The sequence below is a fragment of the Argopecten irradians genome, chromosome 7, assembly GCF_041381155.1.
Source record: "Argopecten irradians isolate NY chromosome 7, Ai_NY, whole genome shotgun sequence".
In the NCBI taxonomy this organism is placed as follows: domain Eukaryota; kingdom Metazoa; phylum Mollusca; class Bivalvia; order Pectinida; family Pectinidae; genus Argopecten; species Argopecten irradians.
Window position 1 is genome coordinate 33,505,277 of NC_091140.1, and position 121,694 is coordinate 33,626,970.

At 33.9% G+C, this 121,694-nt stretch overlaps 9 protein-coding genes across 10 annotated transcripts; 5 read left to right on the plus strand and 4 right to left on the minus strand.

The window, feature by feature from the left end:
* Positions 1-395: 395 nt before the first annotated feature.
* LOC138328216 (adhesion G protein-coupled receptor L4-like) lies at positions 396-22,373 on the minus strand. Its single transcript, XM_069274915.1, has 27 exons — positions 21,923-22,373; positions 18,165-18,226; positions 17,628-17,842; positions 17,122-17,263; positions 16,682-16,824; positions 15,368-15,542; positions 14,135-14,263; positions 13,629-13,745; positions 12,810-12,916; positions 12,389-12,601; positions 12,038-12,106; positions 10,783-10,942; positions 10,263-10,394; positions 9,885-9,969; positions 9,435-9,564; positions 9,029-9,087; positions 8,729-8,858; positions 8,234-8,343; positions 7,484-7,583; positions 6,989-7,139; positions 6,247-6,313; positions 4,839-4,902; positions 4,098-4,186; positions 3,562-3,691; positions 3,088-3,129; positions 2,464-2,583; positions 396-2,285 (listed from the first exon to the last, which is right to left on the minus strand). The coding sequence occupies exons 1-27, from the start codon at positions 21,931-21,933 to the stop codon at positions 1,680-1,682; spliced, it is 3,558 nt and encodes a 1,185-aa protein (XP_069131016.1). The 5' UTR covers positions 21,934-22,373; the 3' UTR covers positions 396-1,679.
* A 1,064-nt stretch (positions 22,374-23,437) lies between these two features.
* On the minus strand, positions 23,438-34,615 carry LOC138328217 (polyprenal reductase-like). The gene is made up of 5 exons (XM_069274916.1): positions 34,431-34,615; positions 32,870-33,018; positions 32,019-32,225; positions 31,179-31,295; positions 23,438-30,535 (listed from the first exon to the last, which is right to left on the minus strand). Exons 1-5 carry the CDS (start codon positions 34,604-34,606, stop codon positions 30,276-30,278), a joined length of 909 nt encoding a protein of 302 aa, XP_069131017.1. The 5' UTR covers positions 34,607-34,615; the 3' UTR covers positions 23,438-30,275.
* Positions 34,616-45,013: 10,398 nt separating this feature from the next.
* On the plus strand, positions 45,014-48,114 carry LOC138328218 (uncharacterized). Its single transcript, XM_069274917.1, has 2 exons — positions 45,014-46,291; positions 46,712-48,114. Exons 1-2 carry the CDS (start codon positions 45,907-45,909, stop codon positions 47,716-47,718), a joined length of 1,392 nt encoding a protein of 463 aa, XP_069131018.1. The 5' UTR covers positions 45,014-45,906; the 3' UTR covers positions 47,719-48,114.
* Positions 48,115-58,924: 10,810 nt separating this feature from the next.
* LOC138327154 (uncharacterized) lies at positions 58,925-59,749 on the plus strand. The gene has a single exon (XM_069273142.1). It carries the CDS (start codon positions 58,925-58,927, stop codon positions 59,747-59,749), a length of 825 nt encoding a protein of 274 aa, XP_069129243.1.
* Positions 59,750-62,726: 2,977 nt separating this feature from the next.
* On the minus strand, positions 62,727-79,119 carry LOC138328219 (uncharacterized). The gene is made up of 9 exons (XM_069274918.1): positions 78,881-79,119; positions 74,117-74,285; positions 73,225-73,328; positions 72,470-72,592; positions 71,717-71,911; positions 71,215-71,330; positions 70,253-70,388; positions 69,958-69,981; positions 62,727-69,347 (listed from the first exon to the last, which is right to left on the minus strand). Exons 1-9 carry the CDS (start codon positions 78,942-78,944, stop codon positions 68,845-68,847), a joined length of 1,434 nt encoding a protein of 477 aa, XP_069131019.1. The 5' UTR covers positions 78,945-79,119; the 3' UTR covers positions 62,727-68,844.
* A 928-nt stretch (positions 79,120-80,047) lies between these two features.
* On the plus strand, positions 80,048-85,088 carry LOC138327155 (uncharacterized). The gene is made up of 2 exons (XM_069273143.1): positions 80,048-80,271; positions 81,563-85,088. Exons 1-2 carry the CDS (start codon positions 80,048-80,050, stop codon positions 82,632-82,634), a joined length of 1,296 nt encoding a protein of 431 aa, XP_069129244.1. The 3' UTR covers positions 82,635-85,088.
* Positions 85,089-88,163: 3,075 nt separating this feature from the next.
* LOC138327157 (uncharacterized) lies at positions 88,164-97,865 on the plus strand. Its single transcript, XM_069273144.1, has 4 exons — positions 88,164-88,188; positions 90,068-90,358; positions 94,206-94,566; positions 95,780-97,865. The coding sequence occupies exons 1-4, from the start codon at positions 88,164-88,166 to the stop codon at positions 96,858-96,860; spliced, it is 1,758 nt and encodes a 585-aa protein (XP_069129245.1). The 3' UTR covers positions 96,861-97,865.
* A 2,639-nt stretch (positions 97,866-100,504) lies between these two features.
* Positions 100,505-105,058, plus strand: LOC138327158 (uncharacterized). Its single transcript, XM_069273145.1, has 3 exons — positions 100,505-101,249; positions 103,980-104,029; positions 104,387-105,058. The coding sequence occupies exons 1-3, from the start codon at positions 100,909-100,911 to the stop codon at positions 104,965-104,967; spliced, it is 972 nt and encodes a 323-aa protein (XP_069129246.1). The 5' UTR covers positions 100,505-100,908; the 3' UTR covers positions 104,968-105,058.
* A 4,221-nt stretch (positions 105,059-109,279) lies between these two features.
* On the minus strand, positions 109,280-120,410 carry LOC138328221 (organic cation transporter protein-like). 2 transcript variants are annotated; one of them, XM_069274920.1, is made up of 10 exons: positions 120,275-120,410; positions 117,218-117,387; positions 116,788-116,983; positions 116,370-116,473; positions 115,573-115,727; positions 114,909-115,077; positions 114,386-114,598; positions 113,678-113,904; positions 110,114-110,295; positions 109,280-109,683 (listed from the first exon to the last, which is right to left on the minus strand). In XM_069274920.1, exons 2-10 carry the CDS (start codon positions 117,358-117,360, stop codon positions 109,438-109,440), a joined length of 1,635 nt encoding a protein of 544 aa, XP_069131021.1. In that variant the 5' UTR covers positions 117,361-117,387; positions 120,275-120,410; the 3' UTR covers positions 109,280-109,437. The 2 variants fall into 2 exon arrangements, with proteins under 2 accessions (XP_069131021.1, XP_069131023.1); XM_069274922.1 differs by lacking the exon at positions 120,275-120,410 and adding an exon at positions 117,546-117,637.
* Positions 120,411-121,694: the final 1,284 nt, after the last annotated feature.

A 121,694-nucleotide genomic window follows, 5' to 3' on the forward strand; every position in this document is an offset into this window, starting at 1 on the left:
TTGTATTAATTAAGTAGGCATGGTCATTGAAAGTGTCATATAAACAACTTTGAAATGATAAGAAAAAAAACAATAAAATACTGATTTTCTTACAAATATGGAGGTCGTTGAAATTGTTTTAGGATAAGATTTGTAGAAAGATTAGTTTCATAGGCGTATTGTTACCTGTCTCATCATCATAATACCATCATCTTATTACTATCATCATCATCACAATCATCATCATCATCGTCAACGTCGTCGTCGTCATGACAATGAGTGTTTTCGTCCCGAAAATTGAGACTTTACTCCTGTTATTTCATCTTCTTGTTTGGTATGGGTATATGATTGTTGCTTAAATCGAACACATGTAGTCTAATAATATAATCAAATGTTTTAATGAGTTTTAGGTACAATGAATAGTATAAACAGTAGATGCATTTATAAATGATATGAAATTATTTACATGGCATAGGAATAGACAATACGTAATAAAATTATCTTTTATTTACAATAACGAAGTACAAAAAGTAAATTGACGGAACTATTATTTCAAAAGATGTCTTCAATAGAGAAATTAATTTGATGACTTAATCTTGTTAGCATTATTTATGTGTACTATGAAAGATAAAGTCATTTTAGAAGTTTTATACAAAATTAACTGAATAATAGACCTATAGTGTAATTTGATATTTCGTGGAAGGCGAGAGTGAAATGCATATTCATCGCACTAAGTTTCGAACCCAATAAATGGGGGTCATTAAAGTAACATCTTGCTTTAACATGGCGTTCATACATAAGTGACTGATTATCTATATAAGTTGTGAAATACCATTTGTTCTTATCTAATAAAAAATAAAATATTTCATATTATTTAATTTCATAATGAGTATGAATACATTAGTAAGGGATGATATCATTGTATCTGTCGATGTTTATTAATTATGACATTATATTTGCCTGATTGCTGAATTTTGATACAAAAAAGTACACTTATGGAAACAAACGGTTTTCTGTTAAAATCAAATACATATTTCTTCAGGGATATTCTCGCTGAAATACTTTAATCCTCTTAATTGGGCTCATACTTAGAGATCATTCACACCAGAGAAATGGTAATTGGAAACATAGGATAATAAAAACTATGTACGGTTTATGCCAGTTATTTTACATCCGTGTCATTGTAGCTTCATTTGCAATGGCTGATATTCCTAAAATATTTTAGCTACTACTTCTGTTTTTTGTTAATTTTAGAATTAATTTCAGAAGAGTAGTTTTTGAACATCTTATATAAATTAAACACAATGCTTAAGATACTTTTATCACTGTAACAACACACATTTTCAAGAGTTTCAAAGTCAAAATGTGCTTTAACTTCCTACAACACACAGCTTTTGTCCCACCATCCTCGAATCCGGACGTTACGTATTATGTCGTTCAGTAACATCATTGTATTTATCCTGACGTCACAATGGCTGACTTGCCCGGTACAGCCAATTGGAAACCCATAAAAGATTAACATTACTACAATGTTACTAGTTTTATCTGCAAACATGTACATATCACACGGAAAATATCACGTATCAGGGCGACTATGTGGTAAAAAGTTTTAAGCTTGATGATAATGTATATAGTACGTGATGCCTATTGTGGGACTGAGAATATCCGTTATTCCTGATTGCCAGCCAAAATATCACACACTAGTTATCCCTAAAACTGGCAGTCCTTTGTTTCAGCTCCTTTAAAAAGTCTTCACTTGATACACTGTTAACACTTTGACCCTTTCGTTTAGGAGTAGTTCTGATCGGATCGCGATGAAACACTTCGTCTTCTTCTGGTTCAGGTCCTTCGAATGTCACATGATTGGTCACGTTGCGGTCCTGTGATTTTGTGCTTGATTCCGATGTTTGCTGGCGCTCTGGTGTCTTGACGGGCTTGCTATACAATGACTCAGTATTAGGAGGAACGGAAGGGTCGACTTGCCCACTCTCAGGAGAATGCGTTTCAATGTCTTGGTGTCGGACCGAACTGCGTCGAGGTGGGGTTTTAAGAGAATATTGTCCACGGTAAAATCGAATTCCTGTCTGGTCGTCGAAACTAGTCTTGTTTTCATAAGGATGTTTGAATGAAGCCATTTTGGCGGCCTCGTCGCTCCGTGACCTGTAGAGTTGATCATGATAAAAGGCGCCAGGGGAATAGGTGTAGCCGTCACTTTGCCTAGATTCCCGATATATACGATCTACCCCATTAGCTAAAGGTTTCGTCTTCCTATCCAACGTCGAAGCGTCTGTCACAAGAGTATTGACCTGAAGGAAGAACACAAGCGTTTCAAAAATTACTAACAGTTTTATCATTCGAGACCTATCACACGTCAAAAGACAGTTTTTGATAATTCCATTTCTTTTCACTGTTATACCTTTGTAAAAATTTTTTACGATTAACGGAAATCATTTTCAAAATATATTGAGGAAAATTTTTCCATACCGATTCTTTACTGTTGCTGTAGAAGGTGTCTTGTTCGGAACTTTTCCTAGTTTTACCAGTAAAGTTCGTCCAGCTTATGGAGTTCTTCTTCCTGCTCTGTCTCTTGTATGCTTTTTGCACCTACATTCAGATAGACAGGGACAATTACCTCTATAATATCCAATTGTGAATAAAGGATCACGGACATATTACTGAAACTACCATACGTGACTCAATACATGTATTGACATGTTACGTGTTGGTACATTTGTATATCAAAATCTATATTCAAAATATTTCATAATATAAAACGATAGCAAACTTTCACATTTTAAGCAGAAAATTTGCTTTCTATTTTCCTGATAATTGCTAAGACTGTAGGAGTTTGAATTCAAAATGCAGTTCTTTTAAAAGACTTTTGGACTAGGTATACAATTAAATAGTTGTATTGATATGTTTATCAAATAATCCGATATCGGAAATATAGATTTAAAATAATCTTTCAAAATCTATAATTAATACAGAATTGATAGACCATACACGCGCTCTGATAATTATTTCAATGGTTTTAGCTCTGACATTGAGGATGTTCTGAAGCATGGCAATGCTTCGTAATATTTTAAACTTATAAAAAATTATACTTACATCAACACTGAGGAGACAGTGGAAGATGAAGAAGAAAACACCCTAGGATAGAATACAATCTTATATTACTGAAGAAAAAGAAACTAACATAAAAAGTAGGTCATATATTGTTAAGTAAATGTTGTGAAGAAGGGATTTATTGTTGGTAGTTTGTTTACGATATATATACTTAGATACTATTATTTTGCAATGTGTTATCAACAATTTACACTGATGTATAGGCGGATATTTTCGAGGGATAATATTTCTGCGAAAATTTGATCCGCGAAATATTGAGAAATAGCTGCCATTAACACGGATCATGGAAACATTCATTTAAAGTTTCTCTAGATAAATCACGAGAATTATGACCCGCGAAATAATAAGCTATGTGGTATTTTATTAATATTGTAAGAAGTATGCATAGAGACTATTATTTCAATACCCACACACATACATATATTGTATATATAGCAGTATACAGAGTGTTCTTACCTGGAGAGAATTGAATAAGGTAAATAGATAGGTAAAAACTAAAGCTTCTTTGTTTTCCACAGAGAGGAATCCTAGTGTCCACGTTAGTCCTAGTAGAGGCAGAAGGACAACTGCTGCTTTCAAACCGGCTCTAAAATTAAAAACAATAGCCAAAATAAACGACTAAAGTTTTTAATAAGTAAACATGGAAGAGAAATGATAGTAAAAACATTCTGATATAGCTCTATGAAACTCTACGAAAAACTATGGATCTATAAGAATAAATGGTAAAAATCTTTTGGCAAATACATTCCTGGAAGATTATGTAGTTCATCTTAAAGATTTTAAAAGTACGCAAAGAAGCAAAGAATATCAAAAACATCATAGGTTGTCATTTGGTCATTTCATTACAATTCTTGTATAATGATACATTTCAAATGAAACGAGATCACGTGTCTTCGACACAATAAGCACATTACACAAAACCATCATTACTTAATATTCCTTATTTTTATGAATCAGAGCACGAATCAAATAACTTTTATGATTAAAATTACCTGATTGCCGAACGATCCTCTGAGTTCGCCCTTGTCGGCATCGCTTTCATCATAATCCTTAGTACCATGAGCAAGACAATCGTATTAATCTGCAATCACGTACATATTAGACAAGAAAGGATACACCAGCTTTAAGGATAATATATTTAGCATGCTAGATATAAAGATCGCACACTTCAGTAGGAAAACCTAAAGACTACGATAGTTTAGATAGGATACTGCACCTGGTTCCGTCTTCTTCTATATATATTATGTAATGTATTATTTCGCTTGCTTAATTTGATACAATCACTATTAAAGAAGATACACAATGTAACTAAAGAATAGATAAATGAATAATAAGCTTTTATACAAAAGAATTCGCCATACATTCACTATGTTCATGAATATAAGCGATGCGTGAATGACATTCAGTGAATTGAACAGAGTATTATTGGATGTGCCATTTAATTATAATTCCATACATAAGCAGTATTTTATGTATGAGCATTTTTATAGAATTGTTTAGTGTTCCACTTTAAGCAGGCAAATTTTATATATAATGTGGTTAATGTAATTCTTTAACTATGATATCTTGAACTAATTTTATTTCCTAATGTAAATTTAAAGTTTACGGATCATTTGCGTAATGCGATAATTACATATGATGGACCCCGTCACAATGTATCAAAATTGTGTCACCTTGATATACATATACTAAGCATTTTATGCATTACTGGAAGGCATTGAACAAACTCTTACCACGATGACGAGACCAACTGCAGGCAGGAAGACCACCAGGAGCATATCGTGGGACAGCCAGCAACTGTATAATATATAATGACCTAATTATGTCGACATTGACATACTTTCATGACATTCAATTTAAAATAGCATTATAATGACTGCCTCTGTTGAATTTCGGTTTCCTCATATGCAAGTAAGTTTTGACCATAACGAAGTCTAGATATATTGAAGCGAAGGTGACTTAAAATATGTCCAAACCAAAATAGCCAGACACATATCGACTAATCAAAACATATGCATCGCTGTATTCAGATTAATAAACCAGGTACATTAAGATGTATGAATTGTTATTGTTGCTATTGATTAAGAGGCCTGTCTCACCCAGGACTGGAGATGAGATTTCTTTAATGATTAGAGATATATTTTTTACAGAAAAAAACCCAATAAATATCATATTTAATATGAAAAAAAAGCATCAGATTTAAAAGAACGTAGATAGATTTTAAATTACGATACATAAGCCAATACACTACAAATTTAAAGTAATATGTATATTAATAAGTTAACATCTGCGTCTAATACAACATGTACTTGGGCTAATTAGCAATAACCCAAAATATTACATATCTGTAGTATAAACTCAAAGTTACTTGTTTGCTGATTTATTTTATTCTAAGTTAACATATATCATAAGCGATGATCTACAATGTAAAAACGATATTGTATAATATTCATTTTGATTCTTTGATTTCTTTAATGTTTTATAAGGAGTTTGTTATGATATGTCAATGAGTATGTTAAATTGAAATGGTATATTGTTTGAATTACATTGCAAACATATGAATAAATATGGTGATCATGTTCATTCAACTCTGAAAATGCATAATCCTTAATACTAGAAACCAGCAAAAAATTTACATGACAATGGGAAACATCGCCACCATGCCAGATTATATTTCTAAAATTAACACAATTTGCATTTCAATAAAAATACAAACGAATCCAATTTAGTTGTAGAATGTATCGTTTACCTATTCAAATAAATAACCACGCATAAATCACGCCCGAACATCATCGTAACCCGGGGACAAATTATCAAAGAGAGGGTTTCTATTACGACATACCACACGCTGATTGCGATCACATATCAAGGCATTTTGTGTCACAACGCTTAGTTTATTGCCAGACTGACACAACGGGATCACATCTTCCTTTGTACACTTCAAATAGATATTTTTAAGTGCTATATGATATCAGTTTCAGACATTTAAAGGTTTTTTGACCACTCGTTTCTTGTACTTACATGTATTGGACTATAGTGGTATTACAATAAAAGATATTTAAAGGAGATTTTCAATATGGTACACACTGCATCAACTTAGAACGTGTCCTGCTTTGAAGGAAAAAGAAATGCTATACTTACACTTTATCGTTTCCATATTTGTCGTGAAAAATTCCTGCCGAAATGCCAACAACTACTAAGGGTATACCTAAAAATAGACAATAAGATTACTTTTAGGGACTGAGATAGGGTGTAGCGCTTCTGTCCTCTTTATTGTAGCAGGATATCAACATAGATCATGGCGCTTATTATACTCTTACATTTATTATAAAATAACATAATTTAACTTAGTTATTGGAACATCACACGACCGTTTTAATTGCTAGTTATATTTCAAATTATTAAGCCAGGCTTTTGGCGTATTGGTTTTACACTTACATAACGTATAGCAGTATAATTTCACGGTATGATATTTTCACGGTTTCACAGTACATTGATATGATCGAGAAAATTTGATCTACGAAATATTGAAAAATGGTTGAACGATATTTACCCTTAAATCCATATAGCGAAAATGTAAAACCGCTAAAATAGGATTTTCTCGTTTTAGATGAAATCGCGAGAGTTTTGATCCGCGAAAATAACCGGCGGTACAGTAATTGTATTTGCGCTGAAGGACAAGTATATATCTTATCCTAGACCATGTCTGTGTTACGGGGCCATAACATAGGTGGAATTATACTTTAAAAGTTGTTTGTATTGATCCACTGTCATTATTCACTTATTACAAGTAATAACATAACCTAATCAATCCTATCAAAATAGTATTAATAGAACAATACGTATCACTGTCTACTAAAGATATATTCCAAAATAAACATACCCCAACCAGCCAAGAGGTATTTGCCAAAGTTGCGTCCTTTCTTAAAGACCTTTACCAGAAGAACATATAAGTGGAATCCTTCCAACAACATCCAACAGAACATCGCCGTTAGAAAATAGTGTAAGGCGATGGCAATGGACATGCACACATACTACAACAAGTGACACCAATGTAGTCACAATTAAGCTTCTGTTGACTGTTAATAGTTCACTTGATTCATTTAATATTTTAGAGATTGCATTACCAATACGAATATACAGGCAGATGAACTGTAGTAGAACACGACTTTCATTTGGGAATTGAAATATATAACGTATTCGTTTCAAGAAACAAAATAAATATATGAAGATAAGAAAATAATGTGGTTCAAAGATTCTCATTTATTTCCAGTTAATCATTTATCGATGTGTCCTAGTTTATTTTTGTGATTATTATATCAGCCAAGATATTGAATAAAACCAATACAATACGTATCAGTAAATAAATAACTTTTACCTTATTTTCCGTTCTGTCAATACCGGCAATAAATAAGACCTGAACGAATATAAATGTGATTGCTAGTTGCTCATGCGTCCGTATTCGATCGTTACGTATTCTGTAAAAATGAATACAAAAAGAAATATCATGTAGGTACAGACACAGCATAAATTTTTGTTTCTTTATATTTCCATAACGTTTTGCATTGAAATATGCGCGTATATGTCAACCTTGCATAACCTATCATAATTAAAAGTGGGTTTCCGCTTATTTGCGCTCATTTTGCGTTCTTCACAAACACCATTCTATCTTTTGACTGTATTGCACAATTTATGAGCTTAGCTTTAATACTATTTGCAAATAGGGATTAAACATTGCCTTAAAATTGATATTAAAGATATTCTATGTAGCACATTAGCGACACATGTAAAATATAATTGAATCAAATAGCTTTTATACCACCTCTAACGCAATCAAAACACTCTTCAATATATATATTTACATAATTTGTATATTTTGTTCAAGTTCGTCGTCAAAATTAAAACGGTTTTGTTCCTTAGTTGGGTAACAACGGTAGTCAGGATGACCGAAAATATAGTTCTGCTTGATGACCACTGCCGTTCAATTAGAAATATGAAATATAACAATGATAACGTTCATTTTGTTTTAAAAATAAGCCTTAGTATCGTTGTCAGAGTGGTGATGCCGTCCGAATTTTTTTAAACATTAAGATGTTTGATAAAATACAAAAAATCCGCTCAAACCCACCTGTAGTATTCGAAAACAATGACAGATATGATACAGCACAGTACAGAAAGCCCTCCACCGCCATACGAAATATACGTAAGAATGGTATTGTCGTTATCATCTATCGTCTCCTGTCAAATGATAGTCAAATGTTATACTTAAGAATAGAATAAAGATATATTAAAAAATAAAGTAAATGCGCATATCAGGAAATTACTTTTTAGCAATTGTTGAATGAAACACTAAATCAAGATTTGAACTTCATTATCTTAACAATGTCTAATTATGAAGGTTACAAATATTTAATATATCACACTGTCTCAGTATTTATTGGTACGAAATTGGGAAAATAATGATACCAATTATAAAATACAGCCCATTTTCTCTATAAAGTGTATGGAATATTACAACATATTAATTCGGAAACGAATTTCACGAAACTGTAAAATACGACTGTTATATAGAAAATGATAACACTGCTGTGATCACCAGTGTCGTCGCGGTTACTTTACTTACAGAAACTCCATAGATATCCATCAGTATTGCGAAATTGGTTAGATGATTGCACAAGCACACTACATGGGTGTTGTTAGAACTCTCAGTGTCCTCCTGGCATCCTCTTGATGACCATCGCATGTCATTTGTACTACAAATATTAATCACAGAGAAAACAATAACAGGAAAATCAAAGCTTAAAACAGAGAAGAAGAAAATCAAGAGTAGTCTAAAGCTAATTATCCAACCCATGTGTCTTACTATGTTAATTTGATGTCGTGATACAGAACTTTTCAACTTAAAATACATTTTAGTACTTACTTCTGTGTGAGATTCATGAAAACACATTTCTCCTTGTATGATGAAAGTAAGGAAATATTCTGCAAAGAACAAATAATTATTTTTTACAACCCCTTTTATTACCCTCTTTACCAATACAAAATTCATATAACTGTGACCTTCTAAAACGTTTAAAATCGCTTTGAAGTTTTACAACGATGCTTGGACGTTATGCTACATTATAATCAGTAATTTAGCAATACAATTTGATCATTAATTGATAGGACACTTTGCAATTTCTCAAAAGTTGTACTATCTATAATGAATTATTTCATGCAAAAGAAAAAAAATGGTATGAAAGCAAAGTTTATATCATCTCTGAGGAAAAGGAATACATTTTTTGGGTAAATCAACCTGCAGTCTTATTCAAAATCTGAAAATTATGCACCTTGATTTCGACAACGAGTCTGATGGGCTCGTCCAGGTTTTCGAATACAACTTCTGGGATGTTCAGGACACTTCCAGAAACTATATCCGAGTTTACAAACCTATTTTGAATTTGCTTCTTTCTCTGCAACCTGTGTTAAGAATATGTTTATTACAATTAAATATCATAACCAAATAATTTTAACAATCATACTTTAAAAATGGAATATTTCGGGCAAATAATTTGTTATGATAACGAATAGACCTTATGAAAAATTCCAAAATGGATTGATGTATTTTAACAGAATGTTTTGAACTCAATACGCCGCAAAAAGGTATAATGATTCTAGATAAGTCGTATTATTTTATGATATAAACACTGTCCGTATTGGAGAATGGGCTTGGTATCTAAAACGTAGTGAATATTACAAGGGAAATTTTCCTTTCACACCAACGTAATCAGTACACATACATTTGTTTTTCCTCTTCTCTTTGTGACGAGGTAAAGATGTCGGCAATTGACGAAAAACGTGCTGTGTAAAGCTGAATATATCTGTCTGTGAATAAGAAAACGAATTATACAAAAACATGCATTCTTTCAACAACCACTATTTTATTACAACAATCATTCATTTGTTTATATGAAAAACATAATTTTGTATTGTCTTCAACATTACATTGACAACCAACAATTGAATTATTTGGAACACATGACTTAAAAATGTTTGTTTTTCCTTCTAAAATGAGTATATAATTATTCATTATTGTGCTGCATTGTTAAAACTATTTTATTGTGATCTGGAAACAGAACATAACATATGATACGGGATAATTTGAATATTTGTGTTACCTTGTGAAACTCTGACGGCGTTCCGAAACACAGTCGACGGAATAGTTATAGAGCTGTCCGAGTTACTTCCCATTGTGAAGGACGATGAACTGTCACACATTGCGATCTTCTCATGGAACGTTATGCTGAAATCTACAAATGACTATTCTTGCAAAACAGATACACGTGTTGCAAAATAGATATCGGGAAAATAAGTTTGAACTATTGATCAGAGCAAACTTATGTACTGCTAGTTGATATATATTATGCTTTGAACCATGTATAATCTTAGCAGAATATCAACCAAATTAACTGTTCGGCAACTGTGATTCTAATACATACAATGCATATAAAATATGCTGTGTTTACATTTCATGGGAGGAATTGATATTTTATCTTATTTGATATACTGTGTAGATTGAGGCCATTAAATGATGCAAAATACTGCAAATCTGTTGCTACTTTCTTTTCCCCTAAATACGATGCTACTAAACTATCATTGTCTGGCTTTCATGCAAGTTTACCAAATAAATGTACTTACCTAAATTAGTAGTCGAAGAATTGATGGACAAACTCTGACTAAGATTAGACATCTCGCGTTTGTTCCTTCTGTGTGATGACGCCATCCTCACATTAGCGATGTTTCCAGCTAACATCGTCATCGACGTCAAAATGGATGCCATTCTATCCTCAACAAAATCCTTCAAACAAAAAATATTATGCAAGGTTTGAATAGTAATAATCTATGATATAGGGCGTTTATTATTCCCTTTGCTGTTTTGCACATTAAGTGATAAGCACAAAGTATTATTTTCAAGAAGATACTTAGGTTTAGTTGCACATTGTATGCATTTGAAATATATTATCTTTGTTTGCTGAGCTAGTGATCATTTCAGATTCCTGGATAAAAAATAAATATTTCTATTGTTGTAGTTCATGGAAACCGATCACTTCTGTGAATTGTAGTAACATTTTAAAATGTTGGTTACAGTGACTTGATTAAACTATTTCATATTTATTTATTGCAGGCTTTCAGTTGTTAAAGGGACAATTCACTCAGGCTAATTCTTTTACTTAACAAAGATGCAAAATATGGCATAAATGTGTTGTTCTACATTTCTTATGAAACATCTAACATAATACATTGACAACTCCCACGTCACTGTTAAGTATTTTAATTGATACCGTTGTAATTACAAACCGTTGATCAATACGATTAAGCAGCTAGAGTATGTACGCTGTACCCATACCCGGACCAAAGTCACGGACGTTAGACAAATGAACTACATAACCACTGAGGAGGTGATAAAATGATTTTTTAGTCAAGACAATTCATCTAATAAGGTAAACACACTACTGTCAGAGCGATTAGAGCAGTTCTAGACAAAAGGTGCATTACTCTACAAGCAAGGGACATGGTTCGCCATGCAAGATGGTCGACCACAATGTGTAATGGCGGACAGCGAGAGAGTTTCAACATTTTACACGCATTTCACCACCATGGGCCTTTCTGGCATATCACAGTAAATCCGACTGATCTAATTTTCATAAGAACTGGTTTTTCCCCGATATATGTACACCTTTTTCAGTTCTCTAAGACTGAATCGTCCCTTTAAACAGTTGTTAGTTTAGAATTAACGTTTGATATTCCCAAATGATCTTGAGAATGCGTTCAAGAGAATGCCCAATAAGGAACGGAAGCCATAAACAATTGTAGCAGGAAACATAAAACGGGTCGTAAATAGGTAGTTTCTACTAAGAAGGAGCGTTCAATGTTTTCAACAAGTCTCACTTACCAGCTGAATTAGCCCCCAAACGTGGGCTATTTTATTGTCAACCAAACCGCTGACTGCCTCGCCATAGCTCTGTAAAGGATAATGCAATTGATATAATTTTCATGTAAAACACATTACGTACATGTAGGATAGTGTTAAATTTTCAAATGTGCAATTTTCATATAATATAAAAGTAAGTATTGTAACTTAACTCTTTGAGATATACAACGGCTAAATATTGTGAAAGTTATTGAATGCGAAATCGGTGGTTTAAACCCTTACTCCAACTTATTTAGATCCCCAAAAATTGCGTTGCTCTAAATGTGACGAGCAGATAATGTACTAATGCTGTGATATAAAGCAATATCTCACTTGTGCTATATCGTCAAGGTCGTTGTGTTGGTCGGTGGACTTTTTCGAAACATCGGCAATTGTCCGGAAAACGTCTGTGGATACCACCAGATCTCCCGGATATAACGCATCAGCAGGACTATCGCCATGAGAGGAGACAGCACGGACAATACTCGTAGTGATATTTACTATGTCGTTCTTATCGACTTCATTGTGATTTTTCAGCCGGTTAGCCTGAGGTAGAAGGTAATAATTGTAATGATAAAGATGTTAACGCATGAAAAGAAAACAAATATCAATATCGAACAAGATATTTAATGTTCTATCAACAATCGGGCAATCATCATATATATACAATTTATGCAAAACGTGTTTTACTGAAGTCAAAATTTGCAAAATAGAAATAATTAAAAATTTTGCAATGGTTATCAACCATATATACCATATTCTCTATATTCTTGATTTGTTGACTGACACATCCAGTCAGATCAGGCCGGCCCCAAACAGCACCGCCCTCACCATCAGGAATACATGGTCTGCTCGCAAAACCTTGAACAATTAATAATGATAACATTTGTGGTACGGATTCTTTCCTGTGTATAAATATTGATTCTTACGAAATGCAGTGGCGAGCGTAAAGTCATACATGTATCAGTGATTGAAATGGCATTTTTGTCCGCTAATTGATGATGTCGCAATCGACATCTACCACCAGGAGAAGAGAAAAACTATGTCATTTGCAAGGATAGAATATTTTTTTGTAGTATCTTCCTTTCATTGAAATTGTTATACGCTTATTTAAACGTTTTCCGCGCTGATAGAAGGTGCTAACATAGTATTGAAACAAATAATAATAGCAAACAAATAATTACAATGCAGTTCCTTAATTGACGGATCGCCAGCTTGTCAATCAAACCGCACGTGACTTTGCATTTTTCATTATGTACGATATGTGCGTTAGCGGTTACGAGGCGTGGCTACAGGCTATATTACACCTGGCGATCGGTCAGTAGTAAAGTGTAACAAGATCTGAAGTTAAATGTACTTTCAGTTCAGTTTCCAATAATGAATTGTTGAATATTTATAAATAAGCTTCAATGTAACTGTATTTCAAATCAATATCAATCAGTAGACGCAGAATGCAAGTTTTTAAATTACAATTGTAATCTTATAAAGTTAGGTCCTTGGAAACCTACAGAATAAAGTGCGACTTTGGGTACTGGATTTTATATTTCCTAAACCAATATCAGTTTGTGTTTACCTATTCGTCCTTGAGGACACGGTTGACTGTCTGTTTGGTTGACCTCTGTTATGGTCCAATAGATTAGACTATTATCTCCGAGTACATCATCTACACTCTCGCTACAATACGGCTCATCTGTTTTAAACAAGGTCAATGCATAATAGACAGGTTATTTGTTTATTTCTTATGATTGTATTTGGTTTAAATCAAGATCAGGTTAACGAAAAAGAAAATAATGGTATGTAAGCGAACATGTTATAGTTCATTAAAATCGCCTTGACGTGATTCCTATGATGCTTATAGGACCCACAGCAACTATATACGTATATCTGAACAGATCTGTGTGCAGAGAAATACTAAATATATTTAAGTAACTTATACGACAAAACATTACGGAAATAATACCAAAAAATAAAGATATTGCGAATATTTGAGCAAATACAGTATATTATCCCTTTGTCACCACAAATAGTAATAATCAACTTATCTTTAATTGTGTTGAGTATATATATAAAGGTACCTACCAAATGTTATTTCTGTACAGTTCTGGCCTTTGTAGCCTTTCCTACAATGACAGTAATATGATCCATTGGTATTCTGTGGTTCACAATACCCATATTTGCCACAGACCTCCGGACAAGGGTCGTCTGCCCCTATCAAAATGTAAAAAAGTCGTTTATTTGTCAATGGTCGAAAGCTGTAGTACTACATGTAATTGAGTAAATGACACTTGTAAACATGTGTAAGACGATAGTTTTATGGTCTAAAATAATTATACATCGATGGTATTCCATCATTATCTTTAAGAAAATAGGTATTTTAGATCGATCTCAAAGGGGTCTTGATGACCACCATAGAATGATCTATGTCAATCAAATGAAAGGATTGTTCTTCTGATTTTATCTTCATCTCCCGTCCTTTGATACACTCATATATTAAGTCAGCATGTCAGCCTGTTCGAAACTTGACGTGCTAAATACGGGCCAAGCAGATCATCAAAAGTTAACTTGATAAAGCTCTCTTTGGTACTTTCTGGCAAATAGCGACAACAAACATCCATAATTGCATATCACCGTCTGTCGTCCATCTTGTTTTCAGATCAGGCTGAATTTCGTACAATAAAAGACTAATGGAAGCGTAGACTTTAATTTCAGAAAGATCCATTTCAATTGACATTTTACCAAAACGCTCACAATAAAAGTCCATTTGAAGTTGTATTTCTTGTTAATTTTACCATGCCATCACAATCTGACATAAAACACACCAACATCGGCAATACATGTACATGTACGTATTATGTTTCCCACCGTTTTCCTAATTACCGAGCGTTAGTTGACTATCACTGTGCCAAACGGCAAAACAGCGAATCCTAACTGTTAACATAGATTACGCAGGAAATAATGCATTTGTTTCCTCATCTTAGGCCATCGATATATAATTACTTAATATGTTATTAATGATTTTAAGAAACTTTATTTTTTTGCTTCGGAAGAGTAGTGGGCGTTTACTACACGGGAGGCGAATTATTTTAATAAGTTATTTGAATCATGAGTTATAAGTCATTACGATATAAGAATAGATCGGAATAGATCGTAACAGTTGAGAGATTTCCGAGGTATTTTAAACGTGTACATGTGGAAAACAAAATTACTTTAAATATGTTTTCTTTGACAAAATAAAAAAAATGACATATACCATACAACTTGAAGAATATCCAAAAAAGGAAAGAAAAAGAAGAGAAAATGAACATATAGTACCAAGAGATTGAACAGTCAGTCCCAGATTCTGTGTGTTATTTTCTGTCCCGCTGTAATTACTGATGGGACCAGCATTTCGTCTGTGTACCGTTACATTGATGTTGTCCGAGTCGAGGTATATCCACGGATCGGTGTCGTCAGAGCTAATCGTCCCGTTCTCGGTTTCAATTTCATACTGAAATCAGTCAGAATATATGAACTTGTTATATCAAACATTACATTATAACTATTCCTTACGAGCCGACTTGATGTTGACTTTGATGAACATGATTATATATCCATGACATTGATGTGCAATTGTAACTTTGTAAATCACACTCTTTCATGATCAAATGATGTATAACATATTACCCACAAATGTTATGTTAATTTTATACTGGCAAACCAAGAAGTACATGTGTTATTATACAAATGTATTTCTCACCACCCAATTGTACATGTACCAAAAATTTGAAAATTACGAGGTTCACATATGTCTTCATTCTAAGTAAACTACTGTGTAAGAGCTCACAATTAGTTTTTGCAATATTGTCAAAAAGGTTTTTACACATGTATATCTATTGTTCAGTAACTAAAAGTAAATAAACAAAGTTAAAACAAGAGGACAAGCAGTAATACACAAATTTACATTCTCAATTCACATTTTACAGCGTTTAGTAAAAAATCAATGTAAAGGATATCTTAGATGATTTTTCATCTAAATACCTAGTGAACATTAGAAACCCAACTTAAATACATTGCTTAAATTTTGTGTTGAGTTGTTACGTATGTTTATAAAGCATGATTTATATTTTTACAGTGGTTTTGAATAATTTTCACGGTCTGGTTTATCAAAAATGACGAGTTTCAATTAATAACTGAGGAAAAATAACAGGTCAAGCATTCCGTCCCGTTCTGGCTCATATTTCTTATCGTGTGGTATATATTTATAATTGATAATATACATTGTACATGCTGAGATTCCATTCACAAAATGTTACAATAGGTATAATGAATTATATTGATTATATGTATGAAGGTATATTTGATTATATATATCTTGTGGTAAAACATTGAAACCCATCTAATGGGGATTTAATACATCTCCGCAGTCATCTACGTATGCGGAACCTTAACATATGTCTTGAATGCAAACGATACTAACCATACAAATGAGGCTAGGCACATGCCTTGCATTATTTGATGTTGGATTACCTCAGTTTACACAACATCGCCTCTTGTCTAGCCCAGATAACGTGAATATCCTACAGGTATTTCATTGTTTGTGTAGGTATTATGTCTGCTTTGTCATTGAATACACAGCATTAAACTTACAACCCAGTCCTCAGTGTTTCCGATGTGAAAGGCTGCTCTTCTTCCTGATATTTTATGTTTGATTCTCCATGTGCATTCTGTAGTGTCAGGAGGCAGTTCGGGTGCAAACAATGTTTCCAGATCCTGGATCCCTCCACAAACAGCTGAAAATAATTATCCAATATGTAGTGATATCATTTGATAATTATAAACATGTCAAACATAGATTAAAGTGTATCCGTTTGATACTGGATTATTATCTCTGCATTATTCGATCAAACCACTCGCTATTCTAAGTATATGAACTACTGACACTGCCAAAAATTGAATAGAAACTGAAGGTATATAATGAATTTATAATGAAATCTGGATCCAAACATTCAATAAAAAGACATTTTACAATAATCCGTCTAACGTGGTCCAATATGAACAGCGTTATGGTAGATTTTGTTAAAACTTACCTTCGTAATCCATGCTGAAATCGTTATTTTTGTGAGCCTTGTCATTGGAAATAATCGATATTTCTACTTTATTTGAGGGAACTAACCATTCGGTGGAATTTGAGGTGAGACAATAGAACCTAGACATATTTCCTCCTGTCACCTACAAGGAAAATTAAAAAAAAATAGTATGTTTAACATTGAAACCACCGTATGTAAGCGAGATACAATGTTTTGTGTAATTTCGCGAGGGAGCTAGATCGTGAATTTAAATGTATAATTGTATAAAACTTCAATATGGAAGCACGATTATCAATAATATTCCTTGGAAACGAAAACAAGAAATTGTATTACCGAACATAAAACGGTTCTCAGTGTACAATTTCGCTTAATTGATCGTAAAATATATACGAAACATGAACTAGTAATTAATGTTTATGATTTTGGTTTAAAAAGGGCGTAAAAGAAAAGTACTTGTACCATTGAAAGTAAAAATATAATCTAAAGCTAAAGTAGAAATAAATGACCTTGACAGCATGTCGTGAACAGTTCGAGCTCGGTATGTAGCCATCGATTAAGTCCGACGAGACGTTGACCTTGACCCAGTTTCCTGGCGGTATCGTTATAGTCCAAACACAGTCTTTTGTTCCATTGTAACCTTGAATTGAACCGGACCAGTCTGTCCTGTCCAGTAAGGTGTGATTCAGGTAACATTCGGTACTCGGTAGTTGGCCTTTGACCACTTAAAACGAGAAATAGTATCAGTTGATAAATGGTAAAGAAAAGAGTCATTTTAATATAAACGCATGTAATTGCCATATAAGGTTATATTTGTAATTATTATCGATTCTAAAGTTCAACAAGTAAAATTCCAGGGGAGTTTGTAGAATCCCATTCGTGTATAAACTCATTACAAAGGCTACCAGACTCCCAATGGAATATGCGAAAAAAAGTATATAATTAATTCATTTATAACGAATCTGAATATAGGTTAGTAAATAAACCAATATTCTTGTCAATAACTGCATGCAACTACAGAGAAATACGAAGGGAATAATACATACATAGAGAAGTCTGAAGTAGGATTAGTACATGTAGCCAGTACTTTCCACATGAATCCATGTATCTGAATAATAAATAGCTTATTTTTAAAACAAAATGCATGCTGAAACACAATTTACGTGTATATTGTAAAAAATAATAAGATCAAAATGATGTCACTAGGTGCTATACATGATGTATGTTGATTTATTTGGAAGTGTCACTCATGTATAACGAATCTGAATATAGGTTAGTATTTTACTTTTCCAAAAGAAAATGAAAATTTTGTAAAATAGATAACTATTTATTTATTAAAAACCAACAAACCAATTTACCTTATAAATGACCCCACCGACAGATAATAAAGGATACCTATCATCTAGACAATTATTTAATCAACACAAAAACATTATAAATAAATTGCTTTGCTTTCATTGTCTGCACAATCAGTATCTCATTCCACATAGGCATAGTGTCATGGATATTTTTTCGGGATGCAATTATTTTCAGTGATTTTATCTTGAAGTAAAATAAGAAGGTTCAAACTTTCAATGATGGTTATAGTGTTATGTAGGTAAATTGTGTTATATAAGTAAAATCCTAATTGAACGTTATCATAGTTTCAAAATAGTTTCAGCACTGTTAGCCATTCAGTAACAGGTTTTTAGCACTTTTGAGTAATCCATGGTCTTTAGACATTTTGACTTGATATAGTGTCAAGAGAATATATAAATGTTACCAGTATAAAGCGAAACAATGACAATGCCATTAGCTATGTAAATTTATCGTGTATTCAAACGTTTGATCTTCCCCTTTCTTGTCATTCGAAAGGAAAGTGATTTGAAAGTATGAGTCAGCTATCAGTATAGCACAAATATATTTTTTCCTGAAACTAATTTTCTGACTTTTTTCTTAAAGTTTTGGTTACTAAGTTCTCCCATAGAAACTTTGTTAGATCAAACTAGCGTTATATAGGTATATCATCTATCGTGAAGATCACGTGACCTCTATTTTCATCCTAGTTCCGATTATGTGTGTACCGAGGGTTCTAAAACAAACAAAGGATGTTGACACTCAGAAGGGAGAGTCTGTACACAAATCCATTTACAATTTAGTATTGTTAAAACACCCCACCGTCTACAAACATCTAGTCACTTATGTAATATGAATCCTTGTGTTTAGAAAAGTGGTGTAAACTGCTTTGTTTGTTACAGATAAAAACAAATTAGCAAATGCCTTTTTACACACAAATGTATTAAATATCTATCAGGTCGAATCTTTCTAAGATAACAAACTTTACTTTTATTATCATTTTAAAGGCATATTCATGTCAGATTCTTTAATTAATTTAGTAGTCATTAAAACATTTCGATGACTATTTAATTGGTGTCTTTTTGTGATAGTTTGATTAACCAAATACTTTATTTATATTATATTATACTTCTGAAAAATTATGCGAGAGAGTTAGCTTTATTTCTCCTGTGTAATATTTTTTTGTGAATGCATTGACTGTTTAGCTAAACGTCTAAGATTATACCTTGCGCGAAAATAACACTGCGAAAGTTTTACGCTTGCAAATCGCGAGTTTCTGCACTCGCGAATATATTTATGCCCTTTTACAGCATACTGGAAATTTAGTTATTCATCTTCTATAACATTCGTATTATCATTTTTAAATGAATGTAATAATTTCAACACACGTCTGTGGAGTCTTACACATTAGGTAACATTGGGAACATTTTCGCTACCATTTCATTGAAATACACTGCATTAGTTAGTCATTGTTTAAAATGAATCACGTTTTAATACCAGATTATCTAAAGCCAGGTACCATCGTCTTATCTTCCTTTAATATATCATAATATTTGTATTGCACTCGATCGGAATGGGAGTACGGCAATGTTGATTATAATATGTAACATTCAGAGTGTGGTTACCTACATTATGAATTTCTGTCATTATACCACAATTTATTTATTTTTCGCTGTTTTAATTTGTTTTTATATGCCTAACTATTTTTTCGCGACAAGTGAAAGTAATTTGGCTCTAGTGTATAATAATGTCCTCGTGACATTTTTGCGGTTATCAAATTTCGCGGTTTCTAGCTATATATATAGTCGCCCACAGAATACGCGAAAGTTAATCTAACGCAAAAAGAACTCTGACTGTACCACCATTATCGATTGCTATTGTACTAAGCAATTGTCTTTTGTCACAACCTGAGAGAACATACAATTAAGTAAACTTTAAATCACATGTATTTATTACATTTTTTTCGCATTGAATTATAAGGTTTCATGGTGCAAATAGAAGTGATATTTTCGCTGGAGTGAAAATATTACTCTTTCTATTTTCACTTGGGTTTGACCAATTGGGATACAGCATTGACAGTGAAAATGTCATTCTGATTCTTACGTCATTAGTTTGTGCACAAAAATGACGTGATATTTTTGTGTACAAATATCACGTTATGCTCACGAAAATACAATGTAATAGTCAAAACGGCAAATAACTCTGTAAAATACAATGACGGAATAACCTCTGGCGGAACTAATAGTGATGATCTCCTGTAAATGGAAGAAATGGAGAAAACACATATAATATATATGAAAATATTTCTTGTTTCTTGATGAATCCCGTCGCACTCGTGAGAAATATAAAAGTTTCCACCTCATTCGATAAAATATAACTGATATTCATCAAGAAACAATGACTATCATCTTTATCTATATAACCAATTGAAAAAAGTATCGTAATATATGTGCCTGTATGATGCTCTGTATAGAACTTTAATGATCTTTTAATACAAGATTCAATATACAAATGTATCGCGAAAGTTTTAAATGTTCTTGTATCTAGGAAGTAATTAGAAGAGTACAGTATATGCAATACATTTCTGATTTCTCTGTTCAAACATTCTAATGTAGTATTTATTCAGCAGGTTTAAACATTTTCTGATACCTCATATCATGTTTCTATTACACGTTAATGTCATATTTGAAGGTGTAGTTCATACATGAATACATGTAACAAGTTAAACGTAAAACGTGTAGTCAGAAATCCGCACTCATTGAAGTTATAACACTTTTAAAGAATCTAAATTTAAATCAACGGATTTCGACAAGTATTCTTTACACGTATTAAAATGGTTTTGGACAAGTATTAAATATCTTGCACAAAATCACCAACAAAACCAATAACTAACTCAATACTACAATACAAGTAAGCGTCGAACGTGTATCGTCATAATACAATTTTTCCCTTCTCAGCAATCCTTTCAATGTAATGTATCAAAAGTTCTTCTCAGCTTCCTTCGAGAACACTCGATTTTAAGTTAATTTAGGTTTACGTATATTTCACTACAGTATACAAGTGAAATGTTAGTACAATGTATATTGTCGTTAAAATACCTGCTAACCGATCATTTTTTTGAGTCGCATTTTTCGCGATGTAAACTTAAAACGAGAAATAAATTTTAATGGTTTAAAGTCTGCTCAGTAATCCTAAAGGTAAAGTAAGACAATTAAAATATAATGGATTATAAACTAGTATATACTGCGTAACATAGAAGAAGGAATGATGATGAGCATGGATATTAATCGATGAAACGTGAGGCGAATGTAATGCATTGCAGATTCGTACAGTAAATATATCCAACAATTAGTAAGCGCAAGAATACTTGTATTTGATACTAAATATTTGAACCGAAATGCGCTTAAATATAATGACCGTGTAGATATTCACATTGACATTTGAATTATCATTTCTAAATAATACTTACAAAATCTTCATTAAAATCCAGTAGAAATGCGATAGATGAAATCCCAAGTGAATGAAAACTAAATTACGAAAACTTTATCAAAACACAATAAGGAACATTAATCCATCCACAGTATTGAATGTAAGAATTTGTTACAGTGGTGATTCACAGTTGAGTTGAGAATGATAATGTCGGAGAGGTAGGATTAAGCAGTAAGTTGGTGGAGTTCGTTAGGTATCCGTTATCACATCGCACGGGACAGTTTATCATTCCTTTACAGGTGTACACAGAATGCCGTCCGTATCAACATCATACTTCCGTAGACCTGACAAAATATCGCCCTTTCCACCCATCTATTGGCAGGGACAACAGGGGATGAGCCCTCTAGGACAGTCTCATTCCTAGGATGTTATCATGTCTCGGAGACGAACAAGACAGTCTGAAGTTCTTGTGTCATAGGTTGGCAGATAGTCACAAATTATGGATTTATCATCCCTTATCGCGGTACAACATTCTGCCTTTATTTTCAAATTTTAGGTTAATTGTTTTCTCTAGGGTCAATGTCAGTGCATGGGTTTCCAAACCGCTCAAAAGGGTATTTATATGAGAATGTAAGTGTTTTAAGTAAATTTACACAGAGCGAATCTATTTCCTCATACATTTATTTTCTCATATCTACTCTATTTATAAATATCTACATGCAAATAGAATTGCGATTGATAACACTTTGTAATGAACGATATTGTGGAAAAAAGGTGTTTTTTCCAGATGTGTGTTAAATTCAAACATTCATTCTTAGAAAGTCAAATACCGGTATTATAGTAGTACTAATACAAAAAAAATAATTTCATGTTAACACTTATTATTATTGGTTAGAAGGTTGACGTTATTTTTACATAAATTGAAATAATATATAATTGTACATTTAAATTATGACGTCATACTCATTGTACAAAAATGTACATTGAGAATTATGACGTCATATACGAAGAACATTTTCGCTGGAACTTTAAAAGTGGCATAGTCATTGACCAAACTAAACTCATAGGAAATAATATGAAAGCCGAAATATTACCTCACTTAGTTGTTAAAATTAAATTATAAGTATAAGCATTATTCTCATTACCTTTTGGGTTCTTTTTCATAGACGCAGATGTCCTTCCGTTTTGTCTATGTCTTCAGTAACCCAACAAATATTGAGAATATTGCTTAATTAAACAGCAACTGCAACAATATACATTTAAAAGTACTGACTCTTGATTTTGCGATGACTACTGTACCCATATATTCTGCACATTTAATTTTCATGGTTTCTTCTCTTCTACGAAATTAAATTCCACGTGAAAATTAACCTGTTTACAGTACAGTATTTGGATTTTATTGAAAGAATCGTTCGACAGACAAACATTTACCTTTTGGGACAAGAATAACAACAATCTTGGCATTTTCAAATAATAACGACGGATATTGCGCCAGGGCTTAAGCGTACATATACATGTACCAACACCTCAAAGAAAGACAACGAAAAACCAGACATTTTACGATAAAACGTTTTATTGCAAATATGGAAAATCAAACCTTAACATCATCATTAATATATCCTAAGTTTCTAACCATGCTTTTTATGTCCGTGGTTGAACACCAGCCACGGAAACACCGACAATTTCTGCTTAACAAATAATAGGTGTTATACAACATGCCAAGTAGATAGTTTTAAGTCAGCTTGAAATAGTTTGGTGAGAAACAATAGTGCATTTGTTTCATCACTCATTACCATTAATGTCATCACGCCATATAATAGCTATATTTGAACATTGGAACGTTAAAACTTAAACAAACTCTAAGTAAGTACAAATCATTTTAACACCAAATCCGTACATCCATGGAAAATGACGAATGGGCTTTGGAACGTTTTTAATTCCATTATCAATACTTGTGAATACTGTGAACCAACGTAATCTTAGCGTTGATTTCTAAAAAATACGCCGCCGCCGCAAAAAAAAAAAAAAAATTCAAATCAAATCACTAATTAAATGTATTTAGCCATGAAAACGCGAAATTAAATTACCGCAAGCATAAGTTGGTTTACAGTAGTTACATGAAGGATTTTTCTGCCGATATGTAATTATTCCTGAATAATAGTGATTACTTTTCAGTAATATCTATCCTCTTTGTATTTATGTTCCTAATATGTTTTTGGATTACGTATATTTCAAACTAACAAACATTATTTATCGTTTGAAGTTTTTTTGTGGAAGAATGGGTCTTTTCTGATTATTTTCTTGTCATTGTCTCGATTCTTTGGTATAAATCCGTATATGATAAATTTAACAAAATAAAATCTTCGAAACATCACACCAAACATTTGACTGTGTGTGATTTTAAATAGTTAAATCAGCTGATAAATATAAGTACATGTGCATGGCAAAGAAACTAAATCTAAGATACTGTAAGCGCCATACTGAATAAAGTACATAAAAATTTAAAAGCATTCATTAAAACATTTCCAACCAACAATTTCACTATGCGGTCAACTTTATGAATATTATGCATCATTTAATCAATGGCATTGGACAATATAATTAGCACCAAATGTACGGATTTGACTGTATAGCATATACTGTTAACCAACTCATTTTCGTACTCAAATTAATTAAGAATATTTCGCGGGAAAGCAGAAATTGCGAACATCAAACGCTGCTAAAAAGTATCAAGCAGCAGGTACTGTACAATCATGTGAATCTAAATGCGGAATTAAATCACCGCCCATAATAGTAGGCACGGAAACGCGGAATTATTCCCTGCGAAAATAAGTTGGTATACATTGCATACATCAAAAAGGATACACCGGTACATCTTTAAATCCAATATCTAAATACGTTATATGTAACATCTAAATAAGTATCACATCAGCAGAAAAAAAAATGTGAATGAGACATTAAAAACTCAGGGAAGTAATTGTTGGTGGATTGACTCAGCTTAATGTCCTATTATAATTAACAGCTGATTAAGATTATCTAATGACGACCTCCCTTGCATGAAAGGTGTTGCGTGCGTTGACCACTGTATGATTTTAGAGGCTGCAGTATATGTATTAGCGTTGTGCCACTTTGTAACTCTTTGGACTCTTTCCTTTATACTTAACAACAATTTAGATATATAGTAGTAACCATACCAATGGGACTAGTACTTGATAGACGTTTATAGGACCAGCATAAACCCACATAATCAATCATGTTACTGTATTAAGTTCAATTATGCTAAAATATATAGATCAACGATTTAAAAAACACTAGTCTAATAAAAAATATAAGCTATACTACCATTTAATGTAATATTGCAAATGATTTGTATTAAAATTATGTATACCATACTCTTGATATTTTATGGAAGCATAATTCTGGATCCTCCAAGAACTGTATCACAAATGCATTTACATGTTCGCTATGCACCAATTGAGGTATTTCATCACATCAAACGAAAGTGATTGGAAGGTGATCGTAGGGCGGTGAGTTTTTGTATAATAATATTTCAATTAACGTACATCAGCATTAAATAATGGAATCATATCTATAAAAGGACTAGCAATCAAGAACGCACATGCATATAATTATAGAAGCTTTTTTGAAATCAAAACAGAGAGAATACTCCTTTATATTTTAACCTTTAAATTTAAGTAATACAATCAAACAGCATATAGAGTGACTACATGATTTTGTGTACGACCATTGTTCACACATAATAATGATTCTATTCTATGCTAAAAATAAATAACCCAAAGTATCAAAGGGCTATGTATGGCTGGCCCCAAAATTAGTAAAAATGTCCAAACTGTTGTTCAGTATTTTGATTGTTGGATTTTACATATTTCGTATACCCCTAATTTAATTGTACATCTAATGATGGTTTTCTAATTTTCAATTGTTGTTGACATGGTAATCACTCGAAATATACATAAATTGTGAAAATGTGGAAATTTTGACAATTTTGGCCGTTTTTGACAGGGTTTTGTTTTAGAAACCAAAGAGCGCATCCTGGAACAAACTTGATATTTCTCCTAAAGATTTATTGGAAGTTGAGACATATGTTCAGTAAATATTGAGTTTGTTAAATGATGTGCTCTATAGTTTCATAGTAAAAAACGAAGCAAAAAAAAATGGCAAATTTTTTTTATTGTTACCATGACAACTACATCTGCAAAATTAGGAAACAGTAATTATAGTTGAATCAGGGATATACTGATTATTACAAAGTAATCACTCAAAAACAGTTTTGAAAATGTCATGAATTTGTGGGCCAAAAAGGGCCCAAACCATACATAGTTCTTTCTCATTTACCCAATTTTGTGTGTGAGTTGTGTTAAAATGAACGATAATGTGTTTAATTCAAAACTTTGAATTAACAGAAATTGAAAACTTTTAGAAATATATTTCACTCAAAATATAGCCAAAATGTTTTTCTTAATTATCTGTTTCCTCAATCGAAGTAGAAAGGTTCGTGCAACAACAAAAAGAGTTACATTATGTACGTCATGTGGAATGTATGCATATATACCAAAAGAAAATTTTTGAGAAAAAAAATACCCATATCAATATATAAAGATATAAACGTGAACATATGTATAACACTTAATTAAAATAACCATTTATGATATACATTATATCTGCATATGACTGAATAGTTATGTAAATAGTTCATTTATCTTTTCATTATCTTTTCATAATATAACACCAGGGCCATTTTCGTTTATACGGAACAACCGGTTCGACCGTTGCTTAAAGTCATTATTTCAAGTATAAATCCTGACAGACCTGCAGTTTTTTATACAGAGAGTCAGGCCTATGAGGGCGTTGCGAAGGTTCGTCTGAAAACAAAATATAATCACCAGGTCCATCTTTAATTAATAAACGAACAACTAGGTCCAACCAGTCAAACCGTATAATCGAAAACGGCCCAATTAAATTATATGGACTACTTAAACCTATTTAAGGAGGTACATTGTAATACTGTTTATGACTATATATTTTAAAGTATTATTTTCTGTATGAGTACATTGTATAAATACATATTTCAAAAAAAAAAACAAAAAAAAAACAGCCATTTTCCCCGAGAAGGAATGTAAAATTTGAAAGAATTATTAGGTGTATGACTCTTAAACGAAGATTTAAAATAAACCTCACTCAACCCATAAAACTGGTGACAACATTTCAATTATTGTTAACATCATTTATTTTTTCTGTACTTTTATATTGGTTTTTCCCAAATTTTATTTATGTTACATTGTTCTGTACAATGACACTTTACCAAGCAATTGTGCACAAATATCACATGGTATTCTCTGCTAAACACGCAAATAATTATGAATTGTAAAAGCTTTAATTGTAGGATATCGCGAATGCATTAACACTCATCAATTTCAAAGTTGAAGAACAATTACAAGAAATTTTGTAGAGGTATACTTGTTTTGATAGAGATAACCATAGGTCATAATCTAGCACTGTGTATGAATTCAGCTGATACATGTACAATGTATCCACCAGATACTTAACTTAACAAGTAACCCACATTTTAAGTACAATTAAATAATGTAACAAAGCTAAAAGCTCAAGGCACTTTATGATGTCTATATAAACAACGATAATTTCCTTTATGGAATCAATAACACAATTCAGTCAATAGCAAAAAATCAATGATCCATTTTTTGTTAATTTAATAACATCAAAAATAATTTTAATAAAAAAAACACCTCTTAGGCATCAATAGTATATCTTAGAAGAATCAAAAAAAGTCATATTAATAGATATTTGCTATTGCAAAATGACCATAATTTGTACCTCTTTTCTGATCTATCAGTGCTATTCCCCTTTATTTCAATATGTTACTTTTAGACAATTGTGTGTGAAATTAAGGGGAGTAACTCTGACATATCATAATGCAAATTAATGGGTGCACTATTACGTATGTATACAAGCAAACACCTGTAAAACCTTGACTAAAATCACCTTAAAAAAATCATTAAAACACCTTGAAATGCCCTTTAATCCTAGAACTCTTAATCATAAATTAGCTTCTTTTTCGTGGCAGTTAATTTTATCTCAAATATTATCAGGTCCTTGATTTTCGTTGATACAAACATTTATGGGTAAAAAAGGACACTTTAAAGTGTGAATGAAGACCATTTCATCATCAACTCACATATTTTAGATAGTTTTATAAAAGGCAAGCAAATAGGCCTGAAAACACAGCTACAAATCAAATGTAATGTTAGTTTGAGTGGGTTTTTTTAATATGTAAGGGAATTTTAGGGCAGTTTTTAAGAGATCTAGATTTGTGGGATTCTACTTGCGGTAGTGCTTAGTCAAACTAGTGATCATACAAATAGCTAAGAAAATTAGAATAACACCAATAAACAACATATTTTGCAGTGTGTGTTCCAAAATGTTAAATCTATAGCTCCGAAGCGAGGACTTGAAGGTATACCTACATGTATTTCACTTTTCACAGTGTCCATAAAACAAGTAAGGCTTACACACACTGCTATACTCATCTTGATATTTATACATTACATAGGATATACATGTATGTATATATATCAATGGAAAAAAAAATATGAATAAAAAACTCTTTTTACAAGGGACAGTTTTCCACTGAGAATGAGACCGAATTTAGACCACTTTTGGTTGTAAATTTGCATAACCTCAGCATCAGAGCTGAATCAGAAGTATCTTAAATAGAAAACACATCTGGAAGACTTTCATACACACTTACATATAAATTACATAAATTGATTACATTTCTCATGTCAATAACGTCTAAATATATAACTTTAACTTTGCCACTCATGAGTTATTGTCAGAAACTAATGTATTTTTCCATTTAAGAATCAAATAAAAGATGCATAACTTTATCAAACTACAATGAGTTTAGTTCAATAAGCAATTTTATGGACTAGTCTCAATTTTCATGATTGCATGCTCAATTTCTCAAACCCCAAACTGACCAAAGTCACCATATTCCATCTTTGCATACAGACAAGTTATCTCCCTTGTGGATATAGGTATTTATTGTGATCTACTTATTTTATTAGCAAAACTTGCATCGCTTTCTTCAAAAAAAGGAACATTTCATTCACAAATATATGATGTCACATTTAATAGTTATTACTTTAATTTGCAAAGACAGATAACTTTTCATGCAAAGAGGGAATATTCAAAAGAGACATGATATAAAGAATAAAGTAAAAATATCCTGTGTATTTTTTCAGCTTGATTATAGGGAAGAAATGAAACTAACAAAATAGGATGAATACATAACAGTTTACCCACAGAAAAATGCTTCAGCATTGAGTAAAATGCTGTGCCTCATTTCACTTGGAAATTAAAAACATATCATAGCACCACCTACAACCTACCATCAAGGGCAGATTACTTTTTAATATGCTAAGATATTCTAAGAATACATAATTATTTTGTCTGTATCATCAGAAATAGACAATTGTTTAATTAAAATAAACCCTACAAATGTTTTCCTTTGGAAGAGGCACTAATTACAACAAATATCATTGAATATGAAATTAAATCCAAAGATCTAAATATGTTAAAGTTTAAATGAAACAGATATCCCTTTTGATAAATTGTTCATGCTCTCAGCCATAATTCAGCATTTAAACTCTTCTAATTGTAAGACTGGGATATTCCATTATGAAATTTCAGGGGTGAATGAGACAAAAATCAAGAACACTATATCATCTTTAAATATATTTCAAATATCAATACATTTTTGTGACATTTACTGTTAAATAAAAAATCATGATAATTGTAGCATTAATTTTGTATTTTGATTGTCTTATGTTTTTCTTTAAATAAAATATAACTTGCATGCTATATAATTGTGAAATGTCCAAATTAAAGCTTTTTTTTTATCAAAATTGCATTGTTTCAATTAAAGTTTCAATATTTCAATAGATTAAATATCCAAGCTAATAATTGTCGAGCTTGAGAAATTAAGTAAACAAGTAAGTGCATAGTTCCCTTATTTTACATTTAATATTTAAACTTAACTATTCATAACACTATATAAATATAGAGCATATCATTCATTACCTTATTTCAGATTCAATTTCTAAAAATAATTGTTCATAAAATTATGTAAACATAGAAAACAAGTAAACTACTAGATAGGGACATATTTATATCTGTGTTTCCTTAAAATAAATATGACTCTGAAAGTTACATTGATTCTAGATACAAAAACAGAACTTGTAGATATTGATATGAGGTACAACATAAAATCTGTATACACTATATGTATTTATATCACATATAACAAAACCTTCTTTTAAACTAAAATACACCTCCAATGAATGTAAATCTGACTAAAAGATATAGGGGATAACCGCTTTCCGTTCCGGCGGGTACCTTGTGAATGTCTCGTTATACCATCGATGGACAAGGTAGCCCTCGATTAGCTGGTTAGTGAGAACAAACACCCAAAGATAGAGACATACCTCGTGTTCCCAGCCGACCACTGTAGAGATAGCAAAGTAAATTATGATCTCCATCAAAAAATGTGGACAGGACACATACTCAAACAAGTCTCCGTGTGGAATGTGATGCTTCCTGTCGACCACATTACCTGAAAAAATACAACATATCAATATATCATATAATTTAAATTAAATTTTACCAGTATTTAGGAACTCCTCTGTACCTGGTTTTATTCTATGTTGATAAAAGAGAAGGGTTAAGACGTAGTAACCTTAATTTTACATCAAACTTAACAAACAGATTTCTAATTAAAGTACACTTGACAAGAGCAATAGTTTCACATAAAACCTGTTTACATTAAATTTGATTTGTTTAGTCAAACCATACAATTATTGAAAAACTACATTATGTTCAACTAAATATAAATCCAGTTTACATTACTCTCATAGTCTCTATAAGTGTAGCATTATGAAATTATCTCCCCTTTGACCACACACAAACTTAAACCCAATTACAACAACAAATGTCTAATTTAGGGGAGGGGGGGGACATCTCACATTGAACATTTTTCCATTAGAATGCAGAGACCAAGTGTCAGGAAAGGAAAGAAAAGTGGAAACAGATTGATATATGATTTCCTCATTTACACAAAGAAAACTAAAATTTCCATGTAAGTAATTTATGGGACTCGTGCTTTTCCTGTTGGTCCCACTACAGTATATCTACAAATATGAAAATTAGTGTTCTGGACTTGCCATAAAAAATCTTACATAGATTGCTGCCCTCCTTACCATTCTTATCCTGTCGTAGCTTCGCCATTTTCTTGTTGACACTGTATTGTTTGTAGCTGGCGTATACAAACAAGGCTAACGCATACCACTGCATCCATGACAGTGACGAGATATCATCTACCAGTAAACAAAAAAATCATTAATATTATATAGTGGTTTAGACTAGTACTGTAACAACATGGTAGTGAAATCATATAAGACTTTTACATATTTTGTATTATTTACTTTAGAGGATAAAAAGAGTTATTTCCCTTTATTCATTTATCTTATGCTTCAACATCTATGCGTTAACATTTATTAAAAGGTCTGTAACATTGCTATGCATGGGAATACATGGTGAGTTGGCAATACTGCATTCTAACATACTTAGATAAATACATATATTGTCATGGTAAGTAAGTGGGATAACATGTACACATACACAAGGATTTGTAATTCAGAACATCAAGCTTACAATTGTTGTGGTTACTTTACTTTTAGGTCTCTCTGATGTTTAAGCTTACCACGATATGTTTAATATGTTGATAAACATAAAAACAATAATCAAAGAATATTAAATTCATTTAAAATTAGTACTGTAATTGCCGTAATTAGTGCCCAGGGCAATTTAAACTGTAACAAAGCAAGAAATTTATTAGGAACCAAAATGTAAGTTGAAGGCGAAAAAACTGAAACAATAGTCAGCCATACTGTGGCTTGTTCCGTACTCCTGGTACATTAATCTGTCACAGAAAACATGCTTCCCTATGCTACATGTAATTCCATATCTGTAAAGTAAAGGCAGGGTTCTCACTATGTTTTTTAATAGTGGTTATATCAGAAGAGACAACAGGTACCTACCATAAGAGACTTGGCTGGCTCGAGATAATGACAGGATGGAGATACCAATACTGGAGTAGAACAGTATACCCACGAGGTAGATCATAAGGCTCATCTTACTGCTGGAGTAACTATTAATAAAACAGGTTTCTATAGTCCGACGGATCACTTGTATCTCTTCCATCACAAGGGCTAGCACCATAGCAAGAGGAGTGGATAGTTCTAGATCTGCAAAAAACACATTGTGTTAGATACATTTATGATATAATAATCATTTTTGTTACTACATTTTGTATGTTTAACCGACCAATGCATATATATAAGAATTATATGTTTTGATTAGGTTTACCTTAATCAAATTATTCAAATGATGATGAATTTCTATATGAACCTGCATTGCCATTAAATGAAATAATATAGAAGTAATTTACTTCCTCTAAAGAAGGAAGCCTGTATTTTGTAATTTATACTAATGGTTATATACCACTTGTTCATTGATAAGACATTAAAAGATACTCTTTTTGAGAAAAAGAAATCATCAAATATTGTTTATTTAAACTACATATAGCGCTATTTTACTTCTCAAAAATATATCCGAGATAGAGACTGAAGACACTTTACATACAGTGGACCCATGATAATCCAAACAATTATGTTCCTGGCCTGATTGCTAATTTACCAAACTACCCGATTCAGTGTACGTAGTCAATTAACAGATATATTGCCAGATTTTTCCATCTGGTCAAAAGACTATTGGCATCCGGATCATTGCAGGGCCAGTGTATATGCTACATGTATATACATGTAATTAATTTGTGTCTATAATGAAATAGAAAGTGTTGAATGAAGTCTGTTTATATTCAGCAGCTGACCTTCGGTGTCCTTGCCAGGATGACCTATATGTGCAAGGAAGTCTTTGATCCATTCTGGCCAAACTCCAGTCCCTAAAACTGTGTAGAGTGTAACGGCTAACACCGTCGAGTTAACTACAACACCTGTCAGGTAGAAATGGCGGAACCAGCTACAAAGAAAGAAAAGATACAATGATAGAAAGAAAAAAAGCCTATTTCAACTATATATGATTACTCCACAAATATATATACATAGATTTAATTTTCATCCTACATGTATTTATCTCATGAGGATCTGATTATTTGTTAAAAGGATATGGTGAAATAAAGCCTATGTTGTTGCAACCAAATACAAATTAATCTAAATATTACACAGGTTAATTAACGTTGGGTGCACTGCATATTGATATGTACTATACATACAAATGTAACAGTCCTATATTTGAGTAACTAGATACCAAAATGCAGGATAATGCGGAATGAAAATGCAATATTTATAAAAAAAGGGAGTCGTATTTTTTTTTTGCCGATTTGAGATTTTTGAAAGACTTGTTGTGCATGCATGCACTTTTGAATTCTATTGTCTCGTTTTGATGTAGAATGACACTATAAATATATATACATGTACATGCTCTCCATTGACAACGATAGATCTAGAGCCATCATACTCAGTGGAAATGTCATGGATGACAGAGTTATACTTGTGTTCTATTTTCAGCCCCATAGAGAGCAATGGAGGAACCCGCAATGATGATTTAGTTCGTGACTTTTAAGAAAATTAAGACAATGAAGTTTTTTTTACTGAACTCACCTATTGTTAATTTGAATGAAAACGTATAAAATTATAATAACAATCTTCCACAGAATCTTGCATTTGAGTAACAGTTGCTCAAATGAATTGACTGCTGCATGTGCTCATATAATATGCGATGTTGTGCCCAACTTATAGAGTAATTGTCTCCACTTTCAGCACTGTATTTTCAAAATTTGTCAATGCTTCGTTTTCAAAATATCATTATTTTGGTGCAACATTGAATTTTTATGATGTCATTTCCTTCTTTGTTCTTACCAAAATGGCATCGAACAAGTTTTGCTTTCTAATATAAACGCTGTTTTCTCAAAAAGTAGGTAACAGATTATTATGCAAATATTATGAGCTGAAAATGTAAAAAGGTAAAAATACATAGAATATGTAATAGTGAAAAAACGAGTGACGAATACTTATGTATGACAGTAGTTATAAAATTCAGACTACAATTTGCACAGGTGCTTGAAGTTCTGATTATAAATATATAATAATCATAGCATAAACAATATCATATTACTACTCAAACACCTGTGCAATCTGACAATGTCAAACACGTTTTTGGTTAGGAAGAAATCAAGTGTTTCATTGTCCATCAATGAAACTTATGGTCCATATAAATGTTTGCTATGGGGTTCATTGTTTATAAAATCGACACCTGTGTATGTTTGATAGTTTACTTGTTTTTTTACTCCCTGAACATAATATTATATACAACTAATCTTTACTATAAATTCAACGTAAACTGGTATAGTCTGACAGTTACACTTCATGTACCTTTTCGGCACCTGTAGTATGTTGTCTCGTAAATTAAATCCGTGTAATTTACGGACTTTTCCGAATAAATAGAGATCATGGATGAAACTTGGAAAGTATGAACTGTATTCGACAGTTAAATAACCAATAATGATAGCTAAAGTAGCAGTATTCCACACAACGCTCAGCGGAAACATCTTCGATTAACAACACCGGAAGCAATCTCTGTATATTTAAAATTAGTTTCGAAACCGGTATGGCAAAAATTTCCGGATGATTATGCACACATGTACAGTTTACATCCTAGTCAAATTGCCTAAAATATTGACATAGCCGAATAGTGTTGCAAAATAAATATATCAATAAATAAAATAAAAAGCGGAGTTATAATAATAATGATAAGAAAAAAATACGCGAGACATTAAATACCAGAAACATAGATATACAATGTATTGTATACATGTACATATAATTCATTTTTGCTTGTTACGAGCATTTTCATTGGCTTAAAAATTTACTTTATGAGCCCATAAAGGAAAAAATGGCGTCGCCGTTTGTAACGTCGCTTCTGATTGGCTGAGATGACGGCGTAATAATTTCATAGACAAAAGAGTCCCAAACTGGTCGGCATTTACAGTACTACGATCTAGCTATATTGTAGTCTATCTAACATGTATTCAAATTATTTAAAAGTAACATCACTTCAATGTGGGACTTCACATAGCAGCCCATGGAATAAAAGTGACCAAAAATTTAAAAAAACCTCTCTACAGCATGAAATTGAACGATTTCACCATTTTATTTTTTCGAGATATCGGCAGCCATACTGTACATGTACGTGCACGTACATGTACATATAGATCTGCATTTACGTGTAACACAGTGGCTTATACCATTCCTTTAAAACAAGATATACATGGAAAATAACGAAATATACATATTTTACAAGTACTATATTGAGATATGTGTTGGTAATTACGTATTAATATTATAATTTCCCAACTATGGGCTGTGGCCCGAGGTGATCTACCAGCGAAGCCATGCACGAGCGGCCGTGGTCTGGCCAGGTGGTTCACATTCGTTATATTTATATTAAATAGTATTGTGAACAGCTTTTTCATGTATAACAGAAACAAAATACATTGAAATCAGTTATCCATTCATAACTTTTTTCACTACATGGATTTCTACGTGTGAACAAAAAACGGGTACTTGTGACGGCCCGGCACCGCTTCGCAAGCTGGCTTCAACACTAAATCTACAGATATATTTAGCAATAAACAATTGTAAATATAAAAATATAAATGTCTGTCAACCTCTGAAACAATCAGAAAACATTCTAAAATCAGAATTTGCAAGTATGAAAGTGTATACTTTTGTCAACGTATCGATTGTGTAGCAGGGATGTACGTATCTGTTATTGTTTTTATTAGTCGCCATACTAAGACCAAAATAGGCCTGTCACAGGTCACTTTCTTAATTTTCAACATTCTCATTTTTTTCTCGCCTTTTAAGAGCAAATAATTATCAGGGCTTCATCGGCACAGAATAAATAAAAGTACTTCATAAAACTTTATTAACAGCTAAATGTGTCACATTATTAAAAAACGATTTTTCATAACAAAAACAATATTTGTTATATGAGTGACATGCTCAAACTAAATTTATAAGAAAACGTTGCCATGGTAACCAAACACAAATTTTTGAAGTGATTTGACTTGACATATTGATCTTTGGTAATTGTGAATAAATAAAACCCAAGATCTGTGCCATTTATTCATAATTATTTTTCAAGATTTTTGTGATTCAAGTGAGACATTTCTGTAGAATATTTTACTTACATTGTATTTGTGCAATGACCGAAAGCGTTAGGGCGTGGCACGACGTCATATTCTTAAAGGGGTAGCAGTTGATGAAAATAGCAATGAAATATTAGTTGATATGCATGCTTATTGCAAGAAGAGAGAAAGCCCTACAAATAATTATTAAAATATTGACATATATACACCCGTGTATTTTCGAAATTATTGAAATCTGCTTGGCCGCGTTGCGGATTCTAACAAAAGTTTTTAAACAAAGTTTGTTTCTCTGTTCCTGAAGATCACTGAATAGTCGACAGGTACCAACAAAGACCCAAACCATATCGATTTGTTGATTATATTCCTTCCACACAACATTAATTAAGGATCTTCTCTGCTGAGAAGTCAAAATGTTTTATAAAACTTTTGGAATTAGGAGATCATATCAAAGTTGAAAATGGCAACTGTGACTGTACCGGAAGTGCACTGTTTGGTTTGGCTAAACACACAACAAACAATTTTTTTTCGAATTGCTTGTCTGATGAGTATGAATATTTGCATAATTGACAAAACCAATGTTTTCTTGAATAAAGAAATAATAACAACCATTACACACAATCAACCTATATCTGTTTCCCTCAGAATAGCAGAATATGCATGCTACATATACCCCTAAATTTTGAAGATGAAAATATGAAAATGTCACCTTTCTACAATGTTTGACACATTCAATACTTCTCAGAAAAAAGTTCTAAAGAATACATTTTTTTCAAAAACATTATAGTTCTCTACAAAACGATTGCTGTTTCTTAAACTGGCATAACAGATGGGGTCAGTGTGCTTGATTTTTTGTCCCGTTACAAAATTTGTCATTTTTAGCATTTCTTGGCTAAACATTTAAATATTTAAATTCCTTTAATACAAAAAAAAAAAAAAAAAAAAAAAAAAAAAAACAATAAGTTGTAATTACGCATTTACGTTGTAAATGCTTGTACTTTCAAAAAATTTGTCACACAGGCAATTTTAATGAGCATTTTGTTGTAAAAACGTGAAATTTCACCCGTGGAGGAATCGTAAGAAATTACCTTTTTTTCAAAATGGCCGCCAAATTGGTCTTTTCAATCTGTGTACAAAAACAAATCTACAAACAATAGGAATCTATTTTAGTTCTATATAGTGGTTTTTTTTCAAATAGAACCATTCATTTTTTAGAAGGTCTCGGAAAATCTATAATTATAATAATTAAGATAGTGGGACTTCAACGAGACTAGAATCTCACCAGAAAAGATTATTTAAAGATTCTGTCTTGCATTCAATAATGATCTACATTGTAAAACAACAATAGGAAAAATAGATTCAAAATATATTTGTTGCTATACTCGATCGATCTAAGTTGTTTTTGCTTCTTCGGATTTATACCATTCTGCCAACAAGAACGTGTGGTCGATGATTGTATTCGGCAATTACATACAGTACTGTCATGGAGAAATCTGCAGTTTTCCACATCTAAAGCAAAATTGCAGTCATTTGAAACATTCCATCGAGTGGATACGCTAATTGATATATTATCTCATGCTTAAACTTCACGTTTTATTATAATATCTTTAAAACATATTACTTTACCAAGAAAAAAGAGAGGAGCGGTCCCTCTGGACCCATTCCCTGTATCAACATAGACCTATATCCATCCTAAACCAGGTTGAATAACTTGTATACTCCATATCATTGGTTGAAGTGTGAAATCTTCCTGGACACACTGCCTGATGTCAAAATATTTAACTAGTCGTTAAGGAAACCTTATACGATACTTATATATTGATATTTACGGGTCATTTAAGGATTGATTGTCAATTTTGTTGCTTGCATTGACTGATGAAGAAAGTTAATCTCGTGCAAATGAAGTGAACTGCGAAGCAGTTCATGTAACATTTGCACGAGATTAACTTTCTTCATCAGTCAATGCAAGCAACAAAATTGATAATCAATCCTTATATTTACGTTAATCAATTTAAAAATCCCGCTGTTGAAAAAAATCAAATTATATGTATTCGGTATCAGATTATTATACAAATTTGCAGCATTGTACCAGTTATCGTACATGTATGTACAGCTACGGAACAGCCGCCAGTCAGTTCTTCTCGTCACCAAGGCAACACAAAATGTAGTTCCGAAAATAACTTCATTCTTTGTGCGTTGTTAAGATTAAAAACGGCGATTTCTAAATACTGTTTCTATGTACAGGAATTAATGGCTTAAATTTTTATCATAAAAAACATTATGTAGCTTCAAATACAAAAATTGCTGCGCAGTACTAGCAGTGCAGTCAATGTGTAATCCGGTTGCTCGATTTAGCAGGGGTCCGGTTTTGAAGAAAATGATGATTGTGGTGAAAATGCTGAATAGTTGGTATCTAAAAATAATCAAACCTTTTAAAATTCAATTGTAATTGTAGTGGAATGTAACTGAATGTTGTATTTCCGTCTGGTAATTATTTGTAATTGACATTTAAATGTTTATTAACTAAACATGTTGTGAAATCCAACCCCTAGTGTCTATGGTATGTGATGCAGCCCAATAACATGGTGCTTCCGGGGCTCAATAAAACGTGTTAAAATGTGGGATTTAGTCGCAGATCACTGGAAGACTTCTGTGTTATTCTTGAATGTGATAACTTCTCTGTCAAGTGGAGTTTTGGGATTAAAATGCTGTATAAAGTAAGTAGAGAAAACATTGATTTGAAATATTGGCGGTTTCCAACGACCCTCCAATGCTGTGGGTTTCGACACACACTCACAGAATCGTTTTGTTAGGCATTAATTTTCACTGAAATCAGCCTGTTTTGCTATTTTTAATGGAATCTATCGTTTCTAAGCTTGCATGTATATCACCGCATCACATATATTGTTGGCACATTATCAAAAACCATTTGCGTTGCGATTATGCACTATTTGCGATGACAGTGGTGATTTAAATCATGCGTCCGACGGTAGCCTGTAGGGGTTCAGCATTTTTTTCCGGGGTTGAGCCTAAGTCAGCGTCTTTCACCAAAATACGTGTAAAAATATCTGTATAATATTATATTACTGACAATTTCTATATCACTTTCTCTAGCATTTCTGAATGTACAAAGACAGGGGCAGAAAGTTCTATGCTCATAAATGAAGCGGCGTAAAACTAGGTTCAAAATTGTAAACAATGTCAAAATGTATTCTCACGCGGTCAGAGGTCAGCGCGTGACCATAAGCATCTTCATTGGGTAATGAAGTGATCGGAGTTTACAGTTTCATTTGAGATCGGGGCGAAGTGATAAATGAAAATATTTGTTTGTAATATTTACCATTTTCACTTCGCTCCGCCTCAATGAAACTAGTAAACTCCGATCACTTCATTTCCCAATGAAGATGCTGGGTCACGTGCTGACCTCTGACCGGCGTGAGAATACATTTTGACATTGTTTACATTTTGACCTACATTGTAGTTTTTACGCCGCTTCAGTTTTGAACGAACTTTCTGCGATGTGGCCTAGGCCTACCGTTGTACATTTAGAAACACAGACAAGAATGCTTGATAAAGTGATATTAGAAATTGTCAGTAATATAATATTATAGTCGCCTAGAGATATTTTACACGTATTTTGATGACACACTGAATTAGGCTCAAGCCCAGGTAAAAAAATGCTGAGCATAGCCTGAACCGGGGATGCTTCAAAGCTCTCTATTTAGGCCTATAAATATATGCACTGCTGACAAGTAAACAAAGCATGAAATTAAAACTAAAAGCATTTATTTGTTTAATGTTTAGAGAGATATCTTAATTCAAGCACACGTAAGAAAATTTTAACAATGTTATCTTCAAAAAGTGTTAATTTGGGTTAGCGTCATGTTAGGACCGAACGCAGTGAGGTTCACCACTCATCCATAGCCTAGTAGGCATAATCGAACGCAAATAGTTTAATGTGTACAATATATGTGAAACGGTGTCATACATGTAAGCTTAGAAACGATAGATTCCATGAAAATACGCTCAAATAGCAAACTGGCTAATTTCAGTGACATTAAGCCTAACGAAACGATTCTGTGAGTGTCAAAATCCACGGCATTGGAGGGTCGTTGGAAACCGCCAACTTTTCAAATCGATGTTTTCTCTACTTACTTTTTATACCGAATTTTAATCCCCAAACTCCAGTAGACAGAGAAGTTTATCACATTTCAAGAATAACACAGAAGTCTTCCAGTGATCTGCGACTAAGTCCCGCATTTAAACACGTTTTATTGAGCCCCGGAAGCATGATTATTGGACTGCATCACATACTACAGACAAAAAATCACGAAATTGTATAGTAGTTTGATTGATACCGTTGATCATTACGATTTAAAGGCAAAACAAAAAAATGTTTGTTTAGGGTTATCCGACTGACCCCCATTTTTTATCCTCCCGACCGACCGACCCTATGTATTTGCCAGAATAACCCTAAACACACTTATTTTTTGCCTAATAAGCAGATACAACATATACGGTGTACCCATACCCAAGCACCCAAAGTCACGCACCTTAAACAAATGAATTGCATAACCACTGGGGAGTTGATGGAATTATTTTAAATTAGAACATGCATATAATAAGGTTAACACACTAATGTAATAGCGATTTGAATAGTTCTAGACAAAAAAAATCTTTACTACACAGGCAATGGCCAGGTTTTGGCATACAAGACATCCGACTCCTATGTATATATGGAATGTAATATGGGTCACAATTCTAAGCATTAAGGTAGATCCATACTTTTGAAAACCGCGACAATTCGAATGACACTATACCAGAAGCTTCGGTGATTGTTTTTATATCCAGAGTAGTTTCCGATATACTACGACATTCTATTTGACAATTTTTTCAACAAGTGAAAATTACCAAAATACAATAACAAATGAAGTAAATAATTCACTTCTGTAACTTAAAACAATAATTTTAAAATCAGATCTCGTCTTATGTTTTTGCTTTTCTATCGTAAATGGGATTAGATTTGAATTGTTTACACCGAAAGTGGCGTTGTCGCACCGGACGAAATAGGTCAAACGATCAGCTGTTTTTTACTCCCAGCTGTTTCTTATATTCGACGTGAAATGTGTGATGGCACCCTTTCCGTTGGCACACGACGTCAAGACAACATTGCTGCAACGTGGTATTTTGGTTGCGACGTTGTGACTTGAATAATATAAGGGCGACGTTGTATCCCTGACAGTACCACGTCCGTATCAGACGTCCCTACGATGTCAGGTCGCAACATACACATTATTAAAATTCGTATTTATAAGCAGATTATTATGAAAACAAGTTCGTTTAAAGTTTTATGTGTATGAAAATAATGAATTTACAGCAACAAATCGACAATAAAGTGTTTCGTTTTTTCTTATGTTAATGCAGACAGTCATAACAGGGGGTGCAATCTACAGTTTAATTTGTAGCTTAACCACCAGGTGGCGGTACATTGCGGAAAATAAACGTCGTTAAATAACTCTAGCAATTTACAGGTATTTTAATTAATTACTTTTTTTATATCGAAAAGCAGAATAGGAAAGCAGAATGATCATATTATATAAGAAATCAATATTAAAAAAAAAAAACGTTTTTCCTTGATAGGCCACATATCCTATTTTCCTTGTAGCCACAACGGTCAGAACCAGACATCTCTAATGACGTGTATTCAATTGGAGATGGCGACAACGTGAGTATTGATAATAGAAATCTTATAGAAAAACAGAATTATCATATTACAGAAGAAATCAATATTTAATTCTTTTTTTTTCTTTATAAGTCACATATTCTATAATCTAAACCATACAATATATAATAGCACGAAATGTTTCATTTATGAATTATTTTGAATGAACTGATTAATATCAAATTCAGCTATACGGGTGTATTGACTTCATTCGTTCAATACACAGTTGAATGCATTATTGTGATGTATGCTATTCATTGACTGTGACTGTAAAACAATTAAATTTCCTTGTAGCCACAACGGTCACAACCAGACATCTCAAATGATGTGCATTCAAAAGGAGATGATGACAACGTGAGTATTGTTGATAGAAATCTTATAGAAAAACAGAATGATAATATAAGAAATTAATGTCGCGGTCTGCACTACTGACTAATTTCACTTCTGACACCATTTGCTACACTTGTTTTTCTTTCTTGCAATCACCACAAATTCACTTGAAGTAATATTTACAATTTATTTACAACAATATTTACAGGATGACGAAACACAGTTGATACGAAATAAAACATAAAATCCTAAGTAACTACTTTCACAATCTCAGCGAAAAAAATTCTGTAAAATCCAGTCAAAAAAGGCCCCGGTCCCAGGGCCACAGCCCCTTTTATACTCCTACTCGATTCACATCTTTCTAGCGGGATCGCACAGAAGCGTAGAACTCGTTAGAAGTGCCAATTTTTAATTGCAGTAAATGTACATTGAATTAATAGGCATTTTGCCGCTCATGTGTTTATACAGGAGTGAAAATAGTAGGAAATAGATGGAACTAGTAATTTTTTTTTTACATTTTATGGATCGTTTTTGCATCATTGTCAAGTGGAGTTTAGATTCTTGGCTTTCGAGGGTGGTATTGCATGTACATGGTCTTGATTATATCAGGGAGGCGTCAAGCGAGGAAGTTACTATCAGTCTATCAGTAACCATGCCGGAGATGAATGAAATACCGCACTGTCGATACACCTTAGCCCCTCCTACATAATTGTCAATTAATGTATGCACCTATCACACAGTGACGGAACGCTTGGCTGCCAAACCAGTTACTGCAACCACCGCCGTCAACGGGACCGTGTCCCTTGATGTAAATAACAAAACCATTATAACTACGTATATGTACATTATATAATATGATATTTTATATAGACACGGTCAAAGTGCTAAAGGATGAGTCGACATTGCCTAGTAATAAAATTTACTTTGTAATATTCTTGCGAGTAACAACACTATCAAGATATTTCTCCTGTAAAACCCGTAAACATAATCTCTAACCCTGATGACCCCTTTTCTCTTATTGATATCTGACTGAACTGAAATGATCACGTGACATTCCTAAATATAACTTATGTAATGTCCATGTCGACGATCCAGTTTATGCGCGTTCAGAAAATTAATGACTGTGGAGTAATGCTGAAGATGCTTTATAATGCTTATAAGACTTCCTATTGGCAATAAATATTTTGTTATTTTCACAGTTACAGGCATTATTTTTGATCATTTTCATTAAATTCCTGGACCCCAATGCACAAATATTTCAAACCTTATAGTTTCAATGCAGAGTCCCAGGCGTTTTAAACACTAACACTTTATAATGTAGAAGTTTTCAATCTTATCGTACGCGAGATGATCACTTGCTTGCTTACATGTGTATAAGTTAAACAGTACAACAGCCATGATATTGGATATTTTAAGATATTCGTAAGTAGAAATCAAATAATTTGACATACACAATAGAAGTATAGTGCACCCCTGATATGACCATGTCTATGAATTGACCATACAAGACATAATTATATGTATATCATGGTTATAATTAAGACGACGTATACAATAATGAGTCAAAAAAGAGTTAATATTACTTTTACTTCGTGGCTAAATTTTAACACAGAATGCATTAATCAGTTGTGCACATACGTATAACCGGATATTTTTTTATATTGATGCCATCACCAAGCCATTTGCCGGCTGAGAAAAAATTTAAGTTGTTTCAACACCGAGTACAATTTGAAAATTGATTTCTGTACCGGATGTAACATAAAGTTCGATATTCAATACTGGTATTTTTAATTAATGAATCGTGTCTTTTTTCATGTGAATTTTCTAAGGCCTTTTATAGTGAATATTATGAAGGAAAAACTAAAGATATAACTATTTGAAATGTTTGCTCCATATCTGTATTGATATGCAACCGTATTATAGACGTCTACATTAAATTATTTTTGTTGGGCCCATGATCGATCGAAAATTGTTATTGCTTATAAGTGTTTCGTAGCTTCAATGTAAAGTGTCGAACACAATCGGTTTGGAGAAGGATGAAAAAATTGTAAGTATTTCTTATGCCAACGGTTATCATCTACATAATAATATCCAGTTTCATAACTTTAAAGTAAAATTTTTGTTACATATAAAAAAGAGAAAGACTCCCCATTAGAATAAGAATCCACAATATGTACATTTCATATAATTGCATAGTGTTATATTAATTTCACAATTGCCATGCGGTGACCCTTCTCCGTCTATGGAATGCGTAAGTATTAACGACTTTCGTTTAAATTGGCACCATGAAATATACAGATATGTTTACGGACGTTAATGAAATTACCCAATTGCCCTGATTCAATTTAACCTCGCTTCATTCAATGTCTAATATAACGATGTTACAAACTAAATATAATCATCTAAAAGAATTGTTAATTATTTATTATTACAAATACCAGCATTATGTTTTATAAACATGTTGACTAATATCTAACGTTAAAAAGTAAAATAATTAACTCGCAAAGGTCTTATGTCATTTGTAATTGAACATTCAACAACACCTCAATCTTTCTTTATTATTGCTAGTCAATGTCTATCGGAGCAAACAAGATTCAGTTTCTGAACACAGGGCTCGCACAGGCTTGAAAAGGCCTGGAATTTTGAGTGTCTGCCTTGAAAGGCCTTGAAATTGATATATGATATATGGCCTTGAAAGGCCTTGAAAACATGATTATAGGCCTTGAATTCTCTTAATTTATAGTCTGAGAAAAAACAATCCAGTTCGGTGATCAATTGGTGAAAAATCCTTTAGAATATCGGTAAAAATGCAGACAATAAAAGATGATTTATTAAATTCCGGATTTTTGTTTTCCGGAAGTAACCGTATATTAGTCACGCCGAGCAATCGGAGCTCCTCGGATGTAACTATCGTAAATTGACTGTTTTCCACTCGAGGAGTTCCGATTGAATGCCGAGAGACCCGGATGTTAGTGAAAAAAATAGCGGATTGTTGAACACGCTTGACAGCATGCTGATTAGTCACCGACACGCTCTGATTATTAGGTCATGGGGAAAACTATATTTAACTCTGCGTGGAAACAACAATATCCATGGGTCATTAAGGGGGAACACAAGTTTACGGCGGTGTGTACTTGCTGCAAAAAAAACCCATTGATTTAGGGAAGATGGGCGAGTCGGCTCTCAAATCTAATGAAAAAGGGAACAAACACCAAAAAAAACTTCACATCAACAACACACAGTGAGAATAATTTGTTATTTACTATCCCTCCACCGGCTACAGCCTCGACCCCACCACCGCCGTCTGCAGACTTGGCAGCCATTTCAGGTCCTAGTTCAAGTAAGACGCCGATTTGTTTCCAACAAAATCTACAGAGTCAAGTTAAACATGCTGAAATTTTGTGGACATTAATAACAATTGTTAACTCCTACAAATCTAATGAGGCGATTGGTGAAATATTTAAAACAATATTTCCAGATAGTGCAATAGCAGCCAATTTCAAATGTGGAGAACGTAAAACTGCCTATCTAACGGCGTATGGGATAGCTGAGTACCTGCGAGAACTTCTAGCTAAATATGTATGTGGAAACGGGTGTTTTGTTGTACTGTTTGACGAGAGTTTAAACAAAAAATCGCAAAAGGAAACAGATGGATTTTCATGTCAGATTTTGGAAGGATGACAAAGTAATAACGCGCTACATTGGGTCTGTGTTCCTAGGCCATGGAAGTGCAGATGATTTAATGCACCATTTCAATGAAGGTATAAAAGATTTGCCTGTTCATAACATTATCCAAATATCGATGGACGGTCCGAATGTGAACCTGAAGTTCTTTGAGATGATAAAAAAACAAATATTTAATGATCATGGTGTGACTTTGTTGAACATTGGTTCCTGTGGCTTACATGTGATGCACAATTCTTTCAAATGTGGAGTTCAGGCCTCTACTTGGGACATTTCAAGTTTAATGTCTAGTCTTTACTACCTATTCAAGGATAGTCCCGCTCGTCGTGAGGACTACCAGAAAGTCAGCGGTGAGTTAAGTTCAGATAGTAAAACTTCATTTACTAGGTTCTCATTTTGATGAATGATGGCCTATATTATATATATATACGTGCCTTTCTTTTTTTAATTGATTGAGCAATTTTGGACAAAGTGATGGACGTCAGACTCAGGAGAAAATAATATCACCTTACACATTAATTTTCAAACTTAGATATAAAATGAATATAATTTCCTTCGCTTTCCATATTTCCATTCAAATAAATACAGGCTTATTATTGGACATTTCTAAATGACATTTAGATATTAATTATATATATTCATATTCACCATATTATATTGTATGATGTTCATTAGATTATAAATAATTTGTTTTTAATTATGAATAAAGTTTGAAAATTATCATATCAAATGCAATTATCAATTCTGATTTTCATGATTTTTTATTGCAGGCTCAAGTGTCCTTCCCCTTAAATTTGTAAACCACAGATGGATGGAAAATGTTGGTGTGGTAGAAAGGGCACTCCTCATTTGGAAAAACATAGAAACGTATGTCAAGAAAGTACAAGAAAAGGAAGTGAACAAACCAACTTGTAAATCATATGAGGTTGTCGCTACCATGGTAAAAGACCCACTTGTGAAAGCCAAGATGGAATTCTTCCGCTACATTGCCACTCATCTCCAGCCCTTTCTCGGACATTATCAAACAGACCGCCCGATGGTGCCATTTTTGATGGCAGATCTTGGTCAGCTTGTAAGAGGCTTAATGTCCAAAGTGATCAAAGACGACGTCATGAAAGAGATTGGTCCAGAATCTACCCAGAAGTTATTCGCGCTAGACATTGATGACAAAAAGAATCAGGTCACTTACTCGAAAGTAGACTTAGGATTTTCAGCAGCAAAAGAGCTCAGACAAGCAAAGGTGTCGGATAAACAATCAATGGAGTTCAAGCTTCAAAGTAAAGACTTTGTGTTGGCAACATTGAGAAAGATTATGATGAAAAGCCCAGCAACATATAGTGTAGTTCGCTATCTGTCCATGCTGAATCCTAAGGAAATGGTTTCAAATCCAAGTTTGTGTAAGTCAAGATTGAAAAAATGCCTTGGTCATTTTGTGAGCTGTGGAAGAGTAAATGAAAGGGATTGTGACTGTATCATACAACAGTACGATGCCCTTCTACTGAACATTCCATCTATTGGCACAAGCATGTTTGCTGATTTCAACCCATATCTAGACCGACTAGATGAGTTTTTAATGACCCATTTGAAGAACCAGGAGTTTGAAAAGCTTCGAAGTTTCGTAAAACTATGTTTAGTGTTATCACATGGACAGGCAGATGTGGAGAGGGGATTTTCTGTCAATAAAAAAGTTGAAGTTGAAAATCTGAAGGAAGAGTCTGTAGTCGCACAGAGACTAATATGTGACTATGTCAAAAATGTTGGTGGTATAAAAAAGTGACAGTATCTACAGATATGGTTCGTAGTTGTGCACAAGCCAGATCAAAATACGAAGCTCATTTAACAAGTCAAAAAGCAGCAGCTAAAACGAAAACGGAAAAACGAAAGAGAAAGATGGTTGAGGACTCCATTACAGAACTCCAAAAACAAGCAAAGCAAGCTAAACTTGACAATGATGAGTTGACTAAAAATGCAGACAAGTATTCTATTATGGCTGAGAAGGAAAGGAACCTTTCCTACATAGCAAATGCCAACTCTTTTCGAGAAAAAGCCAAAGAAAAAGCAAAATGTGTTAAAACTGTTGAAGAAAAAATCCAATTCAAGTTAGAGGAATTGAAGCATCTGTAAATCTTATTTAGCATATTAAAGTTAACAACAGAAGAGTATGGCTTTTTAGTTTTTATTTGTAATGACGTGTATTACTCAAAAGGTTTGTCGAAATATGTTTATTTTCTTGTCAATTCTTATGCTTGGAATAGCCTTGAATTTTATCATCAAAAGCCTTGAATTTAATATCTTGATTTCTGTAGAACCCTGGAACAACTCAATCAATCATTCACAAAAAGGTTGTGCCTATGCACACAAATAAAAAACCCCTATTTAATTTTTAACAGATACCATCACGTCCTTTGTCATCTGCGTACTCATGGCAACACTAAGTTAATAAAAAACCTTTGTCGTGTTTAGACAAACGATAAACACATGAAAATAAGATTTACTGATAACATTATAGATAAAAACGCGTTATATATGTTAAGTATTGGTATAATATAAATACGACATGATTTAACCTTATGAAGAAAAAACAAGAGGACCCATGGCCTTAAAACAACAAAGTCACACGTATAAAGTATTGGTTAACGATTAATATAAAATCAATACTAGGAATCTCCTTAGTTGAATATGTAAGTTTCTGAAAAAGGTAAATGTCATTTGTTGAACAAACTTGGTAGCCCTTCATCCAAATATGGTCGAAACCCATTCAAGGATTAATATAAGGAGGAGTCAGATTTTAAAGCCATTTCAGCAAAGCTCCCATTTTGGACCTCGGTCATACTATCCCCATGGGTCTTACCTCGGTCCTTTATAAAATATGATTGTCCTTACCTAAAGTTCCCCCTTCTGAATCAATTAAAACCACTATAGACCAATTTTCATTGAGATCGGAGACTGAAACCTTAAAACAGGAAGTGGGCCAGCGGCCATCTTGGAATACCAAAATCTTTACGAAAATGTTTGCATGTTGTTCGGCATCAATTAAAACCCCTATAGACCAATTTTCATTGAGATCGGAGACTGAAACCTTAAAACAGGAAGTGGGCAAGCAACCATCTTGGAATACCAAAATCTTTACGAAAATGTTTGCATGTTGTTCAGCATCAATTAAAACCCCTATAGACCAATTTTCATTGAGATCGGAGACTGAAACCTTAAAACAGGAAGTGGGCCAGCGACCATCTTGGAATACCAAAATCTTTACGAAAATGTTTGCATGTTGTTCAGCATCAATTAAAACCCCTATAGACCAATTTTCATTGAGATCGGAGACTGAAACCTTAAAACAGGAAGTGAGCCAGCTAAAATTAAGAAAATTTGCCCTTTTGGGGCCCCACCCCTCAGTTCCTAGGGTTCAGACCAGACTCATTTATATAAAATATAATTGTGTTTCCCCAATGATGCTTCACACCAAATATGGATAAAATTCATCCAAGGATGGAGGAGGAGTAGGACTTTAAAGCTAAAATTAAGAAAATTTCCCCATTTGGGGCCCCACCCCTCAGCCCCTAGGGGTCGGACCAGGCTCATTTGTAATATGATTGTCCTTCCCCAATGATGTTTCACAACAAATATGGATGAAATCCATCCAAGGATGAAGGAGGAGAAGGATTTTAAAGCTAAAATTAAGAAAATTTCCCCATTTGGGGCCCCACCTCTCAGCCCCTAGGGGTTGGACCAGGCTCATTTATATCAAATATGATTGTCCGTCCCCAATGATGTTTCAAACCAAATATGGATGAAATCAACCCAAGAATGAAGGAGGAGTAGGATTTTAAAGCTTAAACTAAGAAAATTTGCCCTTTTGGGGCCCCACCCCTCAGCCCCTAGGGGTCGGACCAGGCTCATTTATATAAAATATGATTGTCCTTCCCTGATGATGTTTCACACCAAATATGGATGAAATCCATCCAAGGATGAAGGAGGAGTAGGATTTTAAAGCTAAAATTAAGAAAATTTGCCCTTTTTGGGGCCCCACCCCTCAGCCCCTAGGGGTCGGACCAGGCTCATTTATATAAAATATGATTGTCCTTCCCTAATGATGTTTCACACCAAATATGGATGAAATCCATCCAAGGATGAAGGAGGAGTAGGATTTTAAAGCTAAAATTAAGAAAATTTGCCCTTTTGGGGCCCCACCCCTCAGCCCCTAGGGGTCGGACCAGGCTCATTTATATAAAATATGATTGTCCTTCCCTAATAATGTTTCACACCAAATATGGATGAAATCAACCCAAGGATAAAGGAGGAGTAGGATTTTTAAGCTTAAAATAAGGAAATTTGCCCTTTTGAGGCCCCACCCCTCAGCCCCTAGGGGTTGGACCAAGCTCATTTATTTAAAATATGATTGTCCTTCCCTAATGATGCTTCACACCAAATATGGATGAAATCCGCTTAGCCGTTAAGGAGGAGTAGCGTTTTAAAGGAAAAAGTTTACGCACGACGGACGGCTCACGGCGGACGACGACGGACGAATCACGATGACTATAGGTCATCCTGACCCTTCGGGTCAGATGACCTAAAAAGATATAAAGATTTATATTTACTAAATATACTTTAAATTAGTCAGATTGATTGCTCTAGAAATAATGAAAACATTAATCAATTATGATTGTGTTGTCGATGCAAAGTAAAGTGTCGGACAGAATTGACTTGGAGGAAGAAGAAAGTGTAAGTGTTTACTATACTGTTGGTCTTACTGATTTAAACACGGGCTCTTCGTACTTGCATAATTGTTTCTTCGTGTTTTTATATGTGACATCTTTTTCTGATACACTAAAGGTATGCTAATATGATATGCTTTTAAAATGATTAAATTGAAATGTATTATTTCCTATAGCCTTATAAAGTTATCTTCATTTCACAGAAGAACACGTTTCGACGACATACACCTCGATTTACACACTTGGATGTTTATACCTTGAAACATAAATTGGTTATTTGTCTCGATGTAAAAAAAACTTAAAATGTAAATATCTGATTTGTTTTCCATTTGTGACTAAAATAATAATCAAAGTGTATGAAACGTATTATGTTCACCAAGCTCTATAAAATTGTATATATATTTACAGTTACCCTCACCTGGTCCTTTTCCACATGAAGATGATGTAAGTATTCATAACACCGAATACATTGCAGATGTTGATTTATGTACATGAAATGAAGAATATAAGTGAATCAGTCTGTTTCATGGTATTTAACAATTACACTATTTTAAGATTGAAATTATAGGAAATATAAATGCAATCTGGATGGCAGATAAATATTCATATATATATATCCCTAACGTATGCAATTTTATTGATCTGCAATCGAACAATTCTTTAATTATTTTTACTTGATTGTCTTTCTTATCCACATTAAAATATATTTTAGATATGAGAGAACTAGAGTACATGGGTAATATTTCGGTCACTTTCGCATTGCAACAGTCACATGGGTTATTCCGGTGATGTTATGGCCAAAATCGCTGCGGCTTTCGGAAAGGCCATCTACCGGGAACCAAACTAATAGCTAGCAATGTGTATATGAGGGGAGATAACTCTATCACAGGTCCAACAAACGAAAATTTTGATTGGGGATAATTTCGGTCACATGTAGTCATATTTCGGTCACTCCAAGTCATATTTCGGTCACCCTAGATAACAAGTGTTACATTGGTGAAATATATGGTAATACTTCGTTTTCCGCTTTAGTTCTGCAAAGTACTAAACGAAAAGATAAACAAAGTAAATGGGAATGTTAATAAAATCTGTTTTGATTACGTAAGGTGCTGTACAAGTCTGATGATTCTGCACGTGCTATAATTCTTCACATAGTTTACATTTGTCTGTGCACGTGGTAGGCCTATTAATTCAATTAGACATATCAAAATATACAGTATTTAATGTTTAGAAAGCAAAAACACTTCTCTACTTACCTTTTGATTTACGTCTATCGTATAGGACGTGTTGAATGGACTATATAACCACTAGACTTGACTGATATTACCGACATCTCAGATAACGTATGCGTTATAATTTTACAATCAATGGAAATTTCACTAAATAATGTTCATTTTCCCCATAATCTTAGTCGACGTAAATCAACGATATATTTCTGGACTTTGCACTGCATACCTTTCATATCAATATTCATGAACATGGTTTTAATTGGTTGCCATCTGCGCATGCATACAGTGTATATTATCAAAGCCAATTCCTTCAAAAACTTGCAGCGTCTAATGACACAAGAGTTCGTATTTGAACTGAATTGTTAGTGTCTGCATTTTTACATTCCAATTCATAAAGTTGTTAGTCACACGATTTTAATCCGGTACCACTCTCATAATAATATAACAGCTTTTGTCGCAAAACTATTTTATTGATTGTCAAACCTTTTACCGTTAAAATGTCTAGGAATTATTCCTATTCAATATCCGTTATCATAATACTATGCCCCAAACTACCTTCTATTTGATGATGAGTAGATTCTAACTGCATTGGAATGTTGTTGTGTTAAACGTTTTATAGTAATTACTTTATATATTGTGCAAAATGGTGTAAGCTTTCTCCCATACATACTTTTTCAGAGCTATTTAAGACCAACGTTTTATTCTCTAATCAATACTCTTTTGTTTTCATTTTATTTTGCAATTGTAATATTATAGTTATGGTGATGGTTGATCAGTTACCGCATGGATGGGTCGCACTTTGCATGATCTTAATCGGAAAGTACACGGAGGCTGGTGTTCCGGATCGATGCACTTGTAACATTGATAAGCCTGGTTTATAGGAGATGTACGAATTGTGCATTAAATGTACTTTCCAGATTCTAAAAACACTAGTTAATGTGCACTGCATGATACAACACACCATAATAAGGTGCAATAAAGCTTTGCATCAAACACACTAAGTATTTACCAGTTACCATGACACATGTGCTAACAAAAGGCAAATACGTACGTACTTTTAATAAATATGTATGTCTTTTTCTTATAAGCTAAATAATTAATGTTAGGGGGTATTAAGCCAACCATTGAGAAACGAAGCGAAGAAAGGTCTCTCGCTATCAAGTATCTGGGGTAGTACTATTGACATTTCTCGTGTTTTGCATGATAGTAAAAGACAATTATCATTACACACCCGCAGAGCACAATGTATTAATAACCGAGATAAGAGCGGGAAACTGTGGAATATTTTTCCTTGTTTCTAGGCCAGAATCCAAACCAAACATTATAATTTTGCCAACGGGTAAGATAGTAGACCAGTACGTACGCATCCTTTCGTTACAATATCTTGTGCAGTATGTGCGGTATTGTTTGCGTCCTACTACCTCGAAAGTGTATGAGGTTTGCTAAGCAATATCAATCTATTTCAAAAAAATATAACAATGTCTATTTTTTATGAAAATACAACCTACCTGGTATCGGATCCTCCATGGCAACTGGTTCTATTGCACTCTCATATATGTGTCCGAATGCGCTAGGTAATGCCGATGGATCAGGGCTACACAGTCCTGAGGTGGCGTTATAAGCGGCGAACCCATTCTCTGTAAACAGTGGTTGTGTGTAGGCCAAGCACTGGATCAGGGATTTCACGGTGATGGTTGTTGCGTCTGAGTTAGTCGGTGAATCACAATGGGATGCCGTCTGACTCATTTTCCAACTATATTGACGAATTCTTGAGGCATGCACACCCAGGAAAAACACTGCATTGTAGAACAATCAGAACACCAAAATTAGACGTGTACAAATATATATGTATTGCATTTTCCTATGTCTTTTAATACAATGAATTAAAAGATAACAATGCATCTTTAGTCAAAAAGTCACAATACTACGATTAAAAGGGTTTTATGAAAAGCCTTTTGAATTACAAAAATCTTTTTTTTTTTCTTCGTTAATAAGGTTCACTTTTTTTGTATGATATATATGAAGCCTTGAAGCCTTCACAAAATTGGGTCAAAAGGTATTATGGCAGATATACAGAAACAGAAATATATGTACAAGACCTAGTATAGATCTAACAATAATGTAAAAAAAATATAATTGTTTTCTTGATGAATAATACAATGTAGTTAAATTAGTTAAACGTTGCATCCGTGAAATATAACGTGACGCTACACAAATTGGAACGCTCCCCAAAATGGAAACATTTGATACAGAATTATCAGTTTACAGTCTAAACTAACAATAACTGTCCCAACACAAATTAAGATGCCGAATACTGTAAATCTGTAACAATTTTCATACGTCTTTTTCTTTTCAGTTGCTTATTATCTGTATTTCAAAATGAAAATAATGAAATTGTGAAAAACGACGTCGTGCGACAACCCTAAAGACGCCAAATATATTTTAAAACAAGAAAAGCAATTACTCAACGGATTATTTTTTACAGATTCTGAAGTGTGACTTGAACAAACTAAAAATGTTTGAACCTTCTTTTAATGCATTCCAACATGTTGTATAATGTTTGGGCATTTATTAATCAAACTTTATTTAGAAGGTGCTTCATTTTGTTTACTCAAACCTGCTGAAACACAGGGCTGGACCGGGCATGCTTTCAAGCTCTGTATTTATAGATACATTATATATGCTGTAGTGAAATTGCCCAGGGATGTCAAGCGTCCCGAAGACCCCTGACCGGACACTACCGGAAGTGACGTCGGGGCTCCCACTTGAGCCCCAGTTCCAGAGCTAGCCCCAACCGAAACGGACGTGTGTGTTGTTGACCACCCCTATATTGAAGCTATTTGGAGCCAGACACAGCCCAACGATGGCGTCTACGCTTGCTGTCGAGCCGGCGACGCGGAGTAGGTGAGCCAGTCATTCAGCGGACTGTGTTACATTCAGTTTTCACAACATTGGCGACGAGGATAAACTGGTCGGGGACGACTATGTGTGAACCACGTGCGCGGTAGCACGTCGTAGTAGCACACACGTGTACCCCAAGGATTAGTATATTGCGAGTTGGTACTGTTGTTTATTGTATAGGTTTATTTTTTCATTAATATTTACAAAGCAACCATTTTTCGGCCCCTGTATTTTGTATTACGGGTTTTTTTTTTGTCCTAAATTAATTTTGGAAGGTGAATATTTAGTGGCATCTCAGAGCGAGACTCGCACTGGGTACTTCCGCTAATATACTTCCTGTTTCCGGTTGCTATATTCAGCTGATATTGTTTACATTTTGACATATCTGAGTGTGATTGCTGTGATACTATGATATTGTAGTATTATTTAACTTTTGTGCTCATATTTTACTGGTTGGTTTTCTAAATTGAACTAACTGTTTATAATAAGAGAGGTGTGATATTCACATATTTCTTGTTTTTTTACTTTATTCTATTTCTTTTTTATCAAATCAAACCATCCAGTAACACGCACCACTCACTAGGGGTAATTTTTTATTGTTTATACTTGACACTGAGTTTGTAATTTTCAGGTTTGTATAAAATAAAACAATATACACTTGGATACTCTGTCGGTACCGATAGCAGTTATACTTCTATACCGTGTTATTTTTATTTCTATTACAATTGTATTTATATTCGGGTTATGATTATAAGAATTGGATAATTTGTTTGTCGGTGTCGACATCAAATCTCCTTACAGTGTCCGTGATCGGTTTCGATTACAGTTATTTTTCCCACATTTTGTCAATATATAAGGAGGGAAGGAGTGTGGTGTGTCATGTGTTGTGACATCATTTCAGCACTCTACTCTGTACCTTGCATAGAATTCCTGGGATATTGTCTTAATTTTTGGGTTAACTTTCAATATACATATTAGTCAGCATGGCTAGAAGACCGACCCCAGTCTATCCATTACGAATCAATTTCTGTCAGGAGGAGGATTTCCATATTCTTCCCCGTGTTGGTAAAAAAGTGGCAAAGGAGATCAGTAGGTTTAAGGACCTCTACGGCAACATTACACCGAAGTCCCTGTCACAGATACCCAATGTGAAGATCACAAGGTCATTGTTTGACCTGATTGACTTTACACCAAACCCTAAACTATCTGGTCTCGATGTCGAACCAGGTATTAGAACAACATCCAAGACTTTTGCGGAGAGGGTAAATGCTGTACTAGATAGCTGGGAAAACAATGCACAGCGACAGAGCAAAAGTCAAAAAGTGTTAAATGTGACAGATGCGTGTACACACCGTGACAACCGTTCATTCAGAAAATCCACCAAGCCATCCAGCAAGTACTATCTCGACAGCGAGGATAATTCATCATCACGTATGTCATACTCCGTCGACATACATCCAGACGATTCCAGTCACCTCCCGTCTCCACTAGACGGTCTCGTCGAGTGGATTCATCTCACTCAGATTCAGACACGGACAGGGACAGATGCTATCTCTATTCGCACAGTAGGCCACGTCGGGATACGACACCATCTGATAGCGATAGTGATGATGATGATGTTGATAATGCTCGGAGATCAACCAAATTTCGCGACTGGGATAAACGCTATAGGAGCAGAAGGCCATATCGGAATACGACGCCATCTGATAGAGATAGTGATATTGATTGTGTTTGGAGATCGACAAAAGCTCAGCGAAGTCTCCATCCCCCGACTTTATCTAAGGCATTGAAATTCAATGGGACCTCTGATTGGTTATTATTCAAAAAGAGGTTTACCAGATATGCGGATAATGCGGAATTGAGCATCCAAGCACGCAAAGATGCATTGCGTGGGGCCATGGCCGGTAAAGCTAGGGATTTCTACAGTGCAGTCATGAAAATGGATGACGAGATTTCCTAAAGAAGACTCCTCCGTCAATTTAACTGCCGGTTTAAATCGGATGAATCACCAGAGACCGCACAGACCAAGTTTCAGCTTGCGGAGTAACGCAAAGACGAAGACGTATATGATTGGGGGGATATGATCCTGTCACTAGCATCAAAGGCATTTCGTGATCGACCTGAAGTGTGTGTTGAGAACCAAGCAATATTCCATTTTTGTCTTGGCTGTAGAGATCAAGAGGCTGGATTGTATGTGGGCATGGGTAAACATAAATCCATTGATAAGGCAATAGATGCGATTGAGCGGTACCAATGCAAACGTAGAAGGCAAGAGAGGCAGACGAGGGACTCAATCTCAAACAGGTACAAGACAACATCTCGCCAGCCATGCAGCAGACAGACTAAACTTGAGGACAGCTGGTCATCTTCAACATCGTCTTCCATTGAGGACGAAGATACTCCATATCCTTCAGCAAAAGAGGTCAAATCACGACACAGCGATCTACGCCACGGTGACGTGACAAAAACTAAATTGCAGTCCTCTATGAAACCGATGACGGGTCATGAGAGATACTTGCCTGCACCAGAGGATAAATTAACCAAAGCTAGGGATACAATCATTACCAAGATTCCTGCTATCCTCGACAAGTCAAGGCGCAATGCAAAGAATGACCGGAGTCGGTCATCTGCACCAGCAGGACAGGGTTCTGGATCTGGCCAGCCCCGATATTCTAGTAAAGTAAGATGGGACATAAACCAAAGTTATCAACAGTTGACGAGCTAAAGGTTGAAAATATTATTGTGGCTGGTTCCATGGTAGATTCTACAGGAAATGGTTCAGAGATTGACTCAAGACTCTCACTAAGTTCAAAACAGAGGTTAAAAGAACAGTCCTAGAGAATTGCAGATCACGCTGGTATCCGTGATATGTGCAGGATCAGTGTCACTGCAGAGGAGGTTGCTCCACCGGACTCGGAGGCTAAAGTACACTGCCAGACATGTCAACTAATGCCCAAACAGGTACATACATTTTGGAGTCCCTCACATCTGAAGAAATTGGTGGGGAAGGAGATAAAGGAGGTGATTATGTTTTATAGTCCCAGTCCAACCATGATGAAATTGGTAGGGGAGGAAGTGAAGGATGTCATTATTCCTAAGGACACTCGAATGAAGGCCAGTGAGGTGGTCAGCCTACCTGGTGAGGTACAGGATCATGGAAATGAGGTCATTATTCCTGTGGATATTCAAGGAATAGTCATCCTTAAGGTAAATAGGTCTGGATATGTTCAGGGGTATGAAACTGTCATTCAGAGGCTGGTAGCTCTGGTGGCACCCTCTCCCTCTGAAAACCACGAGTGCAAACCCAGAGCCGGTGTCGGCTTTATTCCTGCAGAAGGGTCCACCAATTATGTTAGGATATCCAATGATTCTAATACAAAAGAATCCGGCTGCACTTCTTGATGACTTAGATGGCTCATATGTCCTTGATATCGAGCCTCCTTTCTCCAACATACCAGAGGGACCATCAGAGATATCTCGCCAGATTGTCGATGTCGGAATGGCAGAGCCCTTTACTATGGAGGCCTCGGGACCAAGAAGGGTTGTTGAGCTGCAGACATTTCTGTGTACTCTCAATGCTAGTTTAGCTAGAGTTTTCCCAGCTTCCTCTGACATCTCGATGGATAAGGCTTCATGTCCAAGCCCTGTCTGGGCCAAAGAACCACAAAACCTAAATATGGCTCACCAGGAAACTGTGTCGCATTCCCGAGGGCGGGAACACAGATTAGATCCTGCGATAGCAGTAACCTTGGACTTAAGACAAGGTCAGGTTCAGCAGACTGAGGGAAGACTGATCAGTTGTTATCAGAAAGGATCGCCTGAGTATCTGGGATCAAGGCCTGCACAGAACAAAACAAAGGAGTGTTTGGAACCGTTGTCTACGCAACAAGGCAATGGGAATTGCTGTATCCCCTTACCAGAATCACATCAACCATTATCGTCAGATTTCCAAGGTAATCAAGGTACGAAGGAAAGCCATGATCACTGTATGTCGGACCCTAGATGAACCGATACCTGATTGGGTCGACCTAGGGAGACTTATGGGCGGCCAACCATCTCTCAGTCAGCCCTTTTGTCATCGGTACACGATGACATATGTTTCCACCCTGAATATGGCGGGGTATTACCAGAAGAGGAAATGGAGGACTATCTACCTTGTGGCAGCCATTTCCATGTAGACAAGACCTGTGGTAGACTTTGGTTATCAGAAACTACATTGGTACAGGACATAAAGGATTCCCTTGAGGTTGGGTACCGCCCGAAGGTATTGGGAGGAGTAGCGGTATTCTGTGACCTTAACAAATACCCTACCAAAGTTGAGATCTCCCATACCAACAGGGAGTGTTTCCAAGGGGACGTTGGAGCCTACCTGAAGGGGCCATTGTCATCTGAAGATAATCACTTTATCCTGATGTTGACAAAGCAGCCAGGGATTAAAGTCTCTAGTGAAGTTGGTATCGACCTAGCAGTGACTTTCCCTGATTTCCAGTTAAAGTGGGAACGTGAACCACAGGTTAGCCAGCCCTACCAGGTTATGAGGTTGCGCCTTCCGGTATTGTGTGACCCAGTTCCCCCAGGGCAGTTTGCATACCTATACACCCTAAGGTCCAGGACTGAGCTTATACTGCCAAGCTCAAAAATACAATGGCACTGCATCAGCGGAATCTGTTTGACAGTTCATTCATTGCAGAGACGGTTCATAAACACCCACTGTAGTATGTATGGAAGGACCAACCCTTACCGTCACAATGGCACTCATTGTCGGACCCTGTGGGCCATTGCCTGGGTTCAGCTTGTCCGGGAAATGGACTTAACTTACTCCAAGGTAACTCGAGGGCACCCATACAGTAACCCATATCTGTTGGGCTATGCCGCTCAGCAGATAGCAAAGATCCTCAGGGACCTCGACATGGAAGTCGTCCTAGGACTGACAGATGAGAACCCTTCTCGTCTGTCTGACTAGGATGACCAGCTCATTCCCAACTCCGGAGACGGTGGTTCCCCGACGCCCGGAGACGGTAACAATTGGGTATCTCTGGACCGATAACGGCCCCGCCAGATGTTTAAATCGAACCGGTGCCGGTTCACTGAAACAGAAATCCTCAGTAATCCTTTGATCCCTAGACCTACCACCAATTCCCAAATATAAAGTGGGGAGGAATGTAGTGAAATTGCCCAGGGATGTCAAGCGTCCCGAAGACCCCTGACCGGACACTACCGGAAGTGACGTCGGGGCTCCCACTTGAGCCCCAGTTCCAGAGCTAGCCCCAACCGAAACGGACGTGTGTGTTGTTGACCACCCCTATATTGGAGCTATTTGGAGCCAGACACAGCCCAACGATGGCGTCTACGCTTGCTGTCGAGCCCGCGACGCGGAGTAGGTGAGCCAGTCATTCAGCGGACTGTGTTACATTCAGTTTTCACAACAATGCACTGTTGACAAGTAAACATACATTGTATCTTGAAATTGAAACGAAAGGCATCTTTTCGTTGAATGTCTGGAAAATCTGGATTCATGCACATGCTAGAATTTTTTTACAGTTATCTTCAAAAAGTATTCCAATTTGATTAGCTTCACGTTATCTATATACAAAGTAATATCTTGTACTTATTAAATACTTATTATTATCCGTGAAACATAAGGTCTTAGAATAAAAATATTTGTGGTATTTTTCACCCTAATGATATTTTCGCTCAACCTTGATCAATAAAAACACACCATTTACAGTTCAAAATGTCGTTTTGGTGAGGATACCCTTTTGACATATGAAACCAATAATATAGTATTACATTTATATAATCAAATGTGTTGCTTATGAGCATCTGAGGTTAAGTATGTTAGGTTAATTTGTGCCTCAATGTGTGGGACTAAATTAGTAATCAGAGAATGATTTAAGAATCAATTAAAAGAGTGGTAAATAAGTACCGAGGCAAATTGAAATTAATGTACCAGTATCAGGACAGTAGTCCTAGTTTATGCCTAGGCCAGAGGCGTAAAAAACAGAATATTTCTTTTTTTATGAATAGCAATTTAATGCCATGACGTGAAAACTTTCATATTCTTCACTCGCGGTAAATATCGAAGTCTATCTCACTTGATGAAATGTAACTCTTATTCATCAAGAAATAAGGAATGGAATATCCTCTATATAATTGTGCCTTTTAGTTATATTCCATATTGCCTTCAATGAAATACAGTTAATTGCTAAGTCTGTCAGCGAGATAATTAGGAAAAATAATAGTTCAAAACGAATTCATTATCAGCTGGCTTTCGTCTTGCGAGATACAATGAAACATATTTTCTACTTTAAGTCTCTACAATATTCTATAACTAATAGCCTATACGTAATATGTAATGCATAACGAAATTGCTCAATCTACATTGTGTAATATGTACAGTACAATCAACTGATTCGTCCCTTATCTCGATATGACGATAATTATATCCTGAATGATAATTTCACAGATTATATAAAAACAACGCAGTAAGAAGAAGTGCTACATGGTTCATTACACAATGATATAAATGTACCTTTACGATTCATTTCTAAAAAACAAAAATCACTTTACCTGACAGAGTGATTTCGAGAAGCATCACGTATGCTTTGTATTTGTCAATCTGCATTGTCATCACACTCCTTTCGGCTTTTGCTATGAAGAGTGAAGCACTGTCCTGATGAATGTACTTTTATGTGGAAATACGTAATACACTGTCTCCTATAATACACAAGGGATGTACATCTGCTGGCTGATTGAGTCAATAAGCTATACCCACATGTTTCAGGATGTAATACATTATTTAAATTATGTAAAGTTTTTCTCTCATTTTAATGTTGCTTTTGTAATTTGTCACAGTCCACGTGGTATGCAAAGTAATACAATTAACGGATCAATATTACCCAATACTTCGTTTTTGTCATCCTATTAGAAACAAATACCATCGGAGTTTGTATTGTATATGTAGGATATAAATGAATACGATTCAGAAAACAAAATACGATTACATAATTTTAATGATCAAATTATATTATGATGGATCGGACAAAATTAGTTTAGATATGACAGATTTCATAGTAAAAATATTTGTTGTAAGGAAATCATAACTAATTTTACTTTCACTAAATCTCCACGAATATAATTATTATTCACGTGCAAAGATGTCACTTTAAACTAATATGTTCACATGTGTGATTGCCATTACTTTATATTAAATGCCAAGTTAAATTGACGCGAAAATAAGTTTTTCTTCAGATACGATATCCTATACAAAAAAAAATAATTGTTAACAAACGAAAGCATCTACACGAGAGTATCCACTGTAACGGTATTCAATTACTTGAATAAACACAAACAGCATTTAAGTTATTTTATTAACAATGTAATTATTATTTAAAGTGCCACTATCTTTCCGAAATGGCTTTTCATTTTAAAAATGGGAATGTAAAACGAAATTTGATAATGTTAACAATTTAATTTAAATAAATTAATTGCTAATATTCATAACGCGGGTCGTGATTAGCACTGCACTAGACGGCAAAACAGCGACATGAATCACTGTTACATGTAACGTACTTTACGCAGGGAATCCTGCATTTAGTAAATAGTGTTATAACATCGTCTTATTCCATTAATATACATTTGCATTACTTTTAATTTTTGTTTTGCAAAGGTAGTCGGCCTTTAATTGCAAATCCATTTCAAATTATTGTTTTAAAATAATGTTGTGTTCACAGCAGACAAACATATCGAGTAAACATACTTGTAATTTCCGGGTATGTTTAAGGTATTACACTGTAGCTAGTTTCAACAAACGTTTAGCTACCTAAATGTATCATTTAATACATTTTACTGTTAGGATCTGTAATCACAAATACATATTGTCCCCATTTTGTTTCATGTCGTCTTCCTAAAACTGTTAAAACAAATTGATCAAGAACATATGCTGTTTACCAACAGATGAATTTATTTAGATACTTTCCTTTCACAATTCAATTTCACAATGTTTGTATAAAATGACATTTGTATAGTATTCTACATTTTTACATACACGTTTATTCCGCAGATGAAAATATTTCAATGTAATATTACAATAAAAACTAATGATTAACCGACATATTAATCGTCAAGTATTAGATTTCTTAACATTCATGATCGCTTCTGGAACATGCAATCAAAGCATAAAATGACATGAAAGACTAAATATCACAGATTCATTAAATCATGAATAAAGTAAATATACATGTAGATGTAGACAAAATACGGTTTAGCATAAATCACTAAATAAAACGATAGAGACTGCTGAGTGGTTCATTGTGTTTAAATATTGATCACAGATATACATGCAAAAACAAAAAGAAAACGAAAACAGAAGAATAAATAGAACGATATATATCAATAAGTTAGGAACATCAAAGGTTTTAGAATTGTATGAAATGATTTAAGACTAACTTGAGACACCTAAATGGGGTAAAGCAATATTTAAACATATCAATAAGATAATTTGTGCATAATTAATAACATTCAAACATTCAGTCGTGCTTGTAACGAGGGTTCCACTAACTTAAAATATACTTTATTAGTCCATAAAAGGTAAATGTATAGCCATTTGTAATGTTTCTTCTGATTCGGTGATACGATATGGTAATGCTTTCATAGAGGTCATCAATGAAGTTTTAAGAGATTTTCTTTAGTATATTCTATTATAATCATTTATTTGAAAGGATTGTCTTGTTGCTATGGAAAATAAGTTAAAGATACCAAAAATGAGTGAACTAAAGAAGGGAACATATTGGTTCCATACGAGAACTTTTAACAACCCTACCATATCATATTGTTTGCCTAAATCTCATATGTAGATATTTTATAACAAATTCATGTTATTGAACGAAAGTCACAATATAATTGTTGATGACAATAGTAGTTATAATACTTTAATCTCAAATACTACTATTACTTGAATATTATACAGGATTACTTGTTTGATATCAACATTGCTATTATAGCATGCTGATAGGACTATTATGTTCATCTCTAGATATACATAAATATACCTATATATATTTGTATACACATATGCAAATACATGTTTTGTGCTGTCTTGTTTTGTTTAATATGATGGAAATTGAATAAAAAAATGTTTCCCTAGCCACATAATATATACATCGGTTAAAAGAACTTTCATACGAGAACTTTTAACAACCCTACCATATCATATTGTTTGCCTAAATCTCATATGTAGATATTTTATATAACAAATTCATGTTATTGAACGAAAGTCACAATATAATTGTTGATGACAATAGTAGTTATAATACTTTAATCTCAAATACTACTATTACTTGAATATTATACAGGATTACTTGTTTGAAATCAACATTGCTATTTTAGCATGCTGATAGGACTATTATGTTCATCTCTAGATATACATAAATATACCTATATATATTTGTGTACACATATGCAAATACATGTTTTGTGCTGTCTTGTTTTGTTTAATATGATGGAAATTGAATAAAAAAAATGTTTCCCTAGCCACATAATATATACCTCGGTTAAAAGAACTTTCATGCATACAATCAATACATGATAATCTATGGATGTTATACAGAAGTAATCTGAAACATACATAAACTTCAGTTGCAAACACAACTCTTCGTTCAGCATGCACTAGCATACAAGGTTAAACCTACACATTAAAAAAGTATTATGATGTGTTGAAAGGGAAGTTATGATACTGAATGGATCTATTCTAATCATGTGTGATTAATAAATGAGATTCACTCTCCTAAGTAGTACAGAAAACGAAGTATAATGAATTATGTACAAATTTATGTACGATTACTACTCAATTTACCATATAAGAATAAAAACTTATAGGTGTTATTAATGTAGCACTCACATTTATTAAAAAAGTATATGTAGGATATAAATAAATACGATTCAGAAAACAAAATACGATTACATAATTTTAATGATCAAATTATATTATGATGGATCGGACAAAATTAGTTTAGATATGACAGATTTCATAGTAAAAATATTTGTTGTAAGGAAATCATGGATTATTTTACTTTCACTAAATCTCCACGAATATAATTATTATCCACGTGCAAACATGTCACTTTAAACTAATATGTTCACATGTGTGATTGCCATTACTTTATATTAAATGCCAAGTTAAATTGACGCGAAAATAAGTTTTTCTTCAGATACGATATCCTATATAAAAAAAAATAATTGTTAACAAACGAAAGCATCTACACGAGAGTATCCACTGTAACGGTATTCAATTACTTGAATAAACACAAACAGCGTTTAAGTTATTTTATTAACAATGTAATTATTATTTAAAGTGCCACTATCTTTCCGAAATGGCTTTTCATTTTAAAAATGGGAATGTAAAACGAAATTTGATAATGTTAACAATTTAATTTAAATAAATTAATTGCTAATATTCATAACGCGGGTCGTGATTAGCACTGCACTAGACGGCAAAACAGCGACATGAATCACTGTTACATGTAACGTACTTTACGCAGGGAATCCTGCATTTAGTAAATAGTGTTATAACATCGTCTTATTCCATTAATATACATTTGCATTACTTTTAATTTTTGTTTTGCAAAGGTAGTCGGCCTTTAATTGCAAATCCATTTCAAATTATTGTTTTAAAATAATGTTGTGTTCACAGCAGACAAACATATCGAGTAAACATACTTGTAATTTCCGGGTATGTTTAAGGTATTACACTGTAGCTAGTTTCAACAAACGTTTAGCTACCTAAATGTATCATTTAATACATTTTACTGTTAGGATCTGTAATCACAAATACATATTGTCCCCATTTTGTTTCATGTCGTCTTCCTAAAACTGTTAAAACAAATTGATCAAGAACATATGCTGTTTACCAACAGATGAATTTATTTAGATACTTTCCTTTCACAATTCAATTTCACAATGTTTGTATAAAATGACATTTGTATAGTATTCTACATTTTTACATACACGTTTATTCCGCAGATGAAAATATTTCAATGTAATATTACAATAAAAACTAATGATTAACCGACATATTAATCGTCAAGTATTAGATTTCTTAACATTCATGATCGCTTCTGGAACATGCAATCAAAGCATAAAATGACATGAAAGACTAAATATCACAGATTCATTAAATCATGAATAAAGTAAATATACATGTAGATGTAGACAAAATACGGTTTAGCATAAATCACTAAATAAAACGATAGAGACTGCTGAATGGTTCATTGTGTTTAAATATTGATCACAGATATACATGCAAAAACAAAAAGAAAACGAAAACAGAAGAATAAATAGAACGATGTATATCAATAAATTAGGAACATCAAAGGTTTTAGAATTGTATGAAATGATTTAAGACTAACTTGAGACACCTAAATGGGGTAAAGCAATATTTAAACATATCAATAAGATAATTTGTGCATAATTAATAACATTCAAACATTCAGTCGTGCTTGTAACGAGGGTTCCACTAACTTAAAATATACTTTATTAGTCCATAAAAGGTAAATGTATAGCCATTTGTAATGTTTCTTCTGATTCGGTGATACGATATGGTAATGCTTTCATAGAGGTCATCAATGATGTTTTAAGAGATTTTCTTTAGTATATTCTATTATAATCATTTATTTGAAAGGATTGTCTTATTGTTATGGAAAATAAGTTAAAGATACAGAAATGAGTGAACTAAAGAAGGGAACATATTGGTACCATACGAGAACTTTTAACAACCCTACCATATCATATTGTTTGCCTAAATCTCATATGTAGATATTTTATAACAAATTCATGTTATTGAACGAAAGTCACAATATAATTGTTGATGACAATAGTAGTTATAATACTTTAATCTCAAATACTACTATTACTTGAATATTATACAGGATTACTTGTTTGATATCAACATTGCTATTATAGCATGCTGAAAGGACTATTATGTTCATCTCTAGATATACATAAATATACCTATATATATTTTTATACACATATGCAAATACATGTTTTGTGCTGTCTTGTTTTGTTTAATATGATGGAAATTGAATAAAAAATGTTTCCCTAGCCACATAATATATACATCGGTTAAAAGAACTTTCATGCATACAATCAATACATGATAATCTATGGATGTTATACAGAAGTAATCTGAAACATACATAAACTTCAGTTGCAAACACAACTCTTCGTTCAGCATGCACTAACATACAAGGTTAAACCTACACATTAAAAAAGTATTATGATGTGTTGAAAGGGAAGTTATGATAATGAATGGATCTATCCTAATCATGTGTGATTAATAAATGAGATTCACTCTCCTAAGTAGTACAGAAAACAAAGTATAATGAATTATGTACAAATTTATGTACGATTACTACTCAATTTACCATATGAGAATAAAAACTTATCAGTGTTATTAATGTAGCACTCACATTTACACATAGATGTATTATCAATTGAATTGCATTACAAGATTGTCTCCCCTAGAATCATCAAGAATTTAAATGTTGAGAGACGAAAATAATTTAGCAAAATTTAGTTAAAATTTTGATATTCAAGAGATTGTCAGTAAAGCTAAGTTATATACTGATACTATTATGTCATATTCGAACTTACATATCATTATATATAATTTATATAACCAATTCCAAAATGAAGATTTTGCATCATTAGTAAAACTATGTAAAATACATTTATTTATGCATTAAAAAGGTTTAGAATTAATGGAACTTGATAACTTAGTAAACTAGCAAATATAGAGAAGATGAATACATCCCGTTGTATAACATGGGTAACACTAATAAACTGATAGGTTAATAAAGGTAAGCATATATATATAGGGCCATATATTTCTTTTCGACGAGAAAAGGATAACATTTCGATCTCTTTGATGTCATCTTCTCATTAGTAGACGAAACTATGTAAGTAAACAATATATACATATATTAATTACAAAGAGTATATATTAACACATTATTTTCACGGGTAAAATTTTTCCGATTTTTAATAAAAAAAATTTTTTATTTCGCAATCTGGCTATTTCAATATTTCTCAGACCACAGTTTTGTGATCATAACAACATCACGGAAAATGTCGATAAACGGTATTTGTGTCGTTATTGTCATTATTCCAAACTACCATCAACTACTCGTCAAACACTCAGAAATGTATGCTGGTAGGATAGATGAAAGACGCAGACGACGCCTTCGTCATAATTAACATTGGCAATATAATTTACATCGACATGTATTAACATCGATATTGTTTTAGGTTTCTGTCAAAATCAAATACAAATTAAGCTTGTTTATTTAAAAGGATATTTTGATTTTAGAGGTGTAGGAAAGCTGGAGTATCTAAAACAAGTTAGGATATCTAAGGAAAGGAGGAAAAACTTAGAATATGAGGACTGATGGTAAGAAATTAAAGCTGTAAACCCTTCTATGCGGCCCTATATGCATAACTGAAGTACAATATGAAATACTTGACAGTAGTGGCTATAAAATGTAAATATAAACAAATATACCAACTTTGTTATTTTATTGTTTAAAGATTCAAATTTACCTGATTTGAATTGTTTGCAGCGATTCCATTTCGCGATTTCTTATCACCTACGATATCCGTGAGATTTTATAGTACGCGAATACAATGTACGAGTACAGCTTATAGCATCAGTATCTAATGTAAGACCACCTCTCATTTACAGCGGGTCACGTCGTACAGTATAAGAAAAACATACTTTTACATCATAATAAATTATTAAAATTGGCTTATATCATTATCATGATGAATTTAATATGGATAATTTTTTGTGGACTTAAAAGATATCTTTTATTTTGGCATGACCATGACAGCAGCTAATAAAAAAGATTCATTATTTCTTTTTGTTTTATCTTTCTTCTGCATTGTTTGCTATGTGTGGACATAGCAGGTATGTTAATGTATTGAAGTAATGTATTAGCATAAACATAAACACCGACCCTTTTTTACCAGTTACACATTTCCACGTGCGCAAAGGTGAATATTTTATTTGTGAGACACGGTTCCGTTGCCATTACCTACAAACACAGCATCAAAGCTATAGAGGCTAAGTGCTGATTTCCGGCGAGGTAATCTGTCTCTCATATAGATGTCCAAGGGGTCATTATAGATTGGCTCCACTTTCGGTAAAGGCAATATAAAGGGGAGAGAACTCGGGTCCCAGGAGGAATCAAACATAGGAAAAATCTTTAGAGTTTTTTTAGGCCGGAAGAGCGAAATATTCATTCCGTTTTGTTTGAAATAAACGTCACTTCGCATAGTAAAGGCTCTCTTGGAGTTCGCCTCTCCTCTGCTCACATCCATATCCGGAGTTTCTGGTCTCGGTTTTGGTTTTCGTTTTGGGCATTTTATTTTCATACATATGCATCCAAACTTCTTATAGAGAAGTATTGCCAATAATACCAGAAGGGAAAGAAGTATCCAAAGTGGAAGGGCCAGCAATGCGTACAGTGGAGTCAAATCCTCAACAACTGGTGCTTGAGTCGTGACTGTAATTATACAATGTGTGTTTATTAATAAACAAGATACCTACCGTCAAAGGATATAAGTCATTGTAAATTGTCCTCCCTAAATCCCTAAGGCATCCATATATTCAATCATCAGTATATGAATTGTTGATAGTTGGTGTCATGTACTGAAGACGGTAACCAATAATTCGTTAGTTTTAAACAAAATTTATCATGGTAAACAACAGATAAGTCTTCATCTGGCAATATAAGTTGCATTTGAATTACTAGAACATGCAGAAAGGCTGGTTGAAAAAGGCGAAAAACATCGAATGCATAACAGTGAGAAATATAATAACAGCGACGGATACTAGAGTATCCCTGCGGTAGGTGTGATACTTAAAGATGAGAGTAGGACGGAGATTATTATATCACAACCCTAAATCATGGGACTCTACATTATATCAGAAATATAACCTACTATACTCAATGCTTATCCATTTCAAAGAACATACTGACGGGAAACAATTGCAAATGCCGTTGTCTTTCAAAAGCAAATTTTACTTAATACCGGCTGAAAGAACGTCATTAAATAACTCCGATATGTAATCATTGTTTGACTTCGGATATGATTTCGTATATCTATACTCACCATTGAATGTGGTCAAACAAGTCTCTGTAAGTAAAAACAAGGCAGGGGTTTATAGAATAGAAATGTTTATCAAATGTAGACAATTCATGCAAAGCATGCAATCCACATCAACATCACATTGCATTTGTCAATCAATAAAGTTCTGGATCAGATTAAGTGGTCTGCATCGTTTACAATTGGCAGGAAAAATGAACGACAATGAATTTATTTTTCAAGATTAAAACATTTTTTTATTAATTATTCCAAAAAATTTTGTTTCTGATTTTATGAATCTTAAATATAATTAATAACTTACCAGAAGTTGAACCAAAAGTGTGCGCATGTCCAGCAGTGCCAGCACGATTCGTCCCTGGAGTTGTTTCAGTGGTAGTATTTGTACAGAAGTTCGGGGTCTCGGTAGCATATACAACATCTCCAACTTGTTGTACGGCCTACAACACGAGAAACAGAATATTACAGTAACATCTGAAATAGCTTTATATACTGTAGGCCAACTTTCTTTTGCGTACGATTTACTTTTGTGAATGTCGTGATCCAAGTAAATTCGCGAAACTTTATCTACGCGAATTAACATTTCATCATTGATTTTGATAGGAATTTCATGACATTTTTGATATCCGCGAATGTTTATCTTCGCGGACTTGTTTTGAAATAAAAATCGCGAAATTTAGTAGCCTTGAAAATACTTGATGTGATATACCTAGCCGGGTATAGTTTTATGTTCGAATGATAATTTATGTTATATAGCCAAAAAATATATCTATTTTTTAAAATAACATTTTAAGATAATCATATTTTTTTATTATGATAATACTTGTATAACACGTACATTTATTTTTGCGATTCGTAATCTGAAGACTAGGTAATGGAAATCGTATTGAACAAAGGTAATCATTAAGAGGAGATCATTCCAGTTGTGTTGATATCAATGGTTGTAAAACATAGCACGTTGCAATTAAAGTATTATATATTGCATACAATGCAAAACAGATTGAGAAACATTATCTAAAAAACTAGACACTTGTAGCAGAACCGTATGTAGACCTTTCTATCCGGGCTACGGCCAGGGAGTCAAACCCACATACCCGTGGTGATAGACAAACTACTTTTACAACAAACAGTGGCCAAAGAAGCATAGTCCGTTAACTGAGTAACATATCCCGTATCGTTATTAATAGTATGTGATTTATTCGCATTGATCCAGTTCATTCAGCCAATAGTCACCTAGGCTTATTAACCTCCCTGTAAAATACTTACAAAACAAGAAAACTGATAGGTTGTGGGTTCAGTGATCGTAGGGTCCAAGTTCCAGGCCGAGAGGTAGATCGTGGATCCAACAGTGAGATAATGAACACAATGGAACTGGTTGTCGGCTGGAGAGGAAAAGACATCATACTGAACAAATCACAACATACAAACCAAAGCAAAACAAAACTACCTCAGTTGGCCACACGCTCCAGCAACATAATTTCGACCTAATCTACGAATAAGGTATAAAAACGCAAATCAAGCACATCGTCATGCATAAATGAAAGCACAGTTTAAATTCAATTTCATAATCTCCATAAAATCAATCTTTTGCAAGTTACTGTCGCAAACATCATATGTGTTTGCCCTAAATTGTTGCTACCATTTGCCCTATCGTATTTTCAATTTTTAAATATATACTATATGACCATGTTTTTAGGGTGTTTTGAATTAAATCAACAATCTATTATATCTACACAAAAGTATATCTAAGGTAACCATGACAACTCACAGGAAAATGGTGATAGTGGGCTCACGCATGCAGGATCTGTAATCGTAAAATTCATCTTAGTTCGGTCAGAGCAGACATCTAATGTACTGGCTGAACAATACTGGGTTGTACCCCCTTGTGATATGGTTAAGTTTTCAAACACGGCCAGTAGGGGATCAGGGCACACGGTTACAGCTGTCTTGTTCTCTATGGAACCTGTGAAATTAAATGAGGTATCTGTATAAACATCTAATAACATTACTTAGTTAGTATATCTTTACAGTTTTAGCGTCGCCAAGTATAACATATTTTTGTAGATTGGGGCCCAACCAGTAGCAGTGACAGAACAGAAGTCGTGAATGTGTGCATATATATATTTTACTGTGCGTCCTGATTTCCTAATGTCTCGAGCTGCTGACGAATACTTCACAATGGTGCTGTTTGTTCATGATGGTGTTGTTTTGTTCATAATGGTTTTGTTTTGTTTATGTGGAAAAAATGTGTTTCTTAAGATGTAATCAATTATTTTTTCCGAAGCACGACTATTGTTCCTTCATGACTACTGGTAGAGTCCCATGACTTAAAATTAAATAAAAACCTTTTTTTCTTCTGTGTAACAGTGTAAGAACATCAATATAACTATGATTTTATTACAGTACACAACCAATTAAATAGAGAGACGAAATTGTATAGAATAAAAGTTCACTATCCCATATAAGAATTTCTATAGTAAGTCTCAATTTGACATGGCGTTGACCGCTAATAGAAACGTACCGTCTCTAATAAGCATGATAAAGGTCTCTGCTTCGTATGGCGTTGGCCGGTCGCATGCTTGTTCTATGGTAGCAATAGCATCTATTCTGCCGAAGAGGTAGTCGCTCAGAAAATTGTCAAATTCTGCCAAAAGTAAGAATGATGGAAACGTTATCATTTTCGCCTGGTTCACGTTTAAACTGTTGGCAGCATGATAATTTCAAAGCTGTTAAAATTACAACTCACTGATATCTTTGCAAATCGATATAATGAAGATTGGATGAAAGTGAAATCAACAGACGATTGCACGCCGTTTATAATTCCACTTTTATACAATTAAATAACAATCACTGCTCTTTAAGGAGCATTTATATAGATTTGTTTCTGGATAAAGTATAAAATAGTTTCTGTCTCAATAATTTGTCAAAATTCAATATAAGTATATCAAACATATTTGTTCTATGAGATAGGCATATAATTTAATGTTTATGTATGTGTATTGCAAAATATTTAAACGAAAACGCAAGTAGCTCACCAAATGTTTGCAATATTAGTAAGTTAAAGAAATAATTGCAAAGACATTTCATTTTTTTTTCTTTTTTTTTGTGTTGTTTGTAAAGCTTGCAATACGAGCGCGAAGATAAATTAACGATTTTATAATGGTACTTTGTTCAGAACTTGTTTTGCGATGAAATCTGAAAGGGTAGACATATTTACAGAAGATTTTTTTTTATAAATTTAGATAGTGTTATTAGTGATCCAATATATAGCCATACCTGTTCCAACGTAGTAGTAGAAAACATCATCATTGACCTTCGTCATCTCCAAGCAGAGGAAAAACCGGGTTATCTTTCCAAATATGTTAATAAATTGCACGGCCCTGAAGTAAAGCAATGTAAAGTGTTTAACAACACTACAGCAGAAACCGCAGAAATGTTTTTGGATACAAAATGAAACTTGGGAAAGAGCATTTCACTTCAAATCGTGCGACATTTGAAGTCCATGCAACCGGCGTACAACGAAAGGACCGCATCGCTGACCCCTATATATATATATGCACATGACTAATTTCAGATTTACGCAATTTCCTCTGTATAACTATCGTTAAAGATGCTCCAAGGCCGACAGAGCATAAATGATATTCATCATTTGAACAATAATTGGTGTTTAATCGTGAATATATATGTCTAATTAACACAAAAAATTATATATAATAATTTATTTAGCCTTTGGTGCGTGCGCAATCAGTACTTCATTCCATATAGGATATAGTGATGCGGAATTTTTTCGGGATGCAATTAATTATTTTTCATATTTTTAACTTGAAGTAAAATTAGAAGCTCAAACTTTTCGATGGTGGTAATGGTGTAAAGTAAGTAACTTTTGTAACTGAAGAAAAATACTAAATCGTCTGCTCCTGTTTTTGATAGTGAAAAAATACCATTTGTCAGCGGTGGGGCATCTTTAACTTAACAATGTAGAAATAACAAAAATAATATTCTGAATAACATTATAAATCATAGGGAAATAACTACCAATTCATTTCGAAAGAAATGAAAATTAAAAAAAAAGTATGATAATAATACGCAAATACTCCAAACGCTAAAGTTTGGGTGCGCTTATTGTTAGTAAACGTGCAGTGATTTTAGTCGCGGTAATCGTACTTACTGAAGTAGATAGGTTGATCCAGATTGATCTATACAGTTGAAGTCCATTATTCCGAGACCCGGGACATCTACACCATATCCAAATATAGAGGTAGAATTGAATGTCAGTTCTCCTCGGTCTGAACTATGCCAGAGTCCGGTTACGTTTTCGGGGAAAGTGCAATCGGCATCTGGTGTAAGTGATTTAAAAATAAGTTATCAAAATATCATCTTACTCTTTTTGTTTCCTATTCTAAAGTTATATGTGCCTTAACTGGGCAAATAATTGACGTGCTAGTTTTCTTCAGTGAGATATCAATTGAATGTCATAAGTTTTTTTTATGAATTAAGCTATGAAATTCATTAAAAGACTCAGAAAAATTTATTATACCTCACAAACATGTGTAGTCAGTATGGACTTTCACCACTTTCACATTAAGTTCAGGTATAATCATCATTTACTCAATATTACCTCTAAATTATTCACATCCAATAAAAATAAATTTATATATAATCAGTTTAAATAATGTGCGGTTAATTTCCGTAAAATATGTCAGAGAGACAACTCTGAGTAACATACAATGTATCTAACATCGATACTCAAAATGCCTACGACGGTACTCTTCGGGAGCACCTGGTTAAAATTCCCAAGAAAGCCTCCTTAAATTTTAATTTTGGTGTCAATCCTTTAATATGTCGGGGTTTATTAATATTGTCCTATAATCAACATCGTTTAATTAATTGTGATAGACTTATAGGTACGATTGTATGATTTCTGTTTATACTTTTTATAACATTGGTGATTAAACAAAGAAAACATTTACTTAGTCGTAATATTGTAAACGAAATCAATATCCTGTATTCAAGCAATAAGGCGAATGACCATCTAATGATGCTTTACGAACTTTCACCTAATTCTCCTGTGATTTAGTCAAGATAACACTGCATTAAATGATTAGTACGGATCTATTTGAAATGTTAATGATATTTGATGTGATTACATGTACTATTTTATTAGTATACATACTTTTTTTTATCTACCTGATACATAAAGGTTAAATATATTAACTTTTTTCGATAGTTACTGTAGATATGGTTATTTTTGCTTCTTTTTAAAACTTTGAAACTAACGATGAAGGCAGAAGGTAAATTGGCTTATTCGAATTATCGTATTCGAATTATCGTAATCAATTGTTTGAATGATTAAATAAACGGCAAGTGTCATGTAAGGACGGCCTCCCATGTCTGTGGTGTGTTGCGTGTATGAAGTGTGGGTGAGTGTTTTGGGAGACTGTGGTTCATATTGTGTCTTCTTATATTATCAATTTTTAGAAATATTTCATTTGCTGAATCTTATGACAAGACTTTCTATATAGCGAGTTTCGATCGAATTCTTCGATGCTATGTTATCGTAGGAAATTTCACAACAAAAAGATCTTTACATCTAATCAATAAGATACATGTAAACATTTCTTATTAGAGGTGATAAGGTTATCTTGTCTATTTCAATCAAATGAATTTGAAGTAATATCTCAGAATACGACCCTGTACTCAAACACAAAAGTCTCTGTACTTGTACTCTCGAATTCAATAAATAACCAATTGTAGATAATATCAAAATGTTCCTTCTATATTTTTTTTATGTAATTAAGATAAAATTGACACCGCACCTTTATACAAAGATATCATTTATCCTGGCCATGGATATCAATCCATCCATACAAAACAAACACAAAGAACCTTTACATATCACGCACGCTTTCTACACAACTGGAATGCGCTACCCCTATAGACCAACAATTATTTTGAAACATAATAACACGATATGAATCATACAGTAGTTGTTGTCTGGGAGTTAATGGGGTTCCGACGGGATATGCTTTCTTTGAGTAACCTGTAAATGTCAATGTTTATTATTAATCACATTTTTTTATATATTTTTTGCCTCTTTTGTATCGTTTAGTTATTTATTGTTATTTGTTTTTTCCTTTTGTGAGTACATATAACATTTTACGTTTTTTCATAATGAATAGAGATAAAGCTTTTCACATTGAAATATACATGTATTAAGAGAAAAATAAGAATCGTTATGGACTAAGTTTCAAACTGTTGTTTTTAATGCATGTGAATTTACAGTAAATATTTATATATGGGTCGACGTCTATTCCATAGCAGCCAACGGCCTAAAACACCTCTTTCAATGTTTCACACCACGTGGTACACAATCAGATATTATTTAAATGTTAACAACACAAATTTCATAACGTTAATTTAAAGCTTAATCTAACTTACTCACAAGACACCATTGTATCACCAACACCTGGGTTTCGTTAAGGCCCTACAATAATGTTACTCATATATAGATCTGTTAATTTCAATTTTCTACGATTACGGTAGATAATAAAAATGTAATCCAGATGATTCTAAGAGAATTAGATCTTTTCTTCATGCAATAAAAAACGACATAGAAATATTTCCCTTAATAATTTTACTTTAGTATTCCATAAGTGAGCTATTCATAAAACACATCACTAAACATCTACTGTTGATATTAACATTTTGAAGTATTACAATTGTAAATTATACCAGCATACAGTGATATAATTTTGTCATTCTTTATATTTCGTATATTCCATATAGATGTAGTATTAACTAATCCATTTTCACATGTTTAACTAACAAGGGGACCATGCTGTAGATTAGTCGTTGCTCAAGCATGTTCGTCCTCAGTAAATTAAAATCAGACTTAAAACATAATGTTCAGCGTAAAATTTCGGGACATACTGTTTAAGGAGTTTCAATAAGTCGACTTTTTGACATTTATTTGCTCTCGCTTGTTGCGCTCCTCCTTTCTCCTACACACTTTCGAGTAATTTAACAATTACAAACGTTAGTAATTACCGACTCTTTGTACATTTGTTGAACTTCCGGGTTTGTAATTACCGGTAATGTATGACAATAGCATACCCTACACATTTAGTCTTTACCGCTGTAATTGGGAGGGAGACCTTGTTAGAAATAATTGAAATCATTCCAGTTGAATGACCGTATCATATATGTGATATTTGGGTCAGGAAGTACAATTTTAATGGTTAGAAAATTTAAGAATTAAAATGATATACGGCGCTTTTGTTACCTATCTTTTTTACAGATATAAAAGGAAATGGAATTTTACCATGAAAATAGTATTGGATGATTTGTTTTATTTTGTGAGGACCATTTATTTCTGAAATCAAAAACATTTTCATCTGAAAAAAGTAGCTTCGCATACGAATTTTCTAACAACATGAAACAATGCAGCATTTTCCCTTTACCTTAGACAAAATGACAATTAAACTGTATGGAAAATAAAAAAAGTCCATGAAATATGAAAAATTGTTTAAAAAATGAGTATGTGAAAATAAACAAAGGCATTGTTTTGCATTTTATTTTAGCACTAGTACTAGTAGTATCATATATTTTTTATAGAAATCTGTTGAACAGGTCATTGGTATGAAAGAATGAGGCTTAAAATAATTCAAAATCGGATATGACAAATTCCTCGCCATGTGTATTATAAAATTGTTTTGTTGTTTATTAAATCATTTAGATAATAAAGTGATGTTGTTATTTGATATTCAAGGATCAATATGTTGTAATTTATCTTCAACTACTTACATAATTAATCAGACCTTTGACATTTATTCCAGTCGATTGCACATTTCGCTAATTTGGTATTAAATTACTCTGCATTACATGTACAGTGTAACATTACACTTTACTTTCGTCTTTCGATTCATTGATTGATATATCAAGAAACAATGTCATTGACAAATATAACATAATACATATGTAAGTTAAAATACATTTAAAGCCGAAATAATGATATCTTAAATCAAAATGATACATAACATACCATACCATGTATATTCGGATATTATTTAAAGCAAAAAAAATAAAAATAATGAACCATGAACTCTAAAAGACGAGTATTTTTCTTCTTAATTAATACATAACTGTGTAGTCACGAGAAGATATACAGTTACAAACTTACAGAAGATTGTGAAAAAATCTCCATGTACAGAATGCATCGCATATATCAATCAAAATAAGATGATGAGGTGCCCTCAGTGTCTACTGATTGCCAAATTACAAAAATGACACAATTATGTAAGTGTGTTTCGCTTGATTACTTTAACGTCCTACTATCAGCCAGTGTCATGTAAGAGGTTTACAGGTTAAAGAAATCCGGAGTGCATGAAAAAAATCACCGACCAGCGGTCGGTTCCTTTCGTCGGTTAGTCAGACATGATTAATGCGTATCTTATTCTTTAGTTTTACGGGTATTTTGCCACTTTCTGTAATGAAATTTGAATGTGAATGGAGCAAAGAGTGAAAGTTATATTTGAATACTGTTAAAATGTTGTTTGAAAAAATATCATACAGATGTAGACTATGATCAAGTATAGATTTATGTTACACATTGAAATAAATGACATGTAGAATTATTATTATTGACAAAACGTTAGACAGTATAGACAGTTCCCGAATCTATAAAAAAGGTTCACTTAAGAAATGAAGATACAACAAGTATTCTATGAAACGGGTATATGGGGAAGTGATGCCGCGGGATTGTTGAGAAATCAGTCATTACAAAATATTAACAATGTCCCTGAGAAAACTTCACATCACGACAGATGAAATTTCATCGTGGAATCATATATTAGCTAATGATATAGACATTCAAAGAAATTATCGTTTCCAATATGAGTGTAACGTTTAAATGAGACATTGGGAAAAAACTTACCAACTAATGACAGGTAGCCTATTACCATCCAAACACACATGTAAATTCCATTTCTTGAAAACATTTCGAAAATTATCGAAAAATTAAAATGTCTTCCTATCAAATATTAACACCTAATTTTCCTTCAAGTACATACAAGTTCGTTCTCATTCGTAATCTGTTTGAAATAAAATCATATTAGTTTTCAAACTCGCGTTCGATTGATACAGCATACGGTTTAACTATATTTGGATTTTTCGTCACTTGTGAGTGGGAACAACGGCTTTATTCAGCGTGGACTAACGGTTAACTATCAAAAAGGAAGCTATTGAATTCATGCCATTCGCAAAACAATAACAGCCATTGATGACGATGGTTGCCCTCAATAAAATAGTTTTGCGACAAAAGCTGTTATATTATTATGAGAGTGGTACCGGATTAAAATCGTGTGACTAACAACTTTATGAATTGGAATGTAAAAATGCAGACACTAACAATTCAGTTCAAATATCGTTTTGTTTTTCCTTTTGTAAAAAGATGAATTTTGTGTTTTTTCATTCATTACTATCTATTTTACAAATTAAACTCCTTCTTTTTGCTTCTTCAAGAATATCGCTTCATTAATTCAATAATGCCTAAAACATATTTTGGCATGTACATGTAGCAGGTGAAATTGTATGGAGTTAATAATAGCTAATTATACGTGTTGTTTACTATTTATACCAAGCCCATTTCCGATTTTTACAATTCCTACACAACAAAAACAAACCCACACCGTATGTCAACAATTATACATAATTTGTAAGATAAGCTATACAAGTACATTGTCTAACATTGAACATCATTGTTATATGATGATGTTATGTCATTGATGATGTCTTTTCATATTTAATCGAAAAATATAACTATATAAAATTCTAAATCAATGTCTTATGCAAACAAATTATGCAGTTAATTACTGATGATTTGACAAAATCGCCTTGACAGAATATAATGCAAAATACATACATAATGTGTCTAGTGCTACGCTCTTATTTTTTCTTTCTTTCAGAACATTGCCTAATCTCATCATGGACATTAACATTCAAGACGCGATCAGACGGAAGCGTTGCATTTGGAAACAAAACTACACTGTTTAACATTCTGGAAAAAGGTGATGATGTCAAAATCAAGCTCGGAGACCAAGACATGTATCTGGAGGCCCCTTATGTTATTAAGAAAGATAACGATTACTGTGCTATCACACCCTTTGTAATAATGAAGTCACAGCTGGATACTCTACATTGGGATGGAATCATGATGTTGACGAAAGTGTGCACAGACGGTCAAGCTTATGTTGGCAGACAGACCCTTGGTACCGGTAATTCATTGACAGGCGTGGAACTACTAAGGGAAATTATTTGGTTCACAAGGTATGTCGTTTATACGTATCAGAGTCATCTTATTTACTTTTTTTTTCTTTTAACATACTTGAGTTTTCTTTTCTTGCGGGTAGGTAGTTATCATGTCATCATATATTTTTGAGACTTACATCCATTTATTTAGATAATATCGCTCACAAATGATAACGTCACAATATGTATCAATCTGCAAAGGAGTTAATTATCTTATATGCAAAAATAAAATGAAATTACTGTACTGAATCTGCGCCGATATCCGTATATTTGGATCGTCTTCCGGTTTCATTTCGAAGGGAGAAGGAGAACGGGGTATGCTCTTCCAGTTACCGATGATTAAGACAGTCCAGTTCTGCTACAGATAAATAGATCACCTTAATGAATGAAAACATATAAGTTGACTATAAAAGGCACGCTCAATAACCTGATAAAAGTATACTAAGGAGCAAATTGTTATGAAATATGAAGACTTTTTGGGTGGTACTGCTGCTGCTGGCAAACGGTATTATCTCGTCAACCAAACAGTACCCTGCTAAAAGGCCAAATGGCTCTGGAATCATTTAAAATATTGATAGAATAAGTCTGATACATATGTAAATATATGAATATCCATCCAAACTGGAATTTAAAAAAAAAACAACCATAAAACCGTAGCCCTCCTTATGAAAGTACGGATCCGAACACAAAATAATGTTATGACAAGGGATCAAAATTATGTACAAAAATAAACATATTACGTCGTTTTTCTTATCGCCGAACGGTTCAAGGTAATAAAAGAATTAAATTGAACATGGCACACTGATTGCGGAATACTTGTATTTGAAAACAGTCTCTTCAGATTTTCTTTTAATGGTCGTTTTCAAATGAAATTTCAACAAATTCAACAACACCCGATTTTTATCGACGTGGATTGATTATTCATTAACTGGTATCGTCATAATAATGCCATATTAAACATAAATGACTCTCATCAAAATAATATCTATAGATTCATGTATGCACTTTGTTTATACCATACTCATAATTTATGTTATTGATAGAAATCTATGAAATTCAATTACCGTATTGTCTTAAAATAAAACTGGAATATAATCCAAACATACGGATACCGGCGCGGATTCAGTAGTTTCAGACAAACGAAATAAAGAAGTACATTATATTACATTACATACATTTTTGTTTCATATTGACTACAATTTTTAGCTTCAAAATTAACCGGTCATACCTTTATTCGGATTGCTTGCATAATAACCAATCATTTCGATATCACAATATATTGAAATGAAATTTTACTGCAACTTCATAGAAAACTCCCAGAAGATCCAGGTCTAGTCAATCCTGTTTACTATCATCGACCAGATGGGACAAGGCTACAGGGGTCTTTGATTAACCTCCGTACATCATTACAAAGAGGAAAATCTATCAAAACATCGATAAGTTCAAGAACAGTGTCGTCTTATGAACGTTTGGAACGTGACAACTGCAACGTCGTAGGACAAACAGTGTTTCGTTTGGGATTGGTACCCGTGAGTCTTGACATTGCAATTCCTGCACACTGGCTGCCGACTCTGTATTCTACGACTGGGTCCTTTAAAGTCATGCGCTGGAACATCGGGGAACACGTCCATAAGTTTGATACCTCAATACCAAGTTACCATAAATGGTTTGTAGATGTCTGTTGGGGCTTAGCCTTAAAGAATTCCGACAGTGGAGCAACATTATCCGGAAGTTTTGGAAGTCTAAAAGCACACATATTGAATGGAAGAAGGATTCGAGTTCAATTTGACCAATTTACAATGGAAGCTGATAACATTGTTATATCAGGTAGCAAAACCACTGCTCAACTTCTTAGTCAACTGGATACAACGGAGCCGATGGTGTTCGCTGCTGGACATTGGAAATGGGTAAGACTTTCTACGGACGGATCAATCTTGACTGACATTTACGAAATGGGATCCGCAGCTTACATCAGGAACAGTATTGCCTCCACTGCTGCCTCTTGGTTTGTGCAAAGACGCCAGTGGGCAACGGCTTTGGTAACGTCTTCTACTGGGACAGTCATCAACGGATCAAAAACAGATCTTGCTAACGCCATTCGCAACGGATCAAGTCTGCGCTGTGTTGTCCATTTCGATAACAACGACATACTTGCTTTTACCGCAGACCACATTGAAGTCAAAGACGGTGATGTTGCAGCGCAGCTGATACGATATATACAGTTCGAGGATCAATCAATACCAGGTTTCATGCCATGTTGGAAATTAACCGTGGTGTGTACAAATGGGAAATACAAACAGTCAAGATGGGTCGTTGGTGAACACACCACATATGGTGAAAAACAGTTTAACGTGAAAACAACCTGGCTGGTTGATCATTGAAATATTATGATAGCAACTGCAATTGGTTTAATATTTGTTCGATTTTACGATACCATTGCTAATCTATTTAATTAGTTGTTGGAAGAAACTCGAAGAAAAGGCAAAGACTACATCAACTAAAAACGTAAAAATCAACAACAAAAACACTCAGTAATTCTTCAAGTTCTGATACACATGCATATAATCAAATTAATTTATCAATATGCAAACTATCATATAGTAATGTGATTGACAATATACTGAAGATATGTTCAATCTTATAGAAACACATTCCAATTTAAAAGGAAAGGAGTGGGTTGGTTATGGATTATACATAGTTGTCACTCAGCTGACGGAAGGTGCATCCTTGGTTTAGTCGATATAGCTGTAGTTTTCCATATCGGTTGTAATTCCTAGTCAGGGCACTTGATAAGAACGTGTATTTGCCTTGTTTGTGTACACTGGCGCTCAACTAAGTAATCCATGTAAGATGGTTTTAGATTTATAAAAGAAAAAACAGAGAATGTGGTGTGAAAGGAACAGGCTAATGACTTGTACATTGTGTGAAATATGTCACTCAGTTGACGCAGCATGCATGGTGAATTACGGTTGTATTACCATGCTTTCCGATATCGTTGTTCGCTGTTTTTTGTTTATTTGTCTTACCGTCAAGTAGACGCTTGTGATCTTAAGCTATGCATGTTAAGCGTTCTAGAGAGTAGGATGAGACCTTGGGGGATTGCTCGTTGAATGATTGTACAGTTTCATGAATCATTGAGTGTGTTGGTGATTGCTCAGTGAGTACGCGGTTAAAGTGAGAGTTTGGTAGCAGTGAGTACCACATTGATTTTATCGTAAATTTGTTATTCGTGAGTGCCAGGTATGATCGAATCATCCATGAAGGGGAGCCTACTCGTGTTGACTTAGAAAGTACTCAGTTTTTGTTGTTAACCATATAATTAGTATTGTGTTCTGTACGATTGTATCTTTCTGCTCATTTTGAGTGAAATGATCATGATCACTCAGAGGCACTTAGTATTCATTATGTAATTAGTATATATATATGTAGAATAGTTAGGAATAAATGTTATATCGGAACACAGCCAGGTCGACTGTTTGTATATATTTGCACTGAGTATTAGGGCACTCGACAGGAATGTGTATTTTCAAAGGTTTTTGCGATTTGGATCTTATCATAAGCGTCTGTATTCGTCTTTGCAGCAAACAATGAAAGAATGTTGATGAAAATGTGTGGTATTCTGTATATAATACAGAATCGATACTTTTGCTGCTGTCGGTTTCATAAGCTCATGAAATATGATAGCGTTGATATCTGCAGTTGAAGATTTGTCCCAATCTTAAAGTTACCGTTTCGTGTCCATTAACTTCCATATCTTCTACTTATTGCACAGTTAAGTGGAAGCTATAAATACCAAAATCAGTTGCTATTAGACGAATTATGAATTTATGAATTAATGATAGGACTTAGTTCGTCTTCATTTCATGAACACCTACATTCATCAATTATACCGCAGTTGTCCCAGAACACACACCTCGCATTTGACACACGCCACACACCGCATACATTTGAGACCGTTCTTGCATGACCCCGGCTGTTTATAGGACGTTAAGTAATCTACCAAACAAACATCAATATATACTTCAGAAGGTACCTTGGAATGGGTTATTGATTGTCAGTCAACGAACAACTCATATCATATGGATAATCAAGCCGCCCGCATTCAATATCGCAATAACCGACAATAATAAGAGTAATTGATACGCACGATCCTTTCTCAAGAAGGTATGGCCGAATTAGTATATCTTAACAACAATTATCATGTGTATAATAACGATTTATCCCAGAAAGAGTTAATAACTGTGAAATGTATCAGTGAATTCGTATGCTGAATGATGAAATGATGCTGGTCAGATCTCAATGACTCATTTTATTCATTTGTTTTCCAAATTTTGTGTTTCTTCGTTAAAGGAATAGTGACCTATATTCCTTAACGGAATCGGATTTTGATTAAAATGTAAACTTACAGATATCTTGGAAATAGGAATATCATTGAAACAAATCAAAATTCCTTATATCATGGGACTGTTAACAGTCAATATTTTTTTTATTCCCCCGCCATCAACATTTAAAATATTTCACATAACAGAACATGACTATACTGTGTGATTTAGGTCAGTATTGACGAGTTATTCTGTTTCTGTTTCTATAATCATACGTGTATTGCTAAGGCGGGAGTGTTTCAAAATGTACTACAGTCGGCAGTTAAAAATATTGTATTGTCTTGATACTGCAAAGTAAGCATTGTATGTCTATGTCATATGGATCGCATACCATGTAATTAATATAATATTGGTGCTAATTATAGCTCGTCAATATGACATTGTAAATATCTTATTTTTTCTAACAGATCATTTAAAACTTATCTATTATCTTATAAAAAAATCTCTTTTTTTTAACAGATCATTTAAAACAATTCCATACTATTCTGAAGTATTTGATGTACCTGATTTATCAATATAAATTCATTTCTATGTTTTCTTTTTCTTTAAGACTGAGTATAATTACCTGTGGTAATTCTTAAAATGGAACATACCAGGTTGCTCTAATGGTTTATTTGATAATTTATACCAAACGGTATCTCTGAAATTATACACATACACATATGTGTTTTTAATGATTTTATCCATCTGTGGTAGTTTGCCTTTTGTTTCATTTTAATGTTATGATTACATGTTAAAGTATTCCGCTAAACCTGCCTATATGATTATTTTTTTTAAGTTGCCTAATATATATTATAATAAACATTGTGAAATAGAATTATGAAAGTAATGTATCTAAATAAATTCATAATCTAATTTAAGGCAAAGCCTTTCTGAGAGCGCAGCAGTAATCCATTTGTTGTTTTTATAAAACTGTTACTAAATAGAAATATGCCAGGTAAATAAAGGATTTCTAATGGCGAAAGAGTTCTCTCCCCTGACCCATCAGTCTTATCGATATTGACATGTGTATTGTTCTAATTGCTTATTGTGTACGCTGACTAACTGTACTGATAGAAACCATCTATATAATCATTAATTATTAGAATCATAGCTTTGCTGAATTACTGGAATTGAGTTTATAACAAGAAAAACAATATTTAACACAGGATACTTCTATTTTCACTTTTTGCAAAAATACGTGACTGCGGCTACAAATTATATCTCAATGTCATTCTCCGTTGCCAGGCGGAAAATTCCGAAGCAACTGCTCACGTAAAACAGCTTTTAAGTTAAGATTCAGGACAAATGTTATTATTAGATTCAGGTAAGAAAAATTTGGAAGGTTTATCTTTCACTAATGTTTTCATTTTGAATTTTTCCAAACGTTACTTGTTTGTAATCACGCGAGAGTGTGATTTTGTAATCACGCGAGGGTGTGACTTTGGATACTGTCTTGTGTGATGCTGGATCTTGTGTTGACTTCCTGTTTCCGGTTTTTGAGAAAGTTTTCCAACTCTACATATATTGGATGATTTACATAGAATAACGTTACTGAGACACCTCTATCACAAGAGTTCGCTTCGCGAACGAGCCTTCGGCCCGTTCGCTGCGCTTTCTATGATGGTAATTTACGATTTAATTTTTATGTTTTATATGTTACAATGGTTTTAGAATGACAACATAAAGCAGAATAGGAACAAATTATTTGTGAAATAAATAATAAGAAATAAGAACACTTATAAAAACTTTATTTGTACATTTTGAAACTACGAAATTATAATTATCAGTTACATTTTGTATATTATGTAAAACCTACATTGAAAATATATGTGTGTTCCTAAACATTAAGCAAGAAGTATATTATTGACAATATCCCTTAAATGATTTTTGTGCTCGAGGAACTTGTCTTTAACGAAGACAACACTTTTTTAATCAATAATTAAAAAAAAACCTGCGATGAATTTGAGATTTCTATAACAGAGAGCGCAGCGATCGGGCCGAAGGCCCGTTCGCGAAGCGAACTCTTGTGATAGAAGTGTCTCGGTAACGTTATTCTATGTAATTCATCCATATATGTAGAGTTGGAAAACTTTCTCGAAAACCGGAAACAGGAAGTCAACACAAGATCCAGCATCGCGCAAGACAGTATCCAAAGTCACACTCTCGCGTGATTACAAAATCACACTCTCGCGTAATTACAAACAAATAACGCTTGCAAAAATTCAAAATAAAAACAAGTGAAAGATAAACCTTCCAATTTATTCTTACCTGAATCTAACAATTACATTTTGTCCTGAATATTAACTTAAAAGCCGTTTAACGTAAGCAGTTGCCTCGGAATTTTCCGTCTGGCAACGGAGAATGACGTTGAGATATAATTTGTAGCCGCAGTCACGTATTTTTGCAGAAAGTGAAAGTAGAAGTATCCTATGTTCAATATTGTTCTTCTTGTCATAAACATAATGCCAGTAACTCAGCAAAGCTATGATTAATGATTGATAATTCTATATATGGTTTCTAGCAGTACAGTTAGTCAACGCACACAATAAGCAATAAAAACAAAACACATGTCAATATCGATAAGACTGATGGGTCAGGGGAAATTACTGTTTCGCCGTTGGAAATCCTTTATTTAGATCTACCTGGCATACATGTATTTCTATTTAGTTACACATTAAAAAAAACAAACGAAAGAATGTATCAACTGCTGCGCTTTCAGCTAGGCTTTGCCTAAAATTATATTATCGTTTAAATACCGTTTTAGTGAAAATTTCTCGAGTAGGTATTTTGAATATTTGAACTAGAGGTTATTATTACAAAGTGTATCGTATCTATAGTATTTTTACATGGCAAGCTTTTGACTATTTTCGGCAAATCAGCTTATTTTCGCGACGATGTCATTTCGCGTTCAATAAGCTAAGGTCATAGCACATAATCATATGTTGGTTTAAGTATATATGTTCATTCATGGATAATGCATGTAAGTATTCGTTAAGATTTAGTGAAATTAAAAAAAAAATACGAAAATTCCCGTAACGCGAATATTTCCACTGTTACAGTATCTAGACTAATTTTGTCCCAACACAACACACTTTTGATTCTCCAATGATGTAATTTTTTTTCTGATTTGCATTCAATGTTTCATAACTAATATTTGAACATATTGATTATTGACTAAACTATACAAACTCCCGATTTTATTAGATAAGAATAGTAGAAAAAGGACATTTGACATGTTTGATATTATTGATAAGTTCCCTTTACTGCTTTGTACTGCTTTTAATACCGTATGAACTGTGACAAATGACAAAGACGCCATCAAATGGATAGAAGAACCTTGTATAATTTAAATAATTTATAATGTTTTGGAAGAGATAAGTGTATAAATTCACGACAGTCAAAAATGAACGTCCCTGGTGTATTATGATAGTATGTATAACATACACGTATTGCGACATGAAGGTCACATCAATGCTTCACTCTTCATGAAAGACGTCGAGGATTTTCGGGATGAAAATTCAAAGTTTCAGATTGAAATCATCCGAGATGCTTCTAGGAATAACTATGTCAGGTAAAATGTACACATTTTCTTTCTGGAAAAAAAGATAATTGTAAATGTACCATTGTGTTAAGACATATGTAATACTATTAAGTGGAATATTTCCATAAGGCATTATCATTCAATGGTAAGTAACGAAACAATTGGTATAATTTATGCAATATTTTAACGACTTAATATGGAAATACATTATATCTCATTATATCATTAATCAGCTAATTCCATATTGACCCTAGATCTGTGACATTAGCTCGGGGCCTTCGTGTTTTGGTCGATGTGACAGACCGTTTAGTATCAGGAAGTTTGTTATCAGGAAACATGACGATCAGACATTGAATGATCAACGTTTTTTTATATTAAGACACCACATTACATGTAATATCTACATATGTACCTACCGGGGTTACCTCTAAAGTTTTAAATGTGTTTTAGTGATCAGGTTCATAATAGTAATAGTTTAATAACGCAGGAATGCGCCGCTTTTGTATAACCGATTCCTAACCTATAATGTTCGGCAACGAGTTGAAAGATACGTTAAGATTCATATCTGATTCATAAACACGAACATCTTAGATTTAACGTGAAACATACACTATCCCTACCATGACATTCTCTTAGTCCGTCCGTTGCCAGTGGGACGAATTCAAACTTTGATAATCGGAACGCGTCGTATTATAATGTAGTCATCATGATGAGTCTAGAGATTTTTCGAATGCCGTTGCATGCGTTTGATTGGCGCACCTTCAATATCAGCCCAATTCAACTCATATTGACTCTGTTTGTCGATATTGGCCCATTTTACCAATATTGGCCCAGTTTTGTTATGATATTGATAGGAAAGTTTTCTCATATTGTTACCAAACATGAAAGTAATTAATCAACCATTTATTTTATCTCGCAAGGCGAAGACCAGACTGATACAAGTTTCTTTTAGACCCATCACAATCTTGTATTTTATTGGAGGCAATTCGGAATATAAACGAAGCGAACAATTATAGTAGTAAAACAACCAAGACCTTCAGCATGGCGAATTTATAAATGCTTAGAATGCTATTTCATTTTCCATTTCTGTTTTGTTTCATTTTTTCTGTCACCAACACTAAGCGCTTCTTGTGACGTTATAAACAGAAAACGCTAAACTAATCGTCAAAACCAAAAACGTTATCCAAACGATACTATTTGAGATTCTAGTTAACTAGAATGCATATGTTTTGCATGTCATAAGAGAAAACACGAAATATCGATCCTTGTCTGAAACGTAATGAACAGACACTATACACTGTTTATAGGGCGTGGATTAATAAGACCCAAATCCATATTAATTCCAACTTCAATGACAGTAATCATAAGACATCAATGCTTCATAGGCATATATTTACATTTCCACTGCAGTCCCGGTATATAACCTTACCAAGCGCAGTTGGAAGTCATGTAGACTATGAAATCCAATCGCTTATCATGACGTCATTATCATTGTGACGTCACAATTGTCGTGCCAGAGATCGCGTAAAACGGCAGTTCAAATGGCTGTTCCATCCTTGATGATAACAAATGACTAATTCACTATAGATGCAAAGTCCCTTGGTATTTCAACAAAAATTGTAGCCAAATGTAAATATAAGCACTGGACGTCTTTATGAAATTTGCCTATGTCCAGTTCGCATTCATTTTGGCTATGAATGGCAACTGAAAGACATTTAATGCTTAACTCATCATGAAACTGAACATCATTTACTAAGAACAGAAATAATAAAGAAGTCTTACTTTAAACAATTTTTAGTTTAGTAAATTGACTTTTTGACTGAGAACGCACTAAAGGACATAACAAAAACGACTAGCATATGCATTTGTACACATCTAATTTTAGTGTTCTGATTGTTCTACAATGCAGTGTTTATCCTGGGTGTGCATGCTTCAAAAATTCGTCAATATAGTTGGAAAGTCAGTCAGACGGCATCCCTTCTTTGTGATTTACCAACTAATTCAGACACAACGACCATCACCGTGAAATCCCTGATCCAGTGCTTGGCCTTCACACAACTTCTGGTTACAGAGAGTGGGTTCGCAGCGTATAACACCACCTCAGGACTGTGTACCCCAGATCCGGCTACATTACCCAGCGCATTCGGACAGATGTATGAAAGTGGTTTAGAACCAGTAACCATGGGCGATCCTATACCAGGTATGTTGTATCTGCATAAAATAGGCATCGTTTCTTTTACCGTATAGTTCATACCTTTGATACTATAACATATGGATAAATATATATATCGTTTGTAACAAATTTTTCAGCCAGTTCCCTGCGTTCCTTACAGTGTCCGCAATTCTCTTGTTCACTATAGCCTCGTTCTTGACCAGTTTTCGGTCTGTGTTCCAAATATATATAATATGACGTTAAATTAAAACAAGTTTGCAGTTTTTTTCTGACGTTTTAGCTAACCAATCATTGTAATAAACATCTGAAAATCGTATCTAAACATACAGAACAACATATTTTAGGTTTATGTCTCTTAAATAACCATACGAGTTTAGCAAACCGGAACACCAACCTCCGTGCCCTTCATCAGTGCCTGACGAATATGCACTGTATCACCGTACCCAGGCGATAACTATGCGCACAACACCATAACGTAACGTATTGATATTGCCAAAAAGCAATATAATATTAAAAAGAGAAAAAAATATAAAACCATGTGCAAAATATTGTCTGAGATAACTAATGGGAGAAAGCTATGAACAATGTATAAAGTTCATACTACAAAACATCTAAAACAATTATCGCCACGTTCAATTTCAGTTACTTACATATATCCATAAATAAATGGTAGGTTGGTTCATAGTATCATTATAACATAAGCTGAATAAGAATATTTCATAAACATACAATTCAAACGTAAAAGGTTGACATGCAATAAAAAGAGTATCGCAACAAAAGCTGCTAAATTATTAAGAATGTGGTTCCAGATAAAAAGATCATGTAGATAACATTATATTTCCTTTTCGCAGAAAGGCTTTAACACTCCTACACTTTTATTATTTTGATCTCAAACAAAAACTTACCTTACTTTCACATTACAAATACATATGTATAAACAAGTAGATAAACAGGTAGTTTATTTAATTAGTGATAGCTATTTTTCAGCAAATTTATCAGGGGAAGACAACTCTAACATCAAAACAAGTTAAAAGGAGACAACTCCATTTAACAATTTCAGTGATGAACACATCAAATGGCGTTATGAGTATTTGCAGTTATTAAACTAAAAGCTAAATTTGACAAATAAGTTGTTTTAAGGATTTGTTTGTTCACTATTTATAGTAAACCTCAATTGGTCCAATCGAACCAATGTGTTTTGCGTCCCTAATACCCCCATATTTCTATTTTCGTTGAATTCTGACACCCTTTTTGTTCAGGCCAAGCAGAAAACAGGTCGTAGGGGTCATGATTGTGACTCAGTCAAAAAAACAATACTCCATAACATCTCTACATCCATCCCGATACCAAGGCAAATGTTTTTTTGAAGTCCGACAAATGGTTTTTGAGAAATCGTGCGGCAAACTTACCGTCGGGAGAACCTAGATTATAAAATCAAAAGACGATGAAATGAGAAATCAAAGAAAAAGACTATTAATTTCACACTTCGTGTAATAGTACAGCGGATTGTAGAAAAATACTGCACTTTGTGATAAAAGCACCAAATTTGGTATACACATACTTTTCAATGTATTAATCAATATTAGATATGGAGGCAATCTTAAAAAACATCACTTCCGGTTTTTTTCAAGATTGCCGCCAGACGCCATTTTTGACATACAAAACATTGATTGGTAGTATATTTACATTCGAAAAAGAATCGGAAGATGCTTGAATTATTAACTTAGACGCATGAAGCTTTTTTAATCATAATCAATTTAATAAATTAGAGCATTTCTTTTTGAAAAATGCAAATAACCCATTACTTCCGGTTTGAAATTCAAAATGGCTGCCATTTCATGAAAGCTGTAATCCTGAAAAGTTTTTTTTTATAATTATCTTTTTATTCATGATTTTCATTCAGTACAATTAAATATACAAATACACTCAATAGACTCTCAAACACATACATACTTTCTTAAAAAAAATACACTCATATATTTAACATATGCATTCAGTATACATTCACATACATACAGATACGAAGCTTAAATTTCTAGTACATACGTAGAAAAAATTATACGAATTAGGAGTTTGGAGATGAGGAGAAAAATTATATTGTACTGAATATTAAGGAAAGGAGTCAAAGACAGGATTAGAAGAAAAAAGAAAGAGTGATAGAGTTATAAAGAAAGAAAAAGGAAAATGAAAAGAAAGAAAAAAATTTACAAAAGTCTAGGTAGGATGGAGACGGAGGAACAATTATAACTGTATAGAAAATCTTTAAAAAAAAAAAAAAAAAAAAAAAAAAATGCAATTCGGCTTTGTGCAGGAAAGGGGAATAAAATGAAATAGAAAATAAATAAATAATATATATGGGTTTAAAAAGTTTAATAAAGTAAATGTGTGACCAAGTGCAATTATAACTTGATTAGTTTTTCCCATTTTCTCCATTCATTTTCAAATTTAAGTTTTACTTTTTCATCGTTACTATTTGAAATATATTTTTGAACTGTATAATGGTCTTTACTTGTGTTGATAAGAGCGTTGATGCTTAATGAGTTGTGTAAACATCTCATTCTGTAAATGTATTGCTTAATAATTATGATAATTTCATTGTCCACTCTATTACTATGGAGATAATTTTCATGCAAGAGTCCAAAAAGAAAGGATTTTTATTAACAGAAAATGGAATTAAGAGAGCTTGTAATAATGTGTCAAAACTTTCAAGTAATCCTTGCACTTCCTCACACTCCCATAACATGTGTGTAATAGTTTCAGGCTCAGTATTGCAGAGTACACAAATAGGGGAGATAACTACTCTAATTTTAAACAAAAATGAATTTGTTGCCAAAATATAATGGATTAATCTATATTGGAACCACTGTAGTTTAGTATTTGTTGTAACATTAAATGGAATTTTATATATTTTACACCAAGTTTCATGATCTATATTGTTAAAAATTGCATTCCATTTTCTAGGACCAGACGGTATTATATCGGACATGTTTAAAAAGTTATAAAACAGTTTTGATCCTTTTCTATCTTTGAGAAAGAGTTGCAGATTAATAGGCATATATGGATAATGAATTTGTTTTCTTTGTAAATCATATGAAGAAATTAGTTTTTTGGTAGCTGAAACAAGACCTTGGTACTGTAAAAAAATTGTGTTTACTTGGTAAATCTGAATAAATTCTTGATATGTGTAAAATAAACTTCCTTCTACACTCTTACAATGTCATTTATGATACACCACCTTTCTGATGATAGTTTTTTAGAGATTATCTTCTATCCACCTTAATATACTGTTATACCAAATAGGAGCCATCAAAATGTTTTCTGACAGATTTTCTCGTTATATTTTAAGCTTAACATATACCACGATTTAAAAACATCACTCCAGATTCCGAACCACAATTGAAAGAAATCGCGCCATTTCTCTCTGATAAGTCTTCTTACCCATGTAGTTTAAGAGAATTTATAAAAGCTATGGTATTTATCATTTTCAATCTCCATTACATAATTTTGTGTGGTTGTCTCCCTTTAATTTTGTCTAATCTTGAAAAGTTGATTCGAAACGCGTTCTCAAATAATAAACATAATGTCATAAAATCACAGTTTCTTTAGAATGTTTCATTTAAGGATTTTTTCACCTCTAATTAATCTTCCTTTTCAATTGTCTGTCTAAGGGACTGATATTTACAACAATTTTATTGATGATGTCTTTTTATATTCAATCGAGAAACATATAGCTGTATCAGATTATAAAATAAAGTCTAATGCGAACAAATCACGCAGAAAATTACTGATTATTTCTGATGTGACTAAATGTTGTTCAAAATAAATACATATTTTGTAGCTTCAATTTATCGCTTCAGTTTTATTTTTCTTTCAGGACATTGCCTAATCCCTTCGTGGACTTTGACATTCAAGACGCGATCAGACGGAAGCGTTGCATTTGGAGACAAAACCACTCTGTTTAACAATCTGAATAAAGGTGATGATGTCAAAATCAAGCTAGGAGATGAAGACATTTATCTGGAGGCCCCTTATGTTATTCACAACGATAACGATTACTGTGCCGTCACGCCATTTGTAATTTTGAAGTCGCAGTTGGATACTCTACATTTGGATGGACTCATGATGTTGACGAAAGTGTGCACAGACGGTCAAGCTTACATTGGCAAACAGATCCTTGGTACCGGTAATAGTTTGATAGGTGAGAATCAGCTTATGGAACTCACCTGGTTCACAAGGTATGTATTCAATACTTATAAAAAACTTGTACATGCGTATCTGGCTTTTTACTATGCATATAGCAAAGTTATCTGCCCTTGCCGGTAGATAGTAATATGGTCTCTGTGTGGTTGAGCGTAACGTCATTTTGTCAAATAAACGGTTTGAAAATCGCTCACAAAATTAAACATCAAAATCAATATATATCCGCAAGGCAGATTACTGATTGTATATGTATCTACTTAGTACGCTATGTATCTAATATATTGCCCATGCAATGTCGGAAAAAACGTACAATTACCTATTCATTGGGATCTTATGTACTCCACTGCCCCCTTATTACATCTCATTTATGAAATTATACAACTCTGCAAAATTGAATACTTCCGAGACCCCTTTATTTCACACATTTGTAATGGTCGCTGGAAACACACAGATTTAGTAGAGAAAATGGCAGCCAAACACCGTCGCACTTCCGGTTCTATTTAAAAAAACAAACACGTGTATTTGAGAGATTAACAAAATGCTACCACGTGCATGCTACATGTATATGTAACGTGAATATCGCGAAAGTGATACGGTAACAGCAGTAGTCGTGTTCAATTTGAATATTTGACATCATGTCGTGTATGTCGACCATGATACATGTACCACTATAAAAACTCTTCTAACTGGCTAGCATTTTGTATATCAAAATAAAGAAGTTAGTACATATTACACTTCTTGTTTTCAATTTTGACTTCATGTTTAAAGTGAAGGATCGGACAATGAAACCAATGTAAATGCGTTCGTTGGCTTCCTTATATATCAGAATGACGGTCAAGTTCCGCTTACATTGTCCAGTTTTGACCATTGAAATCATGGAAAAGCTCCCCTCCAATGTAAATTTAGCTCAGTTCTAAAAATATATTCTCAACACGCGGCTGCGTGGAAATAGCAACACGGACATAGCCAAGCGGGAATACATTTTAGAATTTCTAAAATATGAATTCATTTCTACCCATTTAGAGCTATTTTGATGGGAATTTTCTATTTCACATGAAATCATAATGGATACACCAACACAATTTTTACCGACTTTAGCCTTCCTTTGCTCGACTATTCACTTCAACCCGCAACATTAACCGCCTGTACTCTATTTATAAGAAGGTTTTGCACAATGACTAGTCCTTCATTAAGATATATTAAACTCAAATAACAATTATAATAATCATATTTGTAATTGCACTACAGAAAACTCCCAGAAGATCCAGGTCTAGTCAATCCTGTTTACTATCATCGACCAGATGGGACAAGGCTACAGGGGTCTTTGAGAAACCTTCTAACATCATTACAGAGAGGAAAGTCTATCAGAACATCGTTAGGTATTGTCAAAGCATTTTCGTCACATGAACGTTTGGAACGTGACAACTGCAACGTCGTAGGACAAACAGTGTTTCGACTTGGATTAGAGCCTTCGAGTCTGGACATTGTAATTCCCGGATACTGGCGGTCAGTTCTTTATTCAACGACTGGGCCCGCTGAAATGACACGCTGGAACATCGGGGAACATGTATATCAGTATGATAGCCCAATATACCTCGACCTTAAATGGTTTGTAGATGTTTGTTGGGGCTTAGCCTTAATACATTCCGACAGTGGAAAAGCACTCTCGGGAAGCTTTGAAAGTCTAAAAGCACACATATTGAATGGTAGAAGGATTCGAATTCAATTTTACCAATTTATAATGGAAGCTGATAACATTGTTATATCTGATAATGGTCATATAATCACTGCGCAATTTCTCAGTCAAATGGACACCACGGAGCCGATGGTATTCGCTGCCGGGCATTGGAAATGGATAAGGCTATCGACTGACGGTTCAATCCGGACTGACATTTACGAAATGGGATCCTCAATTTTTATAAGGAACAGCGTTGCTTCCACTGCTGCCTCTTGGTTTGTGCAAAGACGCCAGTGGGTCACGGCTTTGGTAACGTCTTCTACTGGGTCAGTCATTAACGGATCGAAAACAGATCTTGCTAACGCCATTCGCAACGGATCAAGTTTGCGCTGTGTTGTCCATTTTGATAACAACGACATACTTGCTTTTACCGCAGACCACATCGAAGTCAAAGACGGTGAGGTTGCAGCGCAGCTGATAAGATATATACAGTTCGAAGATGGATCAATACCGGGCTTCATGCCATCTTGGAAATTAACCGTGGTGTGTACAAATGGAAAATTCAAGCAGTCAAGATGGGTCGTTGGTGAACACACCACATATGGCGAAAAACAGTTTAACGTGAACACAACATGGCTAGTTGATCATTGAAACATATCTTCGTATTTTACGCCACCATTTATAAATCTTGAATCGTTACAACATGAAGGTTATTTGGTAGAAGAAACTGGAACTGAAAGAAACGGCAGTTTTCAAAATGGAAACAACAATTCAAGTTATTATACGCATGTACAATGTACATAATCAAAGGAATGTAAGAGTTTCCGAAATATGATTGACAATACACTGTAGATATGCTAACACTTGTCGACAGAAATCCGAATATGAAAGGATGGGGTCGGTATAGCATGTACATAGTATTTAATACAATCTCTGTCATAAAGTTTAAGGAATATGTTTTTTCGGCTTATACAATTAGTTGATATATAGAGCCATAGTTTATTACACCTGAGAACCGAATACAAATCCTAGTCGGGCACTCGTTTGGGATGTATATATTGTGCCCCCTTTTTCCATTGGTTCCCAACTAAGAAGGTGGTTTGTGAGTCCCGGCTTGTGATAAAGGATATCACAAGAAAAACAGAAGAAGCAGTTTAAAAAGGGCAGGCTGGTGACTTGTACATAATGTTGAATTTAAATCTGTCACTCAGAAGACGCAGCAAGCTTCTTTGGCTCCGTCGGTAAAGCTATGATAATGCACAGCAGAGACCGGCTTCGATTCCTTGTCGGAAAACTCGACAGTTATATGCATTTTCAAAGGGTACAATCGTTTGCAATTTAATACTGGAGCGTCTGTATTCTTATTTTCATAATGCTTACAATGACAGAATATTGAATAAAAGTCCGGTATTTTCTGATCACACAGCATCGATATTTTTTCCGTGTGCTATAAAAATGCTAAATTTATGAGACCATTGGCATTTGAAGTTGACGTTTTGTCTGCATCTTAAGTTGACTTTCTTGTCCAATTTCTTGTCATATTTATTTTGTGTACTTGTTACCCTGCCCAGTGGTAAAAATGTTTTGCATGCGGTACATAATTTAACAAATCTCATCGACGTCACTGTATGTCAGACATATTAAGTTATAGATTTAAGGTAGGTTCATCCTTTTGAAAACCATGCCAATTTGCATGACGCTATATTGAAAGTTGCGGAGATTGCTTTGAATTCCAGAATGGTTTCCGATAAGTTCCGTTAGATATATACGTTCATACTTTGATATAATATTGAATGTTTATAATCATTAACTATATCAAATAAAATCAATTAAGAAAAAAAGGAGATGATATATCTGAGTTTGTTAGGGTCCATTTTGTAAATGGGAATGGATTTTCATTACCCGAATTAACGTTCGTAGCAATAAATGATAAAAGAAGACATGTTCGGATCGAAATTCCGGAATTCTAAAAGAATCGCATACGGAGTTCCTTAAAACACACAATTTGGATACAATCATAATAATAAACAGGCATAAACCAGGTGTAATAACAAATGAACTGATGTGGAATGTTATTTTGCGGCTTAATTTTCAAAAGAGCACTGTATGAAATGGGGGCAGGGTTGTGAGTTTCAAACTTCAAGCTTGCAAAATTGTGAAAATTTGATAAAGGACCTCATGTTTTTATATGATATTTGAGAACATTACAATTTATTGACATGTATGTCAGTGACAAATTCCACTTTGTCAAGAAATATCCAAGTGGAATGTCGTAGTGTATTGGAAACCATTGTGGTATCTTCGCAGCTTTCGGTATAGCGTCATGCGAATTGACGTAGTTTTCAAAAAGATGAATCAACTTTAATGAATAAATTGTATATTAATGACGAGCACGTAAGCCTCTCATTTCATCAACATCTGAATTCATTAATATATATGTCAAAAGCTTATTTGATTAAACAGTCAACAAATATCTCACGTGGATTTTCCAAATGCTCATTTTTTATATCGCAATAACCTTCAAAGATGAAATTAATTGTTCACGCATGATTCTTTCCTTGAACAAGATATGGGCGAGTTAGCATATCCTAGCAACAATTGTCTTGTGTACAATAGGTTTATCCCATATAATTTCAATAACTGTGAATTGTTCTAGTGAATAGGGATGCTGTAAACAAAATAGAACTGTAATTCAAAGGTAGATTACCATGTATTCTATAATCGATCTTAGATCTTAAACGTCAATATTGAGATAAAAAGGTATTTTATAACGTATGTGATGTCATATCAGTCTTAAACACGACAAACAATCCTTGTGTGGAGGACTTTGATCAGAGATGGATGTGTTTTGGATTGTTTTAGGGATTACTTTATTTCCTGATAGTAAGTGATGATTCTGAGTTTGAATACGACATATTTATAATTTAATAAATACTTTTTTTTACCGAAATAATAGTATAGTTTGGGTAGTAGATCCAATACGCTGGTCTAACTTTTTTAAACTATACTGGTTTCGTTTCGAATATTTTACGCTCTGATGAGTCATGTATCAACTGTTATAACCAGCTTTAGAATTTTCTAAGGGTATTGAATTAAGCTTTTTGCCCAACTTCGAAGATTTTAGCCTTCTATAGTTCAAATCATATTCGAGATTATATTCGAGTCCTGGTTATTTGTTTCAAAGCACGTTTATTACATGCTGAGCCTCCTATGTCATTTGTTAGCTTAAACAACTTAGGCTCAAACCGCGATCAAACAAAGTTCCAAAATCAAGAAGGAAAAAAAAAACAGACGTCAAAAACCTTAACAAACTCAGTTTTATAATTGAAAACGTCATTCTACAGACTTTCGGTGTAATCGAAACATTCACGTAAATTTTTCACATTTCGATTGATGTAATTTCGTCTTTACCGGGTACTTTATTAACGCTTTTCTGTGCAAATACTTGATCTTTAAACATTTCAGTTGCACTGGGTACTGATATAGTGTACAGCGATTATTATATGAATTGGCGAGAAGCTTATGAGTTTTGTCTGGATCACAATGGTCGTCTCATGATACTGGACACAGATGATGAATGGAGGACATACCAGAAGGAGGTCAGGTCACAGGGCAAGTGAGTCACTTTCAGAAAATTCAACTGCATACATTGTTTCAAATGAGTTGTTTGTCAACGTACTTTGTGCTTTTGGATTAATTGCGTATAATGTTGAAGATATTTAGAAATATCGATTTCAGGTTTACTAACATTTCAATATGATTAGAAATGCTCCGTAGCCGACAGAGCATAAAGATACCCACCATTTGAAAAATAACTGATGTATAATCTATTTAATTAACACGGAAATGTATATGAAACAATTCATTTGTATTTTTGCATGCACAATAAGTACTTAATCACATATTGGGCATAATCAAATGTAATTCAGTCGGGACGCAGGTATTGTTTTTTATTTTCATCTTGAAGTAAAATAAGAATCTCAAACGTCTTAATGATGGTAAAGTAAGTTACTTTAGTATTTGAAAAAAATCCAAATTTGTCTTTTGATAGAGTGAAAACACAGTTCCTCTGCTTTGGGGCATCTTTAAAGAATTTACTCCTCCTGTTATCTGTAATTGCATGGTGTCTTTAGGATTAAGGGGAACAGTAGCGGTTAAGTAAAACTATTAATGACCCCATTAAATATTAAGCAAAACTTTCAAGATTTAATGAAAAAAACTCACGTGGTATTATGGTTAATCACTAAAAATGAACAACATATCAGACAATCTCTGTTATTAAGCATTAAACTTCCTGTGTTGTTACTTAGTTCCCTAGTGTGATAGACATACATGTACTATTCATCTCTACCAACTGAGCCAAAGAAGCATATTCCGTTAGCTGTTACAATAATGGACCTTTGTTGAGGTCCATATGGTGTTATTTCGTCCGAATAGAATAAATAATGACCTAAGGCGTAGCCGGAGGTCATTATTTTGAAATTCTTATTTTTTTTAATCTAATTTTTTATAATGCATGTAGATATGTCGTTTTTTTTCGATTTTTTTTAATCTCTATTGTGCATATCAATTTTAAGAAAAGTGATGGACAAAGAACGGCACCCTGGTGAATGCAGCGTTTGGGAAATGAACTTCGCAAAGGAATATTGACACGATGTTTCTAAAAATGGAAACACCGAGTCAATATGCCATAAATTGAATGTCACGTGGCCATGTATTTACCGATGAGCATATCTCATATAAAATTTCATTTTTTTCTTTTAGATGTTCAGTTATGTTTTGGACGGGTTTGTTACTGGATAAATATTCCTGTCAAACAAAAATGATTTACAATCGAAAGTACATGAGATGGGAATATTATAAAGTCTGGTCCTACAGCAACTGGGGCATATGGGACGGTGTGACCGAACCTAACGGCTGTCCTGATTATAGCTGCGTCGTCACAACCTGTTTTGGAATGAAAACGAAAAGATGTGGCGAGAGAAAATTGTATAAAGCTCTATGTAAGAAAGGTAAACAATCATTGTTAATTACCGTGTGGTAATGATCCCGGAACTAGGTACCCTCTGAAGCAAGAGTGAGAAAATCAGGATATGAACAGAGCTAAAATTGTTGCATTTATCTGCATTTTAAGACGTTTTTGGATACTGACGTTTGGTGCACGTGTTTCCGAATATACCAGCCATACAATGATATATAAATGGTTAACTAGAATTGTCGCAAAAAACTTGACAGGTGTAAACATGTCACCACGCCAAGGGAGGTACCGACGAAAATCGCCTGTCGTTAAAAAAGATGCTGGAAAAGGGCTTTCTATCGACCATAATTACATATTTTAGAACTACATTACTCTATTATGATATATAAGGGTAGATTCACAAGAAAAATAATTCCTTCCCATCCCGTCTCATTTATGTCAAAAGACTCGTCCAAATCGCAATGGTGTACGGCACATAGAGAAGGAGGTGTACGGCTCATAGCAAATGCTTATCTCGGGAGGTGTACGGCACATAGTCACTTTATATAAAGGGAGTTGTACGGCTTATAGTTACTATTATATATTTTTTCAGTGATAGGTTGGTGAAAACAAAAAGGATAACTATTTAAGACTTCAGGTAATGCCTCATACATGTATGCATCGTTATTACATTATAAGTGTTACTAACAGTTTACAATCATTATTACATTATAAGTGTTACTAACAGTTTACAATCATGCATAAAATTGGGGTTTGTTTGTTTCTCGTAACCAGTGGACTGCAACATAAAGACACGTACAAAACGCACTAATTTCGTTCCCACTCACTAATTGGGTTATCGTTTGTAGATCCAAATATATTCAATATCCACGAAATTGTCGAAAATGTCGTAATGCGTTTTACTATGATATATATATATATATATATTGGTACCTAATCAATTGTCAAGTTTGGAAATAAAGATGCTGATGATGATGATGATGATGACGATGATAAAAATCATGGAATGCTGACGATATACATGATGGTTGTGATAATGATGATTTATGAGATGATATGAGTAAGGTGTTTGAGAGTGAGTGTGACATTAGCTATGTATAAAAAAGTGTGTTAAGAAATAACAATAGATTATATAATTTAAGTCACAAAATTATTACTGGTTTACCTTCATAGGAAACTGTTTCAGCTTTATATTAGGATACGTTTGGATTTGGTTTTATTTGTTTAACGTCCTATTAACAGCCAGGGTCATTAATGGACATACATGGTTTGTTGATGGAGGAAAGCCGGAGTACCCGGAGAAAAACCGCCATTCAACGGTGAATAACTTTAAACTGCCTCACATGGGATTCAAACCTGCATCCAAGAGATGGAGGGATTGCGGATATATGTCGGGACATCATAATTACTCGGCCATCCGAACCGGCCCTAAGACACTTTCTTAGAGATAAAACTTACAGTTTAGTCTACAAATCGAGAATAATTTAGCACCAAAGTATCTCCACTAACAGCAATTATGGAAATCCTCTTCACAGACTTTCTCTAACTAAATCTTCTTTTATACATTCTTCTTTGCATGTATAAGGAATGACTTGGATGGAGCGACTAGATCATTATCTTCATTAGGAATTTAAAAAATAATATATGTCATGTAATTATGATGAAAAAGATCCAGCCTACTACAATTTTTGGTGACACGAATACAAACGTACATGCGAAGTTAAGACATCGGTGTAGTCAGTTAAACTTGTTTCGTGCAACTCTTCAACAGTCTAAATTGTATCCGTAGTCATAAGAGTACCTAACATTTTTTTCCAAAGTTATAGATATTTGAATGGCAGAATTATTTTATTAGATAACTTAAAAAACTTGAATGTTGAAATAATTTTGAAAATTTCACTACGCGGTAGCTTGCTACATTCTGATCATATAATCAAAAGTATTTTCTGACACGTGATTCAATTTAAAAAGTCCAGCAAAAGATTTTGGTTTTATAAAAAATGTAAATTTTGTATTTAATGATTTTAATATTGTCAATATATATTGTCTCTTGTTTCGTCCTTGTATGTTACGAGAAGGCTTTTCAAATTAGTAATAACTTTTTGATTTTTTTGTTTATTGTATTGACAATAAAATATGTTTAAACCAAAACTTTTCAATTTTCACAACATTCCTATCTTTGACTATCCAGATGGCGACGTATCTATATATAGATGTAGGTATTGTCGGGAAATTTGTTCTATATTCGCGGACGTTATATTATATGTCATCTGACGAAAAAAAATATGTATATTCATCAGACAAATATTTTTTTATACAATTTTACACCTCATTTATTATCTTTATTATAATCAGCGGTATTGAGGACACTATGAGCCGTACACCCACCAAATAATCTATCAGCTATAAGCCGTACACCACCGAGATATTGCATTGCTCCCATAACATAAATAGATGGGGCCGAGAAGTACTTTTCTTGTGAATCTACTCTTATATATCATAATAGAGTAATGTAGCACTGAAATATGTATTTATGTTCGATGAAAAGTTCTTTTCAAGCATCAGTTCGAACGACAGGCGATTTAAGTCGTTACCTCCCTTTGTGTGGTGGCATGTTTACATTTAGTAAGTTTTTGTGTAACACTTCTCGAAAACCATTTATATATCTTTGTGTGGCTGATATATTCGAAATCACGTGTACCAAACGTCAGTATCCAAAAACATCTCAAAATGCAGATAAAAGCTATGATCAAAGCTCTATTCAAATCCTGATTTTCTCACTCCCACTTCAGGGGGTACCTAGGTCCGGGGTCATTACCACACAGTGAAATGGAATGTTTCGGTGAGTGTCGACCAATATAAGTCTAAAATCAACCTGGAAGCAGACACGCCCATGTGTTATTACATACTTACTCCTTCATTTAATCATAGAAAGTTCCATTTACAGCTAGTTTAATATGTACGGAAAGCTCAGTAGACGGAAACATATCCTGAAATAATCCAGGTTAGAAAATTTGTATCAGCAATTCATGTCAGAATAAGCTTTACTTATTCTGCTGTATTAGTTTTCAGAAAACAAAAATACAAAATAAAAACAATTTAAACATGTTTCCATGGCAGATTCCAAAATAGTTTCGAAATATATTGCTTTGATAATCAGATCAACATAAGTTGATGAATGTTCATGCGATTATTTCAGAATTTCAAACTACAACGTATGACACTCTTTCAACTGTCCCGAGGTGGTCCACCACCGATGCAGTTTATAGTACAGGAGTAAACGCAAACAACCGGATGACCAGCCCAGCAGCAACAACTGCTTATAACGCTAAAACAACCAGCCAAGTCACGGTAACCCGCCCTGCCACTTCATCGAACAGTCAAGTCGCAAAATACATTTCTGACGCTACAACAACTCGTCCCAGAACAACGCTTTACGACACGTCTTCAACTCCAAGTATTTCGACAGGAGCGACGCTTTCGACAGGAGCGACAGCCTCCACGTGTGTTAATAAATCTGTTTGGAGTAGCAAGTGCTGCATCAGGAGGACCAGAGTTAAATACCTCAGCATGGAAGAGTTGGTATACGCTGTTCAGGAATTGAAGCTACGACTAACCGTCAATAAAACAAGCCTATCGTCCTGGAAGTGTAAGCATCTAAGTGTTTACGAAGCAAGGCCCAGTAGTGTGGCGATGGGTGGCGTAGCCATAGCTATTCTGATAAGTATCATCGGTATGATGTTTATATCGGATATGGTTAATTACGCCAGGCTGTTTTAGAATCTTTTCTGTGGTATGATTATTCAGCTGAGCTTATTTTCTCTATCTTGTCCTGATAATATTGAACAATTCGAGGAATTCGAAGTACATCTGTCCCTTTTTGAAACAAGGTTATTATTCTTTGCAGCGTGCACAGGTTTTTCAAGATATGTCAAGAAATCCGAAAACAGAATGTGTCAGTTGCGAAACACAATATGTACAATGGAAACTTAACAGTACGAGTGGAAAATGATAAACAGAAGCTTCTATGAGTTATACGATGTTTGAAAAACATATTGATATTTGTGACGGCGACTGACAAAATGGGCCCAGATGAGGAAAAATCACATTTTCATTTTTTCACATTTTTATTTACTTCATGGTGTGTAGATCACGTTTACAAAATATTAAAGCCGTAGGATAAAGCATTTAAGAGATATGCGACTTTGAATGAGGCAACATGTAGATTCATTAATGACAAAATTAGCGACGTGAAAGCATCACGTCATGAACATTGACGTCATGTAACAAGGCTGCCAATGACGTTACATAAAAACGTATACGTGCATATGACTATGCTTTGGACTGATCTTTAACACCTGTAATTTATTAAAAGTTTAGCTCGATCAGTGTTACTAAAACTACATCATTGTCCGTTCTATCAAAATACAAGATTATCTGTGACACGTACATGTAACAATCTAATTCTACGATGTGACGGGGTGAAACACTGCGTGCTATGTGTAACAAATACTTTCGCGTGTGATTTAGTTTCATGCTTTGGAATTTTAAAATGTTTTCGTTGGTAGAGATATTCATGGTTCGACAATGATGCCATTAATAAATCAAATATGATATCTTTTTTTTAATATTCATGGTTCCACAGCAACCGCCAAAAGAACAACTTCACGAGGAAATTTTCATGCAATGATATTGATTTGTATGTTCGTATTTAAAAAAGTCAAAGATCTGTGCATTTGATTAAAGTTTACATGTATATGCTTCCAGATTCTTTTAACTAGAATGTTGGTATACGAATAACATTAATGGAGTGACCGATCAGATATATACCGAAGAAGTCAAATAAGTCAAATGCACATGCATGCGTATGCGCTCAAGTGCTAAGAATTGACGAAGTCCGAATAGATGATGTAAATAAAACCGTCAAAACTAAATTGAATGTGGATTAAATGATCAAATAAAAAGACTAATGTATGAAACATCCTATTCGGGTTAGATGATGTTTTCAAAGTACTAGTGAATCGAGCCCGAACCCTCCGATCTCTTTGCGTTCACCTTTGGAAACCACATACAGTGTACATGATTACATTGGTAACCAGTAATATATATTTTCAATTCCCCATGTTCCTTCCCGAATGACCGGAATAATGTCGTTCTATCTCATCCACAATACGGCATATAATATATACAATTATACGGATTTATATATATATATATATATCTTGTTATATCTATACATTCAAGATCCATCTTGTTTTTGTATCAGTTGTTCTTAATCTGATTATAGTGTGCTGGTTTGTTAAATGTTTTTTTTAAACAATATGACGTAGACAGTACATACATGCACTTGGGATCGAGCAAAGTGGTCACAATATATAGCACTCAGGAAATGGTGGTGGGGAAGGAGGTTATTATGGTAAACAAAGGCAATTCAGTTTAATAACTGTTGTGTTTTTTAATCAGATCAACATTTAAAACACTAAAACGATGTATGTCTTTTACTGTTTTTTTTCTGTTAAATGTGTGTTTTAAGTCAACTATTTAGATTTCTTAAACTGTGAATCAGGAAGTGTTCGTAGTTCTCCGATTCACACATTTTAAATTTTATATCAGGTAGATATACTACTGGATTTAGTATACTGACCCATTATGGCACATAAAACAAAAACCTGTGGATGGAGTGATCAAATTTAAGAAACGATTGATCGCATTTACATTTCAGACTCTTTCCTTTCAATATATCTTATAGACAACTCAAGAACTAAACCTATTTTTCAGAGTTCTACTTTATATATATTTCGGATAAAAACCGTTAAGAGAAATTGCAATGCACACGATTGAAAAAAAAGACGAAAAAAACGTTTCAAACAGAGGGTTTTGAGAATTAGTAACAGTTTATATCAATTTGAACCCACCACAATGCCAATAGATCACTATATAGAGGTCCTAATGCTCTGGATCAAAAGTTCCACAGTTTTTTTTATCTTGATTATAAGACCCCTAAAACCAATATATGTATACTCTGGTACACAGATAAAAATTGATATAAATTGTAACTAATTCTCACACCCCTGTGGTTTCTAAAATAGTTTTTTTTTCTACATAAAGCTCTTTCTAGATGATGTAGATGAAATGAAAAATACTGTTTCACCCTAAGATTTAAGCACTGATGAGTGATTTGACTAGACTGGGTGGGGTTGGTGTGCGGGATCCTCACAAAACTGAACAAAGTATATAAATCATCTTCGTCCATTGACCACTCCCTGTACCCAGGTACCATGTACTGTATAATGTCATCAAAATTAATGCTATGGTCACAATGATCGGTCGGTATCCGGAGATAGGGGGTAATCGGGAGTACACCGCTGGTTTTGGGCCATTTTCCGATACTGGACAACACCGGTCAAAAAATTTGTCCGACATAATTTACATTAAAAGGAGGCCGTGCGGTAATCGTACGACGTCTGTTTCCAAAGATTTTTTTTTTTTTTTTTTTTTTTTTTTTGGGGGGGGGGGGGGGGGGGGGGGGGGGGCGAGGCAGTTAATATCAATCTAACATATCTAATGCTAAATCGACCGATTATCATATGATGTCCGGGCGATAACTGGCCTATTCACTGGACATCGTACGAATATCGCCTTAGTTGATTACGGACAACGAAGGACACTTGTACCCCAGGCCCGGCCAAATGTCGGGCGATGTGATTGCCGCTCGATTAAACGATATGTGAAAGATATGTGGCCGATTATGAAATTCTACGGGACACCGGGAATATTCTAACTTCGAATTAAAAATCTTCGGGCACGTCCCCGATGCTGTCTGAGACACAGGGACCTGGCACGAAAATTTTTAACCAATAGTATACATATATATATACGTATACTCTTAGTTTAAAAAAAATCGTGCCAGGTCCCTGTGGTCTGAGAGTCCCATCCACCGGCCGGCCATGTCTGGTGTCCGTCCGGAGACCAGGCAAAAATGGCCAAAATGCATGCCGGGAATAAATACATCTTAAGCCTAATCGGAAGGGGATGTGACCAAAGCATAAGTACTGAACTCTACCGACGTCCACTATAAATGCCACATTCCTTGTTAGCATCGTCGCATAGTTCTACAAGAAAATAGATATCATTTGCACTGATCAGAAACTTAACTTATTCTCAAACAAAATTAAAGATCATCCACAGGTGTTTTGTTCTATAGATATTTTTGTTCTATCTCTATCTACTCGAATTACGTATGTATACATGTAAAGAGAAAACAATATGTATAAAGCCAAACACCTGTGGTTCATCTACAGAATTCAATTCTCGGCTGATGAAATCTGCTTCCTTGTCCTCTTACAATTCAGACGGAATATTTCTAACACAATTTTCTTGCCTTTATTTTGTCTTTAAAACAACATCACGCTGTTTGCATTTTAAGTTTCCGTACTCGTGATATGTTTGCTACATGTATATCAATGTATTCGGTATAATTTCAGTGACTTTTACGACTTTGACTTTCGATATTTTATTTTAAATATGTTCCGACGTATTGCAAAATATTATCAACTTGTGAAAGAGCAAAGCCTGTGGAATTTCCAGAATATCCTTGAAGAAACAGTATTGCTAGATAAGATTTGAAAATGTTAAAACTGTATTAAATTTATTTATAAATATATTTGTCCGGATCACCTGACATGTGGCATATTGGAATTTTAGTCGAAACTAATTGAGATAAATCAGAAGTTGTTTCACTCTTATCTTTGATTGATTTGCCATGAATATATTAATTGCTATCTCTATCAACGATGAGAAAAACAATCTCAATATTTTTTCTAATGTCCTGTTTGCAGCTATATTTATTTATTTATTTGTATTTTTGTTAGAAAGTACCTACATGTACCTACTGATCACCTGATACTCACCAGTCTACCCTTTATATTATGTATTGATACTGTACAGGTAGTTAAATTTATACATAAAATGCGGGCTTTATGAAACGTATTTTATTGAGAGTTTCCGCAAATAAACGTGGTGACGTCGGCAAAAAATGTGCGTAACTTTATAACGTCATTTATTCCGACGTCATAATCGCCGCATCTTATACGATGTTTGAAAAACATATTGATATTTGGGTTTGGCTTAATTTGATTAATTTAAAGTCATATTAACAACCAGAGCCATTTGACGGCATGTCAGGTTGAGATTTTGGAGAAAAGTCTGAGTAACCGATGAACAACCACCAATCAGCGGTCGATTCTTAATCTAATAGGTCGTTACATTAGATGAAATCACTCGTTTTTGCTCTTCGATTGTTACATCTGTTTTGGAATCTATGTCCTGACAGCGGATTGGTCTATGTTCGTAGTGAAAATGTTCTTTCTTCATGTCGGCCATTTGATCAGGTAAAGCCGTGTTAACGGTTTCCGGCAGGAGACAGGATACTAGTCCTGCAGCCAGAGACAGAATTCCAAATATAAGGGACGTGTTACTAACAACGCTGTTAGAGCCCTAAAATGAAAATAAAAGTAAGTTTTATATTAATATCGTTATTTTTCAAGTAATGGGAACTACAATTCAAAATACAAAAACAATTTCAGCTTCAAATAGTATATATAACGCAATCGAAAATAATTTGAAAATAATCAAAACAGGTTAGTGCTGATAATTTCATGGAGTTTACGTATATACGCGTAGGTTAATTAGCTGTTCCTGACAAAGCTATACATTGTATGTATTTGATTTGCAATCTCTGGTAAAAGTCAATTCAAAAATTGCCATAAATTCTTAGACACAGTTCGAATTTTAAATGTGAATTGTATTAATAAAGTAAATAAAAAAAATTTAAAAAAAATATTTCATTTGTTTTACAAAATAGCTATTTTAACCAAAGAAAACTGAGACATCTCATGAGATCACCATGTGTTAATGTGCTCCTTACCAGAGCAGCAATGTAAGGGGCAATAACTGCGCCTATCCTGGCTGCAACGTTGGCGAAAGCTAGTATAAAGCTTCGAATCGTTGTCGGAAATAATTCTCCGGAATAAATAAAAATATTAGCAAACACTGCGGATACAGCCATCCTGCCTAATGCTGACAGGACAATAACCAGCCATCCTAATTCTGAAAAGAGAAGTAATATTTATGACTGAAATGTGATAAAATTATAATACACTCTATATTATATTAATACAATGTTTGTGGATACGAAGCACAGGGAAATTCAACCCGATAGTCACACAATGTAGTAAAACCCGAGACTTGTCAAAGGTTTTACAATGTTTTGTGAACGAGAGTATTTTTCTCTCATCCCTCGATAATTTTTTTACAATGTTTTGTGAACGAGAGTATTTTTCTCTCATCCCTCGATAATTTTTTTACAATTTTACAATTATGATATCCCATATTCCGTTGTTTGTATTCGTTAAATCAAAACCACCATAGATGCTGGAAATAACGATAAAACCATATAGGCCGGGATCTAGGGGTGCCACGTGCGCGTGCACCCCCCCCCCCCCCTACAACTTAACGAATCAATGTTTTTCTGAAGCCTTATGAGCCACTGATAACGAAATCGAGAGGTACCATTGTATAAACTGGGATGAACTTCCGGTTATGACGTCATCAAGATGGCCGCCATCTCGAATTTCACTAAAGATTGAAAAATAGTCATGACATTGACATTTTTCAACCGAAGAAGACAAATGAGCCATCAATATTACCACAATAGAACAGAAAATGCATATCAGAACCATATCATCCAATATATGAAGTTATTTCTACGCAGGAAATGAAAAAATCGGATTTTAAGCTCAAAAATGGTCATTTTTAGCAATTTTTTCATATTTGCCTTAACGCAACAAAAATGTTTGCCAACAGCAAACTATTATTTCTAATCAGTTATTTGACCTCTTATCAATCAGTAAAAACAACACCAACAAAAAAACAATGTTAACACAAAAAAACAATGTTAACGTTGTATAAGCTCCGGTTATGACGTCATCAAGATGGCCGCCATCTCGAATTTCACTAACAATTGAAAAATAGTCATAACATTAACATTTTTCAACCGAAGTAGACAAATAAGGTATCAAAATGATCATAATAGAACAACAAATTCATATCGGGACCACATAATTCAATATATGTAGTGATTTCTAGGTAGGAAATCAAAAAATCGGGTTTTAAGCTCAAAAATGATAATGTTTTAGCAAATTTTTCATATTTGGCTTGACGCAGCAAAAATGTTTACCAACAACAAACTATTAGTTCGTAAACAGTTATTTGACCTCTAATCACTCAGTAAAACAATAAAAATATATAGAGATACAAAAAAGAATTATTGTTATACCATCATTAAGTTTACAAAACATCAGCGGGTGCGTATACTGGGTATATGCTATTTTTCTAACTCCAAACCGCTGACACTACAGTTTCCTGGTGTATTATAAGTTCCTCAAATAAGTTTGACTATTGGCGATTTATAAGTAGGAAACATGAATGTAAAGTTGACAGAATATCTAGGTAGGACAAGTCACAGTTTCGTTTATTTCCTATGCATAGTATAAGCAAAATGTCAGATGGTTACCACAATGTCACATATTTCTTTCACTGGTTCTCAATTATAACCATTATCATTGTGCGTGTTTTCCCGCCTCACTGCACTATCCTCTGACGTGACTCGGCATGTCTGGTAGCTGGTACATGCAGTCCGAATCAGAGTAATCGAAATATCAGTATCCAATTCGTCGAAAGCCAGAGCGTCGTCTTCGATGTCGATGAGCTGATATGACACTGCATTACCAGTGGTGTTCTAGCCTGTCATCTTTCATGACCCATCCATGACCAGACTTTATATCGTGAACAACAGGTTCAGGGATGTGGGATCTCCTTCAGATTCTAACATAACGTATATGCTGTTTCAGACCTTTCAGGAAATTACACCAGATCCAGATTCTTCGAATGGTGGAATGATTCAATCACCATTCATCAACCTTGTGGACACTCGTGTGACTATAGATGGCACAGGCGATATCCTCGAGGTCTTTAATGAGGTCATAAATGTTAAATTTCATTGGTCAGACTTTCCCCAGTCCCTTGAAGGTACTGGTTGTGTCGCATCTGCTGTATGCGTGGATACACCATTGAAGACTCTCCAGAAAAAGTTTTCTACAGTGCTCTCAAAACTTGGCAAAGAGAGGAACTTCACTGTAGACCTCATTTATGACCTCAAAGAATCCACCTGTGCCATCTATGGTCACTGAGGGTTCACAAGAATGAGGAATTGTGCTTCATAAGAATTAAGGAAAAGCAACTCAACCCTTCGCAGAATGTGGCTCTGGTGTCTTTTCCATCCTACCGGAGAGATCTCGAACATCATATACGATATGTGAATCACTAGTTTGAAAACAGGATGAGCTCCAACATCCGCGAACCCGATGTTATTGATGTTAGCTCTGGCCATGGACGGTTGACAAGTTAGAACCACGATGGTAAACCGGTAATGTAATGTCACATCAGCTCATCAGCTCATCGACACTGACAAGAAAACACGCACAACGATAATGCTTATCATTAAGAACTATTGAAAGAAATATGTGATACTGCAGTAACCATCTGACATTTCCTTACGTTATGCACAGAAAAATAAAGTTAACAGTGGATGCGCTAAAAGAAACAAATTTCGGAGAGTGTCGAGGTATTAACGGAAACAAATGCTTTCTTCAGTTTTAATTTGATACCCTATTAGTTAGCGTTGTGCTGTAAAAATTCATTTTGAGACGCTACTAGTCTACAAACTTAACATAAACATTGGTTCGTTAAGTTGTGGGGGGGATGCACGTGGACCCCCCCCCCAGATCCCGGCCTAATAGAGAGGATAATTAATGTATTCCATTAACGCCACGAAGTTGTATTGCATGGCTATATACTACAGACTCACGAGTGAGATTAAGAATGATGACATTAGTGTATTGTTTGAGAAAAACCAGTATTGCTCGTAGGTATGAGAGAATAACATACATGTACTTTTCTATTTATATCGTAAATATGTACGGTCTATTGACATTTTTTCTTATGCAAATCAACATTTAAATGAGTTTGTCAACCAATATAATATCAGTTACGCGAAGCATGTGTGAATATCAAACGCCTTTTCACTGCATATACGAAGATAAAAAAAACTAAAGGTATGCGCGCAATACTAATTTAAACGAAAATATTATTGTAAATACCAGTATATTGTACAGAAATAAAGGAGCTTTTAACACAATTATGTATCGCATTACAGTCAAAACCGTCATAGCATTCACCTCTGTATAAAGACCATCTGTTAAATATGACCACTTTATCCAGATCCCAATGTTAATAACAACATAAATTGTCCTTTCAAAAAAGAGAACTTGGCTATATAAAAAAAAAATTGCCGGGCCCTTGGATGATATTTATAGACAAATTTGACTGTATACACATGTAATAAATATTTTATTCTACCACATCTCCATACCTCCTTCCGCATATATTGATACAAGGGTAGAGGAAACACAGGCCATTCCGGACAGCAAGAAGGCGCCAATGTTAAGCGGTTTGCGTCCAAATGTAGTGTTGACGTATAGACACGTAACATAGGCGACCATTTCCAACACAGCGTAGATGAGAAAGTCTAGGTAAATCTTGTGACTGATTTGACCTACATTGAACGTCAGTCCGTAATATGTCAAAGCAAGAACGAACCTGGCAAAAAAGGATAAGAAAGAAAATGTAAAATCAGATTTTGTGCTCGCATTATTCTATGACCAATATCTAAATTCTGCATACTTCAACATATATCTTTATGCAATTCTGCTCTGGATTTGAAACTATTAAAGGGATATTACCAGCATTGAAATAAACGCAATTTTTTTATTAGTCATGCAGTGCTTTTTAAACCATAGTCTCTTATCTTATAAAATTACACAGTAAGTAATACAATCGAACTATATTATCTCGAAGTAACAGATTTGCAATAAGGTATGCAGATTAAGTTAACCTAATTCAATAACTGGATTAAAGAGAGCTTATTGTCATCATTCATAAAGGTTTGAAATATGTTTTATTCTCTCTTCACAAAACCGCCACACAAAAACAGACAAAACAGACAGACAAACAAAAAAGCAAAAACTAAAGTATAAAAGCATTGTTTTGGTTTATTCTTACACTTTAATATATTACTTACCAAAGGAATAATACCATAGCAAATCGAAACAATAGTGTGCATGATGTAAAGACAGGCTTGATCTCATTACGGCTTTTTTGATGATCAAGTTTTATTTTCGAAATGTCAATCTGGATTCGTTTCTTGTTCACTCGGGAAGCGCGGGTGATTGTTCCCAGTGCCTTTTCTCGTCGTCCGTTCGCGATCAGCCATCTGGCCGATTCTGGCATCAAACTGAAATTACGTTTAATCTAAGGATAATATTCGTAAAATACTGATATATATTTGTAAAACAATAAGTATTGTTAATAAACAGATGACAAAAGTCATTCATATTATTGGAAATCAATAAATTCACACTTTTTTCATCGGCCATAACTACTCGATACATAGTACTTTATTAAAAAATAGTAGCAGATGTTTTATTTAAAGTTATTGATAACTCTGATGATTTCCATTAAATGAAAAGCATCCATATTAGCAATAGATGACATTAATGTTTTAACCTACGTTACACTATTTAGAAAGACGTATTAAGGCTTACAACCAGTAAAGTAAAAGTATGATCCCGGGACTTGATACCGCTATCTGCAGGTGTCTCCAGTCCCGCAGGAAGTAGGCGGCGCCACTAAGTAGTACTTCACCTACACACCATGCCAGGTCCACAACAACTGCGACGTGTGACCTATGTTCCGGATCAACTATTTCAAAGGCTACAACAACATATACGTGTACCTTAGGTCACAATTCTGAGATCAACTCTATTTGGAATACGAAAATCATAGCGAGCAAACTCAGCTGCGATTTAAAAATGTTCATATCAAATACTCACATGAAATGTAAAATGAGATCTAAATACGTTTAAGATGAGGATATTTTACGAAAGGATTGCAAACTGTATGATAGTTGCCCAGGATTTTACATGTTCCACCGATCGAGAGTCACAAAATGTCCAAAGAAAGTCGAGCGTATTACATCATTTCTAATCCCGATTGTAAAATATTTCCCTATACTATACCTTATCCACATATATTATGAATAAAAGGGTATAGTACTCAAAAAATAGCATCAGAGTTGTTTACAGCTTAGTAACATCATCACAGCTGATTTTTTTTAAACTTAATATTTGCTCATTTTACAGATATACTCGCACCGTACGAAGAGTGTTAAATGAATTAAACCAGTAATGTATGTAAAATATCACTTGCCTATTATCAGTGCAGACGATATACACGTAATTGTGGCCACTCCCGCCAGAAACCGAAGAATGATGAACATGACAAAATTAACAGACCATGCACACACTAGAGATGACAGGAATAGTAGCACTGCCCCGATATACATAACAATCTTCCGTCCCCATCTTAGGCAAATGTATTGAAAAATAGAATAAAACCGCATTTTTTTTGCAATTATATAATTTGTAAATATTGTCTTTAATCACATTTCATCACGAATAGTTCTGAACATTAAACGCTCAAGAATGAAAGATAAACGTATTCGTTGATTGACAATCTAGAATTATTATTGGATTATCGAAATGATTCAATACATGTATGAAAATGGAGAAAAAAGAGATATTTCACTTTAATTTTTTTTTCAATTAATTATGATATGTATCTGACAGTCAGAGCAACACAAAATACCTCTTTAGATTGATTATACAATGCATCCTCGATATTTCAGGGATGGGTAACTATCATTGTTGTTATATCCATTCTTGAACTTTACCCTAGTCTATAACGATGACAAACCATGATCAATCACATGCGTACATCGACTTCCTTAAATAAGTACAAGGAGCCATAACGTATACCGTTATTTGATTTTTTGATGTACATCTGAAGAGTTAACTACCTTTTTCATCTGTTATCGCACACAAAACATTCAGTTTCGATGGACATACAATTGTATTTCAGAGGTGGATATAATGACAGTGATGACAGCCCGTAGAGTATCGAGGATAGTATAAGACAAATAAGCATATTTTAACATGAGGACTTACGTATCTCCGACGAAGCCAAGAATAAAGGAACCGATCAGGTTACCGCCCATAAAAGCCATGCTGGCATGCTGAGTTAGTACTGCATCGTCACAGACAAGGTTAAACTATAGAAAATGAAAAACTAAATGTTCTATATATAAGTTACAAATTTTTTAATGGATGTAACATTTAACTCGTAGCTGGCGACGAAAGTATTTAATTTATTTGTGATTTCAACTAGCATCAATGATTTGTTGAATTAAAAGCATTATACATTAGAATCATATGACCATTTTGCCATCAATTTATTTATAAATATGATTATTTGTACGTTTCGGTTAGATTAATGATTTTCATGTTTTAATATGTTTATAATCATATAACACCTGTAGCAAAACTTGGTTATTGTGTCAAATTTAAATATTATATATATATTTACATCGGATATTGGAGAACTGATAAGGTCACTTTTGTCGAATGTCCATGAAGTACAAGGATACATTTCTGTGATATTTGTACTGTTAACGAAGGGCTGTATTGAACATCGTGATGTTTTCAACGTTGCAATGGATTGGAATTCCGAGGTAGAGATATTGTTTGGTTGATGAATGCTGTTTTCCATCTGTGTATTGCATCTGAGAAACAAAGAAAATACATGATCAATATTTCCAACAAAAAATCACCATTCATTTCTTTTTATTTTACATGAATTTCGTCTCAAACGTAGGAACATGATATTACTATCGTATGATGCATTATAGGATTAATATACTGTGCGTGGTAATATATTAGTAGAAAATTATAGGATCAATTCCTGTCGAAAGAAAAATATTGTCACTGGTATACGAATTTTTACTAATGTGACTTACCTGTAATCGTGTCTTGATAGAATGAATACTGGAAGCAATGCCTGAATAGATATCAAAATCTGTGGAAACGTTACTAGCAGAATTATTAACTTCTGATACCTTCCATACCCTCCGATATCCTTCACAATATCATCAAACTGCATCTTTCTGTTGTTTCCCGCTTGTAATATCTGCAAAAATAAAAATATCGCATAAATCATGGGGGTATCTAATTGACAATACATGTCATCAACGCTATATCATTTCGACGGGAAATGTAAATTTAAACCTCCGGATCAACAGCAAAGTCTGTATACAATACATTGTGTTTTACAAATTGAAAAAATACCTCAGAACCACTGAGTGAGAGATTGAGAGGAGACAAATTTAGAATATCTTATTAGTATATTATTCGGGCCAAAAACAAACGATACACGGCAGTGAATCGCATCAAATGTGCCACATCCGGTTTTAAAACTAATATATGGATACAACAATAAGCTAAACAGATACGCCAAAAACGTGACCAAGCATTTGCTGACCTCTTGGTCATATCGATATGTTTTATTTCATGTTTCAGGTTAACTATATGAATAAATAATTCAACTTTCTTGACCTGGTGTCATTATATGAAATATTAAAATATCCAAATCAAGTAAAAATATCTCAATTTGCCTCAGGTTATAAAGGTTTTCGGCCCAACCTCCAACTTTTGTTTGTTTGTTTGTTTGATTATTTTAACGTCTTATTAACAGCCAGGGTCATGTAAGGACGGCCTTTCATGCATGCAGTGTGAAGCGTGTGTAAAGTGCAAGGTGCGTCGTTTCGGGAGACAGCGGTATGTTCGTGTTGTGTCTTCTTGTATAGTGGAACTGTTGCCCTCTTTATAGTGGTATATCACTGAAGCATGTCACTGAAGACACCAAGCAACACACCCCACCCGGTCACATTATACTGACAACGGGCGAGTCAGTCATCCCATTCTCTGTTTACTGAGCGCTAACGCAGGAGTAGAAACTACTACTTCCATAGACTTTGGTTTGTCTCGGCCAGGGGACAGAACCCAGAGCCTTCCTCACAGGGGCGAACGCTCAACTCAAGGCCAAAAGTGAGGCGGTGCCAAGGGAGGCATTAGGAAAGATAAAGGCAGTTAGGAAGAAGAGAAAAGATAAGATCCTAAATTTAGTCGCCTTTTACGATCATGCAATAGGAGCAGCAGGTACCATTCTTACGCCCTACCTATAGGGCCAACTGGTACTGTAATTACATGTATGGCTCTTATGAACATTATGATTTTAAATCGGACCAATCTTAAAAAAAACATTTATCCTTTACTCTCACTTCATTTTCGACACATCCACTTACTGAATACATTTACTTCACTATTTCTGGTCTGAAATAAACATTTTCATACTTATTTGTTTGTCAATCATTTGAAATACAAATGAAAGAACTTGAATACATTTACATCAATCATCGAATTATTAAATATCACAAAATATATTGTGTGCATGATATCCTAAGTTAAAATGATAAAAAATCAAACTGTATAAAGACTTCGGCATTTTCGAATTTCATGACTGTGGAGTAATCATAATATTCAGTAAAATAAATTTCTTCATTGAAAGCAGAAACAACATTAATAACTAACCAACAAGTTTTACTTCTGGTTAATTTGTCATTTAGTACTGGTTTAATGTTTTAAACAGTGTCCGGGTGGTGTAGTGGTTTAGCAACTCGCCTTTTACAACTCGCCTTTTACTTAACCGGCCGGGGTTCGATCCCCAGCACGGACGTGAAAATGTTAGGGGTTTCCTGCCCGATCACGTGGGTTTTTTTTCCGGCCTTTCCTGTTTCCTACAACATTAAGACCACTCGCACCCTTATATTCGCGCCACCAAGAGTGATTTGCATAATTTGTATAACTTGTTTCTTAATCGATGTAAAATAAATAAAGTTTATATTTATAACTAAAGATTTCCAACCAATCATATTGGATTCAAGTGGTCAGGTGATCAAGGTTTTGTTTTATTCTTCCTCGTCTTACCAGGAAGCTTAAAATAATTTGCAGAATCTTGAGTTCAGTTTCAATCGTCATTTGATAATACATTAAACTAATCTGGCATATAAATTGCATTTTTATTAGTGTATTTGTCGTATGATTATACCATTAAAAATAGAGAGCAACTAATATCGACACTAGTCGGGCACAGAACTCGGATACCGGATAATAAGAATTTCCTGTAATAGTTGCAATAGGAAAATATTACGACGTCAGTAAATAGATGTTTAATTTCTTTCGTTTGATTCAATTTCTAAATTTGGTCCAGAACATTCCAGTGACGTCACTTTTAGTAAAATGTGAATAAAACGGCAGTCAGTCCCGCCAAACAGTGACGTCACAATCACCGGAATGACGTCGCTTACATATTTCCCTCGTTAGAATTCGTTTTGAATACCATCTTCTGTAAGTATAATGAAATAGTTGCAGGATAAACAGAATACACGGTCACTATCTTACAATACAAGTTTTATTTTGGTGTCGACAGGGAAAACCGAGATGACTCGTAACTTTTCATAGGATATATATATCGAGATATATATGTTTTCGACAGTTAAATTTCTATGAATATGTGTAAAACAAGCAGTCTCAACTGCTATTCCGACACCGTAAAATGCAATCTTGCTCACCTCAAAACACAGGGGCACGTAAATTATGACAGAAACGTTTACTATTAATTTGATACGTATGTCATTTAAAAGTATTGGAAACCTTTTGATATGCACGTGTATATCATGACGTTTCAAGTGGCTGTCCGTATTATTTTTTGTGAAAAATGAATTATACATTTATGTTATAAAATTAGGTTAGCTTTTTATAGTCATTATTGCTATATACACTGTATGTGATATTTAAACGAAAGCACATATTTTACCTAAAAAGCCAATGATATATATTATGTAAGTATCGGTTAGCTTGTATAACTAGATAATATTTTGAATCTAAATTGCAATCTGAATTTCCAAATTAATATAATTGTTATTTAGGAATAATTACATGTCAAAAAACATTTTTACCTTTGAAATTCATAATCCACCAAGCAAACAGGGGCCGGGTCAAAATTCTATCCTGGGCACAGGGGCCGTTTCGAAGATCTTTTTTCATTAAGTTGGTTGTTCCCTAAAGAGGTTCTTCGAAAAGAAAATATAAATATCGATTTAGAAGAAGAGATTTCATTATCTTTAAATGCTTTTTAGATTCACTTTTACTGAATGTATTGTTTTCCTGTGACGGAAAGAGACAAGTCAATCAAATAGAAAATAATTCTTAAAATACATGTACCATAAATTCATAAATTCTTTTGATTGAACCAAATGTGGTAGCAGGAATCCAATATTGCCGTTTTGGAATGGGTAACTAAATTGAAATTTAAAAAAAAAGTGCGATAACGTCAAGGTTTTTTTATCTCGTTGGTAATAATAATTAACTACCATATATCCCTGCCGAAATTCTAAAATGTAGGCAATTTACGACTGTACACCTAGCATTTTATAGTTGTATCAGTATGCTTGACCAACTTCAATAAGAACATCATTACAGTATTACAGATTGTTATCGGCTTCTTGACACGTCTTTGACCAGTGAGAGGAAATTTTGTTTGCTTTTGTTTGCATAAATTCAAAACTATACATTTTACAGTAGTATCAATTCAATATCAACAAGAGGCCTATGGGCCTTAACAGTCATCTGACTATTAGCACAATACAACATAGTCGTTTAAATATTTTAGCCTATTTAACCAATGTGACCTTGAATGAAGATCAAGGTCATTCATTTGGAAAAAAACTTAGTAGCCCTTCATCCCAGCATGTCCCAGGCCCAATAGCAGGCCTCTGGACCTCTTAGTTAATCACAAGAAGATATTTAAAGATTTTAGCCATTTTGAACCCTTTGATCTTGAATGAAGGTCAAGGTCATTTATTTGAACAAACTTAGTAGCTCTTTATCCCAGCATGACACAGGCCCAGTACGAGGTCTCTAGGCTCCCTAATATTCTCAAGAAGTCATTTAAAGGTTTGAAGCAACAAGTAGCCCTTCATCTCAGCATGCTACACGCCCATTGTGAGTATCCTGGGCCTTCTGGTTTTTGAGAAGAAGTCTTTTAAAGATTTTAGCCTATTTGACCCCTGTGATCTTGAATGAAGGTCAAGGTCATTCATTTGAACAAACTTGGTAGCCCTTCATCCCAGCATGCTATAGAACCAATATGAGTATCCTGGACCTTTCGGTTCTTGAGAAGTCGTTTAAAGATTTAGTGACCCCTGTGAACTGGAATGAAGGTAAATGTCATTCATTTGAACACACTTGGTTGCCCTTCATCCCAGCATGTCACAGGCCAAATATCAGGTATCTAGGCCTCCAAGTTATTCTCAAGTAGTCGTTTAAAGATTTTACCTATTTGACCCCTGTGACCTTGAATGAAGATCAATGCCATTC

Coding starts and splice junctions, on each gene's coding strand:
- LOC138328216 (XM_069274915.1), bottom strand. Junction 7,584..8,233: donor ATTGTTTTCGAATACTACAG/GTGGGTTTGAGC, acceptor TCATTTTTACAG/AATACGTAACGATCGAATAC. Junction 3,692..4,097: donor GAGGATCGTTCGGCAATCAG/GTAATTTTAATC, acceptor TTTTAATTTTAG/AGCCGGTTTGAAAGCAGCAG.
- LOC138328217 (XM_069274916.1), bottom strand. CDS start 34,606: ATGTTTCCGCTGAGCGTTGTGTGGAATACTGCTACTTTAGCTATCATT. Junction 33,019..34,430: donor ATACTACAGGTGCCGAAAAG/GTACATGAAGTG, acceptor CTTTCTTTGTAG/CTGGTTCCGCCATTTCTACC. Junction 31,296..32,018: donor AGCCAGCCAAGTCTCTTATG/GTAGGTACCTGT, acceptor GTTTACTGGTAG/ATGATATCTCGTCACTGTCA.
- LOC138328218 (XM_069274917.1), top strand. CDS start 45,907: ATGGATTTTCATGTCAGATTTTGGAAGGATGACAAAGTAATAACGCGC. Junction 46,292..46,711: donor GGACTACCAGAAAGTCAGCG/GTGAGTTAAGTT, acceptor TTTTTATTGCAG/GCTCAAGTGTCCTTCCCCTT.
- LOC138327154 (XM_069273142.1), top strand. CDS start 58,925: ATGGAGGACTATCTACCTTGTGGCAGCCATTTCCATGTAGACAAGACC.
- LOC138328219 (XM_069274918.1), bottom strand. CDS start 78,944: ATGTTTTCAAGAAATGGAATTTACATGTGTGTTTGGATGGTAATAGGC. Junction 71,912..72,469: donor TATCATGCTTATTAGAGACG/GTACGTTTCTAT, acceptor TTAATTTCACAG/GTTCCATAGAGAACAAGACA. Junction 71,331..71,716: donor CCCACTATCACCATTTTCCT/GTGAGTTGTCAT, acceptor TTTCCTCTCCAG/CCGACAACCAGTTCCATTGT.
- LOC138327155 (XM_069273143.1), top strand. CDS start 80,048: ATGTATCTGGAGGCCCCTTATGTTATTAAGAAAGATAACGATTACTGT. Junction 80,272..81,562: donor GAAATTATTTGGTTCACAAG/GTATGTCGTTTA, acceptor GCAACTTCATAG/AAAACTCCCAGAAGATCCAG.
- LOC138327157 (XM_069273144.1), top strand. CDS start 88,164: ATGCTTCTAGGAATAACTATGTCAG. Junction 88,189..90,067: donor TCTAGGAATAACTATGTCAG/GTAAAATGTACA, acceptor TCTACAATGCAG/TGTTTATCCTGGGTGTGCAT. Junction 90,359..94,205: donor CATGGGCGATCCTATACCAG/GTATGTTGTATC, acceptor TTTTTCTTTCAG/GACATTGCCTAATCCCTTCG.
- LOC138327158 (XM_069273145.1), top strand. CDS start 100,909: ATGTCACGTGGCCATGTATTTACCGATGAGCATATCTCATATAAAATT. Junction 101,250..103,979: donor TCATTGTTAATTACCGTGTG/GTAATGATCCCG, acceptor CTCCCACTTCAG/GGGGTACCTAGGTCCGGGGT. Junction 104,030..104,386: donor CAGTGAAATGGAATGTTTCG/GTGAGTGTCGAC, acceptor CGATTATTTCAG/AATTTCAAACTACAACGTAT.
- LOC138328221 (XM_069274920.1), bottom strand. CDS start 117,360: ATGCAGTTTGATGATATTGTGAAGGATATCGGAGGGTATGGAAGGTAT. Junction 116,984..117,217: donor CTATCAAGACACGATTACAG/GTAAGTCACATT, acceptor TTTGTTTCTCAG/ATGCAATACACAGATGGAAA. Junction 114,599..114,908: donor ATACTTTTACTTTACTGGTT/GTAAGCCTTAAT, acceptor ACGTAATTTCAG/TTTGATGCCAGAATCGGCCA.